This window comes from Panicum virgatum, chromosome 1N (genome assembly GCF_016808335.1).
Source record: "Panicum virgatum strain AP13 chromosome 1N, P.virgatum_v5, whole genome shotgun sequence".
Taxonomy (NCBI): domain Eukaryota; kingdom Viridiplantae; phylum Streptophyta; class Magnoliopsida; order Poales; family Poaceae; genus Panicum; species Panicum virgatum.
Window position 1 is genome coordinate 57,697,700 of NC_053145.1, and position 137,893 is coordinate 57,835,592.

The 137,893-nt window shown below is 46.9% G+C and overlaps 13 protein-coding genes, 1 long non-coding RNA gene, 1 other non-coding gene and 1 pseudogene across 18 annotated transcripts; 8 read left to right on the forward strand and 8 right to left on the reverse strand.

Annotated features, from left to right (window-relative positions):
* Nucleotides 1–10,683: 10,683 nt before the first annotated feature.
* LOC120656964 (monoacylglycerol lipase ABHD6-like) lies at nt 10,684–14,002 on the reverse strand. The gene is made up of 4 exons (XM_039935205.1): nt 13,199–14,002; nt 12,853–12,942; nt 11,247–11,314; nt 10,684–11,160 (listed from the first exon to the last, which is right to left on the reverse strand). The coding sequence occupies exons 1-4, from the start codon at nt 13,892–13,894 to the stop codon at nt 11,007–11,009; spliced, it is 1,008 nt and encodes a 335-aa protein (XP_039791139.1). The 5' UTR covers nt 13,895–14,002; the 3' UTR covers nt 10,684–11,006.
* Nucleotides 14,003–15,303: 1,301 nt separating this feature from the next.
* LOC120656966 (monodehydroascorbate reductase 1, peroxisomal-like) lies at nt 15,304–18,391 on the reverse strand. The gene is made up of 7 exons (XM_039935207.1): nt 18,033–18,391; nt 17,868–17,919; nt 17,463–17,543; nt 17,088–17,206; nt 16,745–16,964; nt 16,473–16,588; nt 15,304–16,211 (listed from the first exon to the last, which is right to left on the reverse strand). Exons 1-7 carry the CDS (start codon nt 18,156–18,158, stop codon nt 15,447–15,449), a joined length of 1,479 nt encoding a protein of 492 aa, XP_039791141.1. The 5' UTR covers nt 18,159–18,391; the 3' UTR covers nt 15,304–15,446.
* A 305-nt stretch (nt 18,392–18,696) lies between these two features.
* Nucleotides 18,697–22,989, reverse strand: LOC120656965 (monodehydroascorbate reductase 2, peroxisomal). Its single transcript, XM_039935206.1, has 7 exons — nt 22,616–22,989; nt 21,475–21,526; nt 21,210–21,290; nt 20,917–21,035; nt 20,545–20,764; nt 20,312–20,430; nt 18,697–19,717 (listed from the first exon to the last, which is right to left on the reverse strand). The coding sequence occupies exons 1-7, from the start codon at nt 22,736–22,738 to the stop codon at nt 18,995–18,997; spliced, it is 1,437 nt and encodes a 478-aa protein (XP_039791140.1). The 5' UTR covers nt 22,739–22,989; the 3' UTR covers nt 18,697–18,994.
* Nucleotides 22,990–25,055: 2,066 nt separating this feature from the next.
* LOC120656967 lies at nt 25,056–29,778 on the forward strand (annotated as a pseudogene).
* A 3,492-nt stretch (nt 29,779–33,270) lies between these two features.
* LOC120653711 (zinc finger protein 385B-like) lies at nt 33,271–35,154 on the reverse strand. Its single transcript, XM_039931394.1, has 3 exons — nt 35,067–35,154; nt 34,284–34,585; nt 33,271–33,953 (listed from the first exon to the last, which is right to left on the reverse strand). Exons 1-3 carry the CDS (start codon nt 35,152–35,154, stop codon nt 33,408–33,410), a joined length of 936 nt encoding a protein of 311 aa, XP_039787328.1. The 3' UTR covers nt 33,271–33,407.
* Nucleotides 35,155–35,856: 702 nt separating this feature from the next.
* LOC120656968 (dof zinc finger protein 1-like) lies at nt 35,857–38,618 on the reverse strand. Its single transcript, XM_039935208.1, has 2 exons — nt 38,092–38,618; nt 35,857–36,915 (listed from the first exon to the last, which is right to left on the reverse strand). The coding sequence occupies exons 1-2, from the start codon at nt 38,143–38,145 to the stop codon at nt 36,139–36,141; spliced, it is 831 nt and encodes a 276-aa protein (XP_039791142.1). The 5' UTR covers nt 38,146–38,618; the 3' UTR covers nt 35,857–36,138.
* A 12,900-nt stretch (nt 38,619–51,518) lies between these two features.
* Nucleotides 51,519–52,722, forward strand: LOC120656969. Its single transcript, XM_039935209.1, has 2 exons — nt 51,519–52,370; nt 52,464–52,722. The coding sequence occupies exons 1-2, from the start codon at nt 51,849–51,851 to the stop codon at nt 52,506–52,508; spliced, it is 567 nt and encodes a 188-aa protein (XP_039791143.1). The 5' UTR covers nt 51,519–51,848; the 3' UTR covers nt 52,509–52,722.
* On the forward strand, nt 52,384–52,485 carry LOC120657901. Its single transcript, XR_005668431.1, has one exon. It is a non-coding gene; the product is annotated as a U6 spliceosomal RNA (small nuclear RNA).
* On the reverse strand, nt 52,479–57,578 carry LOC120656971 (universal stress protein A-like protein). The gene is made up of 4 exons (XM_039935210.1): nt 57,323–57,578; nt 55,342–55,463; nt 55,104–55,222; nt 52,479–52,853 (listed from the first exon to the last, which is right to left on the reverse strand). Exons 1-4 carry the CDS (start codon nt 57,504–57,506, stop codon nt 52,745–52,747), a joined length of 534 nt encoding a protein of 177 aa, XP_039791144.1. The 5' UTR covers nt 57,507–57,578; the 3' UTR covers nt 52,479–52,744.
* An 11,786-nt stretch (nt 57,579–69,364) lies between these two features.
* LOC120654215 lies at nt 69,365–69,735 on the reverse strand. Its single transcript, XR_005667025.1, has 2 exons — nt 69,600–69,735; nt 69,365–69,518 (listed from the first exon to the last, which is right to left on the reverse strand). It is a non-coding gene; the product is annotated as an uncharacterized LOC120654215 (long non-coding RNA).
* Nucleotides 69,736–85,943: 16,208 nt separating this feature from the next.
* On the forward strand, nt 85,944–90,706 carry LOC120656973 (carbamoyl-phosphate synthase small chain, chloroplastic). Its single transcript, XM_039935214.1, has 11 exons — nt 85,944–86,253; nt 86,478–86,520; nt 86,677–86,803; nt 87,682–87,770; nt 87,844–87,904; nt 87,986–88,053; nt 88,163–88,291; nt 88,935–89,041; nt 89,134–89,481; nt 90,209–90,374; nt 90,475–90,706. Exons 1-11 carry the CDS (start codon nt 86,095–86,097, stop codon nt 90,513–90,515), a joined length of 1,338 nt encoding a protein of 445 aa, XP_039791148.1. The 5' UTR covers nt 85,944–86,094; the 3' UTR covers nt 90,516–90,706.
* A 1,136-nt stretch (nt 90,707–91,842) lies between these two features.
* Nucleotides 91,843–99,830, forward strand: LOC120656972 (inorganic pyrophosphatase TTM2-like). Of its 2 annotated transcripts, XM_039935211.1 has the most exons (12): nt 91,848–92,203; nt 92,458–92,805; nt 93,139–93,253; nt 93,340–93,535; nt 93,659–93,772; nt 94,817–94,990; nt 95,496–95,690; nt 97,432–97,554; nt 97,648–97,760; nt 97,880–98,000; nt 98,099–98,359; nt 99,230–99,830. In XM_039935211.1, exons 2-12 carry the CDS (start codon nt 92,469–92,471, stop codon nt 99,437–99,439), a joined length of 1,959 nt encoding a protein of 652 aa, XP_039791145.1. In that variant the 5' UTR covers nt 91,848–92,203; nt 92,458–92,468; the 3' UTR covers nt 99,440–99,830. The 2 variants fall into 2 exon arrangements, with proteins under 2 accessions (XP_039791146.1, XP_039791145.1); XM_039935212.1 differs by lacking the exon at nt 93,659–93,772 and having other exon boundaries at nt 91,843–92,203.
* A 347-nt stretch (nt 99,831–100,177) lies between these two features.
* Nucleotides 100,178–102,295, forward strand: LOC120656974 (E3 ubiquitin-protein ligase RBX1-like). 2 transcript variants are annotated; one of them, XM_039935215.1, is made up of 5 exons: nt 100,178–100,431; nt 100,540–100,590; nt 100,703–100,762; nt 101,862–101,933; nt 102,019–102,295. In XM_039935215.1, the coding sequence occupies exons 1-5, from the start codon at nt 100,314–100,316 to the stop codon at nt 102,066–102,068; spliced, it is 351 nt and encodes a 116-aa protein (XP_039791149.1). In that variant the 5' UTR covers nt 100,178–100,313; the 3' UTR covers nt 102,069–102,295. The 2 variants fall into 2 exon arrangements, with proteins under 2 accessions (XP_039791149.1, XP_039791150.1); XM_039935216.1 differs by having other exon boundaries at nt 100,179–100,431; nt 102,031–102,294.
* A 1,471-nt stretch (nt 102,296–103,766) lies between these two features.
* On the reverse strand, nt 103,767–107,718 carry LOC120656975 (protein KINESIN LIGHT CHAIN-RELATED 2-like). Of its 2 annotated transcripts, none has more exons than XM_039935217.1 (3): nt 107,452–107,718; nt 105,075–107,063; nt 103,767–104,294 (listed from the first exon to the last, which is right to left on the reverse strand). In XM_039935217.1, exons 2-3 carry the CDS (start codon nt 106,994–106,996, stop codon nt 104,081–104,083), a joined length of 2,136 nt encoding a protein of 711 aa, XP_039791151.1. In that variant the 5' UTR covers nt 106,997–107,063; nt 107,452–107,718; the 3' UTR covers nt 103,767–104,080. The 2 variants fall into 2 exon arrangements, with proteins under 2 accessions (XP_039791151.1, XP_039791152.1); XM_039935218.1 differs by having other exon boundaries at nt 107,244–107,708.
* A 5,426-nt stretch (nt 107,719–113,144) lies between these two features.
* On the forward strand, nt 113,145–125,545 carry LOC120656976 (histone-lysine N-methyltransferase SUVR5-like). The gene is made up of 12 exons (XM_039935219.1): nt 113,145–113,478; nt 114,493–115,420; nt 116,292–116,594; nt 116,672–116,782; nt 118,437–118,547; nt 120,577–123,333; nt 123,503–123,664; nt 124,005–124,121; nt 124,206–124,309; nt 124,706–124,843; nt 124,925–125,012; nt 125,107–125,545. The coding sequence occupies exons 2-12, from the start codon at nt 114,626–114,628 to the stop codon at nt 125,212–125,214; spliced, it is 4,794 nt and encodes a 1,597-aa protein (XP_039791153.1). The 5' UTR covers nt 113,145–113,478; nt 114,493–114,625; the 3' UTR covers nt 125,215–125,545.
* Nucleotides 125,546–126,033: 488 nt separating this feature from the next.
* Nucleotides 126,034–126,779, forward strand: LOC120656977 (histone H2B.5). The gene has a single exon (XM_039935220.1). The coding sequence runs from the start codon at nt 126,120–126,122 to the stop codon at nt 126,582–126,584; it is 465 nt and encodes a 154-aa protein (XP_039791154.1). The 5' UTR covers nt 126,034–126,119; the 3' UTR covers nt 126,585–126,779.
* Nucleotides 126,780–137,893: the final 11,114 nt, after the last annotated feature.

Consider the following 137,893-nt stretch of genomic DNA (forward strand, 5'->3'; position numbering starts at 1 on the left):
CTGATTTGGTGTTATTACTAATCTGGCTTGATTCGGCCTTCTTTCGTGCCCGGTATTCACGTTGTCTCCTATTTATCTCTTGCCTTTGTTCGTCGGACATTTCAGCTCGACGTTTCCATTGCTTGAGGTTCCTTTCTAGCCTCTTACGCTCTGCCTCATCCAGATCACCTGTTTGCATGTAGTGTACCCATAGACACAAGAATAATTGAGCAAGAGATGTTATTGAAGTAACCGACTGAATTGCATATCAATGCACCTGTGTTCTGGCTGTTGCTGATATCTCTAAGAGCCGGCCGTTTCTGTGTCGGCGTGTCCATGATAAAAGAGCACAGATGGCCCTTAACATGAGTTTATAGGAAATCAGAGAGTCATGTTCTTTACTCTTGGAGGAGACAAATGACAATGCAAACCAGTTTAGTCTGAGACTGTTTTTTACAGGAAAAGCCATTAGCAATTATTCCTTGGAGCATATCATCAGAGAGTCATCATTTCCTATACATCTTACTTATACTTATTATAGTTACAAATAGCAAAAGAATTTTAAAAAAGGGATTACAAGAAAAATAAGAAAATAGCAAAGGAAATCAGAGAAATACTGAAAAATTAACAACAGCTATTTACATTAGAGGCATTTTTAGTACAAATCATAATAATAAGCAAAGAAAATCAGAGAAATAGTGAAAACAAGAATAATAATTGAAAATTAACAACATGTATTTACATCAGAGACATTTTTAGTACAAGTCATAATAATAAGCAAAGAAAATCAGAGAAATAGTTAAAACAAGAATAGTAATAATGAAAATTAACAACAGGTATTTACATCAGAGGTATTTTTAGTACAAATCATAATAATAAGCAAAGAAAATCAGAGAAATAGTTAAAACAAGAATAATAACAAAATAAACATCATGTTTGTACATACATGATATCAGAGTCATCATTTACATGATATCAGAAAATCAGTAAAAAGAAGAGTAATACAGGAATCCCCATTAGCAATACCATATGGCCATGATTCTTGCACTGAAGTCATGAATCAGGATAATATGAAAGGAAATCAGCAAAATATGGTAGTGATCCTCACGGTAGCGGCGACGGCGAGTGTGTCGGCGATCCCAGGCTGCCGTTTCGATCTCTGATGTTGGAGACCGGATCGCTGCGACTGGAGACGGGTTCCGGCGTCGGGGACGGGCCACGCCGGTGGATGCGGCAGCCGCGCGTGGAGCCGAGCCCGCAGGAGGCGGCAGCGGCGCGCGTGGAGGCAGGGGCCGACGCCGAGGCCGCAGTAGCGGGGACGGGCCACGCCAGTGGATGCGGCGGCCCCGCGTGGAGCCGAGCCCGCAGGAGGCGGCAGCGGTGCGCGTGGAGGCGGGGGCCGACGCCGAGGCCGCAGTAGCCCACAGCCGGCGCGCGTCGAGCAGGGAGGCCAGGCCGCAGGAGGGCGCAGGCGGCGGAACTCGTGCTGGCGGCGGCGGGGCTCCAGCCCGCAGCCGGTGGCACGTCCCGGCGGCTGTGGCGAGGCACCCGCCGGCGGCTGAGGCGTGGCACCGTGGGTCTGCCGGCGCAGGGCGGAGGCGGCGCTGGAGGCGAGGAGCTGGAGGTGGGCGGCGCGGTTCGGCGGGAGGCGATGCGCTGGAGGCGATTTTGCGCGGCTCGCGCGGGAGGGAGAGGCCGCGCGGGGGGAATTTCTGGAGGTGGGAAGGAAACGAAAATCTAATGTTGCTGCGGTTCGAACCGTGGGCTCAGAGTACCTGTGCACGTCGGGGTGGGGGTGGGATTGGGGTGCCCGCGCGTTGAAGCGACGGATCCTTATAACACGGACCGTTGGATTGTATTGAAGTTTTTGTACATGTATCCAGAGCCTTTGATTTCAATGGTGTAGGATATTTGGGTACATTTTGTTGTGTGGAGCGTCTCCCAAATCTCTCAGCGGGGGCTGTTTTGAGGGGTGAGTTTAGCGTTGTTTCTTTGGTGCCTTATAGGATGGATGACAAAACTCGGTTCAATGTTCCGATATCCTTGCGAAGCTAACTCGGTTCAATGTTCCGATAACCTCGCGAAGCCAGAGAAGGATATATAGTGTGACATGTGATGGTGTTCACGCGGAATGGTTCAATAACGCACAAGTTTATTGATATTATCACTTTTACTTAAAAACATGACACCTCGCGCACAATGAGGATGATTGTTGGCTTTGATAATTTATTGTAGTTTCAAGTGTAAAGATGAGCAAGATTCACTATCAACAAAGATTGACATGGGAATTTATGAATCGGTCCTAGACCAACATCACTGTAGCGATGTACATTTTCGATAAATCATTACATCGTGCTATAACTCCTGAGAAGCAAAGGAAATTGGTGAGACATCATGATCAAGTGGTTAGAACTAGAATAATGTTGCACTCTTTGTCAAACGTGCTCCTCGAGGCTGTGCTATATATTTTCGGTAGTTTGGATCTCAATCTCAGTTCATTGATGACCACATAAATGTGATTAATTAGCTTGCAACAGGATTCAGCTAGTGTGAAAAAAAACTTGCAAAATTTATTTTAAAACTCCTCTCCAGTGGTCTCTCTCCACTCCCGGGAACGGAAAGCCGTGGCGCCCACAGACGTGGCGCCCCGGCGGCCACTTGGTCGGAGCGAGCCGGGCATTAATAAACCCCGCGCGCCACGCAGCGCCGGCCCGCGCAGCACCGGCCCCCGCACCGGCGCGCCCGATCGGCACACGAGACCAGACCAGACACGCCGCTGCTGCCGCCACGCCGCTGCTGCCGCCGTTGGGGTCCGGTCAGGCCAGGTCAACAGCGCGGGGCCATGCTGGCAGCACCTGGACCATTTGGGATGTTTGGTTTCTCTATCACAACTATCACATACAATTCTTGAAAAAAATCTCACATGCATGGAGTACTAAATAAAGTTTATTTGCAAAACCTTTTCACGGATGGGTGTAATTTTTTATGACGAATCTAATGACAGTAATTAATCGATGATTGACTACAGTGATGCTACAATAACCATCCTCCAAACGTGCAATCAAAGGCCTCATTAGGTTCGTCTCGCGAAGTAGCGCAGAATTGTAGAGTTAGTTTTGTAAATTGACTTTGTTTAGTACTCCTAATTATTGGTCAAAATTTTTGTATACTTTAAACCAATAATAAATAGGGCCCTGATCGATGCCCGCCGCTGATGGGGGCGATCGAGCCCGAGCCATCGGAGGTCGATCGATCGCCCGGCCCCGCCCGGCCGGATAAATAACGCGGAGCGGCCGACGATGGATCATGGATGGATCGCGACCGATCGAGCTCGCTTCGACCACGCGTGTCAACGTCGCCCGTACCCGGTTGCTGTGGCTGTTGCTGATGGTCTCGTCTCGTCTCGTCTTGCCGCGGAGATGGGGAGCACGGCGTTGTCGCTCTAAGCCATGTTCCGGAGTGTTCCCTTCCTTGCATTGTGTGTTACGGAGTACTAGTACGAGTAGTAGACGGAGCTTTTTTTTTCTGACGAAAATGAAAAAAAAAAGACGTTGCCATGCTGATTCGGTCGCGTGTGCAGTACTAGTTTGTTTATCGGCGTCCGTAGGACTAAGAGAATGTTGGCCACGTGCATGCAGATCCGCCGCTCCTCGTCCAAAAGCAGCGTGCCTTTACGCGCACGGATTCAAAGCTGAATGGACGCGCGAATCCGATTCAGTCCATACGATAAACCTAATTATCGCTGCTTCTGCTCAAACACGTCGCTCTCATTTTAGAGTACGCAGCGTACTGCCAAGACACCGGCCAGCTATCTTTGCTCTCAACTGTAAATCTGATTATTTATTGTTGGGTTGAACCAAAATTTTCTTAGGCTTCAGCTTCACCTGACCATCGGGTTAGATTTTTCTGGGCGGGCATGACTAGACACGTGGTTGGGTCGGGTCGGATAAAATCTAATTTTATATGTACATTTTTTAATTGGATTAAATTTTGGGTAAAACATAGCCTGTTACCAGTATGATTTTTTATAATGGACCACAAATCTTGGACGGAGCCCGCCCTACGCATCGGTTGGGGCGGGATGGGTCTGTGTTTTCGTATGGGTCCGATCAGGTGGCTCGTGATTAGATTTAATCCCAATGTCCATCACCTCACACAGGTGTGTGGGTTTGATATGAGAGGTGAAAACCAAGGTCAGAGTGGAACTGGACCGCTGGATATGCTCATGAAAAAATGGCAAAGTTTCAAGGCTGAAAAAAAAACTGTAATCAGAGACAACTTGCATTGCATTGTATTCCTTTGAGAGCATCTTCATCTCATCAATTTGGAAAAAGAAAAAAAGATGTGCCTTCTGCCAAAAGGCAGGCTAGCTACTATGCTTGAGTAGTGTCCCGCGCTCTCCCACCCACCAACAACCCAACGCAAGCACACTCCCTCCCCCAATGCAAGTTTCTCCCACGCATCAGTACAGGCGCGTCGGCGGAATAATTGAGCCAGCGAGGCAGTACAAAACCTCGGCCCTCCTGCTCCCGCAGCAACACAATCCCTGCCCGGCCGTAGCAAAAGAAAGCAAGGTCGCCATGCACGCACGCACGCACGCATGTGGACTTGTCAAACTGTGGATCCGCCGCGCGCGCGGCACATGTAGCCATGAACTACTCGATCGCGAGCCCGTTTCGGAAGGTGGAGCTGCATGCCATGCCAATTTCGCAGCTCCGGCCGTGCTTTTGTTGCTGCAGGCCCGGCCTAGGCGTACGTGAGGGGCGGCTATCCAGCTGGGCTGGAGCCCTTTACAACGGCACACGCAGCAAATGCTTGGCTTTGAAGGGCAGCTAGGTATCCTAGGCGGTTACTAGCTATGGTTTGTAAGGCCAGTCTTAGTGGGAGTGTCATCGACACAATTACCAAGACTGGAAACTTGAGAACTGTGCCAGTAGAGTGTCATGGCGATGACACTCGTTTCTTCTCCCTCCTTATACTATTGATACATGTTAACAAATTTAATGTCCATGACATTCTTATGACACTCCCATTGAGATTGGCCTAAAGCAGCAAAAGAAGGAGGAAAAGGAAAGCGATGCCGATCACACGTTAAAGATGATGGCGATGGGAAAGGTGATGAGTCAAGTTACTAAGCGTGCTTACTGAAAGCGACGGTTTTTAATTAGTTCCACCTTGCATTTGGTTGTTGTTTTGTGTGTAGGCTGGTAGATAGATAGATAGATAGATAGGTGCTACGGGATGCTTGGGTTGCTGTCAAGCAAGCGCGTGGTTGCTTCATGGCATGCCGAATTATTTGACTAAGAGCTTGTTTGGTACGGTTCTTGCTTGTTGTTCCTCTTCCTATAATGACTTCTCGGTTTTGGCTTCAGCGATAAAACAACTTTTCCGGTGGAGGTGAAGCCATTTCCCAAAATATTTGGTAATAAAAAAACCCCTCAATAGCAAATTAGGTAATTTTATGGACAATTAATAATACTTGGGGATAGAAGCCGGGCGGTGAAACTGCTTTTTTCTGCTCCTCCATTAGGGTGTTTAGCACGACTCGCTTCACCACCGACCCCTTCAAGAGCTGTACCAATTGGCTCCGGCTCCAAATAAACAGCTTCAGGAGCAATTTTCCAGAGTAAAATAGTGAAGTCAGAACCTTTCCCTATTAGTTTTTGTCGTTTTGGAGCTTCGTAGGGGCTTCTTGTGTGGAGCTGTTTTCTTTTCACCTGTTTAGTAGGGCTCCTCTGCCGCCTTCTCCGATGGCTTTTGACTCATCCCTATGTTAGGGTCTAAGTAAACTATACGTACGATGAGAAAGTTTCAAAATGTTCTCATCATAGAAAATATTTGGTTAGAGTTTCACCTTGTACACCTCACTGATGGCCTAATCTGACTTGCATTTAAAACCGGAGGGAGTAGCAGCTAGCTATTTGATTGTGACTTAATCTTGTATGTTTAAATGGCGCAAATGTACGAGAAAAGTTAGCCTTGCGTAGCCACTTAGCAAGAGCGTGCATTGTAACCGGACAATGGATCTTTTTCTCTTAATATATATAATGCCACACATATATTCCTTTCGTCTCAAATTATTAGTTGTTTTTTTATTTTTCTAGATGAATAATTTTTGTTAAGCATCTGACATGTCTAGATGTATAGTAAAATTAATGTATCTAGAAAAACTCAAATGACTAATAATTTAAGACCGAGGTAGTATATCTCTGTACAGTCGAGGAAAAAAATGACAAACTTTTAGCAATACCAGGCCAATCAAAGGTGAAAGCTAGCTAGTACTAGCTGATAAAATAGCAGCACAGCACACTCTCGTACATACAGGCAGCGCCCAGCCAGTTCCCATTATGTTCACCGTACGTGCAAATAAAACATGTACGTGGCATACGTTGCGAAAATTCCTTCGGTACTGAAGCAGAACCGTACAGCACCGGCCACCGGATCCATTCAGTAGACGACACATCCGTGAACTTAAACTTGTTACGTGCAGCAGCACACGTACCCCGAATGGAATTGAACTCCGATCCGTCGCTAGCTAGCGAGCTTCCCTGCCACGCCCACGCTGGCTGGCTGCCTCGCTCGCTCTCGATCGTACCGCGACAACTGCAGCTGCGACGGGCCGTGCGTGCGTGCACGCATGTCATGGCCGGCGCTGATGGAGCGCAGGTAGTGTGTGGCTGTACATGTGCATGGCCGCTTCTGCATGCCCGGCGCCCGGACCCCGGCGAGCGGCGGCCGGCCGGCCAGGCGCGCGCGTACGGATCTCCGGCTCGTACGAACAGGGAGTGCGTGGGGGGAGGATCGATCGGTCGACACCTGCACGGGCGCGCCTCAATGAGGCAAGGCGCCGGCGCCGGTTTTCCGATTTCCGCTTCGCCTCGCGGCTGGTTCATCATCAACTCGCCGAAGAGTCCTGCGTCCTCCTCTCCGATCCGCGCGCGCCTCAATGGCATGAATGGATCGCGCGTGCCCGTGCGGCGGCCGGGGGTGGTCGGCCACAGCGCGGCTCTGTCTGCCTGCACGCCGGCACTTTGAAAACCTTTCACCTATGATATATGACGCGCAAAGGAGATTTATTATCACGGCTATACATTTGTGCCAAACAGTATTTTTTTAATTGCATACTGCTGGTTTTTCAATAAACCGTCCACGATGGCTAAATTCATGTCTCACTCGTTTTTTTTATAAAAAGAATCCCATCTCCACCTTGCCGGTTTGGTATATTTTTAGATGCCGTTTAATTTTTATAGAATGTTACTGATGATTTTAATCCATTTCTTCTTTTGGAACCCACACAAACCAAACTCTAGTGACCCATGTAAAAACGCCAATCATACATGGAGCCATGGAGGTAGCTTTGATATCCTAAGCCGAACTTTTTTAGTGTTAACAATTAAAAGCTACCATTGTAATAAGGTCGACGCTACTAAATTGACCATAAAGAGCAATGCTATTTTTGTGTAAAATTGGTGCTCATGTCGATGTCTTATATATATTTGTGATAAGAGGGAAATGACTTGACATAACCGAGAACATATCAGATGCAAACAAATCTTTTCGTGCAAACTGTGCAAATTTCAATTTGGGCCACTGGATAAACATCCAAGGGACATGGGGGATTGAGTAATTTTACAATTAACCGCCCGCCTCTAATAATACTTTTGCAAATCCCCCTTCTAACTCACCCTGCGCACCTCTTTGGATGTTGATCCGGTAGCTCAAATTGAAATTTGTACGGTTTGTACGAAGAAGTTTGTTTGCATTTGATATGTTCCCGACTGTCGGGTATCACAATTAGGGACACCTTAATCGGGGTACTAAGATCGCCTCTAAAAACGCAAAACACCTGTTAAAACAACTGGGCCCACGAAGGCCCACGACCTGCTTCCCGTCCGGAAGAAAGGAGAGGACTCAAAGAAGCCCAGCATGCGGCCCATTCGCATCCCGCTTGGGCCCGCCAGACAACCTCCGCCTCGCTCGAGGGTAGCGGACCTATCCTCGAGCGGGTGACTCATCTACGCCTCGCTTGAGGGCTCCCCTCGGGACCCTTGACCGCGCAAAACACCTCCGCCTCGCTCGAGGCCGTCTCTCGGCACAAGGGACAAACAGCCCCGCCGCCCAACCGACCGCCATACGAAGGCATTAAAGGCCAGCCACTCCGCCACGGCTCAAAAGACGGGCGGCGTCAGACTGCCACTCCCACAGTGGATGTGACCGGGGTCCCCATCCGCTGACTCCGGTCACCATTCCACCATCCCGGATGCTGTAGCAGTACCTTGGGACCTGTAACACGGGATAGGACAGGCTCGGCACTGCTCCCGTTACTGTTCTGCCGACGCCAACCATCCAGACTCACCTCCCCGCTGAGGAAGGGGTCCGGCGATGTCACGTGTCCTTCCGTGAGGGGCACTCAGCACGCACGGGCAGGGCCCCGGACCTCCCCCTTGTGGAGACCGGGACCTCCGCGCGTCCCCTGGACCTCCTAGTGTGCACACCCGCACACCGACCAGGGGGTCCAGGGCCGCCGCGTGCCCCACTACCACTACCACTGGTGCATGCAGGACCCTAATCCATAGGGCCCACCAAATGCCACCGTGCCGTATATCGGAGACCATACATCAGCGACGACCACGCCACCTACAGGGACACTTCAGGACAACCGACGCGATCCTTGCAGAACCAAGGACGAGATCCAGGACGACAGCGACGCGCGCCGCCTTCCCACAGTGTACTTCCTACAGTATCCAACCATTGTACCCCGCGATTCAGGGGAAACGACGACTTCTATGCCCCCACTCATGTACCCCACCCCTCCTTGTGACTATAAAAGGAGGGAGCAGGCTTCCTTTAGCTGGGCTGCTGGACTCAAGTCTGCTTGGTCTCTCTGGCTTCTCTCTTCAAGAGGACGTTCAAGGACTACTGAGCACCCATCTCAACCGACTCCACTCCTAGCTGAGACTTGGGAGCTTCTCTCCCTCTCTCGCCTTGCTTGTACCCCCTACTACAAGCACTCCGGGTGCAAGATAATACAGTGCCCTCGCACACCCCTTTTGCTGGACGTACGGCCCCGCGGCCGGAACCAGGATAAACCGTGCGTTACTGTGTTGCCTCTTGCATCATCATCTGGGATGAGGAAACACGCAGCATTTACTAGTTGGGATCCGGGCCCCCGGGTCGGGACACCGACACCGACATAACCAACTTCCCGTTCTAGCAAAAACATATAAAACTTGCACGTTGCTAGACTACGAGAAATTCAAATGCATGTGGGTAGGTCATCGTCTAACTAAGCCATTGCGTTTTCTTTCATCTTCGATTTATTCAACGACAAGTATCTTAAAGTATGTCCTCTTGACGTCATAGACAAACATAAACTTTTCACTGAGGTTGGAGGAGCTAACTACAGTACAGCTTCCTAAGAAAGTGAAACCAGCAGCAGCAGCAGTAGGGCACGGCCTGCCCAAAACGTGCTCCTTGTGACCCCGTCCGTGCCCATACACGGCCTGCTCGCACGCAGTCGCAGCTCATTTATTCAGCAGAGGCTCCTGCACCGCGCTGCGCTGCAGCGGACAGGGAGACGACGAACGCTCCTGCCGTCTCGCAGCCCCAGCAGGGGAGGAGGCAGTGCCAGTATGGGGCGCGTATGGCACGGGCACGGCAGTGCGTGCGAGCGCGCGCGCTCCGGCGTCGCATGTCAAGCAGCAAAACGTTAAAGCTCGACAGGTCACCCGGGCCGTGCGTGTACGCGCGTGCACGTGAACTTGGTAGGAGCCACGCCAACCAGAAAGCGCGGCGGCCGGCGGGAGGCCGTCCGGCCGGCTCGGCCCGCGCTCCTCCAGCCCGGCGGGCGCAGCTGGCTGCCGCCGCAGCGGCAGGGGCGCGAAGGCCGGCCACCACCGGCCACGAGTAGTAATCACGCCGGCTGACCAAGTGACCAGCAGCAGCAGCACGTACCTCCGGCACGCAGCAGGCGGGACACGATCGACGACGACGCGCCCACATGATGGCGCCCCTCTGAGGCCCTGCTGCGCGCGGTGGTCCACGCGCGCAAGGGCGAGCGCCGCTAGCTAGTCAATCGATCCATCCACCGGGACGGACGGCGAGATCGGCCGGTCGGTCGACGGCGTGTTGGCTGGACCGGCCATAAAGGGGCCCCTGTACTTTCGCCGAACATATCCAGGACAAGTTGCCGGTTTCTCCCGGGCAGCCGTGGCCCTGCCGCATCATGAGCCCGGCCCGCCCGCCCGCCCGAGCCCGGCGGAACCCATCGCCACGCCGGCCGCCGGCTGCGGGCGGAGTGGACGGACTGCTGGCCGGAGGTGCGCGGGGGCGGCCGGGGCAGCGACCCACGGGCCGGCTCCATGCGGAAAAGCTGCCTGGCCTGCACAGTGGCCGGAGCACTGTTGACCTCGCCCTCGCACGTTGGGCCCACGGCGAGCGGAGCTACAGTCCAGGCCCCGTACGCGCGCCCCCTGGGTGGCCGATCGGCGACGTGACCTCCGGTTTGCTGCCCCTCCGGTCTCGTCGTGGTGGTGGCCACGCTCACGCGCGCACTGAGGGGGGGCCTTTTGCAGGGGGAACCATCACGGCACGGACTCGAATCCGCACCCGGCCGGGGGCGTCAGAGAGGGGGCGGCGGTGCCTGTACTTTGTGGGCACTCCGGCAGCCCTCACATGGGTCTGGACTCTGGACACACTGATATCTGAATCGGATCAAACCAAGAAAAAAAAACTTTGTTACATTACATTTTTATAAGAACTTACATTACATTGCGTGTGTGTGGTTGACTGAAGAGTTGCAAAGAATTGATCCAAAACGAATGTACTGAACCAGCAGGGCCATTGAGTAACAACAGGAGAGAGCAAGAACAGGTGCATATAGAACAGAGAAGGAACGGTCACGGCGTCTCGACTTGAACTCATGAGCTGGACGATCGCCGGGAGCAGGGCGCACACAGCCGACACAGGAATAGCCCCTGCGCGGCTACGCCGCCCTCAACGACTCCGGCGGCGGGGGGCGGGGCCGATCAGCAGCTGGCCTTGTCTCCTCCTCCTGCCGCGGCGGAGTTGACGTAGGCGAGCCACCTCTGGAGCTGGCGGTTGTAGGCGCACGGCCGCTCGACGTGGAGCAGGTGGCCGGCCTTGCGGATGCCGTACAGGAAGCACTTGTCGCCGAGCTGCCTGCGATTTGGTTTGGTCGCTCCCGGTTAGCGCTGATTGGATCAACTAAGCATGACCGGCAACAACTAAGCCTGGGAGGTACTTACTCTTTCATCTTCTTGGCGAGCTCGATGTCGAAGATCTTGTCCTCCTCGCCCCACAGCAGCATGATTTTCTGCAACCACGGAAGACATTTTAACCCTTTTTTTGGGTATGGTACACATGGAGACAAATCAAGTGGGCCTCCTTTCTCGAAAACGATCAGGTTGGGGCCCGAGATGAATCAAGGGCAGTGGACGCGGTTTTTTCTTTTTTATATTTAAAAAAATTAAAATTTCAAAAATATATGTCGGTTTTGGAAAATTTCAAAAATATACCCCGGTCGCCCTATGAGGGGGCGACAGGGTTCAAATATAATTTTTTTTCTTCAAATTTGCAACGAAGTCCCTGGAGAAAAAAAAGAGGGGGGCCTGTCGCCCCCCCAACGGGCGACAGGCCAGGGGGGCCGGTCGCCCCTCCTGCGGGCGACAGGGGGGTCCTGTCGCCCCCCCCCCCACGGGCGACCGGGTCAGCCCGCTTATATAAGGCCTCCCCCTCATTCCCTCCTCTCATTTGACCTCAAAAAATCCAGAAAATAGAGAGGGGTGAGAAGAAGGGAAGCAGCGAAGCTCTGCCGAATTCCGCACTTGTGATCTACCGGTAACTTTCGTATAAATTCGTTGATATTGTATAACAATTTAATTTAATTAGCAGATTAGCTGAATTAGATTGGGTGCTTTAGAACACTGGTTTAGTATTACAATTTGAGTACTATTACAGACTTTTTCAAATAAAATAATTATACATTAGAATAGAATTATGATAGTACCTTTTTGATATTACAGTATAAGACAATAGAATTATAACAGTACCTATATTTTCACGCATCGATTTGGTATACGATATGTGCATTGCTTAAATTATGGTTTGTTATTTGGCGCACCACACTATAGCGCCAATGTCTTCGTCAGGATCAACCTACATTCTGTGGAGCAAGTGTAAAGCCACCGTACCCAAAGAAATTGATGTGCCAATGTGCTTCTGCGGTTCGTTATGCAAGTTCATGCAATCTGAGGTTTTAGGAGATGACTACGGCATGAGGTTCTTTATGTGTGAGAACTACGAATATGATCCACCTAAGCGATATGGCAAAGACAGGGGCCTGTCGCCCGTTGGGGGGGTGACAGACCCCCCTCTTTTTTTTTCTCTAGGGACTTCGTTGCAAATTTGAAGAAAAAAAAATTACATTTGAGCCATGTCGCCCCCATAGGGCGACTGGGGTATATTTTTGAAATTTTCCAAAACCGACATATATTTTTGAAATTTTAATTTTTTTTAAATATAAAAAAGAAAAAACCGCGGCAGTGGACCATGTCTCACTAATCGAGATTGGGCCGTTCGCTCAAATGGTGGTTATGGGCCGTAGCGTTCATCATCTTTTTTTCCCCACAGTGAGGGTTGGTAGGTAGTTGGCCTGACGGCCCTAAACAAACAAAGATCAAAGATGTATTTGCATACTGTCTGCCGGTCACTTTCGTCAGTCAGCTACTCAGCTCAGCTGCCTGACAACTGACATGGAGCTCCTATATATTCCATTATGCATCTATATTCTCTAGGTTGGTGAACAGATGAAGTAGCTGTGGGTTAGTTCGATTTTGCAGGAAACTAAGGTACCTGTTGGAATACGGGGATCTTGGCGTCCATGGTGCTGATTAACAGCCCCTGCAACAGCTCCATCCTCTCCTTCCTGTTGGTGAACATCACCTGCTTGCCACCCAACACAAGCATAAAGCATCAACAAAGCAGTATTATTACTAGTTAAATAATAAAATACACGAACTATATAGTATTTAGTGATCTATAAAGCCTCGGTGGGAAAACATCTAGTTGATATCATTTTTATCTGTAATCTACTCATGCTTACCGTTCCTTTTGCATCTTAATTGACCTAGTACTGTTCTGCTATTTGCCAGTGTACTACCACTACCAACACGAACATTTGAAAGAAAAAAAAAATCACCTTGAGGTAGTCCTTGTAGAACCTGTCCGGGAACCACATCTTCTTGTACATGGAGATGGAGAGCAGCGCCTTGAGCCCCTTGAGCGTCTCGGGCATGAGCAGCTCGGCCGACGACCCGGCGCCCAGGCGCTCCATGGTCTCCCTGTTCACCGCGTCCGTCATGGCCACCACGGACCCGGACACGCACAGCGACCGCACCAGCTCCGGCCGCGCCTCCGCCAGCTTGAACGCCACCATGCCCCCGTAGCTGAACCCGACGACGTCGCACCGCGCCACGCCCAGCCGCGCCAGCGCCCCCGCCACGCACGCCGCCTGGAAGTCCGGCGACCGGTCGGCGCTCGCCGTGGAGGACTTGCCGAAGAACATGAGGTCCGGGATGTAGAGGTTGTAGCGCGACACGAGCACGCCGAAGTTGAACTGCCACGTGACGTTGCCCTCGGCGGCGAAGCCGTGGATGAGAACCACGTTGGGCCTCGACTCGGGGCTCCTCCTCTTCTTGCTGCCCCCGGGCTTCTTGCCGCCGGCGGCGGCAGGGTCGAGCGGGCTGATGGTGGTGCCCTTCTTGCCGACGTGGTGCTTGGGCGCCCAGACGTGCATCGTGGTGCCCGGCTCCAGCTCGACCTCGATGGGGCGCAGCCCGGCCATCTTCATCAGCCGTGACAGCAGCGGCTTCTGCGCCTCGATGAAGTTCACCATCCTTGCACGATCGCCACCGCTCCTGTTCCTCCCGGCCTCGTGCCACGCTTCGCTTGCTCTCGCCGCTGCGTCGTGGTCGGTGCGTGGCAGGCTAGCTGTTGCTCAATCGTTCGCGCCGGGATCGTATTAATAGGGAGAGGTGGCGCCGGAGCAAGGCTGCAAGGGTCGGCGGGAGCCTGCGTGTGGAGGCATGGGCTGCGCAAGTGCAGCGACGGGGAGCGGTGTAACGACCTGCGACGGCAACGGGCGGCGCGAGCCGGCGGGCGGGTGGGGTTTGGGTGGCGACGGGCCCCGCCGGCAGCGAGACAGGGGAGCGAGGACAAGGGGAAGTGGAGGGCGGGATCAGTGATCTACCGTGATGTACACAAGTGCGCGGTAGCTTGGATTGGTGCAACTAACAGATCCTAGCTACTGTATCGCCGGCTGCCCTGCTCATACATTCAGACATTGATCCAGCCATTCCTTGCATTCTTTTTCCTGACACTATATTTCAGTTATTTCAGAATGCAGCATGGGAAGTCCCAGGCTCAACAGAACGGTCAGACTTGATTTTTCTTTTCTTTTCTTTTTTTGAGCGGAGAGCAGTCAGACTTAAGTATGGTAAAGTTGAGCCACAAAGCTAACACCATCAAAACATGGAAATTGGATTGGTGCAACCAACCAACCGATCCTATTGTGACGCCGGCTGTTTGTTCAGTCGTTCCTCTTTGATGTTTTCCTGAGATCGTCAGCGCCTCAAGAAGTTTTTAGCTTCTCACGTACTGGTTCTGTGTTTAGAAAGGGCACTCGATCCATATTCTGAAGGAAGAATGCGTTTAATTCGACACAAGGACGAGCATCTGGCACAAGTACACGCCGTGACATCTGAGCTCATCGCAGCCGTACCAAGCTTATTCAGAGGTCAGAGCCCACACCGACCGTGGGGTGGCACGCGTAGTTGGGCTTGCGGTGCGTAGCCAGCGCACAACCCCTTAGCATGCTGGTGCTCACGAAGTAAAAAAAAGCTACTCGCTGTGCTATTTAAATAGAAAATGTATGGTCCGCTGACGGTTGCAGCATGATACGTGTCCACGGCGCAGGCACGCCCTAACCGTCAGTGCCACATCCTAGGTAAGTAGCCAGGATTCGTGGCCTTCTCTCGACCCTGCAGAATAGAAACTTCTATCTTTCGTGTTAAACCTCGGAGAAGGTCATTCCTCCAGGATCGAGTTTATATAACACCATCAAAACATGGTACTACATTGGATTGGTGCAACCAACCAAACCAATTGTGAAACCGGCTGCTTATCACTGTTCCTCTCTGAATAGTTTTTTTTGATGGATTCAGACTCGATCAGTGCCTTCAGACGTTTTTTACTTTTTAGCCATGCAGTACTTCTGAACTTAAAATGGACACTTGATCCAAATTCTGATGGAAGGATTGGTTTACGAGAGCGCGTGATAGATAAATTTACAGTTTCGATGTGTTTATTCCACGCAATTAGACGAGAGTTTCTACTAGAAACATGCACGCCCTGACATCTGAGCTCATCGCAGCGGTACCAAAGGTTATTCAGAAGCAGCGCTTCACCAAGCACGGCGCCTTCCGGCCGTACCAGTACGCGAGCGCCGCGATGGACACCGCCGCGGCCACGCCGACCGTGGCGTGCCACGCGTAGGAAGGCTTGTCGCTGCCGCCGCCGCCGCCAGAAAGCCCACCCGGACGCGGCCGCGCGGCGGGGCTCCGGCCCTCCCGAACGACGAACGCGAGGCCCTCACGGGCGAGCTGGGCCGCGTCCGGGACCGCCACCCCGCTCCGGACGGCGTGCGCGGTCGCCTCGTACTCCTCCGGGCTCCCGCCCTCCAGGAACGCGCCGGCGATGCGTCCCGCGCTGACCCAGAACGCGCCGAACTTGGGCGGGGAAGACGCGGACAAGCTCAGGTCCCCGAAGTGGACGGCCTCCCCGGCGTTGTCGCCGTAGAACCGCCACGACAGCGCGAAGACCCTGGAGTAGAAGAAGGGCAGGTAGTCGATGTCCCCGGCGGCGCCCGAGGGGTCCAGCGCCGCCGCGACGGCGTGCCTGGCGGTCCTGCGGGCGCAGTCGACGTGCTCGAACCGGCGGGCGTCGCCGCCCAAGAGCTTGACGGGGAACGTGGCCACGTCGCCCACCGCGTACACGGAGGCGTCGCTCGTCTGCATCTTCCCGTTCACCTTGATGCCGCCCTTTTCCATGACCAGCTGGCCTTCGAAGAGCGCGGTGTTCGCGCGCGCCCCGATACCAACCACGACCATGTCGGCAGGTAGGCGCCTGCCGTCTCGCAGTATTGCTGTGGTCACCTGTGCATTCACGCAAAAAAACATTGCTGACAAAAAATTCAGATAGTCAGATTGGATGTTGACTTCAAACTTTCAAACATAGCAGAGCAGAGTTGATAGTGGTTGGTATTGATTGGCACAAAACATCTGCTTGAAATTTCGGATTTCCAGTAAAAAGCCGCTAGGAGATGGTGAACATACATCCTGCTGGCAATCTGAATATGGCTGATCATCAAATCATCTACTATAAAATTTTCAGGGAATGGCCGAGTGGAAACTCACCTTTCCAAATGAGATCTCCAGTGATGAAACTGTAGTTCCTTTGATAAAAGTAACTCCTTTTGAAGTATAGTAGTTCTCGTAGAATTCAGCATTTTTTTGTGTAAACAGACGATCCACTGAAAACGAAAAATCAACAACATATTTTGGCATTCGAACACAAGTAAGAAAAATAAGATTGGGTGTATATGATTCTATATAAGCACTGATCTGCATATAAGGGTCATAGTATTCAGACTTCAGATGTTCATCAAATAATAGCATCAGCTACTTACTGCAGTGTTTTCCAGGGAAGATTATGGTAACCTTTATCTTGTTGGCAACCAAAGCAGCAGCACATTCCATTCCTATATATCCACCACCAATTACAACAGCATTGCCACCGGGACATGATCTCATTTGACGGACTAATTTATCCGCATCCTCAATATTACGCAGATAACAGACATTCTCAGCATCCGAGCCACTCCCTCCAAATTCTTCCAGCTTCAAGGCCTACATTTTAAACAGACAAAATAAAATGTTATAAACCGGTTTCCTGACAAACACATAGGATACATGTTAAGTCCAAAATTAGTAGCCTAGTCAGACATAACCACAAACAGAATCTCAACATACCCGAGCACCCGTTGCGACAATAAGAGTTTTATAGCTGATAGTTTCCCCACCGGAAGTAAGCAATGTCTTCCGACGCACGTCAGCAGAAATTATCCTCATTCCAAGAATAAGCTCAATACCTAGCAAAGTGGTAATGCATACCATCCATAATGATGAAGGGTTACTAGATATGTAAATTGAACTGATTACATGATCAAAGTATAGATGAGGGAAAACCAGACGTGCTGATCCATCTGTCAGAAAAAGACAGACTCTAACACTAACTCTTGCCACTTCCCAGATGTTATAGTCCAATTGAAATTTAACTAAACATAGGGATTGCAACATGTAAAGCACAAATATCACAAAAACCACTGAACACTGACAGGATCATACCATGTTCATTATACCAATCTTCTGTAAGTAACTGATCGTTGGCACCAACACAAGTATGAAATGCTGGGAGACGAACGCCACCTGTAAATGTGAGAAATCCAAAGTTCTCGAGTAAATAAAAAGGTTTCAAGATAGTAGATATCCAGCACCCAAATCATTTTTTTATGTGGATAGCCACGACATGCAAACATTAATTGTCTGTATAATCTGAAATTGCACAACAAAAACAATTCAATCCGAAATGATGCACGATCCGCTAGCGCTGTCAGCAGCTACTCTGCTATCGGCGGCGGCAGCAGGGGTTGGATGAACTGACGACTGACGAGATGAAGGTTAAAGTGCAATCAATCAACGCATGTTTTTCGCAAACACTCCTTGATCTGGAATTGAAAAAAATGCACGCACCTTCCGGGAGCAGATAGCCTTTGCTTAGCGCAGGACGTTCGTAAGGAGCAACCTGTCGGTGATCGGAGAAACGATTGCTCAGGGTGGAAAAAAAATCACAGAATGCTCAATCAAACAGCAAAAGGCAGAACGTGATAAGGAAAGGATGGAAGGGAAGCGTCGTACGGCCTCCTCGGAGATGATGCAGAGCTCGCCGGGGGTGGCGTCGCCGCGGCGGCGGACGAACTCGAGCGCCGCGTAGCCAGCGGCCACGCCGCCGCCCAGGATCACGTACGTGAACGCGCGGCCCATCTGGTTCCTTCGCGCCGCTTCTCCCTCACCCCCACGTCTCGTCGTTTTGCCCGTCCGCCATGGACGAGCTTAAGTAGCCGTGATCGCAGCAGGGCTCGACCGGGCCCCTCCGGCCAGGTTCTTGGCTTGCGGGGAGGAGAGCAAGCGCGGGGCTGGCATGGCAGGGAAAGCTATGCCTTGCCCGCCTCTCCTCCCGCGGGGCCCGATCGGTGCCGTTCTTTCCCTCGTCGTCAAGGAAATACAACAGTTTTTTTACGCAAAGGAAAGCAAAGACGGTCCCATATGTAAGGAAAATAAAACAGGACAGAGCAAAAGAAGAGACCTAAGACTGTCCACAGTGGAAGGAGGAAATGAAGGAGGGAGCAAGAGCAAATTTGCTCCCTCCTCGTTTCCCACGCCATCTCTGTCTACAGTGCCAAACAATGCATCTACAGTGCCAAATGCTCCTTCATTTCCTCCTTCCACTATGGACGCCAGAGGCACACCGTCACATGCATCAGGTAGCACGACCTCAGATGCGACAAGGTCGCCAGCAAGGTCACAGAATTGCGTATCTCATTTGGGAAAAGAATTGTGATTTTACAACGAGAGTGCACCTGAGAGTCTAGCAGCAGAATTTTGCTAATTAAACAGTACATGATGGTGTTTGTAATTTGTAACTTTGTATACTATCTGTTTACATTAGAATGTTGAAACCAAGACCATACTTTCATACAAAGTTACATTGGACTAGCTTTGAGTAGCTCAACTCAATAGCACATCCCAGATCTTGTTGCATCAGCTGACCACAAGATCCCAACAGATGGCATACAAATTAAAACGAGCTGGTCCTGAGTTCACAACCTGCGGCGCTTCCTGCCATACCAATAACCAATAGCAGCGATTGACACTGCTGCAACCACACCAGCTGTGGCATGCCATGCATAAGTAGGTTTTCCAACCACGGCAAGCCCACTGTCAGGCGCTTCCGTCTGGCTCTCCTGAATGGCAAACGCCAGGCCTTGTTTTTCAAGTTCAGCCATGTTTGTGACCTTTGCTTTTCGCCGAACAGCTACTGATATGGCCTCGTACTCATCCCGACTCCCACCTTCAAGAAATGCACCTGCAATTCGGCCTTTATTGACCCAATATGCACCAAACCTCGGGCTGCTGCTTGTGAAGTCTCCAAAGTGAACCACTTCCCCAACATTATCCCCATAGAACTGCCAGGACAGTGTGAAGACCCTGGAGTAGAAGAATGGTAGGTAATCGATGTCCCTTGTTTTTGAAGGCTTCAAGATGGATGCAACGGCATGCCTAGCAGTTCTTCGAGCTGAATCAACATGCTCAAGCCGTCGGATATCACCATCAAAAAGCTTGATCGGAAATGCAGCAACATCTCCGACAGCATATACAGAGCTGTCACTTGTCTGCAGCTGTCCATTTACCTTTATCCCACCATTCTCCATTGACGTCACCAGCTGACCTTCAAAAAGACTAGTGTTCGCACGGATGCCAATACCAACCACTACCATATCAGCAGGAAGGTGTCTACCATCTTTGAGGATTACCGCAGTCACCTGTGCATACACGGGAACAATATTATTTTTTAACTATCAACATTAACAACAAAAGCACTAGCTTAAGTTTCTGATACTGCTTAAGGTGCTATAAAATAGTAGAGCTAATAGTGGTGGATATTCATAGCCTAAATACGCCAGATCCAGTAAAGAAAGAGATTTACAGGAATTGATGAATCTGTGTTAGCTCATCATTGACATTGAGTCATTGTTGCTGGAACATACTGTCTCAGAAACAAGCCATTTCTATTCCAAGGCTATCAACAATCAAATCAATACCAACATGTCATAAACTAGATAGCTTATTATGTGTACGCTGATCCAGGTGAATCTAAGAAACAGGATTAGGATCAAATCAATAGCAAAATTGGAACAATTCTCCAGAAAAATGGAAAACCACGTTTATAGCCAGCTACCAATGGAATGGAGTAAATGAAGTAGATATAGGTGGCTACCAGGAACTGCTGAAAAAGAGGTTCTGGACCATGACTTGGTTATGTGACTATGATTTTTTACCTGGTACTAGATGTAAAATTGCTATTTATCTATCTCAAGCCAGTTCCAGTTTCAAGGTATGGAACTATGGAAGCTCACCTTCCCTGTCGTGTCTCTTTCAAAGGATGTAAGCACAGTTCCTTTAACAAAGGTGACCCCTCTTGAGGTGTAGCACTTTTCATAATATTCTGCAATTTTTTCTGTAAATAGACGACCCACTGCAGAAATAAATCAAGTTCATATTTAGATCAGCAGGACAGGTATTACAGCATGTTGGGAGCCCTGCCACAAAGATTTCAAACTTTATTTAGGTGATGAAATCAACTACTTACTGCAGTGTTTCTCAGGGAAGACCATGGTGACCCTTATCTTGTTTGTGACCAATGCTGCTGCACATTCCATTCCAATGTAGCCACCACCAATGACAACAGCATTTCCACCAGGACATGATTTCATCGCATTGACCAACTTATCCGCATCATCAATATTGCGTAAATAACATATGTTTGAAGCATCTGAACCTTGTATTCCAAATTCTTGCAACTTCAGAGCCTATGTTATGTAAAGCAATGAAAATTAGATAGATACATATCAAACATCACAAACTAGATCATTATTTTTCAGTAAAGGATAGCAAGTGTTATGAAGAATTGAATGAAACGAAAATAATTGGACGAAAAAAGAAGTACAAACAGATCCAATACCCGAGCACCTGTCGCAATAATAAGAGTTTTATAGCTGATAGTTTCTCCTGTGGCTGTAAGCAATGTCTTGCGCCTCACGTCAGCAGAAATAACTTTAGTTCCAAGAACAAGTTCAATACCTAATTGAGTAAAGTAGTAGTTAGAAAAATAGAAATATCATGTTCGCTGCACTCTTACAAGAAAACAGAATATATCATGTTCAGCACTCTTACAGTCTATAGCATTTGCCAATATTTAATACATGTGATTAGTCGTAGAATCATAAAATCCAGTAAAGAACATTGAAAATCTACCTTGTTCTTTGTACCATTTTGTTGTCAGTAACTCATCATTAGCACCAACGCAAGTATGAAATCCTGGAAGACGAGCAGCACCTGCAAATATCTCAGAGGTTAACAACAGTCAGCGATATTAACAGTGCACATAACATTTAAAAAATATTCAAAAGAACAACAATTGCCTCAAAGCAACATTAAACAAAATTATTTTAGTCGCGGAAAATGAACGCAGCGTTGTATTCTTTAGAATGAAGAGTTATCAAATGCATATGAAAATCACCTTCTGGGAGTAAATATCCTTTGCTTAATGCAGGACGTTCATAAGGAGCAACCTGGCAAGAATGCAGAAAAAATTATAACCAACAAAGCAAGGTGTCAAATAACAAGACCTTAGAACACTGAACTAAATGGCAATTCTGAACTCCGAAGTATGTTTTGCAAGCAAAAGAATGTGATTCCAGAGAGGATTCCGTGCCCCATTTTGCAAAAATGGACACTGTATTTTGTCGACAAGGGGAAACATAGTATGTAGTAGCCAGAAGGTTAGGTGGAGCCTACAGCATCAACATTGCAATTTTAAACCACCATCTGATATCGCAAAAATAATACAAGCAGTACTTTCAGTGGACGAACAAGCTGAAACGTCTTTTTGGTGTTGTTAAAGAATACTGCCTCACGCAAACCTAAAAAAATTCAGCTTACAAACTTCAGGCCAGAAAAAGCTTGTTTTTTATTTTTACAGACTTGTTGTCTTCATACAGTCTTCAAAGAATACCATTCAGGCACTGTTGATTGATATTAATAGCTGTTACTCAAAGTTGTATCAGCTCGGCATACCCTGAAATAAAATTCTAGATCTGCCACTGATTAAAGTGATGCATGGCCATAAGAATAAGATCTGCAGCTTCTTGGGTCTGAATTTAGAGACCACAGACCATACTGAAAAGGTCCAAATCCTTTCTAAATTCTAATAGTTCCTTGTAGAAAAGATAAGCACAAAAAATGGAATCTTGCAAATTGGAAGGAACATTTATTCCTTGGTGATACAGTAAAAATGATGGTCCAATCCTGAAGGGAACAAATAATGACTCTGACACATTATAACCTCACCGATCAAATTTCACAATCAGACTAGTCAGTGGCTCACCAAATTGCAACCTTTTCAGCTCAATTCAGCGATTGCTTCCCCTACGTGTCCCGATTCTACTTGACCAGAGATATATGCTATCTGAAGTAGTAATCTAATTAGAGTTCGAGGAACAATAGAACAAGGAATCCAAGCTGCCGAAGCATTCCGGCGCGGGCCCTATCAGTCGAAGGTTGGACATGAAGCGGAGATGGAAATACTCAAAGATTCCAGACTCAAAAAATGAGAAGGCAAAATACATAAAAACCAAGGAAGCAAAGGGAGCGGAGCGTACGGCCTCTTCGGAGATGATGCAGAGCTCACCGCGTGAGTACCCGCCGCGGCGGGCGAACTCGAGCGCGGCGTAGCCCGCGGCCACGCCGCCGCCCAGGATCACGTACACGAACGCGCGCCCCATCCGGCCCCTTCTGCTCCCTCCTAGATGCGGGCCATGACTAGTAGTCGAAGAAGGTCTCTGACCTGACCTCACCTCCTCGGCGTGAGGGAGAAGGACATGACGGCGCGTTGCGTTGCCTTGCCTGCCTATCCCTCCTCCTCCGCTTCCCGCGGGTCCCACTCCGTTATCTTCTCCGCTTGGTTTCTCACTCTCGCTTCGCCTCGAGGTCACAGAGGAAGGCGTGAGCACGTGAACGATGTGGATGGAGTATGGAGGCGGAGGATTCGTGGAAGGGAAGTGCTCGTAAATTTGTTGTTGTGGTTTGTATTTAGTGTTTTTCATGCAGTTGTACAGGGTTTTGGTAACAAATAATTTACTTTTCCCTTCATTGTTTTTAATCAAACTTCCCAAGTTTTCATCATAATAATCATTTTTCAAAATTTTCAAAAATAGATTGGACAAATAAACTTGCAATACAAAGTTTACTGATGTATTATTAATTTATAAGAATTGATTGTTATGGAGTTTTTTTAATAAAAATATCCATGTAAAAACTAATAGAGGAATATATAAAATCAACATATGGTAAAAAATGAGGATAATTAGCACGACACGACACCACACCAAAAGATAATTAATATGTGCCACAAAGCTGGTCTTGCCCCGCTACTACCATCAAGAAAAAAGTTTTTCTAATCCTTCTAGTGAATAGCAATCGTTGTATTCGCTTGGCTGTGACGGGTGGCTGGTGCTGATTTGTTACGAAAGAACAATACTGCTGACTAGCTGGTAGCTGATGGCTGGTACTGATTTAGTATGAGAGAACAATACTGATGGCTGGTTTGCTGACAAGCCAAACGAACAGAGCGAATATTGTTATCTGAAAACGATTAACCTAGTTCAAACTTTGAACACCTTGTGGCATTTTCTGAAAAGGGTGAATTTATATTGACTCTTCTATTTGTTCTTTAATAACCGATACACATGTAGCAATTCTACGAGACATCAACTATACAAGAAAAGAGAAAAGGGTAGAAGGAAAATCATAGACACTTCTTTAAATTCGAACAAAACTTTTAAAAGCCAAGCATTGTGATAAAATAGAACCAGCATTTTAGATCGACACCACAAAGTATGCGATTTACCATGACGACGTGTCACGTGTCATCTGTATATTTAACATTAACATGATGAATTTTCTTCAAAAAGAAAATGCTTTCGGAAGTGATAGCAAATTTCTCTTTTAAAAAAATGTTTTTCAAAAAAGGTGATAGCAAATTTCGAACTCCAAACAGCCTGTTTGGCAGGGCTCCGGCTCCTCTAAAAACGGGTCTCGCTAGTTTACGGTTGACCGTAGGGAGGGGCTCCCTACGGTCGATCTGCCGACCGTTCTGTTTTTTTCTTTTTTGGATAATTTTTTGTCGTTTTCTGATAAAAAAATCAGAAAAAATTAAAAGAAAAATTTTGAAGGATGAAAAGTCAGGAAAAAAATCAAAGAAAAAAAATTTGAAGGCGGAAAAATTTTCTTGACAGAAAATTTTTTGGAGAGATAAAAAAATTGAAAGATAAATATTTACAAAATCAATTGAAAATAATTTGAGGAGAAAAAACTTTTACATCCAAAATAAAAAAACTCAGATAAAAAATTTTATTAATTTTTTTTATTAAACAAAAAAAAAGAGAAAAAAATACCGGCCCCTCCGTTCCCCGCCGCCGGCCCCCATCCGCCGCGTCGCCTCGCCGCTGGCCCCGCTGCGTCTGGGCCATGCATCCCCGCCCGCCGTGTGGAGTTCCAGACGCTGGCCTGCCACCCTCCTTGCTCGCCCCTATAGCTCCGCACCTCCTCTCTGTGCATGCTGCAGGCTGCCAGCGAGAAGATGGTCGCAGGAAAAGAATCCAGCAAAGAGACGAGAGAGGAAGCGGAAAGGAGAAGACTAGACACTGGATGAAGATGCGAGAAGACGGCGACGAGGGCGTGGGACCCTCCACGTGAATTGGTTTGCACTTTGCGAACTGGACAGGTGCAGGTCGGAATGACCGTGAGGTGGACTGTAGAATTAGTACTGGACTGTGGAACCTATCCAGGTGAGCGGTCAAATCGACCGTGAGAAGCCGAACACCCGGTCACCCGTAGAACCAGCTTTGCGTCTAAAAACAGCTCCGACTCCGACTCCTCCGGTGGAAGAGCTTCTCTGGTAGAGCTGGAGTCGTTTTAGAAAATATTTAGCAAAACAGTTTCATATGTTAGATTGAGGTGATAAAAAATCTAAATTACACCCTTTTTTTCTTCTTCTTTCCTTTTTCTTTTTCTTCCCCTTTTCTTTTTTCCTCCTCTCCTCTTATCCGGTCGCCATCTCCTTCCTCGCGACTCTCGTCGCCCAGCCCTGCCGCCGCCTCCTCCGCTTGGCCTCCTCCACTCACCGGCGGTGGCCCCCCGCGCCTCCTCCTCCTCCACCCATCGCGGCGGCCCGCGCCGCCTCCTCCTCCACCAATCGCGGCGCCCCGCGCCTCTTCCTCCTCCCAAAGCAGCGGCGGCCGGCGCCTCCTCCTCCACGCGTCCGCCGCCAGCCACCTCCTCCGCGCGGCCGCCGCCGGGCACATCCTCCCCGACCCCGCAGGCCGCGCGCCTAGGCTCGCCGCCGGCCACCTCGTCCCCGACTCCGCAGGCCCTCGCCGCCGGCCATCTCGTCCCCGCGGGCCACGCTCCAGCGGACCCCACCTGGGGGCAGGTATGGCAAAGGGTTGCCGGAGCCGCGCGGAGCCACCAATTACTGGCTCCTCCTCGCGTGTGGAAGCCGCGAGGGGCTCCATGGGCGGCTCCTCGCGCGGAGCTGGTGCACAACACACCGTTTGGCAGGGCTCCTGCTGAAGCCGCGTTTGGAGCCCTGCCAAACAGGGCCTTACTTCGTCCAAAGCTTCCGTTGGCATTTGCCAGAGTGAAAAGCCGATAACCAGGCGTCCGCGGCCGACGACGGGTGTCTTTCCCGTCTGATACATGCCACCACTTCGGAAGCTTCTACAAGCGGCCGCCGCAACCACTACCCCTCTCGCCGCCGCGCACCTCCACGCCCACCTCCTCCGCTCCGGCCTCCTCCACTCCTCGTACCACTTGGCCGCGCACGTCCTCGAGTCGTACACCCCGGGCCTGGCCCGCGACCTGTTCGACGAAATACCCTGCCCGACGCCACGCCTCGCTAATGCGCTCCTCCGCGCCCACCTCCGCGCGCGGCAGTGGCGCGCCGCTATCCGCCTCGTTCCGCGGCTCCGAATGTGCCCGGACGGCTTCACCTTTCCGCTCCTGCTCAGGGCCTGCGCCATGCTCCTGTCCCTCGCCCACGGCCGCGCCGTGCACGCGGTCGCCGTACGCTCTTGCGCCGCGTCCGAGGACGCCTTTGTTGCCGCGGCGGTCGTGCAGATGTACGCCAGGTGCGGAGACATGGCTGGGGCCGTCAACGCGTACGGCGTGTTGGAGAAGCCAGACGTCGTGCTCTTGACATCCGTGGTGACTGGATATGAACAGAACGGGCTGGCCATGGAGGCAATGGAGTTCTTTGCAAGGAATGTGGTTGGTCAGGGCGTCGCGGTGACTCCGGTCATGCTTGTGAGTGTGATTTCGGCAGCAGCACAGCTGGGGGATGCCTGGAACGGGCGGGCGTCCCATGCATATCTTGTTAGGAACAGCTTGGGGTATAATCTAGCTCTAGTGAATGCTGTTCTTGGGTTTTATGTGAAAATTGGTGATGTCCAGACAGCTAGGAGGTTGTTTGAAGGAATGGTAGATAGGGATGTAGTTACTTGGAGCAGCATGATCAAAGGATATGTGAGATCAGGAGACGCACACGAGGCATTGAGGATGTACAAGGGGACGGTTCACGCGGGTCTCCAACCCAATTCTGTGACTTTGGTGAGTATTCTGCAGGCTTGTGCACTTGCTGTGTATGTTGAGGAAGGCAAAAGCATCCACCACATTGCTGTCAACATGGGTTGTGAACTTGAGGTGGGTGTTGCAACTGCGCTGGTTGATATGTACATGAAGTGCTCATGTCATGAGGAGGCAATGCACCTCTTCCATCAGATGCCCATGAAAGATGTGGTGGCTTGGGGTGCAGTCATTAGTGGCCTCACACAAAATGGTCTCCCTGATGAATCCATCCAAATGTTCAAATGCATGCTATTGGATGATCATGCTCCTGACGCAGTCACAATGGTGAAGGTACTTAATGCATGCTCAGATTCTGGTGTTGATCGCCAAGCTACCTGTCTCCATGGTTATTTGGTCAGAAGTGGTTTTGATAATAAGATGTTTGTAGCGGATGCACTTCTTGATTTGTATTCAAAATGTGGAAACTTGGATAGCGCTGTCAGGGTATTTGATAGTACCACAGAAAAGGATGTTGTTCTGTGGAGCTCAATGATCGCTGGTTATGGAGCCCATGGCCTTGGTCAGGAAGCTGTTGCCTTGTACCAAAAGATGATTGGCTCATCAATTAAACCCAACAGTGTGACATTCGTATCAGTGTTATCAGCATGCAGCCACTCTGGCATGGTTCAGGAAGGAAGACAAATTTTTGATAGCATGACTCGAGTTTATGGAGTCATGCCAAATCCAGAGCATCAAAGTGCTATGGTTGATCTCCTTGGGCGGGCCGGCGAACTTCAAGAGGCCATAAAGTTCATTCAAGAAATGGATGGGAGAGCTGTTGCTGATACTTGGTGTGCCTTGCTTGCTGCCTGCAGAGAACACAACACTGAGATGAGCGAAGCAGTCGCGGAGAACCTGATAAAGCTGGATCCTGACCATGTTGGCTACTACAATCTCTTGACCAATATATATGCATTTGGCGAGAAGTGGGAAAGTGTAAAGGAGACAAGAGACACAGTGCAAGGTAGAGGCTTGCATAAAGTGCCAGGTTACAGTGCAGTTGAGATCAATAATGCAGTGCACACGTTCACTGCTGGGGAGAGGTCTCACCAAGATCATGAGAATATCTGTACATTGCTCTGCGACCTGTCAAGAAAATTGAGAGGCGAGGACTGTTCTTTCAACTAGACATTGGGTTAGCATTAGAGGATTCTGCTCTTTTCTTATTCGAAATCGATCCTCGAATCATTGAATGTACCTCAGTGATGGCGAACTTCTAGAAGAAATTTGGTGCAGGAAAATGACATTTACGAAGGTGGTTATTCATCGTACTAACTTGCCTAATTTTGTGCTCTAAAAAAAAAACTTGCCTAATTTTGCGATTGTATATGTTGACTGTTATATTCGAGTTAAAGATCAGTACATAGGCTGGAACATGCCATAGCCCATAGCTTTGTCCCTAAAGAACGTTTTGGAAATTTAAGTTCTTATACATTCTGTAGACTCTATAGGCAGATAGCATACTGAAGTAAGTAATTGAGCAGGTCTTATAATGTTCAGATCATATTCTATTTACTGGCTTGGATTTTTTTTCAACCTTGCAGGTTACTCTTCACTTATTTTGAGACATTGTACACCATGTCACTTTGCCTGTTTCTGCTATCAAGAATTTTGTTAGCAACTCTTTACTGTTTGTCTTTTTGAGACATGTTGCTCTTGGTTCTTGAGTGACCTATTTCCACGAACCATCTTGTCAACCCGTTTTGAGATCTATGTCTCTATGTGTTGAAAACCTGGCATGTCAGGAACTTTTTAGGGATCACAATGCCCTTTAGCTTATGCCAGAAACTGAAGAGAGGATTTATACATCATGAATGTTTAGATGGCACCTTTCTTTATGCTTTCTTTGCTTTCTTTGTCCTCATGCCCTTTCTTTTGTTGTTGTTATACCATCTCTGCTAGACTGCAAGGTGATGCAATTCAATGATTATAATTGGTCTACAGAATACTTCTTTTGCTCATACGCGTGTTTTATGTTACAGCAAAACATAGCTGATATAATAAAGGTAGATCAAACAAATGTTGTGGTACACAGGTTCTGCTTGGGGAATTTATTAGGCTTAGGGCTCATGTAATCTGTATATTTGGTTATGATCTGTAAAAGATTCATTATGAACTTAGCGAGTTGTGGTTGATGTTGTATTAGATGAAATGACTCATATACAGCAAAGAGATCTGGCTAGAAAAATTCTGTTGTTTGTTGGAGTATTTTATTAAAATATAAGTACATAACATAGCTAAAATGGGAAAGTTGGAGCAAACTAAGTCAATAAGACTATACGAGTACTGCTTAGAGATCATTGGGCCCATGGATCTTCTGTTGCAGTTGTTTGGAAATTAGTTGATTATTTATCCCATGAACTTAGCTTTCTTTTTGTGTTGTTCCAATGTCCAATGTGTGAATGGAAATAAAATTTTTGGAACTTTCATGATGCACTAGGATTAGAGGTTTTCAAACATTTTCGCAATTTTATCTTTCTGTACATTGGGTTGATATTGGATACTTGCTCAAAATGTTGATATGATCACTATTTGTGTCTTAAACTCTTAATACATACCTTTATTTTTGATTTCATGTCAATCAAAAGGATTTGATGACATGGATAGCATCTATGCGTCACCGGCGGACTTCCACCAAATGAAACAGAGAGACAAGATAAGAGGGCTTCACTTGCTTGAGTACTTTGTAAACCAATGCCATCAGCTAGGGGTAATTGAACTTGGATATTGCTCAGAAAAAACTACTGATTTTCATATGTAGTTCAGGCTCCAGCTGGAAGCTGTTACCTCTTTAGTGTATAATGGTCTTTGTATCTACTTTGTATCACAGATAAAATGCGAGGCATGGATCAGACATGGGGATCCAAAGGAGGTTATCTGCAGCGAAGTGAAGAGAGTCCAGCCTGACCTTCTAGTTGTGGGAAGTAGGGGCCTTGGGCCATTTCAGAGGTAATATATGTCAGCATGATTCAGTGTTTCAGCCAGATTGCACAGCATTTTATTCAGATAATGAAAAAAATTCTAGCATGGTAATTCAACCTCTCACATTATCGTGCTTCCTGTTCACTGTACTTAGGATATGCTACATTTTCCTTGTGCTTTGATTATCCAAGAATCTATGATCACTTGCGTTGTTTTTGCTTGGCCACTTGATTCAATTGTAGTTGCCAGGCCCAACATGATTTTTCCACGCTCAGGCCTGGGGATCTAGATTGACAGGTGTTAAGGCCCGCTTGTCATCCTAGTAAACAGTAATAGAATGTTTTAGCTTTTACAAATATATTCTGATAAGATTTTATGGAAAATAATAATATTCTTATTTTAAACTAATAACATATTAATGCTTTGGGCTTTTTCTGGGCCCTTTGCCAAGCCTCGAGCTTACTCGTGCCGGACCCGAGAAGGCTTGGGCTTGGCTTATCCCATCACATTAACCGCTCCTGCCCTCCATCTCTCCTAAAATGTTGCTCCTTTTCTAGGACTTAAAATAACTCACATTTCAGATCGATTGGGGGATTGTATTTCTTAAATAGTTAAATACACCAGTGGCCCTCAAACTTGTCCTGAGGTGCCACTTAGGTCCACGAACTTGCAAAATCGAAATCCGGCACCCTGAACTTGTTAAGTTGTGCCACTTAGATCAATACCTCTTGAGATGGCGCCACGTGACATGAATATATGCAAAAAAAAACCTCCAAAGTTGTCCACGCCTCCCCTGCTTCCTCTGCCAGTGGGTGGAGCTCGCCGTCGCACCCTGCCTCCTCGCCTTCCACTGGAGCTCGCGGCCGCCGCGGACGCCCCCGCCCCTGGAGCTTGCGGACTTCAGGCTCGCCGCCGCCCCTAGAGTTCGCGACCTTCGCGGCACGCCGCCCTTGGCACGCCACTGTTGCGGACTCTGGATCCTCGCGCCGATGCTGACCTGCGCCCGCCGCCGCCGACCCGAGCCCGCCGCAGCCCCAAGATCCTCACGCCGCCGCGGACAAGAGCCCATCGTCGTGTGCTGCAGCAGACTCGCCCCGCCGCCGGGACCCTGAGCTCCTCGCGCTGCTGCTGTCCGAAGCCACCGCGGTCCCGAGCTCCTTGCGCCGCCATGGCCTGGAGCTCCTCGCGTCGCCTCGGACTAGCACCCGGCCGCGCGACCCCGAGCTGCTCCCGCCGCCGCGGATCCGCGCCGTCGTGCGCCGCCGTCGACGCACATCCGCCGCCGCGGCCCCGAGCTCCTCGTGCTGCTGCGGTCCGAAGCCGCCGCGGCCCCGAGCTCCTCACCGCCATGGCCTGGAGCTCCTTGCGCTGCTGCGGTCCGAAGCCGCCGCGGCCCCGAACTCCTCGCGCCGCCATGGCCTGGAGCTCGTTGCGCCGCCATGGCCTGGAGCTCGTTGCGCCGCCACGGACTAGCATCCGGCCGCACGACCCTGAGCTGCTCCTGCCGCCGCGGCCCCGAGCTCCTCGCGCTGCTGCGGTCCGGAGCCCTGCGGCCTCAAGCTCCTCACACCGCCATGGACCTGAGCCCGGCGTTGTGTGCCACCGTAGATCCACGCCCGCCGCCGTGGCCCCAAGCTCGCGCAGCCACGGATCCGCACCGCCGTCCCCTGCTCCTCCGCCGCCGCCACGAGCCCTGCACTTGCGGCTGCGAGCCCCTGCACCGCCGGATGTGGCCACGGCCACCGGAGCTCGCGAGGAGGGGCCGGCCACCTGCCGCTGCAGTAACTCGCCGCCGCTGGGGCCAAGCCGAGGCGGAGGAGATAGGGCGGGAGGCAGGGGCGCTGGCGTGGAGCCGCCGCGTGCTCCGCCCGCTCCTCCCTCCCGCGGCGGAGAGGGCCAGAGATGGGGCACAGCGTGAACGGCGCCGTCGCTCCCAGGCGCCGCCACCGGCGAGGGAGCAGGGAGGGGGGGGGGGTGCGGCGGCTCGCTGCCGGGGCAGGGAGGGCGGCGCGTCGAGCAGGGGCCGGGGTCTGGGAGGGAGAAGAAGGGAGGAGGGGAGTGAGGGGGTGAAGGTAGAAGATAGTAACTTTGGAGGTTTTTTTTTCATATGTGCATACCACGTGGCGCCATGTGAAGGTGTGAAGGGGTATGGACCAAAGTGGCACAACTTAACAAGTTCAGGGTGCTAGATTTTGATTTTGCGAGTTCGTAGACCTAAGTGGCACATCAGGACAAGTTCGAGGGCCGCTGGTGTATTTAACTCTTTCTTAAATGTAAATGTTCATTTTGAACCTGTCAGATAGTAACTAGTTATCCTCTTTTCAGTAAATGTTCATTTTGAACCTGTCAGATAGTAACTAGTTATCCTCTTTTCAGAACATGTTCAATTGAGTATTCTGCTTATATAGTTCTGGGAAAATCCAGGAAAGGGGGCAGAAACAACGAATCTTTGCATAAAAGCTTCAAGCTACGTGGAGTGATAATAAATGCTCCATTTAACAGAAAAAATAAGAAAAATGAGGAGAAGAGTTTTTCCCTGAATTTTCATTGAGTGCCTTGTTGATTGAAAAAAGGATTGCAACTAACATCGGAAAGCACACTTAATATTGAATTTGTGGAGCCTCACTCTAACCTGCCGAGTGTAGACAAAAACATTAGAGTATGAAACCCTATGCTTGATTTCTGAACCTCGATTGGTGGTGTGGCGTTCTGTACATGTTATAATTAATAATTTAATATGTATTTCAGCCTTTTAAGGTACTGAATTGTGGTTCCTAATTAAACTAACAAGTTATGTGAACTGGAGATCTGTCTCAATTTCTTTGGCACTGCACAGTAGAAGATTGTCTGTTGGTCCTGTAAACTTTACCTGATACCCTTGAACCTTATTGAATCATCCCATTTGAATGTGCTGAGTTGCACCCATAGTCACAGGATTCGGGGTCGATGCCTCGTCCCTCGACCCGGGAACGTCGTTCCGATTCGAGGGTCGGGGTCGAAGAGGGTCAGTGTCTCATTCAAGGTTGGATCGTGTCCCGGTTTGAAAGGGGTCGCAGCCCCATTGCTAGCAGATTTAATTGGGATAAGGAGGTTAAGGACAGTGGATTGGTGTGGTTTTTGTTAGACAATGAGCTGAGTACGTGTAGCATGGTCTAAATGTACTCTTTTATATGTTTCTTATATGCTTGTGCAGATTAGTTTCTTCATTAGTAGCATATATATAGTTTTTGTCTTTATCGACCCGAAGATATCGACCCCGATGAATCAGGGTCGCGTCCCACATAATAATTTATCGTTCCATAGATGTATACTCCCTTCGTACCATAATTTTATAAAGTGACGACTCTCGACCCTCGACCCTGTTCCTCGACCCGGTCGACCCAGGAACTTTGTGACTATGGTTGCACCTCATCCTTCGTACTTTGTAGTGGGCATTATCTTCTTGTAAAAAAGGATAGGTAAAGCTTACCTTTATAATACAAAATTTTAAATAAATTTAAAATCAAAATAGTGGTCAAGCATATGAATCACTTTTTTCATGACAACATTTTGAAAATAGAAAAGGTACCAGATGAAATGAAAAACATGACACTTTCTTTTGTCTACTTGGCCATGCTGTCTTAAGAGAAAACTGGAAGGGATGGGAGGCTGCACTTTGGTCAATGTGAAAGTAACTTCATAGTAGCATTGCAACATATCATAGCAGCATACATATATTATAACATATATATCAAAATATGTTGTACTAATGACAAAAGATATAGTTGCAGCCATTCCACAAAATGAGCGCAAAACACCATAGCATGATTCAAATCATGGACACATCCATTGTACCAGCTGCCTGCTTCAAATCAGCCCCATTAGGCTTGCATTTTTCTGATGCTTCTTCCCAGTAAGATGGTTGGCGAGCATCTGTTCGCTGTTGCACTGCACCTTGCAGACATTGCAGAAGGTCATCACCTTCTGCTTCCACACCTTCCCTCTGTGTTTCTTGCCCCGACGATGCTCCTCAAACTTAAACTCATCGCTGCACTGCACATTACAGACCTTGCAGAAATATAGTGAAATCATGTGCCGCGCCATCTCCGAGCTCCCAACGCTATTGCTGCTAGAACCATTCAAAGGTAGTTTACCCCAAGCAGAGGGTGCTCCTAGGTGCCCATAGCTCATTGCCATACTCTTGCTTTCTTCCTGCTGCAGGGCACGAATCGTTGTCTGGTGCCTTCCACCATTGTTCCTTGATTCCAAGCTTGCCACATTTGACCGGTGCTGCTGCCCTGCGAAATGCTGCTGTAAGTTGTGCTCACTTGTTGCTTCCACCTGGCAGACGGTACAGCTCCATCTCTCTGATGACTTTGGTTGCTTTACTGGTAAGGTTATTTCCGTCAGTTTTCATGTCTGTGAACGTGGTCCGGGATGGTTTATCTGCATGTTTAACACGCACTTCGATTAGATCATTGTCAATTGAAAAGCAAGCGAAGCTAACTTGGTACTAAGAACAGTATGCAGTTTATTTGGAACAGTAAAATGTATGATCCATGGAAAACAAATAAAGCAAACTTTCTCAACAAATCCATGTGTTCACAGAATTTACCAAACAAAAGAAAGTCAAATCTTCGAAGACATCTTAATTAGCAGCCTTGTGAAAGTGAAGTTCACAAATGCAGATGGAATAAAAGAGGAAAGACCAAAGGAAAAGAAACATTATAGTAGGGCGCTCACCTCATTCGACTCTTGCTGTTTGCTCTCCGTGACAGGTTTCCAGGGCTTCAAGTCCAAACTGCAACTCCTTTCATCCTTATCCTTGGGATCTTGGACCGCACCCAAATCCCCACGGTGCAGCACGAAGGGGACCGGTTTACCCTGTTGCACATCAGCCATGCAGTTAAGGGCGCGATCTATCTTGGCCAGCTCGGCCTCGATGATCTCCTGGCGAAGGCGATCCTTCTGAAGCTGTGCCTGCAGCGCGTCCCTAATCACCAGAGTCGAGTACCCTGCACCAGTCACGCATAGTGAAGTTCTTCATGGTCAGTCAGCACGAAACATAACATCAGTAGATGTACGTAAAATAAAAGATCATGTCGTCTATACTTCTTTCCTTGGTGCAACTCATCGACGCATCACAGCATTGTTCACGCCCTTTCGACATTTTTACATCTAATTGGAACTTGCTAGACTATGTACCTGACAGTCATACTTATAAGAGAAACAAGTAGTTTTTAAAAGAAAAGAAAAAGGGAAAAGTAATCTGAACTGTACCAAATTACAGGTGCTCGCTTCGCAGTACTACTATGATTTTTATCAGGTGCAGAGCTACAGGTAAGGTCAAACCACCCTACAAAGTACTGACATCATTGCTAATGCGCCATGAAGATTGAGGCAAGAACCACTTGCATTTTTCCGAGTGATTGGTAGGCGTTGCATGGGTACGGATTCGCTGGCATACGGAAACACAAGAGTGTGCGTGATTCTGGTCTCACAAATCGCAATGCAAGGTGTGCGTACCGTGCGACAGAAGGTAGCGGGAGGGGCGGCCGTCGCTGACGTCGCCGTCGGCCGCGGCGGTGGCCGAGCCCCGGCGCGAGGACTCCATGGTGATCGGTCGACCGCGAGGAGCGGAGCGAGGCAGAGCAGAGCAGAGCGAGGCCGAGGGAACGAGGCCGTTTCGGTAGGAATGGCTGGCGGAGGGCGGCCACCGCGTGGATTTAAAGGCCGCGGCTGGCCATCGCGGGCTCGCAGCGCTTCCCCTTCGCGGGCTCGCGTTTCCGCGCGGCGGCTCCGTTCCCACAGCGCGCACGGCGCGGCGCCTCGCGCTCGATCGCGACTGCCAGCTCACCTCCCCACGTACGATTCCGCTCCTCGTTCATTCACTTCCCTCGATCGGTCGCGTGTTTCCACGCGATTGTATAGGAAAAACACACGCCTGTTGAGATCAAAGCCACTAGTACATATTTGCAATTAAGCAAATTGTTATGTACTCTCTCCGTTCCCACGAATACTATTCGTTTAAAAAATTTCAGACATACTACTAGTACTGGAAAATATTTATGTTGTCCCTAATTAACTATAGTGATTGTGATTAAGACGGCGCTGTTTATTAGGTTCTCTATATCCTCAATAAATACAAATGCATTGAAAACAGAAAAATAATATCTACTTAAGCATTTGATTGGCTTTATGCCATTCCCAATGCAATTATTTCTTGGCACTTGATATAGCTTCAATTAGATGGAGTTTACTATAATTTAAACAAATAATTTTTGTGGAACAAAATTTGAAGGCTAAATGAATAATCTTTACGGAACAAGTGAGTATATGGCTCCACAATGATCGGTAAAACCTTGAACCACAGCAAATGTTCGAACTTTGAAGTGGGACAACAACAGAGACACCGTCTGAAATGACGAGCTTGCAAGCATCGATCGTCCAAACAAAACGATGAAACCAAACAGAAGATGACAATAGCAAAACCAACAGAAGAAAGAAAAAACAAGCACTCCTACGTAGTCACTCGTTAACGCCATTAGCAAACCACTAATGCATGCCACGCAAGCATGGAGGCACGTTTCTGCCAGATTCAGATGGCCGCGGAGGAGCCGTGGTGCTGGTGCGCCCCGCCGATCATGCCGCTCCACAGGCCCAGCGCGCCCAGGGAGCTGATGGCGCTCTCTGGCGCACGGCTCGCCTCGCCGTACCAGTCCAGCGACAGCAGCCTCTCCGCCGCCGCCGGCTTCACCTCCACGGCGTCGTGCTCGGCGCGCGCCCCGAACGGCAGCCCCTGCAGCTGCAGGTGGTCGCCCAGGCCGGCCGCGTACCGGAGCGCGCTCAGCGCGTGGCACTCGCCGCCGCCAGGGATGCCCATCATGCCCGCCCCCGCGAAGTGCGCCTCGGAGCTGGCGCCATCCAGTGCGCCGGCCGCGCCGCCGGATCCTGCAAGGATCGGGTCGTACTTCCAGTCCAGGAGGCCGAGGCTGCACAGCGGGTCCGCCGCGGCGGGCGGAGGCGGCAGCTGCTGCATGCTGGAGAAGGACAGGTGGAGGCCGGTCTCCGCCACCTGCCGCGCGTGCGCCTGCAGCATCGGCGGCGCGGCGGGCTTCTTGGCGCTGGCGCGCTTGTTCTTGCGGCATCCGCCGCCGACGGGGACGTTGCGGAGCGAGCCGCCCTTGGTCCAGTAGCGGCGGCACGTCTTGCAGAAGTAGCGCGGCTGCGAGAGGCTGTAGTTGTTGTAGTAGCAGAACTTGGTGTGCGTGGACTCGCACCGCGGGCACTTGAGCGGCTGGTCGTGCTGCGGCCGCAGGCGCCGGTCCGCCGGCGGCGACGACGACCCCATCCCGGGCTCCTCGGGGACGATGCCCTGGAAAGCACAAGACCACGTTGTGGCATTGCGATCGCAATCATCAGCTGTGACAGAATGGAAGCCTCGGAATGCGAGAAACGGTTGCATGCATATATGGTCCCGGCCCAGTGGCTAGGGGACCTTTTGGAAGCTGATCAGATTCATATGGTTTCTCTGATAGGCTAAAGTACGAACTACATGCAAAGCTACAAGATGATGATGATGATGTCTGATGATGGGTGCATCAAGTAGATTAAAGTTTCAGATCTGATCAGCTTGATCCTATGGTGTATCCGTAGCTTTTAGAATTGCATTGATCACTTGCCCCGTGATCTTCTTTGCGCTTTTGGTCACATGCTAAAGTTGCAACAAACTCAGATTTCATGAGGGCCATGCAGTGTGTACTTGCCTTGATTTTCTTAAGAATGAACTAACGTCACATGCATTTCCTATGTTCTACGTACATTTGTTATTGTAAGATCATACTAGATCTTGTGTTGCTTGACGTGGTGTCTGAAGAATGTCCTTATATATTGTGCTGCTATATAACGAACCCTATATCGACAGTGTTGAGGAGATCTAGATGCATGGGGCTTTTCAATGTTGTAAAGTTAAAGCAAGGCAGATCAGATGATCACACCGTACCCGTTCAAACCCTCTTTCATCGCGTTGTTTCTTTTACAAGCAAAATCTGGCTACGTATCTGAAGGTACTGTATGACACTTTGTACTGTTTATCTGGTTGTTAGTTTACTCTGTTTTATGACATCTTTTGTGACTGTTCCTTCTAGAGTTTCAGTTTGTCAGTAAAAGTAACACATCATGACTAAATATACATGGTTTGTTACTGAGAAAGCATCTAATTATTAAGAGATAGCTGTATAGTTCATGTGGTCTTAACTGAATGTTACTTAGTCTAAGGACGTAAATAAATAGTGGAAAAAATGTCAGAATGATGAAACCCCATCTACCCATATTTTTGATCCAAAACTCTATGCATGGGTGAATTTCATGCATGCGGCCATATATTTTTATGATCATAATAATATCATAAGTCGCGGTCAAATACCAGATCGAAGGTCTCATCATCATACTCTTTAATCGATCCTATTAAGCATATGTCTAAATCAAACAAGGAGAAAATAGAGAGATCAACAAAGAGAAGATGTGCGTCATGGATGATGTGCGTACATACCTTGAGCCAGTCCGAGTCCATGCAGATGTGCACCGGCGGTGCTGCGGCCATCATCGAGCGACGGATCACTAGCTGACTACCTCCACCTGATCTGAGTACGATAAGGTGTGTGCTGGGTTCTTCCAAATCACGAGCCACACAAACCCTAGCTAGCTAGACACACACCTGCGAAAAGCTATCTGATCATCCTACATGCTAATAACAGCTATCTGATCTTCTTGCTGCTGGTGCCCTGTCGACGAATTGAAAGGTGTGTTAGAGAGGATCACGACGTGATGGGCAGCAGCAGCTAACTTGGAGAAAGAACAAGATCGAGAGAGGTGCGGTAATGGAGGTCGTCGGAGCGAGAGAAGAAGAGCTAGAGGTGAGGGAGGAGGAGAGGAGGATGGATGTGTGGTGGTACTGGTGGTGGCGGTGGTTGGTGGCAGAATGAGGGATGTGAACGGTGGGAGATGTGAATAAGAAGGGAAGGAAAAGTTGCACGCCCGAGAGTGATCCAGAGAGAGGGAAGAAGAGAGGCTACTAGCCGCAGCAGGCAGCAGCGTGCCGGACTGCCGGGGGAGTGATGCATGCATGTTGCTGTAATGCTGTGCCCCGCGCACCACAGGCCGGGGTGGCCCACGGTGTCGGGGCCGGCCGGGCCGGCAGCGTGGTGGGAGCGGCGTGGGTGGAGACGCGCCCGGCCGGCGGGATCGGAGCGGAGAGCCGGAGAGGAACAAGGAAGGCACGGCCGCTAGCCTCTCGTCCCGTCGGCCTCCCAGCCGCCGTGGTCCCCGGCGCGGTTGGGTTCCTCGGGGCCCGCGCGGCCCCCGCCGCCGGCTCGCATCCCGAGGGCGTGCGCGGCTGTCGGCCGGCTCGGCGGCCTTCAGTTCGCCAGCAGCCTACTGTATCTAGCTAGCTGGCTAGGAGTAGCTACATGCGAGACGCTCTTTACTAGGAGTAGCTACCTGGCTCGCTCGCCAATTCGCCATGGACGAGCGATCGATCCTCCGGGGGTGGCTCGGCCTCTCGGCTTCGCGCGACTGGTGCCCAATTTTACTGGCACCGCTCGTTTCCCAGGTGAATTTTGCGGTTCGCCGCACAGCGAATTTAATTTGCAGCGCGGGCGTTAAAAATGATGGCGAGTTCAAATTCAAAATTCGAGTACTAGGTTTCAGAGGCTGGCTGGAGCCGAGCACCGCCGGGCCGGCTGCTCGGCTCTGCCAGCCGGAGCCGACTGGAGGGGGGTGAAGACTCTGGTCAAACTTTTGCATGTGGAGTGTGGACGCTGCGTTTGCTGGATGGCTGCCTCTACTGCTAGTGGCTAAATGTGGCATGCGAGCGTATCAAATAGTCTTTGGCACGATTCCATTAGGCGATTTTGTTCAAATTTAACTTTTTATAACCCCCTTTCTGCCCATTTTTCTTTCCATGACAGTTACGACATATGGGTTTATTAGAGCATCTCCAAGAGTTTGCCATATTTTACTTGACATATCTTGTGTTTTGCCAACTTCTAAAAAAATATGCCAAGTAAAAAAAGAGCTTATCTCCAACAGTTTGGCATAATTCACTTGCCAAATACAGATCTAACTTACATCAGGAACCCTGAGAGAAATAAAATTATATTTATGCCCTTCCACCTCTTGAAAACTTAAATCAGGAACACTTCTCTGTTATTTATTTCTTTTTTCACCCTCCCACCTGACTAGAAACCACGATGCCAACCGCGCGCCACGCACGTATATTTACGCGCTGGAGGCTGGTTTTTCCCAAGTTGCCAAAAATTGCCAAGTCTTTTGCCAAACTGTTGGAGGAGTATTTTTAACGTTTTTGCCAAAAATCAAAGATGGCAACTCGATTTGCCAAACTCTTGGATATGCTCTTATGGCTATACTACGTATTATCTTTCTGATTAGCGAATAGCAGTACAACTGAAAAGAGCTACAGTGACAAGCTGACATGGCAGCGAGGGTAGCCATTCGTAACCGTGACGACACCATCGGAGCCACGTGGAATATTTTGGTCCCCGTGAGGAAAGGGAAGGGAGAGGCGACGAGGAAACCGAAAGCTCACTCCAATCGGGGCCCACGCATGCTTGTTCTTCTTGACCGGCCGGGCCGATCGCCGCCGCTTCGTCGGTCGTCGTCGCCGGCGATCGTATTCTCCCGCGCCGCTTAAAATATACGTAGAGAATTTTGGTCGAAAGGTGCTCTGTTGACAAAGACGCTGCTCTCCAAAGATGGCTGCTCTTGGCTCTTGCGCGCGCTACAGCCTACTGCATCTCTTTCCTGTAGCTAGCTAGCTCCTGCTTTCATCTGTCCCATTTTGTACTACTCCTGCCACTGTAAACTGAACCGCTAGCGTTGTCAAAAGTAGCCAAACATGCTGCAGCTGGTGATTACATTTGACGGGTGATGGAAAACAAATAAACAATTGATACAGGTAGGGTAAAAGTTAAAGGCACTCTCAAGTGCTCCGTTGAAGACCAATGTGGGATCCTCCAATGTCCAAAGTAACCGAAAAATAATCCATTTATCCAATCCAAGATGCTGCTATTGCTGTCAAAAGTACCTGATTTGCATAAAGGAACCATAAGTGTATTTTTGGCCTTTATTTCGTATTTTAGAACATACTATTCATAAAACAATAAACCATCATGGTTTTTATATTTCCAAACCGCCAACTTTTTGAATTTTAACATCATGTGTCCGAGACATCATGTAATATAACTATATATTCCAAAAAAAATATGCTAAGCTTACACTAGTACTTTCGTAGAGTACGTCGAATACGGATTCCTAGTCTAGCTAGCTGTATGGCGCCGTTCGGTATGGGTGTGATTTTTTGTTTCTCATCACTTGGGGGGCTGTTCAAAAGCGTGTTTTTCGGGGTTCGAAAGGCATGTGGGAGCAAAGAAGAGACAAAGATAGCAGAGCCGAAGCATCTCTCCCTGTCTGTCTTCCCCGGCGCCCCCTCTCCCTTTCCGGATTCAAATTTCGTTTGCTTTGCCCTTTAATCCGCCTTTGCGAGCTCGCCGCCCGCAAGCAAGGTATCCATTCTCATTCCCCGGGTCCCTCAGACTAGCTCCCCGGGCCCACTGATGACCAGGTGCATGATGCATGGGCATCGTTCATCGAAATCAGCAGGCTAGGCTTCCATGTTGTCAGTCAGTGATCAGCCCGTCTATTCCTCTGCCTGCGTACCATGTCAGTTGCATCGCATTTTCACACTGCGCTCCTGCTTGTTCTCGCCGATGCCAACTGCTGTTCAAGTTCAATGTGTTGCGAGTTCCTGAGAGCACTCTGCAGCTGATCGCAGCGCAAGCAGAACGTACAGCGATTCAGAGGGTCATCGGTTGGTCAGAAACCAGAAACTGCTGCTGGAAGTCTTCAGGTATAGCGTACGATCTTGCGAGGGCAACTGTCCATATCTTCTGCTGACGCGCGGCGTTGAAAGTGTGGCGATCGGTTGCTGTCGATCTGGCGGCACCAGCATCAGCGCAAGATTTGCAGGCGACACACGCTTGTGGATCGCCTGTGAAGTCTGCAACTGCTACTAAGAAAACCCAAGTGGGCTTTCAACGAAACTGCCGCGCCGTCGTTTTCTAGCTAGCTAGCTAACCGACTGCGAATTGGCGATCAGCTCTTCACAAGTGACGCGCTGGCGCCGTGCAGTCTAAACCGCTTCGTTACTCAGCAACCATACTATGATGCTAATCAGATGACTTTTGCCTAATGATAATGCGTGGATCACCACCGCCATAGTAGTGTCACTCAAACGTTTGAGTTGATGGTAAAGCGCGTGGGGAGAAATGAACCCGAGCTGCCAGTCGAAACAGGGCGCGTGGAGACGGTGGCGTCACCTGACTCCCATCGGTAGCAGGACGAGTGCCGGCGCAGGTCGGAACATCCAAGATTCCAGTTCCAGGCCGTCGGAGAATACTAACACTGTACGTAGACGTAGTAGAGTAAGCTGCTGGCTAGTCTCTCCGACCCCATGATTGCCGGCCTGGTGGGCGAAAGCACGCGCCAGCACGCCGTGGCGGCCGCGGCTAGCTCGACCCGATCGATCGGGCCCCCCCACGCCATCTCCGATCCGGCGGAGTGGAGGCGAGCACGCGTGAGCAGTCGTCGTCGCCGATGCAGCGAGCCGAACACACACGCGCGATCGATCGACCAACCAGCCCGGCCGGCCCTCGTCCGGCTCGCCTAGCTGGCGCCTGGTGCGCGAGTGCGTAGCTCGCCACTCCTCTCCTACTGTGCCGCTCGCCCCGCACGCCTTCACCGCACTGTAGCCAGTAGTAGTAGCGGGCGTGGGCGGCGAGGCCGCGCGCCGCCACGCCCCCCCACCGAGCCGTGTCGGCAGGTGGCCGGGAACCCCGGCCCGGCCCCTCCGCTCGCGTGAGAGGCCGGCCGGCCGGCCCGATGGTTTCCCGCGACCGCCGCGTCGTGTGATCGCCTGATCGGTCGCGCTCGCGCTGCTGGCGGCGGCGGCCGCGGCCGCGGCGCGGTACAGACTACGGAGCACCGGTGTGGTGTGGGGCGGTGGAGCCACGCGCGCGCGAGGGCGGGCGGCTTTTTCCACGCGCCGGCGTGGCGCGTGTGTCGGCGCGCGCTGGCTCGAGCTAGGTATAGCTAACCTGCCCGGCCTGCTCGAGCTCACGGCCACGGCGCTCTCGCACGGCGGGACGACCGTCCGCGCCGCCACGACGGCGGCGCCGCGGGCCACGCTATCTCTTCGCTGCAGGCCTGCGGCCCGCGAACCCCGCGGGCTTAATTGCGCCGGGCCAGGTTGGTCGGCGCGCGCTGGTGGGTGGGAACTGGACAAACGGTGGTGGCTGGTGGGTTCACCTGGCGCGCCGGGTTTTTCTCAAAAAAAAAAAAAAACTGGCGCGCCGGGTGCGGCCGACGTGCCCAGCCGCGCCGTGTCGCGATCAGATCACGCGCACACGTGCGCGCGTGCCCTGTTCAGATTCTCTGTGTGCTCGTGCGCGATCCGCTGGGATGATGACTGGCCTGGCTTTCTCGTGTATACACGGTCGCGCTGTTGTGTTAGTGGCACGTCATCACCCCCGGCCGTGGATCCATCGCGGGTTTGGTCGCGAGTCGCTCGCTGCCCGGCGGCAGGTCGCCTCACAAAGTCTGACCCGATCGAGCGCGTCCAAACAAACATCTCAGGAAAATTGCACACGCGATATCTGAGGCCGATCTGCAGTGCGTGGAGACTCGTCAGACTAGAGCATTTTTGTTGTCCTTTTTTTTTGGAGCTATAGATACACAAGAGTATCTTAGGTCAATTTTAGTGGAAATGTAATAAGAGTGTCATGAACATTAATTTTACTGATATGGTATAAGATAGAGAATATTGAGTGTTATTGTGATAGAAATGTCATCACCATGACACTCTTTCGAATCGATTAACTAATTTACACTCTTATCAACCATGCGATGACACTCTCCACTGCAACTGGACTTATATCTGTTATCTCTCGTCACTACCGCTTCAGCCTTTTTGCCAACGATCCTATGCTCCAAGAGAAATGACGAGGGAAACTAACGAGGCCCACACCCGTGACCCGCCGATTGCAGGTCAGTGTTCTCGTGTCCAAATCAGAACTGCACGCCTGCACTGCACAGGAGTATAGATCACGAATTCACGAGCGCGATCTCAGGAAGTCCGTGGCCGGCCGCGCCGGTATCTTGGGCTATCTGGGTCTGGTTGGCTGGCTGCCCGTCGCCGTCCCCGACAGGGCGTGCGGGCTGGGTTGAATTCAAGGGCGGGCCTGCTCGGTTTGTGTCCATCCATCCAAGGAGGAGGACTCGCGCGTTGTCGTATCTAGGCAGTTTCCATGCGAAGCGAAAGGCGTGTTGAATGTCATCATTTGAAGCGGATGCGATTACTATTGGCCGTGTTTGGATGAGTAGGTGAAAAGTTTTTCACAAAAAGACGAATTCGTGCATGGAGTATTAAACGAAGTTTATTTGCGAAACTTTTTCACGGATGAATGTAATTTTTCGAGACAAATCTAATGAGCCAAGTTTTATCATGATTGGCTACAGTAACCACATCTAATCATCCTCTAATCATACGGTCAAAGACCTCATTAGCTACAGTAACTGCTACAGTACCGTAGTTGTGTAGATGATTTTGTAATTAGACTTTATTTAATACCTCTAATTAGTGGTCAAAGAGGCAAAAAAAATTCATGAAATTTTTTTCAAGCCTAACCAAACACGGCCATTAGAAAGAAAAGGCACATCGGTCCTTATTGGATACTCTAATTTAAGTTAGAAGTTAGAGTAGTATCCAACTCATGATTAATCATAAACTAACTCTAACAAAAAGAGATATTTAGATGGAAGAGTTATATAGACAATAAAAGCACTTTTCCAATCATTTGGAAGGGGAGAGAGGGAGGAAAGGTGGAATCCATTCCAATCTAACCTCAATAAACACCCCTTGAATGGGATAGTTTTTTTGAGTGGGTTAGATGGATCTAACCCCAATCTAACCCTCCTGTTTGAATATTTTAGGGTTAGATGAGTACTTCCTCCGTCCACAAAAGAATGCAATTCTCACTTTTCGAGAAGTCAAATAGTTTAAAGTTTGACTAAATTTATAGAGAAAAGTAATAATATTTATAATGCAAAATAAGTACCATTAGATTAGTTATAGGTTATATTTCCATAGTAAATTTATTTGAAGATATAAGTATTAATACTATTTAATATAAAATTTGATCAAATTTTAACTGGTTTGACCGGCATGAATTCCATAATTGCATTTTTTTTGTGGACGGAGGAAATACCAAAGAGTCAAATGGAACTCTAACCTTGGTATCTAAACAGGGTCATCGTACTACCCATTAGTATTAGCAGGTCATCAGCTGATCAGCGTGTGCAAATAAACCAAAGTCAAAAACTGGCCTCACAATTGTCGACTGGGCACCCCAAGAACTGTCAGCATTGCGTGGCAAATGTGCAGATCACCGTTTCGACGTGTTCCCACGGCGGGCATCCAGCGCTTGACCTGATAGCCTTGGCCTTGCAGACATGCAATGCCTGCGGCCCGCCAGAAAGCATGGGCCGTCGGTGCTGGCGCATCGTTCTTGTGCGCTAAGAGTCACCAGCGAATTTCTTTCGCCAGAAATGTCTCGTGAATTTGGGGCGAAATCTCCTGTGATTTGCTGCCTCCCGTTTCCAGCGCTGACATCCGACTTGCATGGGAATATTCTGCATGCGCTTCAGAGGCACTGTTTAGTTCTCTTTAGAGCATCACCAAGAGTTTGTCATATTTTACTTGACATAACTTGTGTTTTGCCAATTTCTAAAAAGATATACCAAGTAAAAAAAGAGCTTATCTCCAACAATTTAGCATAATTCACTTGCCAAATCCAGATCTAACTTACATCAGGAACCCTGAGAGAGAAACAAAATTATATTTATGCCCTTCCACCTCTTGAAAACTTAAATCAGGAACCCTTCTCTGTTATTTATTTCTTTTTTCACCCTCCCACCTGACTAGAAACCACGATGCCAACCGCGCGCCGCGCGCGTATATTTACGCGCTAGAGGCTTGTTTTTCCCAAGTTGCCAAAAATTGCCAAGTCTTTTGCCAAACTGTTGGAGGAGTATTTTTAATGTTTTTGCCAAAAATCAAAGATGACAACTCGATTTGTCAAACTCTTGCAGATGCTCTTACATGTAAACGCAAAAAAAATTTTGCGAAGGAATCTTGCCAATTTGAAGTACTAAATGAAATCTATTTATAAAACTTTTTACACAGATGAGTTGTAAATCACGAGACGAATCTAATGATGATAATTAATCCATGATCAAGCAATAATTAGCAGATGGTTACTGTAGTATCACTGTTGCAAATCATAGATTAAGTATGTTCATTAGGTTCGTCTCGTGATTTACAGCCCATTAATGCAAAAAGTTTTATAAATAAACTTCATTTAGTACTTCAAATTAGCAAAAATCCTTCGCAAAATTTTACGTTTACGATTTTTTTACGTTTCCGGGTGGGAACTAAACAGGGCCAGAATTCAGAACAGGTTGCACAATCCTCTTTAGAACGGTCGGAATCGAGCTGTGCCATCGGTTGGGCTGTTCACTGTTATAATGTAGATCACGAGTTTGCGCAGATATTTTCGTGGGTATATTTCCTCCGTATTTTGAAAACATGATGGCGTTCAGAACAAACTTTTTTTTTAGACAAACGTTCAGAAAAAAACTAATTAATTTGTTTAATGTTGTAATAACTAACAACGTACTATTGCCTCTCTAATCTCTGCACGGAAGGGAAATGATTAATTTTCTCCGGAGAGGAAAAAAAATGCTACCTGGTCTTGCATTTTGCCTAAAAAAGGGTAGGGGTTGTTGTTGGTCTTATAACAGGCCGGGAAAGACGGGCCGAGAGATTTTCACCCATGACACCACCGTTTTCCTGCTGAAGCGGGCTGGGTTAAAATAGCACGCGTCCAGCCCAGCCATGCGGGGATTTCTCTGTCGTAATCGTCGTCTTCTTTTCAGTGTGGTCGTTCTCCTTCCTCGGGCCTTTTGACGGACGCCGCCACCCAAGAACAAGAAAGAGACTCCAAAGTCCAAACCCCAAAGCCGGAGCATATTTTTCGGCGCGTGTGGAGGCGACAGTGCTTTCGCTAATTCGTAGGTGACGTACAAGAGAACGAACCTGGCAAATACCCAGATTAGTCTGTCGCATTTTTAGTTATTAGGAGCTGGTCTAACAGTCTCATCGGTCCGTATCTCTGCTGTGGTCTCTCACGTAGGTAAAGCCTATATGATACACACGAGAACAAAGCGTTCGCTGCTAACGAAGAGCGAGTACAATCGGTTCCGCTGCGATTTCAGACTGCAACACCTTCGATGCCAAGACCCCCGTTATCACTCGAGAGAGTCCAGGACTCCAGGCAACGCCCACACTGCGTGCGATGTGCATCACGGAATGGGGCAAGGGCAATACCGTCAAGCTTTGTCGTGCTCAAAACGGGGCCTCGAGCTCGAGGTTCGTGACCCACAGGAGCTAGCCTGGCTTTGGCTGCTCGTCTGAGATAATAGGCCAAGGGCGAGTCCTGGCAAAGCGGCAACTCTGAGATAGGCCAAGTGCTCTGGCTCTAGCAGGCGGTAGACGCCGTGGCTTTGCCCCATATGGATAAATTGGTTCGACCGGTACGTCGAATCCTAACGGGGAGGTAGCACACAGTTACTGTAGCCCGCGGCATAGCCTCCTTAGTCCTAAACTGGAAATGATGAGGGAGCCGAACCAGCTTAAATAGCCGCTCTCTGGAAAGTTAGTAACTCTTGTTCGAATCTTTTGCGCGAAGCGAAGACGAAAACACAAGATAACTATTTAATAGGTGTGTTTTACTCAACGTACAGAATAGATCTTAGTCGTTATCTCGGATCGGGTCGTTACACTCGTTCCCGTGCTCAAAACAGGGCCTCGAGCTCGAGGTTCGTGACCCACAGGAGCTAGCCTGGCTTTGGCTGCTCGTCTGAGATAACAGGCCAAGTGCGAGTCCTGGCAAAGCGGCAACTCTGAGGCCCCGTTTACTTGCAAAAATCAAAATTTCAAAAAAAATTCCGGCACCTGCATGGAGATTTAAATCTAAACGAAATAAAAAACGCATTGCGACTGCTGCCTGTAAATCGCGAGACAGATCTAATGAACCTAATTAGGACATAATCAGACACTAAATTGTTACAGTAATGCTACAGTAACAACTTCTAATGACGGATTAATTAGACTCGTTATATTCGTCTCGCGATTTACAGACGAGTTCTGTAATTTATTTTATAATTAATTTATATTTAATACTTCAAACATAAAAACATGTTTTTTCAAAAACTTCACGGAGAGCAATTAAACGGGGCCTGAGATAGTCCAAGTGCTCTGGCTCTGGCAGGCGGTAGACGCCGTGGCTTTGCCGGCAGTCGCCGTCCAAACCTGAGGTGACAACACGGGCATGGGCCGCGAGGCCGAGGGCCTGGCAGCGGCAGCGCGCGTCAGGCAGGCGGGAATCTCCCGCCGGCCGAGCAAAGCGGCGGCAACTCGGCGTGACGCGACCGCATCGTGCTGTGCCCTAGTACTACAGAACGCGGCATCATGCCACTGCGCTCCCGGTCGCCGAAATGGAAGCACTTTCTTTCCTAGGCCCGGCCCGCCGCAGAGGCCAGGATGGCCCCCTACACTACACTATCCAACAGTGCACGCCACTCACCACCATTGCCAAGTTGCCAGCAGGACCCGTAGAGTTTCATCTCGTTCGTTTCCATCTCCGTTCCACCGAAACCGGTCACTAAGCTTAATTATTCTTTTTTTCCTAATGACATTGCAATGGGAGGGATCTGATCTGACCTTAATTATTCTTTTTTTCCTAAAGACATCTGACCTTAACTCTTCTCGCCTGCATGCAGAGTCGAGGGACAAGATCACTGCTTGCATTTCTTGAAGTACTCGCTCGCTCGTCGGTCCCAGCGATGAGACAGTAGTATTAGTGGACGTGTGGTACTTGCGGTAGCTGAGCAAAGTTGAGTACTCTATTCGGCTTGTGATGAGTGAATTGTCAACCGTGCGGTGTGATTGTGCGCTTGGTCTTTAGATTGCAGGTACACGGGCGTCGAGTGTCGACGGAGAGCTGTCGTGGAGGTGATGTGGCCGATGGACCGTGCGGTGGACGGCGGTGAAGGGCAGCCGGGACCGGAGCTCGGACCGGGCAGCAGCTGTGGCGTCCACTCCTGGATCGAGGGCGCAAACGGCGACGGAAGGCGGGTTTCTTGGTTTGCGCCACAAAACCAAGGAGGCGGACGGCGGTTGAAGACGCCAAGTCGTGGAGGCACGGGCGTCGGTCTCGGGACTGACGGAGGCGACGGGCGTCGACGGCGTCTTGGGCCTCGCTGCGGGCGAGGAGGTGACGGGCGTTGGGCGGCGTCTAGGGCCATCAGAAGGCCGAGGCGGGAACGGCGTCTAGGGCCACGGCGTGGAGGCGGGAATCTTCCCGCGCGTGAGGTTTTGGCGGTTTTCTCAAAATCGGCTACCTTCCAAAACCGCGGACCAGATCTTCATCAAGATGGCGGCATCGTGGAGAAGACTTCGCTTCGAAGAAAGAACCTCAGCCGTCAGATGAGATCGTGTACAGGAGGTGCTGCAGGCCAACCGGTCTGACCGGTCTAACCAACCGGTCTGACCGGTCCAGTGTACCGGTCTAACCGGTCCCGCGGGTATAAATACCCCTTCACTTTGTGTTAGGTTAAGTGTGGCTTTTGTAATCAGTTCGTGAACTCTTCTGTTCTCCAGGCCGCCGGCCCTGTGTCTCCCTTCCTCTGTTCTTCTCTTTAGAGTAGAATTTGATTATGGTTTTGTGAGACTTTGTTTTGGATTTGATTGGGAAAGGAGGCCCCATCCTCCTTGTGTCCTCTGGGCTTTTGAATCGATCCAATCTCGTCGTTTTTGTGCCCGTTTGTGATGTATTTTGGTTTCGTTTTTGGTGCACACAATTGCGACGGTTCCATAAGCTCTTTGTAGTGGTTCCTCTGCTTCTAGTCTCGGCCAAACCTTCTGGAATCGCTAGCTCTTCAGAATTGGAGTTCTTGAGTTTTTGAGAAAACCCCAATCCTTCTTGATCTCCCCTCGAATTCTCAAGATTCTTTGATCTTTTGGACGAGATCTCTTGGGGATATGTTCACGGGGTAGGTGCGAAGCAATCCCCCAAGTTTCATCGTTTTTCGTGGTCGTTTGGTCGAGATTCTCCGTTTGAATCAAAGCTTTTCGGGGTTTTCTGGGTGCCACCGGTCAGACCGGTAGGCAAGACCGGTCAGACCGGTCTGCTCGACTTTGGACAGACTAGACCGGTCAGACCAGTCCAGGCAGAGAGGTCTGTTATTTCTCTCGATTCGCTTCCGATTTGTTTCGTGGTTTCGCTCGCACGTTCGAGGCCTTTTGTGTTGGTTTAGCTTTTCCATAGCTACTCCAAACTTTGGTCAGAACGCTTGAGGGCTTGGGTGATTTTCGGGATATAGGCCGACGGATCGATTTCGGAAGAAATTTTGATCGGCTTCCATTCACCCCCTCTGGTCGCCGGCTTCGGTCCTTCAGTATCACGTCTCAAGCATATATCATGACCAAGCTCCACGTCCCTACACGCCGTAGGCCTAATGATCGTGCCCCCAGGCTCAGGCGGGCGTGGACATATGATGGAAAGAGCAATGCCCTTAAGACATTCGAATGGACGGACGGACAGCTCCCAAAGTTCGTTCCAGCCTTCTGCTTGCTATTGGAGAAATAGCCTTTGTATAGATATTCAGATCGCCGAAAATCGCCATTCTCGGACGATCGATGAGGATCCGAGCCTTAATTCTTCAGTCTACGTGTTCATTCATCTTCAGGTCCAAACTGAGCAAACACGTCTCGAACATGTATCATGACTGATTGACTAGTCTTACACGTTCCTACGAGTGCAGGTCTAGGCCTAATAATCGTTCGTGCTCGCAAACCCATCATCCAAGCCGGATTCAGGTGGCCGTGAACACACATGATGGGAAGAGCTAGCAAATGCCCTTTGGAGACATGCGGATGAGCAGGCCAGCCTATGACGATGTCAGCGTCCCTGTCACCTCAGGGGAATTGGGCGAGAGGGGGCCTGGAGGAGGTGGCAATGGCGTCGGCATGCCCAAGAAAGGCGACCAGTCAAGACTCAAGAGCAGCCGGGCGCTCATTCCCCGGCGCCCCCACAGCCTGCTAAAGCGGACGTGGGGAAGAAAAGCAATCAAAGAGACACCATCGCCAAAGCGATCGCCGCCGGCCCGGGCGGCCGGGCCCTTCTTCTCGCCCCTGTCCCTGCTGCGCCGCGGTTGCTTTGATCCAATGCAACCTCCCAAAAGCAAAAGCAACAGCTAGCGCACAGAGGGGACACAGGGAGTGAGGGCGAGAGCCGACCCGAGAGAGACCAGGCTGCTGCTGCGGCTGTGATGTGATGACGGGGGCTAGTCAGCTACTACTGACTGGTAGCGAGACGTTGTTCGGAGCCCGTTTAGTTCCCAAAAATTTTCACCCAAAAATTTTCACCTCCCCTTTAAACACATGTATGAAGTACTAAATGTAATTAAATAACAAAACTAATTACACAGTTTGGATGTACATGACGAGACGAATCTTTTAAGCCTAATTAGTGTATGATTAGCCATAAGTGCTACAGTAACCAACATGTGCTAATGATGCGGTCAAAGGCCTCAAAAGATTCGTCTCGCGGTTTTCAAGTGAGTTCTGAAATTAGTTTTTTAATTAGTGTCCGAAAAATCCTCCCGACATCTGGTCAAAGGGATGATGTGACAACCAAAAATTTTTGGTTTTGCAACTAAACGCGCTGTGAACTGCTCCAAAGGGATCCCAAAGCGCCCGCCTTTCTCGCGGTCCGATGCGTTCAAAGATCTCTGCGGAAAACAAAAGAATGAGGAGGAGGGAGCGCAAAGATGGGCGGCGGCAGGCCAGGCATCAGCATACCGGTGCTAGCAGCTGAGCCGAGCACTTGGGCACTTGGCCTGTGCAAAATGCAAAGGAATTGCTCTCGGTTCAAAATCCACACCCTTTGGTCGCCTCCATCATAAAAGGACAACACTCCCTCAGTGCCCAGGAGACACCCAAACGGCCACACTTCGATAGAGTGAGCAGAGGAGCAGCCGTTGCTTCGAGGGAGAGCAGAGTGACCTGGCTGCTCTCGAGAGGGAGCTGAGAGGCTTCAGGGAAGGGAGGACATGGCTTCTTTGCCTGACCCCACGGTGTACTACCCCACCTCCTCGTCCAACGCCATCCTGCGCGCGCACCCGTCCGCCGCGGCGTCCAGGGGCTCGTTCGGCCCGGTCTTCGCCGTGCTCGCGGTGATCTCCTTCCTGGCCGTGGCCGCCTGCGTCGTGGGCCGGCTCTGCGGCCGCCGGCTCTCCAGGAGGAAGGCCGCCGACCACGATCCCTACGGCTCCGACCTGGAGAAGGGCTTCGAGGTCAAGTACCCGGCGGCGATGAAGCCCATGGCGAGCTCCCGCGCCATGATCCACGACATCGACGACGGCTTCGAGATCAAGTTCGCGCCAGGGAAGCCCGCGGCGTGGAAGAGTGACGGCAAGGACGACAGCAAGGGGCGCCACCACCACCACCAGCACCAGCAGCATCAGGGTCACCATCAGCCGCAGCTTGTTGGCATGATGCCCAAAGGCTACGCCGTGCCCAAGGAGTACGCGGGATTCAGATATCCCGCGGACGCCGTGGTCCGGCAGGGGCAAATAAGGGGCGGCGGTCTCTTCGGAGACATCCGATAAAATTGGAACGATACAGAGAAGATTTGCATGGCCCCTGCGCAAGGATGACACGCACAAATAAGGGGCGGCGCATTCATCCCAACAAAGCCACCTAGTACATGATCATATAGCAGTAGCTTTAGGTTCACAACTCGATTGATGGTATCACATATGATACGTAAAATCTCGAATCATCCATGGGCCAACGATAGCGTCTTCATCTTCACTCTAGTTTTGGGGCGCAGTGTGCAAAGCTTGTGCTACTTAGTTCCAGGCACTTCCATATCGCATTTTGTACATTAAACCCATTAAGCAGTGAAGAATATCTCATTCTCAAGTGGTATGACTCGAAAGCAGCATCAATCGTCGATGGGGTCCTGCGGCGCTTCAGTAGCCTTCCTTTTGATGGTGATGACAGGGCATTCGGCATGTTTAACGCAGAACTCGCTCACTGTGCCCACGAAAACCCTACAAGCAGCAACAACAACAAACCATTCAGACTCGGTGCAAGTAAAATTTCCCATGGATTTTCAAGGAGCAGGGCAAGTTTGATGAACATAATATTGCGATTCATATAGCACTGCAGCAAATTTTGGTAGCATGTATCTCAGTCACAACAAGCACTGGTGTATTGCACACAAAGAAAAATAACACTATTTAGCTTGTTCTTGAAGATAAAGCTACCGAAACCCTAGGTACAACCACATGTGCATAATTAAATGTACTGTATATATTACTAATGACCATCTAGTAGCTCATAGTAATTAAATAACACCCTGGGGAGTCTTACACAGAATTGCAAATTAGATGGCAAATACACCTTGTTGGGACGGGACAAACACAATAAGTAAGCAAGCATTTTTAGTCATTCAAATAACTAGTCTTGCCTCTTTCTGCTCACCATCACAACATATCAGATACCAAAAGGATATAAATTAAGAAAGATATAAATTAAGTATTCTCTAAATTATACCAACTGAACTGTGCTGACAAAGCTTCAAGACTCAACAGAAATTAGCAAACAAGTAGATGAAAGTTGTCAATGTGAATTATATATATGATTAGTTCTAGACAGAAATTACGTACAAGGAGATATGATTAGCTCTACATGTATAGGCCACGAAATTCTGAAATCTTTCTGTTAGTACATTATCCAAAAGTAATACCAAAGGAGTGTTTATCATTAGGATTAGTGCATCTGCCTTTCACAACAGGCATGCTCCACTGCTGCTGCTTGATTTGTACGGCACAATCTAGTCTAGGGTGCACGAATATCTAAACCACTGACATAATCATACGGGGATACTACAACATGCATGCGCGCACAATGGAAAACAGCATCCTGCATTCACTATTCCCTTGGAAAGTTGATAAACAGACTATTGACATGATTTGAGAACCAAGCCACCAACACAACCAAAGGGAAAAGAACAGCATGATCATAACAAAGGCCATAATTACTCTTTACTAGAAGCAGCATGGCCAAGTAGACAAAAGAAAGTGTCATGTTTTTCATTTCATCTGGTACCTTTTCTATTTTCAAAATGTTGTCATGAAAAAAGTGATTCATATGCTTGACCATTATTTTGATTTTAAATTTATTTAAAATTTTGTATTATAAAGGTAAGCTTTACCAATCCTTTTTTACAAGAAGATAATGCCCACTACAAAGTACAAAGGATGAGGTGCGACTCAGCACATTCAGATGGGATGATTCAATATGGTTCAAGGGTATCAGGTAAAGTTTACAGGACCAACAGACAAACCTCTAATGTGCAGTGCCAAAGAAATTAAGAGAGACAGATCTCCAGTTCACATAACTTGTTAGTTTAATTAGGAACCACAATTCAGTACCTTAAAAGGCTGAAATACATATTAAATTATTAAATCTAACATGTACAGAACGCCACACCACCAATCGAGGTTCACAAATCAAGCATAGGGTTTCATACTCTAATGTTTTTGTCTACACTCGGCAGGTTAGAGTGAGGCTCCACAAATTCAATATTAAGTGTGCTTTCCGATGCTAGTTGCAATCCTTTTTTCAATCAACAAGGCACTCAATGAAAATTCAGGGAAAAACTCTTCTCCTCTTTTTTCTTTTTTTTTTCTGTTAAATGGAGCATTTATTATCACTCCACGTAGCTTGAAGCTTTTATGCAAAGGTCCGTTGTTTCTGCCCCCTTTCCTGGATTTTCCCAGAACTATATAAGCAGAATACTCAATTGACCATGTTCTGAAAAGAGGATAACTAGTTACTATCTGACAGGTTCAAAATGAACATTTACTGAAAAGAGGATAACTAGTTACTATCTGACAGGTTCAAAATGAACATTTACATTTAAGAAATACAATCCCTCAATCAATCTGAAATGTGAGTTATTTTACGTCCTAGAAAGGAGCAACATTTTGGGAGAGATGGAGGGCGGGAGCGGTTAATGTGATGGGATAAGCCAAGCCCAAGCCTTCTCGGGTCTGGCAAAATCATGTTGGGCCTGGCAACTACAATTGAATCAAGTGGCCAAGCAAAAACAACACAAGTGATTGTAGATTCTTGGATAATCAAAGCACAAGGAAAATGTAGCATATCCTAAGTACAGTGAACAGGAAGCAGGATAATGTGAGAGGTTGAATTTCTACGCTAGAAATTTTTTTAATTATCTGAATAAAATGCTGTGCAATCTGGCTGAAACACTGAATCATGCTGACGTATATTACCTCTGAAACGGCCCAAGGCCCCTACTTCCCACAACTAGAAGGTCAGGCTGGACTCTCTTCACTTCGCTGCAGATAACCTCCTTTGGATCCCCATGTCTGATCCATGCCTCGCATTTTATCTGTGATACAAAGTAGATACAAAAACCATTATACACCAAAGAGGTAACTGCTTCTAGCTGGAGCCTGAACTACATATGAAAATCAGTAGTTTTTCTGAGCAATTTCCAAGTTCAATTACCCCTAGCTGATGGCATTGGTTTACAAAGTACTCAAGCAAGTGAAGCCCTCTTATCTTGTCTCTCTGTTTCATTTGGTGGAAGTCGGCCGGTGACGCATAGATGCTATCCATGTCATCAAATCCTTTTGATTGACATGAAATCAAAAATAAAGGTATGTAATAAGAGTTTAAGACACAAATAGTGATCATATCAACATTTTGAGCAAGTATCCAATATCAACCCAATGTACAGAAAGATAAATTGAGAAAATGTTTGAAAACCTCTAATTCTAATGCATCATGAAAGTTCCAAAAATTTTATTTCCATTCACACATTGGACATTGGAACAACACAAAAAGAAAGCTAAGTTCATGGGATAAATAATCAACTAATTTCCAAACAACTGCAACAGAAGATCCCTGGGCCCAATGATCTCTAAGCAGTACTCGTATAGTCTTATTGACTTAGTTTGCTCCAACTTTCCCATTTAGCTATGTTATGTACTTATATTTTAATAAAATACTCCAACAAACAACAGAATTTTTCTAGCCAGATCTCTTTGCTGTATATGAATCATTTCATCTAATACAACATCAACCACAACTCGCTAAGTTCATAATGAATCTTTTACAGATCATAACCAAATATTCAGATTACATGAGCCCTAAGCCTAATAAAATCCCCACGCAGAACCTGTGTACCACAACATTTGTTTGATCTAGCTTTATTATATCAGCTATGTTTTGCTGTAACATAAAACACGCGTATGAGCAAAAGAAGTATTCTGTAGACCAATTATAATCATTGAATTGCATCACCTTGCAGTCTAGCAGAGATGGTATAACAACAACAAAAGAAAGGGCATGAGGACAAAGAAAGCAAAGAAAGCATAAAGAAAAGTGCCATCTAAACATTCATGATGTATAAATCCTCTCTTCAGTTTCTGGCATAAGCTAAAGGGCATTGTGATCCCAAAAAAATTCCTGGCATGCCAGGTTTTCAACACATAGAGCCATAGATCTCAAAACGGGTTGACAAGATGGTTCGTGGAAATAGGTCACTCAAGAACCAAGAGCAACATGTCTCAAAAAGACAAACAGTAAAGAGCTGCTAACAAAATTCTTGATAGCAGAAACAGGCAAAGTGACATGGTGTACAATGTCTCAAAATAAGTGAAGAGTAACCTGTGAGGTTGAAAAAAAAATCCAAGCCAGTAAATAGAATATGATCTGATCACAAAGGGATGGTCTAAAGGAGGTAAATAGAATGTGGTTAGAGCCTTAGAGGAATGTTGATGCAATTGGAGATGAACACAACAACATGTGCACAAGCAGTAGCACAATAACTCTAAAAACAAACAATACCATGTTCCTGCACAAAAGAGTTATGTTTGCAATACCATTTGACATTTGCCTAGCTGAATGGTCATAATACAAAGTATCATAAGACCCCACATTTTTCAGATGCACGGTCAACTAATAACAAACGACGCAGACTAGTACAAACAGCCTATAGAGCCTACTTCAGGAGCCCATAGCATTGGCTAGTCCTGAAACAGAACAAGTTCCATAAAATGTACTTAATCCTAGTCGTATTGCAGTCAGTGTAGCACTATGCAGACAAATTGTATGATGTGAGCATAAAAAGGCTCAACACATAAGAAGCTGAAACCAACTAACTATTATTAACAAAACCTACACGGGTTGTAACAATTCGAGCATTCGGCTACATAAACAGTGGGGGTTGCAGAAGCACAACATTAACATCACTATCACGCATTTCATCAAACACCGCGGGTGCGTGGTACTAATAGAACTATTCGTGCCCGCGGGAGAGCCAGTATCGCACAGCGACATGCCGACATCACATACTAAATCGACACCAAAGCGAACGCACGAATCGGAAGAGGACAGACGCATTTCTCGCGATTTCATCGAGCAGCACGCGCACATCAAACTAGTGACTATGTCGCAGGGGCAGGGAGCAAGCGAATGCACGTACCGTCCTCGTCGGGGACCTGGACATGGAGGAAGAGGAAGTGGAAGCCGCTAGGGTTGGAGCGGACAAGCTTGGAGAGCGTCCAGTCGAAGGCAGTGCGGCAGCTGATGGAGGGGTGCGGGTAACCCTTGAGCGACGATTCGTTCACCGCCATCATCACCCGCGTCGGCGCCGAAGAATCCGCCATTGCAGCGCACGCACGCACGCCTGCTCGCTTGGGCTGCCTTCCTCGGCAAGAAGAAGAGGAGTTTTGGGGGAATTTTTTTTTTTGATAAAAGACACCTGTATTATACCAAGCAGTATACGAGTACAAGACCCAGACGATACAGGCACCTACTAGAAGCATACAGAGGGACCAGCTGTCCACGCACATTTGCACAAAAGACCCTAAAGAAAAAGAAAATTACAACGAAGTCCAGTAGATCTTTTGCACTTGCGGTGGCCACCAGTCGTCGCCGACGCCGTCGCCTTCCTCCGCCGTGACCATGGCCAGCACCAGAGCAAGACGACATGAACTCCGAGACCAAAAGGAACCCCATCGCTGCAAAGCTTTGACACGAGCCGCAGTAGAGGAGAACGAAGAAAGCGCATCGGCCGGGGACACACCCCGAGCTCCTTTGGCCATGGATCCGCCCTCCCCGCCGGCGAACAGCAAGAAAAGAGAAACGGTCCACCCACCCTGCAAACCTCAACCCCACAGCCAACCCTCTGCATCCCGCCGACGACCTCCAAGCCATACCTGGATGAAGAATCGCGGCCATGTCTCCTACCTCGGAATCTCCGAGAACCGGAAGCAACCCCGCAGCAGCAAGGCACCCAGCTCCGTCAGACCCCGCCCTCACCAGCCCCTCGCCGACGTCGGAGAAAGCGCCACCGAGACGATGAAGGAGCCGGAGGGACTTATTCCGTCGCGCCGCCGCCGTCACCGCCTCGCCGACGGCGCCCGGAAACCTAAACCTAGATGACCTAGGACCTACTCTACACCACCGGGCAAGGAGACGCGGATCCCCCACACATCCGAGGCTCAAAGAGCCGCCGGAGATGGAGGGGATCGGCGTTCCCGCCGGCGGGAGCACGGGTCGCCGCCCTCTCGCCTCTCTCAACTGTAGCGCTCGGGAGAGTTCGAGAGAGGAAAAGAATGTCGCTTTGGGGGAAAATTTTGAGCAGAGGACAAAAGGCAAAAGGCAGCAGGGTTGTTCTATTTCTTTCTTTAGCTCCCATCAATTTGCTAGGTCCACCCTTAGCATCAACAAAACAATCTGCATCTAGTCCTAGAATTTAGACCCTTAAAATTTAGTCTAAATGATTTAAGGGCTGGATTCTAATTTTATGCAATTTTTAACTAAAAATATATAAATGACAAAGTTAGATGGTGAAGCGACTACTAAAACCATGGTCCGTTACCATTTACAGTATAAGAAAAAATCACAGCAAAACTTCTATGTTTTCCACTTTTGCGGTTTTAGGTTTAAACTTTTTATTTTCTTATACCCAAAGATCAACTAACATATAATTGTTAAACATATTAAGAAAGTGAAGGTTTCAGTAACATTTAGAATCATAAAGTATTGCTTTTCCGTCGCTATAAAACTTACTAGCGATATTTTAACACCCTCGATGCAAAAAAATTACTATTACTTGTTGGTTCAACTTATCAACAACGTAAACCTTCCACAATACATTGAAGAGGAAAAAGGTCTAGATTCCTACCTCATAATTTAGAGAGATTAAGATCATTGCAAAAAATGTAAGAAATATGTTCAAGCTCAAATATAGTAAAAAAAAATACTAGTTATCCCAGGAGTGCATTTTTCAATTTTCAAACATTCATGATGTAAACTTGATCGATAACTTTAATATGAAGAAGTGAGGCTAGATTGATAATTAATCCATGTAATACGATGCCAAAAGAAATAAAAGGCACAAGGATGTGCGAGTGTTGGGAGGTTGGAGACATGTCAAAAGGAGGAAGGACTAAAAAATATTTCTAAGCAAAAAAATATTTTCCTATCGTGCAATCATCACTTCTTTTAGATCACTACTAATCTCTATTCATTCTTTTTCTTTAGACCTCTATCCCATCCTTGTTTCTGCCTCGAGACTACAACATTGATAGCTATCACCAATATTGCACGATAGTACCGCCATTTCCTTTTTTAATTTTTAGATTGATAATTTTTACTACGCATATAGATATACGCTACGTAACAAAAATATATATCTAGAAATCTAAAATGATTTACAATTTGTAACGAAAAGGGAGTAGTATTGTTTGTTGTACTTTAACCTGTCATTAGCTTCAAGTTTTTTTTTGTAAGAAGCAACGTACAGCATCACAGATTTCTGGGTGCATTTTGGTGTGAAGGAAGCAGTGTCCGCTTTCAGTTATTTTTTTTAAAGTCACCTAGGAACACTAGGGAGTCATGTAAGATTTCTGAGCGCCCATACTGATCGGACTCAGCGCAGACAAACTGTCTGAGGAGTCTCAAAACGCGTTATATCGAGACACGCACACCACCACACACACGCACACCAGCACACACGCACACACGCCTCAGTACCCAGGTGCGGACCCCCGCCGGCGAGCTCCCAGCCACGGGTATCGCTTGATTGCTGCCGATCTCGCTGTGATCCCTGAGCTACTTTCGAGACGTGTATCAGTTGCCAGTCTCATTTGCCCCGCAGGCCGCAGCGCGCGGCTTGGTCCAACGTGCAGCAAGGGAGAAGCTCCGCTGGACGCCTGGGCCCAGGTACACGTCAGTCGTGCGCCACGTAGAGGCCGTGCGCCGTCTTCCTTCACACGTGGTCTCGCTGGCTGCCCGCCGCAATAGGATGGGTCTGATAGAGGAATTGTCTTCGGCGGTTCGGCCTGTTCAAAGTCTCCTGTTAGAAAGTTTGAATTATGATGCTTGAAAAGATTGGGCTCGATGTTTTGTTTTCTCATTGGAACTGCAGAACTGCTCAATGATTGATACGCCAGACTTCTCTACGTGTAGAAGGGGACAGGACAGGATTTACACGATAGCAGCTGGATATCCTTTCGCCACTTTCACCATCTGGGGTCAACTTTCCGTTACAAACTCGAGAGCCTAAATTAGGCAACGTATTAAGTGTAAACTAAGTTTTGGTGCAAACTCTGTGCAAATCTACTAAAAAAATTTCAAAAAATTCTGAAAAAATCATGAATGTGCTTCTCATCTTACCTCATCTATATATAAAATTTCATGATTAAATTCATCTTACTCTAAAAGTTACAAAAAAGACAAATTTGAGATGCATTTGAACTATTACTATTTGTCAGAAAATTTGTCTTTTTTGTAACTTCTAGAGCAAGATGGATTTGATTATGAAATTTTATATATAGATGAGGTAAGCTGAGAATAACATTCATAGTTTTTTTAGATTTTTTTGAAACTTTTTTAATAGGTTTGCACGGGGTTTGCACCAAAACTTAGTTTGCACTTGATACGTTGCCCCTAAATTATGCCGTAATATATTCATGGAAATCTCTTAATTCCAGTAACATGCAAATGATTATCACCAAAATAATTTTAATTTCTGCACATCGCTAGTGTTGGTTGTATTAGATTATTTGTAGTATTGTACTATGTAACATGCCACTCGGATTTGTTTTAGAAATGAACATCCTTTTGTTCCTTAGTGGCGGATAATGTATCCGTCAACGGTGAGTTGCCTACGATAATTTTGATTAACTAGGTTCATGTACCGATGTACGTGCGTTGCTACGGGCGTAAAAAAATTCTACTACAGCATAAAGATTGATATCTCAAAATAGTAAAAATTGTCTAACCATACTATATAAAGTATAAAGTATACCACAAAATAGTCCATTCAAATGTACCATAAATCATAAAAGGAGATAATTAACAAAAATTCCAGACATGAATCAATGACTAATAAAACACTCTATTTATATCTTCTCCTGTGATGCACCTAAAATAGTGTTTCACGTTAGTAGGGAGTAGTTTCTGGTATGCATTTGCCTCGTATGCTAGTATATCAACAACCAAGAAGCTCTGTTGCATTGCTCTCCAATCCTGTGCAAAAGTCATTTATATTACGAATTTGTAGAAAACGGTAAAAGGATTATTACGGCGATCATATCTGAGGGTTTTATCCCCCCTATGTACACTTGAAGTTTTTTTGAAGAAATTGAAAAAGGCACCATATATCCACTAAATTCAGGTAAAAAAGTTCAAAGAGCAGAGAAGCTAAAAAAGCAGGACATGAATGTAAAAAAAAAATGACTATTACAGAAAAATGCCAAATAAGAAGCCTCACAGACTCATCATTCGGTAAATTAGCGGCATGAATATAACGAAGTAGAAGTACGTGTGTGAATTTAACCTAAAGTAACTAATTTAACGCCACAACAATCAACCAGCATTTACCTAAACTTTGCATGCCTTGTTTGAGTATATAATTAAGAAACAACGTTGTGGACCACATTCACGGGCTTACCTACTGAGAGAGCTTCCTCGTCGGCGACAGAACGAGGCACCGCGGCACGGCAGTACCAGCGTTCCACTCCTTACTGAGCTTCATCTGCAGTTAACCCAATATGCAAACACCAAGTTGAGAAAGCCAACTGGAATAGAATTAGATTGGATCACCCAAATGAATAGCAGGCTCACGGCAGCACCAATATTGTCCTTGAGCACATCAAAGCATGGCATCGATCTCCTACTGGTGTCGAGGAGAGTCCCATGCTGATTCAGCTCCCCATTGGCATAGACTTTTCTTGTCGCCTCCACAGTCAGTCAGCCAGCCACCCAACACTCCCATCTACGAACCTCTGCAAATGAATTAGCTAGTGATTGTATACTTATGTTATTTAATGCAAGGTGAACCAAACAATTAATGAACTAATCAAACTACCAAATAAACATCAGAAAAGAGGTAGATAGCAACTGAACCAGCTTCTTGCAAACATTTCATCAATTCTACCCTGCAATCAGATTGTGACAAAATTGGAAATAAAAAGGAGAAACATGGGTCATCTTTATCTGAAACAGCCAAATGAAGTATAATGATTATTTTCCTGCAAAATTACACCATGAGATTTCAGATGTTCCATTGTGAAGATATGAGGAAAATACTTAGACTGTTTTATCTATACGTTTCAGGATTAATCCTTCCAAAGACTTCGAAAGTACATTAATAAAAAGGCAGGTAGAATATCAGAATGTGCAGTGCCATTTCAATAAGTTCTCGTTGTTTCAAAACCAACCAGCACTGCACCTCTAGATTGGATTTTGGACAACCGCTTCACATTCACTATATTATGGTTATGGTTACTCCTTCCAAGAAGTAATAAAATTCTTTTCTTGCCACTTGCCAAGCGACCCTTTTAATCTAATTGCCAAAATAAAAAAAGCAAATAATCTTTATGAAAGCATTTTCATGGATGTTTATTCATCTATAATAATGTACTACACAAAAGTAATGACTGATGAAGTCAATTATGTGGGTGCATTTTTTTACACCATTAGACCATAACATCATGAAAATAGGGGAATTAACTGATCAAATACTATACTGGAACATTGACTACCCATGAGCTTCCATTATGTGGATGCAACGACCTGATGCAAATGAAAATGGACCAACAGTTACATACCAAATCAATAACTGACATATGTCCTACCAGTTTCTGCATAACTTAATGATCTTCGGGCTTGCAGTCACAATGTGATACCGTCCTAATATCAACATATCTATACGACAGAACAGAAGGAATAAAATCAATATCTCATCTTACCAAGCCGCCGTCAACGAACATTTTTCTTTTTTCGGAACGAGGCTCATCCCCAATTCCATTCGATAGAAATGGAACCACAGAGTTAGATAGTTCAGAAACAGACTCGGAGGCGGGATTGAACTGAAGCAAAATGGGGAGAGCCTGAACCTTCTAACCTGACTTTCAAGCTAGAGGAAAACTAGGACATGCTCCGCGCACAGGATTCCCAGATGGACGCTAGCCAGCAACGAGTCTTTTTTCGCATTACAGTAGGTTCTTGAACAAAGAAAAGAAAAGAGAGAGAACTGACATTAGAACCCAATGGGCCCCACACCAAATTCGACGTCGTTTGCGGCGTGATGGTCCTGAAAGCGGCGTTAGTTGCCGCGGACCTCCAGAATGCAAACTTAGAAAGCTAATATTTTGTGAATAGGCTGCTAGGACATGTACCTTCATAGTCAGAAAGTTCATGCCATAGTACATTCATCTGAGGCATTTCATAAAATACTGTCAAACTGAGTTAGCATGCACTTGCTCATGCTAGTCACTTCCTCCCTCCCCACATTGGTACACATCGTGTTCAAGGGTGCAATCTTACTCAATTTAATCTGGGACTGAAACAAACAAGCATCATCTAACTTACATGTCCGGTTAGACATTCCATCGAACATCTCGTGAGCAAAGTGCTTGGCAGATGCTTGGTGGCGTGCGGAGCAGAGCAACCATGGCGGTGGTGGCGCCACGCCTGCCGTTCCCCCGCGCGGGTGGGGAAGGGCGGGGCCAACACGAGGAGCTCCAGTGCGGCGAGGCAAACCCATTTTGTGGGTCAGCGTGGCGACTGGCCGGCTGTAAGCACTGTGATACCCGTGGCCACGATCGAGATCGGACGTGACTACGTGAGCAATCACAGAGAAATTTCAGAAGGAACTAGGATAGATTCCTCTTCCAATTCTATTCCATAGTTTTGTTCATGGTTGTTCCAAGTCTCGCACACCGGCTTATAGCCGCTCCCCCATACAGTCCTGGGCCCACATGACAGTCTCACTATTACACAACTGAAAACACCACATTACATGTCGACGTCGATTGTGTACTTAGGCCAGCACTTCCTTCAAGTCAATGGCGCACACCGTTGGGCCATGACATCGCCCCTCCCTTGAGAAGCGGCTTGTTCCCAAGCCGGAGCATCAGGGAAAGTCTTCTGCACCACGTAGAGATCCTCCCATGTAGCCGAGGACGCCAATAGTTTGGACCATTTCACCCGGACCTGCGGCACAGCCGAATTACCTTTTTTGACGAGTCGATGATCAAGAATGAGTTCCGTCTCCGCGTTATGGGCAGACAGATCAGGTAGAATACTAAGATCAGAGTACACTGGAGTATGATCCGGAGTAAAGGGCTTCAACTGTGAGACATGAAACACATTGTGAATTTTACTGTTGGGTGGCAAAGCAAGCTTATATGCAGCAGAGCCAACTTTCTCCAATATCTCAAAAGGACCAAAGAATTTGTAGGCCAACTTAGGATAGGGTCGATTGACGACAGTAGTTTGAGCATACTACTTGAGCTTAAGCAGAACTTGCTCCCGACCAAGAACGTTCTGTCTACCCGATGTTTATCTGCTTGAAGCTTCATACGGTTCTAAGCATTGGCCAGTTGTTGTTTCAGCAAAACAGAATGTGCTTCTCTTTCCTGGAGCATTTCACTGACAGTAGCCTCAATAGATGTAGAGTCCCCACTGATAGGAACAATGCCTAAATTTGGCTCATACCCATGTAAGGCCTTAAAGGGAGAACAACCCAAGGAAGAATGGAGGGAAGAATTGTACCAAAGTTCAGCCAATGGGAGCCAGGCTTTCCATTTGGTATGTGATTGTTGAACTGAGCATCTGAGGTACATTTACAAGCACTGATTCACACGCTCTGTCTGCCCATCTGTTTGTGGATGGCATGCTGTGCTCTGTAAAAGTGCGGGCAGGGGAGGGCCGGCGAGCGGCGTGCACAGGGCCGCGCATTGAGGCTGTCGGCGAGCGGTGCCCGGCGCACGCTGGGGGCGGCCGGCGTGCGCGGGGCCGTGTGTTGGGGGCGGCCGGCAGCGAGTCGCGCGAACGATGACCTGCAGCGACGCGCCGGGGCGGCCGGCAACGACGACACGCGGACAGCGACGGCAGCGACGACGTGCAGGGGCGGGCGACGAACGTGGGGTGGCACGACACGCTCGGGCCGACCGTGCCATCGTGCCGGCACGACACAACCCAGTGCCTTTCGTGTCGTGTCGTGGGCCGTGGCGGCGACACGGCATGCTGGCACGGCACGACACGGTTCACCGATCGTGCCTCGTTGTGTTGTGTTGTGCTGCCCAACTCGTGCCGTGCCTAATCGGGTTAGTGTCGTGTTGGGCTGGGCCGCCCATTTGGCCATCTATAAAATTGGTTTGCATCCCAATGAAAAACAGACACTTCTTCAGCTCATAGTTTAAAAAAACATCTAAACAGAATAAAGAACTGCATAAATAAAAGTTTGATCAAACTATCATTGATAGTGTGGTAAATTGTTCAAACTAATGTATCATAACAGGAAGCTCTACATCATTAACAAATGTTCAGCTCTCACAGGGCCAAAAAGATAACTGTTGAGGGAATCAAGCCAAACTTCTACACTCTTCTCCACAATTCAAGGATAAGATATTTTTCATGGAGTTCTCTAGAATATCTAAATAAAATAAATCAAAAATATTTCTAGGGCTAGATATTTTCATGGAAGAGTAGAATTTAGATCAAGGGCTATGATTTTGCCACATGCCAATAATCCAATGGCCTTGTAGCCCTATAAATAGAGACCCCTCCCTTGCCATGCCATCCATACATGAGCATGGTAGATGAGTGGTGCTAGGAAGTAGTAAGAGGGTGAGTGCTAGGATAGCCACATAACGAGGGTGTATTATGTACTCTTGTGTAATACTATTGTGATGTAATAAAGTAAGTGTTTTGTAAGTGTTAGTCTCCAGTTCTAAGTACTTAGTATATAAGTTGTGATCTACCGTAGGTTGGCTCTGCCACCCGGGATCACATAGGGTCTGGGCTTCATCGTAGGAAGTCTCTGCCTCCCGGAAGCCAGCTTCATGTGTTGGTAGGCTCTGCCACCCGGAAGCGAGTAGTCGGCTCTGCCGTTGAAAGGACCTTATACACTAAGTAGCTAGCAATTGAAAAGGCTAACCGAGTCTAGAGTGAGTTGGTGTGCTGGGCCACCTCGATTCCCAACAATAACATATCTGACAAGACAGGTAATGTAAACGTGATAAATGTAGTGTATCTGTAGTAGAGAACCAAGGACCCATATATCATAAGAAGTAATCGGCCTCTCCCAGGAGCCAAACACCCATTTTCCTCTAGCACTGTAGCACTGGCTGGGATGTCAGCACGCTTGTGGGATGACCTCAATCAAACCACTCCTGCAAATCTAGAACAATTAAGACATTAGAGACCCAATAGGCAACGATTTGAGAGTAAGTAAATGCTGGCACTTACCCCAAGCTCTCAGGGCTGCGTGTAGATCCCTGAAGGATATGAAGTATGAAAGCCGTGTCCCACAATTACCATGCAGAACCGCAACAAACTGTCCTGCCCCATTAAATAGTGGAGCACCTGAAGAACCAGGCTCTGTAGTGACATCTACTTCTGGAAGTCTCACAACATAGCCCAGAGGATTTTGAGTTGCAATTGCACTGATATGCCTGCCACTGCCAGCATGTGATGTATGCCCACGGACAGCAGTCCGATGGCTATACAGAGGCCATGAGAGCATCACGACCGTGTTGAATGGAGCTGGATAAGCTAGAGCCATCGGGATTATGCGATGAAGGTGGTGGCAGTAGGCAACAAAAGCATTTCTAGGTACATTGAGCAGCATTAGGTCACTTCTACACCTTATCTTAGCAACTACAGCATCAACATATACTCTCTGATGATCTACATGCCGCCTAACTTTCTAACAGAGGAGCGCAAGAATGATGCTGGCTCTATCACTGCCTACACGTATGGCCAGGAAGAACGATAATGAATCTAACAACACGGGCGCGAGGGAAGGAAGGATACAGTCGGAGGAGGATGCCGGCCTCCTGGACGAGCGCAGCCGTAGGCGCGGAGGCGGGCCTCGAGTGGCCTCGTCGACGCCATCGCGGCGAGATGGTGAGTCCAGGAGTTGCTCCGCCGTCAGGTAGAAGGTGTCGATCACCGTGTAGATCATCCCCCCTCGGCTATCCATCCGCCGCTATGTCAGAGGCCGCCGCCGGCGATGGCGATGGCGAGCGTGGAGGAAGCTTCCTATGTGGAATTTTTTTTCTTTTCTTTCTTTGACCTTGACCAACCACAAATTTCATGAGGGCTTTTTTTTCGAAAAAGTTTCATAAGGACTTAGCATGTCAAATGTAATGCAACAGGCCACTAAGTTTGCATTGACTTCGATCGTTCGACAATTAAATTGACAAAAAAAAGGCGGATATGAACTATTCTAACCTCTATAAGTACACTTCATTTTTATTTACCTTTTATGCAAATCCATTGATCAATATTCAGGATAGATATGTCTAAAACTGTTGTTGATAAAATTTGACAATATATTTTGTAATTAAGAGTATTTAAAAACAGAGATAGTGTCTTTGTGAAAAAAATGGAGGTGAAGTGCTGGAGCTACCAGGGCTCCAGCATAGACCCAAGAATCATTGCATAATTGTCAAAAAAATATTATTTAAAAATAATAGAGATGCAAAAAAAAAGTACTGTTGCTGGAATCAATAATGAAGATTATAAAAAATCCGTTCACTTGCTGCCTCCTTGGCTAGGATGTTCACTCTTGGACACATTGATCCTGGCTAAGATCTTGGACATATTGATTCCTTTGTGCATTGGAGATTTGGAGAGGCGAAAAATATCCACCGTGAACCTTGCTCCAGCAACTAGTTTGAATTTTGTTTGCCACAACTCACACAACCTGCAATGCAAAACATGATTTCAATTCAAATATAATTTCCTTTTGGAAAAAGTTCATTGGTGGCCCCTCAACTATTAATGGAGTCTAGATTTGATACCTAAACTCGAAAACCAGACACCAGTAGTCCTTGAACTATTGAATTCGGGTATGTAAACACCCCCCCCCCCCTCAGCATGTTAGAACTTAGTAGTGGTTTTGAAAAACGGTTTTTATTTTTATTTCAAAAATAAATATAATAAATGTATAATAAAGTTTTCAAATCATAAAAAATATCTATGCGCTTCTATAAAATTTTTGGGGAAAAAAAGAGATGGATTGAGGCATAAGAAGTCCAAATAAAGTATTTAGATCCCATGAACATATCTCTAGAAATTCTACAAATTATATTTACATCTAGCAAAATGAAAAAAATCCCCAAAATATGAAAAATAACTAAAATATTATAGTTAATGTCCAATTACATCAGGGACACTTTTCATGGTTAAAGCATGAGATGAAGTTGGCATGAACACATTCAACACAAAAGTATTTATAATATATGTTGCATTTATGCTGGTTATATCTTATATTTATATTGTGGAAAGTTCCTAGAATAAGTTTATATATGATTTAAAATACGGTGTTAGTTTTCGTAGGTTTTAGGATAGTTTTATCATTTTTCTAGAGTAAAATATAATTTCATGAGATATATATTTTTTATTTGGACTTAGTGTTCCAATCCATCTCTACAAATTTTCTCGAAATTTTTTGAAGCTGAAAGATATTTCTTATGATTTTAAAACTTTATTGAACATTTATTAGATTAATTTTTGAATAGGAAAAAAAATACAAAACCGCTTTTCAAACTACTTCTAACAGGCCAAGGGTGTTACATATCCGGTTTAACAAATTTATACTCCATCGATAGTAGAGGGGCTATGGACTTTTTCCTTTGCTTTTTCTAAGAAAAGGTAACCCAACATTTTGTAGCCGGCCCTGCCCAGTCTATACTTCGCTCCGGCCTCATTATCTCCCGAGCCTCGCCCCCTTGCTTGCTCGTCTCTTCGCATCCGGCTGTAGTTTGCCAAATGGTCCGCCGGCACGACTCGGCCCTAGCCCGGCTCGGCCCAGGCATGGTTAGGCCCGACCCTATCTGGCCCGATCAATTGGTCGGGCTGTGCTGGGCCGCCCGACGTGCTGACTCAGCAGCCCAGGCACGGCCCTAAGCCCTCATAAAAGGGCCGGGTCGGGCCGCTCGGCACACCGGGCCCGTCGTGCCCTTGCCGGCCCACGCACTATGACTCAAGTTGCCACTCATTCAACTCATAATGAGATGATCTTAAAATTTAAAATATGAATCACATTTACACAGTTTCACATATCAAACAATCTTAAAACTTAGAAAGAATATGAATCGTTGATGGAGTGCCCTCATCGTCGGCCATCGGCGCTGCTCTGATCCCTCGACGGTCTGTAGAAGAGAACCCAAACATAAGAACAAGAACATGAGAACAAAAAAACAGAAGAGCAAGACCAAGGTAACGGGGTTTACCTGCAGCAAGACCGGAGCACCAGAGCAGTCGACGAGGTCAACGACCAAACAACACTATGGTTCCTCACGGCTTCACAGATCGGCACCCGATCTGCACAGCCGGAGCACCATAGCGGCTGCCAGATGGAGCGCCAAGATCTACGAGATCACGAGAAGAAGTGCCAAAGCAAAATCCAAGAACACATCAACAAGAACACAAGAGCAAGACCAAGGAACGAACCGGAGCACCAGATCAGTCGGCGAGGTGAACGAACCACTGAACCTCTGGTTCCCCACGGCCACAGATTCACAGAACAGATCACCGGAGCACCATGGCGGCCACCGAATCAACCAGAGGATGAGAGAGCTCCAGATCTAGAACACCAGCGAGCTCGAGATCCAGTGGCAAGAGCGAAGCGGAGAGAGAGGTGAGAGGTGGCCGCGGCCGGCCGCCGGGGAACTGGAGAAGAGAGACGGGAGACGCTAGGCTAGGGTATCGGTTCGAGAGCGGGTGGAGAGAGCGAGATAGAGGGCGCGACGTCGGGTAGGCCGACTGGCGGCGGCTGCGGGCGATAGTGGGAGGGGGCGGAGGGCTAGGGTTGGGGCTGGGGGCGTCGGCGAGCGGGGTAAATATACACCCGCCCCAAGCGGCTACTGGGCTGGGCCGCCAACGGCTCCTTGCTAACGGGCTGCTGTCGGGCCAATCCCTTAGTCCTGCTGGGCTCGGGCTGGCACTTCGGGCCAATGTGAAGGCCCAGGCACGGCCTGCTATATCGGGACGGGCCAGCCCAAGCACTATTCCTATCGTGCCGATCCAGGCTCAGGTCGGGTTTCGGGCCGCCTGTTTAGCCCAACCCATATGGCCATCTAGACCCGGCCCGCGGCATCCCTCCGAACACCTCCACGCGTGCTCTCCAGTCTCCACCCCGCGTCGGCTGCGGCGGCGCGGGCACCGTCGCCGGCGACTCCTTCCCACCAAATCCATCAGCACACGCGCGTGCGCGCGCTCCCTCCCGTCGCCACGATGCGGTTCGACCTGGATGGCCTGACGGTGCACTTCGCGTACGCGGCGATCTACCCGGAGCAGCACGCGTACATGGGGGAGCTCAAGCGCGCGCGGCCACGCGCTGCTCGAGATGCCCACGGGCACCAGCAAGACGGCGGCGCTGATCTCCCTCATCACCTCCTACTCCCTCGCCAACCCGGCCCGCCCGCTCCGCCTCCTCTACTGCACCCGCACCGTGCACGAGATGGAGAAGACCCTCGCCGAGCTCCGCCTCCTCTTCGCCCACCTCCCGCCCGCCGCCTCGCGCTCGCTCCTCGAGCTCGGCCTCTCCTCCCGCAAGAACCTCTGCATCCACCCGCAGGCCTCCGACGCCGCCGCCCGCGACTCCGTCGACACCGCCTGCCGCCGCCTCACCGCCTCCTGGGGCCGCGAGAAGGCCGCCGCGGAACCGGAGTCCACCTCGCTACGAGACGTTTGACCGCGCCGCCGCCGGTGGGGACCTCGCCTCCTTCATGCCGCCTGGGGTCTACACCCTCGCTGACCTCCGCGCCCTCGGGAGCAGTGGCGGACCGTGAAGCAAAATGTAGGGGGGGGGGCAATTTTATAAAAAATCCAAGTGACATATAGCTGACGTCAGAAATGACATTATATATATGGGCGCCGCCAGTACCCGCCGCCGCCGCCCGTTGCGACACGAGAACGACTGCTGGCTTCGGTTGCTTGCTCATGTGTGGATGGGCTTCGCTAGCTTCTTTGTTTCAGCGTTGACCCGTTCGTGGGCTACTGGGCTTAAGTTTTATGGGCTGCAGAGATATAGTTTGAAAATTTTTTTTTGGGCAAGGGAGGGCCGGAGCTCAGTTTCGCCGCCAAAGCGGTCCGCCAGTGCTCGGGAGGGAGCACCGGATATGCCCCTACTTCCTCGCAAGGCAGATGGTCAAGTACGCCTATGTGGTGGTGTACAGCTACCAGTACCTGCTGGAACCCAAGGTGGCCAGCATTGTGTCCAGGGAGATGCAGAAGGAGTGCGTGGTCGTGTTCGATGAGGCTCACAACATCGACGGCTTGTTTAGGCGGCTCGTGTAAAGTTTTTGAAAATACATTTTTTTTATATTTGAAGTATTAAATATATATTAATCATAAAATAAATTATAGAACTCGTCTGTAAATCGAGGGACGAATCTAATGAATCTAATTAATTCGTCATTAGAGATTGTTTATTATAGTATTACTGTAACAATTTAGCATCTAATTACGGCCTAATTAGGTTCTTTAGATTCGTCTCGTGATTTACAGACAAATTGTGCAATGTGTTTCTTATTTCGTCTAGATTTAAGTCTCCATGCAGGTGTCGGATTTTTTTTTTTTGAAATTTTGAACTTTGCAACTAAACAAGAGGAATGTCTGCATTGAGGCGCTGAGCGTGAGCATCCAGAAGCAGACACTGGAAGGCGCTGAGCGGAATCTGCGGCGCATCTCACAGGGGATCGCTAGGTACTTCTCTTGATTGCCGGAGAAGCTTTCACCCACCGGACCGAGATCGAGTGCAGTTGCTACTGTGACTGTAACTTTAGCAGTCGCCGATCCTCAGCCGCTCAAGTACCATCCGATGGCCAAAATGAGCTAGGCTTGCTTTCGTCTTCCTCCTGCATTCACCTGCGCTCACCAGGCCCGGTGTCCCCTGCTCGCCGTCCGCCTCTCCAAACAAAACCACCGCACGCGCCGCCCGTCGCGCAGCGCGGAGCACCGTGCACACGGACACACGCTTCATCGCTCCCCGGCCGTCTCCTCCCTCTCGGTCTGTCGAGATCGTAGCAATTCAGCTCCCCCAGCCGTTCACTCGTAACTGGAATCCCTCCAAGGTCCGACGACCTGCTCTGGCCACCTCCGCTGCTGCAACTTGTTAATGACTCCAAGGTCGTAGCTTGGTCGCACCGCCACGGCCCAGCGCCCCGGCCGGCGCGCGTGTAAATAGCAGGCAGCGTGCTTGCGTCCGCGATCGAATGTACGTTTCCTCAAGCGAAATGTCCTCCGAAGAGTCTAGCCTCTCTGTAATTGCCTTTCCTTTCTCTGCCAAAGTTTCCACTTCTCAACCTCGTTGCTTCCTCGCCACCGGTGCGTGCATGCCGCGAAGCTGCAAAAAGGAGCTTCGTGTTCGCGCGTCTCCTTCCCGTGCGTCTTGGATCGTGCTAGTCTCAGTGTGTGACGTGCGCGTGCTGCGTCAGCAACGAATCAGAAAAGTTGGCTGGTCTCCGATCCTGTGGTGGGTGCGAGTGCCTCGGGCAAGACTATTTCAACAAGTCGGAATGCTCTTTTAGACAGCCAGAGTCATTTTAGCCTTTTTAGGACATCTTCTCTCACCTTCCAGATTGCAAATGATTAGTTTAATAGGGCCAATGTGCAGCGCACAAAATTTACAACTCACAATGGGCTGCAGACTATTTCAACAAGTATAGTGTGCAGCGCACAAAACAGCATTTTCGGAGTGTCCTGTAGACAAAAAAAACCCTAGAAAGTTTGAATTATGACGCTTGAAAAGATTGGACTCGATGTTTTGTTTTATCTCGTTGGAACTGCAGAGCTGCTCAATGATTGATACGCCAGACTTCTTTACGTGGGCATGTTTGGAGGATCAAAATTCAAGTGCTAAAGTTTAGCTTTGGAGCTATGTGCTAATCACATGCTAATGGAATCTATTAGAACCTATTAGCTACTCCTCCCCATCTAGTATTTTGGGCTATATTTTTTAAGTTTCCTAAAGTTTCGCATCCTTGTGCATTAGCACTAGTCTCCAAACAGACCATGAATGTTTACACGATAACAGTGGAATATTCTTTCATCACCTTCACCATGTGGATCTGGGGTCAATTTTCCATTACAATATCGAAATCCTAAAATATGCGGTGATATATTCATGGAAATCTATTAATTTAAGTAACATGCAAAGAACTATCACCATAATAATTTGAATATTTTTCTGATTTAAAAAATTGCAACTCTCACTTTATAAGAAATCCAATAATTTCAAATTTAATTAAATTTATACAAAAGCTATTAATATTTATATCTTCAAATAGATTTATTGTGCCACCGTTTTGGGAAAGAGGGAGAGTGAGCTACAGCTACTACTTCCACGAAATTGACCCGCTCGCAAGTCGGCAGGTCGCAGCAGCAGCCCAGTTACCAACCGCCAGCCAGGGGTTGGTGCGTGTGAATGGCTTCGGTTTTGTCTGACTTAGTTTTTTTTTTTTTGAGCCGAACCTATCCACCTTTATTAATTATCAAATGTATAGGTATTACAAACACCAAAAGGTGGATTCAAGAACCATACATGACGACCCACATCACCATAGACGGCGCTACGTGCTATGTTATGAGCATCAGCATTGTGCTCCCTTCTCTCATGAACAATTTCAGCAGTATCAAAGGAAGTCATCCGGGCTCTGACTTCCTCTATCACTTGACCATAAACTCCTTTGGATCCATCCCTGATGTTCTTCACCACGCTTGAGTTATCGGACGCCAAACGGAGCCTGGTAATCTGAAGATCAAGAGCAAGGGAAAGGCCCTCTCTGCAAGCCACGGCTTCCATCACCTTTGGATCCGTGATCCCCTTACTAATCAAGGCTGATGCTCCCAAAAAACATCCAGAAGCATCACGAGCAATTGCAGCAACTGAGGCTGTACATTCATTCTTGGAGATCGCTGCATCGACATTGATTTTTATCATTCCATCCGGAGGAGGTAGCCAAGTACCTGTACGCCGGATCACCGACTTCTGTCCCTTCTCTTTTGGTTTTTCCTCTCCGAGATCAGCAAGGAACCTCTCGACAAAACTGTGAGTAGAAAGAGGGCTCTGAAACTCTCGTTCATGAATAGCCTTGCGCCGAGAGTACCAGATCGCCCACAAAACAACAGCCACTCTAACAGCATCCGAGTGTTTTAGTCTTCTGAAGATCTCTGACAGCCAGGCTTTGGCGTCCCCTTCGTCAGAGAGGCAGACTGCTTCTAGGATGTGATCATCCTCAAGTGCCCAAACGCACCTTGCCACGTTACATTCAATCAAGGAATGTTTCCATGAGTCACACCCACCACAGAAGAAACATGCGCTAGATTGAGCCATATTTCTGTGATGTAGAACTTCACCTACCGGTAAGGATTGTCTCGCCAGTCTCCATAGGAAGATCGAGATCTTTGATGGGACCCTAACACTCCATAGAGATTTCCATTCATTAGCCTCTGCTTTGCGGTCTGAGCGTCCAGGAATACTCCTCAATGCATCATCAACCTAGTCCCGCCGATTCAGCAGCAAGAAGTAGGCCGATCTGACAGTAAACAAACCCCTTTTTTCCGGGTGCCATGCCCAGAAATCATCCTGTTGTCTGGTACAAATTGGAATGCCGGCAATTGTATCAACATCAACAGGGCTGAACACTTGGTTCAATTTATCCCAATCCCACGATGCTTCTGCATGATTGATCAATTCAGAGACCAGCTGAGGAGGATTCGGTACTGCAGTGGGAATAGGTCTCCTCAAACTACCAGACGGTAGCCAGTACATAGTCCATATATAAGTAGACTCCCCATTGCCAATTCTTCGTATTAGTCCCTCTTTCAGGACCTCTCTCCCGTCCAGGATCGAACGCCAAATTTTGGACGGAGAAGACCCGAGCTCAGCTTCTAAGAATTCACTGCTCGGGTAATACACCGACTGAAGGACCCTAGCGCTCAAAGAGTTCGGATCCTGCAAGACACGCCATGCTTGCTTAGCCAATAATGCAAGGTTAAACATCTCCATATCTCGAAAGCCTAGACCACCTGCAGACTTGGGTTTCACCATCGAGTCCCAAGCTACCCAGGTTGTCTTCCTCCTCCCTTCCTTACTCCCCCACCAGAAATTTCTGATCACTGATGTCAAATGTTCACACAAGCCTTTTGGTAATCTGAAACAAGACATCGAGTAAGTGGGTATAGCTTGTGCCACTGACTTGATTAGGACTTCCTTTCCCCCAGCCGAGAGGCATAATTCCAGCCAGCCCTGAACACTACTCCAAACCCTGTCCTTGAGGTATTTAAATGCCCCAATAGTTGCAGCACCAACCTCAGTTGGCATGCCCAGGTATTTTTCATTGAGGGCCTCATTTTGGACTTGCAGAATGCCCTTAATCCCATCCCGAACCTGCTGTCGCACCCCCTTGGCAAAGTGTATGGAGGACTTCTCCATATTAACCTGCTGCCCCGATGCATTGCAGTAGGATACCAAAACATCCTTGAGCACGGTCGCATTCTCATTGTTTGCTCTAAAAAACAGCAGGCTGTCATCGGCAAAGAGTAGGTGGCTAATCACCGGTGCAGATGCTGCCACCTTAATACCATTGAGTACAGATGACTGAGACTTTGAATTTATGAGGCCAGAAAGGCCCTCTGCTGTTAAAAGAAACAAATAAGGAGAAATGGGATCGCCTTGTCGTAATCCTCGAGTTGGTTTGAAACTCTGCAACCTTTCACCATTAAACAATACTGAAAAGGAGACTGAAGAGACCAACCTCATTACTGAGTCCACCCATGACTGATGAAAGCCAAGATGACTCATCATCGCTGAGAGAAAATTCCACTCGACACGATCATAGGCCTTTTTCATGTCTAACTTGAGCGCACAACACCTAGCATCTGTCGCCTTCTTTTGCTTCATAAAATGAAGACATTCATAGGCAGTAATGATATTGTCTGTTATGAGCCTGCCTGGAACAAAAGCCGACTGCTCTTCAGAGATAATATTTGGGAGAACTGCCTTTAGACGGTTTGCTATCACCTTGGAGGCGATCTTATAAAGTACATTGCATAGACTAATTGGCCTGAATTGCCCAACATCGTCCGGCGCAGTTACCTTGGGTATCAGCACAATTAACGTCTCATTTATTCTTGAGAAATCCTCCTCACCCCGCAACAGTCTTAGAATTATTGCCGTAATTTCCTCCCCGCAAAGTTCCCAGTGGCGCTGGAAGAAATGGGCAGGAAAGCCATCCGGGCCCGGGGCCTTAGTAGGAAACATCTGAAAAAGAGCTTGCTTAACTTCATCATCAGAGTATGGAGCAAGCAAGCCGCTGTTCATTTCATCTGTCACCTTAGCTGGCACCACAGAAAGGACTGTACCCATGTTAACAGTACCCTCTGAGGTATATAGGCTCTCATAGAATTGAGAGATAAGAGATTTCAGTTCACCTTCATTCTCTGTGAATTGACCATCTGGCTTCTTGAGCCTAGTAATCTTATTCTTCCTTCTTCTGGCATTAGCTCGAAGATGGAAAAAACTAGTATTCCGATCCCCATGAGAAAGCCAAGTAATCCTAGATCGTTGCCTCCACATAATTTCCTCACGATGATTGAGCTCCCGAATACGCTCTAAAATCTTCAATTCAGCATGAGTAGGATTGGACCGACCAGGATCGTTCTGCCTGCGTTCCAATTCAGCATTCAGCCGACGAAGTTCCTGACGAACATTACCAAATTCGTCTCTATCCCATTGGACTAGATGATTAGACACACCATTAAGCTTTGCCTGAAGCTCTTGAATAGTGCTCGCAGCACCATCTTTACACCACGACTCTGATAGAGTACGTGTAAACTCGGGATGACACTCCCACATTTGTTCATATCTGAAATTCTTTTTCTTAGGCCTAGGCCTCTCTTCAACACACCACTGCATAAGAATCGGCCCATGGTCCGAAGCTGCTGCAGTCAAGTGCTTGACCGATGCTGACGGGAAGCGAATGCACCAGTCAGCCGTAGCCAAACCGCGGTCCAAGCGAACCCGGCAGTAAGAGCCCCCAGAAACCTTTTTCTCAAAGGTCCAACGGCGCCCCTCAAAGCCAAGATCGTGGAAGCCACATACATCCACCATTTCTCTGAAACCGGCAATCTGAGCCATACTGCGCTCCTGCACTCCTTCATGTTCATGTTGGCTCCGGGCCTTCATATTTGGGCCTTCGACATACCATACCACACCGTGTGTGTTGTGTGGGCTGGGCGACAGAAACCTCGAGGGTCCACGATAGTATCTCCATCTCCAGTTACGGCGAGGACCTAGGTATCTAGGGTTGGGCGACCGCGGCGGTGATTTTCGTCGCCAGGGGTTTTCTGATCGGATCGGTTACCGGTGATCGTCTCCCCGACATCTGCTCACTACTCGGGCTGACCACGGGGCCGGCTGGTTCGGCTGCCCGGCCTTGGTAGCGTCAGATTAGGGCTTCGTGATCCGGTTGTCGGTTGGAACGAGGATGATGGTGGAGTTTTCAAAGACGAAGAGAAGCAAGGAGGATGTGGGTGTGTAGGTGCTGCTCCAGAAGCTGCGCATGAATGATGATGAGAAGCAGGGAGTGTTCTTGGCCAAAAAGGGGGCAAAGCTGATAACGGTGAAAGGTTTCAGCATGACTTCACTAAAGAACAAGATGCTATCTGCATGGTTTCTAACTCGTGAGGTCTTCTTTTGCCCTATTGGAGACAACATGTTCATGGTCAGGCTTTCTGCCTTGGTGTTTGGAAGGGGATTAGGAGGGAGGTGACAAAGGCGGGCTATGAAGCGCTACCAACAAATAACAGGGCGGGCTCCTATGAGGAGCGCCGCAAGTCCCAATGAGTTGCCTCAGTTGGAATTGTCGCGGACTCGGCAACGCCACGACAATTAAGGAGCTTCGCGAGCTAGCGAAGGATGTTGCCCCGTCGGTGGTATGTGTCCTGGAGACTCAGGTGCACAAGACACGGGTGGAAGGGCTGAAGCAGACACTTGGTTTTGATAATTCTTTTGCTGTCAGTAGTTCGTGCCGTAGTGGCGGACTTGGTATTTTTTGGAACAATAATATAAGAGTGACATTGTTGCCTTACTCTCAGTACCATATTGATGTTTTAGTCCAGGAAGGGGATGGTGACCCGTGACGCTTGACTTGTGTTTACGGGTAGGCACAAACAAATGAGAGGCACACTGTCGTGGTGCTGCAAACCACAGCCGTGTGGCGGAAGGCACCCGCCCTAGCCCAGAGGGTGTGTACTCAGGGGGTAGCTAGTCTTAGATCGATCTAACTCAAGAACACGAAGAACACAGCAGGATTTGAGTGGTTCGGGCCGCCGGAGCGTAATACCCTACGTCCACTGTGTGTTGTATTGCCTTCCCACGAGAGTGAGAAGGTTGCGAGAGCTTGAGTCAGTCTGGATATCATGTTGTGCACAGCGAGCGCCTCCCTTTTATATTCCAAGGGGAGCACGTACACTGAGCGGGGCCCCGACATGTGGACCCGGCGATGTATTATAAACTACACTTTGGCCTTCAATGCCTCAGATCCGGAGATCTTGTCGTCGGCTTCCGTGCGTAGCTTCTGACCAGGGATGGTCTTGAGTTGTCCTGTCATAGTAGAGTCTAGCCTCTGCAGCCGCGCGTCGAGGTCATGATGAAGCGCCGAACTACTGACTCAGTCCACTGTAGCAGCGTGCACTGTTGCTCCAGTCAGTAGCTGGTCATCATGACCCGTCACCCATGGGCGCGGCGCTGCGTCTTTAATGCTTGCCTTGGTAACTGACGAGCCGCCTCGGTAACTGGCGATCCACAGTGTGGACTGACAAAAGCTGCCCCGTGCCCAGCGGCAGCAGAGCCTGCCTCAACCACTCGCACTTAATGCGGGTGGGTGAGGGAGCTTCCAGCGGAAGGCTTGCGCCCGTGCCCGCGTCTGCGTGGCACGTGGCGGCTCCGGACCCCTCCCGAGCAGCTAGCTGAGCCGAGAGCTCACGGGGGGTCCGGATAGGCACGTGGAGGTCCCAGACGCATCTGCAGGAGTCTGGATGGCACGTGGAGGTCCCGGACCCACCTGCGGGGGTCCGGGTCCACGGCCACAGGTGCTGAGCATTTCCACCTCTGGGACACGTGGTGACACCGGACCCGTCCCCAAACGGGAAGCGGGTCCGGGACCGTTGGTCCGGTGAGATGGAGTCGGAACCCAGGAGTTCGGCTGCTCAGCTCCTTAGGGCGTAGTTACGGATAACTACGCAAGTCTTGGCACAGTAGGAGTGGGTACCCCAGCTGCAGGGTACCGACAGAGGCCCCCGGGCCCGCCTCGGGAGAGGCAACGAACCCGCAGGTGGGGCCACTACTGTGAGCAACTTGGCTGCTTCTGGCGCCCAGCGGTGCGCGCCGCAAGGGTCTTGTCCTGCATCGTCCATCCTTTGGGTCACCTGCTGCATCATCACGTTTGGACCTGCACATGACTCAAGGTAGATGCTTAGTAGCGTGCCCACGGGTCCCAAATCCTGTTGGCTGTAATCCTTTGAGATAGACAGCTAGGTTCAGTGAACGGAGCTCAAGGGGCCGGCCTTTAGGTTAAGAGAAAGTCCGGACCTCCAGGTTCCCAGGCCTAGGTACTACGGCACTCATTCACAGGAGGTGGTACGTGCAGGCTTAGGGTACGGAACCAGGCTAAGCGGCTACACGGCTCCGGACCTCCCCGGAGAATGAGTGCGCTTCCCTGAACCTGCAGGTTCCCAGGGGTCCGAACCCCTCTCTTCCATGAGGGGTCTCGAGCTAAGTCACTAACTAGCCAACTCAATTCGGACCACAATCACCGCACAAGAGTAAGAAGCCACGTGGGGGTTAGCGCAAACAGAATGCGTAAATTGAAATTGGAATGTAACATCCTTAGAGGCGAACTGAGAATAAACTTTTCCTTTATAACTAGATGTACATGAGATGTGCGATGTAAGCCAGAACACGGGTTTATGAGGCCGGAGCTGTCCGGACCTCCGGGCCCCCAGTCTTAGGTACTATGGTACTCGCCCTAGGGAGGTAGAGCATGCAGGCTTAGGGTACGGAACCAGGCTAAGCGGCTACACGGCTCCGGACCTCCCCGGAGGGTGAGTACGCTTCCCTGAACCTGGTTCGCAGAGGTCCGGACCCCTCCACGGGGGAGGCTCACCGGACTGGACCACACGGAAGTACTACCTAGTTACAAAGGAAAATGTTTTATTCCCTGCTGGGCCTCTAAGGGTAGGACTTACAGAGATGTAGAGTCGGGGGTGCGACCGGAGTCGGCTTTCCGCCGGAGAGAGCCACCAGAGTCGGCTTAGTGCGACCGGAGTGGGCTTTCCGCCGGAGCGGGCTTGGTGCGACCGGAGTCGGCTTTCCGCCGGAGCGGGCTTCCTCTCATGAGTGAGGTATGCTGCGAGCTGGGATTTGTCGCTCCGCCGCTCGCAGCTTGTGAGGGGGCCCTTGACGGGCGCCCTGACTCTTGCCGACGTGCAGCGCGCGCCGCTGCCGATGGTGGCTGCTCCACGGGCACGGTTGCCCCTGGCGCAGGAAGGCGAGAGGCGTGTGGCGCGGATGACGCCACACCCTCCGTCATCTCCACGTCGTCGTGGTGGTGGGAGTGCTCAACCACCCGAGCCATGGAGATGGGCAAGAGATGAGCTAAAACTAGCTAAAACGCCCCTACCTGGCGCGCCAAATGTCGTCCGTGGGGCAAACCACAGCCGGGTGGCGGAAGGCACCCGCCCTAGCCCAGAGGGTGTGTACTCAGGGGGTAGCTAGTCTTAGATCGATCTAACTCAAGAACACGAAGAACACAGCAGGATTTGAGTGGTTCGGGCCGCCGGAGCGTAATACCCTACGTCCACTGTGTGTTGTATTGCCTTCCCACAAGAGTGAGAAGGTTGCGAGAGCTTGAGTCAGTCTGGATATCATGTTGTGCACAGCGAGCGCCTCCCTTTTATATTCCAAGGGGAGCACGTACACTGAGCGGGGCCCCGACATGTGGACCCGGCGATGTATTATAAACTACACTTTGGCCTTCAATGCCTCAGATCCGGAGATCTTGTCGTCGGCTTCCGTGCGTAGCTTCTGACCAGGGATGGTCTTGAGTTGTCCTATCAGAGTAGAGTCTAGCCTCTGCAGCCGCGCGTCGAGGTCATGATGAAGCGCCGAACTACTGACTCAGTCCACTGTAGCAGCGTGCACTGTTGCTCCAGTCAGTAGCTGGTCATCATGACCCGTCGCCCATGGGCGCGGCGCTGCGTCTTTAATGCTTGCCTTGGTAACTGACGAGCCGCCTCGGTAACTGGCGATCCACAGTGTGGACTGACAAAAGCTGCCCCGTGCCCAGCGGCAGCAGAGCCTGCCTCAACCACTCGCACTTAATGCGGGTGGGTGAGGGAGCTTCCAGCGGAAGGCTTGCGCCCGTGCCCGCGTCTGCGTGACACGTGGCGGCTCCGGACCCCTCCCGAGCAGCTAGCTGAGCCGAGAGCTCACGGGGGGTCCGGATAGGCACGTGGAGGTCCCAGACGCATCTGCAGGAGTCCGGATGGCACGTGGAGGTCCCGGACCCACCTGCGGGGGTCCGGGTCCACGGCCACAGGTGCTGAGCATTTCCACCTCTGGGACACGTGGTGACACCGGACCCGTCCCCAAACGGGAAGCGGGTCCGGGACCGTTGGTCCGGTGAGATGGAGTCGGAACCCAGGAGTCCGGCTGCTCAGCTCCTTAGGGCGTAGTTACGGATAACTACGCAAGTCTTGGCACAGTAGGAGTGGGTACCCCAGCTGCAGGGTACCGACACACACGACGTGGGATATGTTGAAACATATTAAGTCATCATCGCACCTTCCTTGGTTGTGTATTGGTGACTTCAATGAAGTGCTACATCGAACGGAACACATAGGCGTACAGGAGAGAAGCCATGCTCAAATTGCCGGTTTTCGTGAGATGGTGGATGTATGTGGTTTCAATGACTTAGGTTATGAAGGTCACAGTTGGACGTATGAAAACAAGGTAGCTGGGGGATCCTTTTGTCGGGTGCGCCTGGATCGCGCGCTGGCAACCCCGGACTGGAGCGTGCGTTTCCCTTTGGCGAAGTGCAAGCATCTGTCGGCGGCCACTTCAGATCATGTGCCGATTTTGCTAAGTTGGAGGTCTGAGGAGCCGCGGCCTCGAGGGAAGAAACGATTCAGGTATGAAGTTATGTGGGAATCCCATGCTGAGTTTTCTAATTCGCTGCTTGAGTCATGGCAGAAGGAGGATGAGGCGACGACCCTGCAGGAATTACAGAGCAAATTGAAAAAAGTTTCTAGCCATCTTGTGAGGTGGGACATGAACACATTTGGGCATGTACGCAGGGAGCTGCGCAAGTTGAAACAAGAGCTAGAGCGGCTACAGTCTGACCCGCAGTGGATGGGTCCAACTCATACGGAGCTCAAGATCAAGGAGAAAATTCTGGAACTGAATCATAGAGAAGAAATAATGTGGAAGCAATGTTCCAGAATTTTGTGGCTTTCTGCAGGTGATAGAAATACTAAGTTTTTTCACATCTGATCTAGCAGAAGGAGGAGGAGAAACAGGATTGCTAGATTGAAAAAACTAGATGGACAGGTTACAAAAAATGTCCAGGAGATGAGGGATCTAGCAACTAGTTTCTACAGGGAGTTGTATACTTTGGAGGGGACCAGTAATATGGATGCAGTGTTGAATACAGTCCCAACGAAGGTTACCGCAGCAATGAACAGTAGCTTACTTGCAGCCTTTTCAGAGAAGGAAGTTAAGGAAGCTTTGTTCTAGATGTTTCTGACAAAGTCCCCGGGGCCCGACGGTTTTCCGGCACACTTCTTCCAGCGACATTGGGACTTATGTGGAACTGAAGTTACCTCTATAGTGTTGAGGATTTTGAGAGGGGAGGATGAAGCTACATCAATAAACGATACATTTATTATTCTAATCCCCAAGGTGGCAGATCCAGAGGAGTTGGGCCAGTTTAGGCCAATAAGCCTTTGTAACGTCCTGTATAAGATCGCTTCAAAGGTTGTTGCGAACAGGCTGAAGCAAATTTTGCCTGAGGTTATATCAGAAGAGCAGTCTGCTTTTGTTCCTAGGCGTCTTATTACAGATAACATAATCTCGACATATGAATGTTTGCATTTTATGAAGAGGAAAAAGCCTCATGGATCTAGATGTTGTGCTCTGAAGTTGGATATGAGGAAAGCTTATGACCGAGTTGAGTGGGACTATCTGCGAGCAATCATGCTCCGTTTGGGCTTCCACCAATGTTGGGTTGAGACAGTGATGTGCATGGTAACATCCGTCTTCTTTTCAGTTCTTTTTAATGGTGATAGACTTGACAGTTTTAAACCTTCGAGGGGTATCCGCCAAGGAGATCCTATCTCTCCCTATTTGTTTCTTTTAGCAGCAGAGGGCCTTTCGTGCATGTTAAAAGCTAGAAATCAGTCGTCCGTACTCAATGTGATTAAAGTGGCACCATCAGCTCCGGTGGTGTCTCACTCTTCGCAGATGACAGCCTGCTGTTTTTTTAGAGCTAATAGGGAAAGTGCAGAGGAAATCAAGGAGGTATTCAACACTTATTGTCAAGCTTCTGGATAAAGGATTAATATGGATAAGTCCTCAATTCATTTTGCGAAGGGCTGCAGGCAGTCTCTTCGAGAGGTGATCAAGGACGAGATGGATGTCCATAATGAATCTCTGAGTGAAAAATACCTGGGCATGCCGACAGATGTGGGTGCTTCCACTAACGGGGCTTTCAAATATATTAAAGATCGTGTGTGGAAAAAGGTCCAGGGTTGGCTGGAGCAGTGCTTGTCATCAGGTGGCAAGGAGATATTGATTAAATCAGTTGCGCAAGCAATACCTACTTTTTCGATGTCCCGTTTTAAGCTCTCTAGATGTTTATGCCAACACATCAATGGTTTATTAAGGAACTTCTGGTGGGGTAGCAAGGATGGAAAAAGGAGAACATGCTGGGTCGCTTGGGATGAGATGATCAAACCAAAATGTATGGGCGGCCTGGGCTTCAGGGATATTGAACTGTTTAATCTTGCGTTACTGGCGAAGCAGGCTTGGCGCATTCTCACGGAGGAGAGTTCGCTAAGTGCGCGAATTATAAATCCAGTTTACTTCCCAAATGTGGATTTCTTAGATGCTAATCTAGGGTCTTCTCCCTCTCGGATATGGCGTTCCATACTTGATGGCAGGGAAGTCCTGGAGCGGGGACTAATTAAGAGGATCGGAACCGGAGAATCAACACATATTTGGCAAATGAATTGGATTCCGAGAGAAAACTCTCTTCGACCCTTTAGGAGGGATTTGACTGATCCTCCGCAGATGGTTAGTGAGTTGATAGATCACACGACAGCATTATGGGACGTCCAAAAGCTTCATGCTGTTTTCTGTCCATCTGATGTTGAGGCAATTCTAAATATACCCCTTTGTACTCGGAGACAAGGGGATTTTTGGGCTTGGCACCATGAAAAGAGGGGTATCTTCTCAGTTCGCTCAACCTACGGGATGTTGGCCATAAACAAAGAACGAGCTACAACGTACCTAGAGAATATTGCTGGGAGATCAGATTTAAGGTCTGAGGAAAATGAATGGATGTCGGTTTGGCAGGTAAAGGTACCATCAAAGATACATGTGTTCTTGTGGAGGCTTGCTCATCACTCCTTGCCGTCAAGGGATGTACTGCACCATAGGAACATGGCTACTCAAAGCACTTGTTCGATCTGTGGGATGCCTGACTCGTGGAAGCACTTACTGATAGAGTGCAACATGGCGAAATCTGTGTGGGCTCTAGAACGCGAGGAATTTACACATCTGATGAGTGAAATTCAGGAGACTAAACCTAGGGGTTGGTTAACGGCTATTTTTAGCTTGCTAAAGCATGAAGAAATGACGAGGTTGGTGGTCACTCTTTGGGCCATCTGGTATGCTCGTAGGAAGGCGATCCACGAGAGCTCTTTTCAGAGACCTCTATCTACTCACTATTTTGTGAATAATTTTATAGCCGATCTGGAGATGATCAAGACGGTGCAGACAGCGCCGGTGAGGGGAACCCAAGGTGTTCCACTCCGGTGGATTCCCCCACCACGAGGACTTGTTAAAATCAATGTTGATGCAGCAGTTTCGAAGAATTCAAGCAAGGCTGTGGCAGCTGCCATCGCTAGGGATGCTGCAGGTAATTTTCTAGGAGCATCTGCGTTGGTGATTCGTGGACTCTCAGATCCAGAGACCGTTGATGCTATTGCGTGCAAGGAAGGCCCGGCATTGGCAAGTGACCTCATGGTTCAACACTTCAGGCTAGCCTCGGATAATATTAATGTGATCAGAGGAATCAAGGAGGATGGAATGGCCGTTCATGGCCATATCATCAGGGAGATAAAGGCTAGAGCAGTGCTTTTTAGCACTGCTGATTTCGTTCATGAGAACAGGTGCTCCAATGTGGATGTTTATACCATCGCAAGGAGTGCTTAAGTCCACCTCAAGGCGTTTGTAACTCGTATAACTTTGTTGATGAATAAAGAGTCATGACTCCTTAAAAAAAAATCTCCAGTTACGGCTCTTTTAGGCGGACCGTCAACCGGCGCAACGGGTCAAAACACACACCAAAACCTAAGGCGGCGGGGGCGGCGGCGCGAGCCACGGTCAGGCGGCGCGGCAGCAAGGCGGAGCACGCACCTACCCCGCGCCGCGTCCACCCCATGGCGGCGCATCCAGCCACGTCCTCCGCGCCGTCCCGGAGCCTCTCCGGCGCGCGGCCGCGCTGCGCCGCGCCCCGCAGCCCCAGCTCGCTCGCCGTCGCGGCGCCTCCGGCCGGGCTCCGGCCATGCGGGAGCCGCGCCCTCCGCGTCCGCGCTAAGGTGAGCGCGGGGCCAGATTGTCGCTTCCGCAGCTTTAGCTTCGCGGCTCCAAATACCCTTTGACTTGGTGTTTAGGCGTGTTCGGTGCTTCCCCCAAAGCCCTGCTCCCATCTCATCCCAATCCCATGGCTAACGTGGCATTCTGAATCCGCTATGCGTTCGCCTCCTGATTGGAGTCTTTATTACCCCCGCGGAGTTGAGTTGACTTGTGCTCTTCCACGCAGGTTGCCAGTGGCGTGCAGGGTGCCAGCGTGGTGGACGATGGAGGTGAGTTGTCTTTTGCTCGCTGATTCGGATAGCGTGTTTTGTACCCGTCGCGTGGAGCACTACGTGCGATTCTGTATTACTATACATCAATTGTGTAGCGGTGCAATTTGGGGGCTCGGTGATTTCCCTGTCAACGCTTCTGAATTCTTTGTGCAGTGGAGAGGCCGTGGAAACTGAGTGATGCTCGCCTTGTTCTGGAAGATGGTTCTGTCTGGAAGGCCAAGTCTTTTGGTGCTTCAGGGACGCAAGTTGGTGAAGTTGTTTTCAACACATCATTGACAGGGTACTTTTGTATGAGTGGTGGCATGTTTTGCATTTCATAGTTAATTATTGTTTGCTTTCTTGGTCAAGTCGCACCGTTCACTCAGGCAAGTTCATGTTGAGAGTTAAGTGGATATTTGATGCGGCATTTTACAGCTACTGCTACCAGACTAACTTCTCTCATATAGCTGCACGTGTATCGCATATAGGTTGCAACTTAGTCACATAGTTGTATGAAACAAATGGACTGAAAATTCTGTTCCATCTTCTTTTCAATCTATTTTGTTTAAATTTTCACTGCTACAATATTAAAGATTTACACCAGAGTTTGGTGCAACAGAACCATTATGGATGAATGGCCGAATCCTGGTAGTCCTTACATTGAAAAGAAATTCTTTTCAATTTATTTTGTTTAAATTTTCACTGCTACAATATTAAAGATTTACACCAGAGTTTGGTGCAACAGAACCATTATGGATGAATGGTCGAATCCTGGTAGTCCTTACATTGAAAAGAAATATGCCTTTAATGAGGATGGATAATTGGGGGGATGTGATTTTATTCATCGCAATTTTCAGGCCTCGAGATACTGCGGATGGTAAGGTCATTTAGAAATTATACAGCATATGATTTCGGCTAGGCTTAATTGTCTGGATGGTCAACACATGGATTGTATTAGCGTTATCATTCCTCAGTCAACTTCTTTGTACTATCCACTTTTACTATGTGATTGCTGCAAGACTATCTTGCCACAGTATTACTTTAGCATGAAGTGGTGGTTGTTTGTTTTAATTTCATGCGTTACCCTGCGGCCTTGCCGCCTTGGTTATCTTGGTGATGCGAGTGCCATTTTATATTAGATTAATAATAGTTCTTTTTGTGCCATATTTGTGTTTGCAGCTATCAAGAAATTTTGACGGACCCGAGCTATGCTGGTCAATTTGTCCTGATGACCAATCCCCATATTGGGAACACTGGTGTTAATCCTGGTGTGCTACTCTTCCTTAAAGATATAAGATGTTCAACAATTAAACATGAAATAAAGTATGTTTTCTTTTGCAGATGATGAAGAATCGAACCAATGTTTCCTCGGTGGCCTAATCATAAGAAATCTAAGCATATGGTAAAATTTTCTTTATTACAGTTGATACTCTTTAGAGAACATCCCCTTGTTTCTTGTTAAATTGCCATTTTTCTTGTGTAGTACTTCCAACTGGAGATGCAAAGAGACACTTGAAGAGTATCTGATTAAGAGGAACATTATGGGAATATGTAAGTGATAGAAGCTAACATCTCTTCACTATCTCTTGCACACATGTGTGCACAAAAATTAAAATAAAATAAATCTTTAAATTCATCTTCGATTGTCTTTTTTTTCAAGATGATGTTGATACACGTGCCATAACACGGAGGTTAAGAGAAGATGGTAGTCTTATTGGTGTCTTGAGTACTGATCAATCTCGGACAGACGATGAGCTGTTGGAAATGGCCAAGAAGTGGAAAATTGTTGGTATGTTAAGATTTCTTAAAGCAGTGATTTCCTTCAAGAAGTGATCTACCTCTATTTAAATCCCCATGTTTGATTTATCTATATGATTTTAAAATTTTAGCGATCAGCATGCTTCATTATCAGCCTCCTTTGATAAACCTGACCCTAAACGACTGCATAATTTTTAGCTTGTATATGATAGATTGCTCTTTCCCAACATAATATCGTAGGAACTAGCATCATATGTATTTAACAATTGATGGTATTGATTAAGATGCAGGTCAATAAGATTATATAAATATAAATGCCTTTGCAATATAGTATCTGTTGACCTTTGTCGAACTGAGTGCCATTGGATATCATCGATGAATTCATCACTTCAAATATTTCAGTACGTGTCTCAAAAGGAGAGTTGAAAAAGAAAATAATAAGGGAGCAGCTAAAAAAACATCCACTTTTAAATTTGGTTGAATCTGTTGGAGCAACTTACATTTGTTACTGTTTCAATGAAATGGCTTGGTTCATCTTGGCATTGTTTTCGTCGTACTTGAGTACTTCTTGGTAAAATTATTTTGTCAATACTGCTGAAAATGACCTCTGAACGATGTTTAGGCTGTTGTCTCTTGGTTGTCATGGAAGTAACTTTTGTGTTAATATTATTCAGGAGTTGATTTGATTAGTGGCGTCACATGTGATGCTCCATATGAATGGTCAGACAAAACCGATTCAGAATGGGTGTTCAATAAAGATCAGTCGAGTGCAACTTTTCATGTCAGTATTGGCACTCTATCTTTTCTGTTTTTGTTTTTGTGCACATCCAAAATATATCTCGCCCCTGATGCTGGCTTCCTTTTCTTCTATAGGTAGTTGCTTATGATTTTGGGATCAAACATAATATTTTGAGACGCTTGACATCATATGGATGCAAGATAACTGTTGTTCCAGCGAATTGGCCTGCTTCCGAGGTACTTAAGTTGAAGCCTGATGGTGTTCTTTTTAGCAATGGTCCTGGAGATCCAGCTGCAGTCCCCTATGCTGTGAAGACAGTACAAGAAATAATTGGGAAGGTTCCTGTGTTTGGCATCTGTATGGGCCACCAATTGATTGGGCAGGCTCTTGGTGGGAAGACATTCAAAATGAAATTTGGTCATCATGGGGGGAATCACCCTGTTTGTGATCTCCGGAGTGGACGTGTGGACATAAGTGCACAGGTTTGTTCCTACATCTTGCCTCTTCTCTACTTGATATGGGTCATGTCTGTTCAAAATCAACCATATTTATTTGGCTGATTTAATGATTCGCGTAACAGAAAAATCATCCGTCTTCACTGCTTTAATGATTTGCATTAAATTATTGTTAATACATGCTAATCCCTCTTGCAATGACCACCATCTGCTGTTGTATGACCTGTATATTTGTTGAGAGGTGCTGCACTTCTTTCATGTTCTCTTCAGTACTCCCTCTGTCCCAAAAAACAAGTCATTCTAGGATTCAAAATTTGTCCCAAAAAACCAAGTCATCTTACCCTGTTTAGAAAGTGCATGTGCATGCAAGAATCAATTAGTGCTAAATATGGGTAATAAAAGGGGCAAACATGGCCATTCTACCTTGTTAATTTGTCCTAGAATTCCTAGGATGACTTGATTTTTGGGACGGAGGGAGTAAATTTTAGTTGCTCATACTCTTTATACTGAATTGTAAATTTGTTTTGATAGGCAATCGTGCTATATCCACTTAGCCAGTATGGCCTGCTAAGTTAAGAGTTTAATATCACAAATCAGTTGAGACATAAAATTGATTTTGGTTGAAATGACTGGGCTCCCCCACCTAGTAAATTAGGTTGTCTCCTAGTAGAATGGTCACATCCATGCTTTTACTTTTCTTTAATGCTGTCTGCATGCTTTGCATTGTCCTAAACCACAATTTTGTTCCCTGCAGAACCATAACTACGCAGTTGACCCAGAATCACTTCCAGAAGGAGTTAAAGTAACCCACATCAATCTCAACGACAATAGCTGTGCTGGCCTTCAGTACCCCAAAATGAAGCTTATGTCTCTCCAGTACCACCCCGAGTCTTCACCAGGGCCGCATGACTCAGACACAGGTACATTTCTAGACTCTTCTATATGTACAACATGTTGTGGAGTTACTGCAGTCTTAGTGTGATTGAGCTGATGTTATGGTTCATCTTTTGTGCTTTGCAGCCTTCGGTGAATTTATAGAGCTCATGAAGAGCAACAGATAGTGAGGAGAGTAGAGTACAAGTACATGATAGTGTTCGTCTTTCAGATGTTCTTGTGCTTGAATTTCTTTTGGGTCAAAAGGACTTGAGAATAAGATGCTTCGGCACTTTGTAGCGTGCCAATGACCTGGTTGAATTTCCTGTTTTATTACGGCAGCAATGCTCCATGTTATCAGATTGTACGTAACCGGACACTCGGATGATGCCCTGGGAATTTCTCGCCGGCAAGTAAAGCTTGTCATGACGAGCACAGGTAGGGTGTAGGGATAAAGAACGGTCAGCGAGTAACAAAGGCTGGTCGTGGGATGCTTTTGTTGTTCCAGTCTAATCAGATACGCACAACGTTGCTGTCTACTTTTAAAATGTATGATGGAAAAACATCTAACTTTTGGTGTGGTGGGGAGATCTTTCAGTGCGTCCGCTGATGATCGAAACTTTCTCGTTTATCCGGAATGCACTTGCACATGCTCTGACCAGATTGACGGTGCTACGAGGAGGAGAAAAGGGGTTAGTATTCGTGCTCTTTTAGCTATCGGTGTTGCCAATGCAAAGAAATAAAGCACGTTACGGCTAAAGCTAATCATTTTGTTTGCTTGGTTCACCGGCTACTAGTCAGCCAGCAGTATTTTTTTTCATAATATAAATCGGCATCAGCTACCAGCCACAGCCAAGTGAACTGAGTAAATATTTGCTAGTATGTTAGGCCATTTGCAGTTCACCCTCCTAGCCTCCTTAGTAGGCTAGTAGAAGAGACTGAGGCCCGCGAGCTACTCAAAATTGAGATGAGTTATAGTAGAGATTGAGTCGAGCTCCAGGCTAACCTAGATCTCGTAAGATCCAATGTTCCGAGATTGAGTTATTCGACGAGGTTTAAATATTTATAGGTTGATGGATGCACTTTAGTCCATCTCGTATGCAAGTCGACATATTCATACAAAATAACGTACGAGCAATTATACGTATTCGATACTTATATCAATTTTGTCTGAAGCAACATATGAGCCTATTTGCCTAGTAAAATAAGAATAGCGTAATAAAAATGATAAGGCTAAATGTTTAGATATACTTCTTAATTAATTAATTAATTAAATTAAATCCGTCCATTACATCTGTATCTCCTCCTATTGTTTATGCCGGATATGATATCTATCTGCTGTAACCTCTAAAAAGTTAAAACTTTTCTTCTTTATCTTCTGTTAAATAATACTATATATATAGGCAAAAGAAGAGCGTATTCGAGTCGAGCTTTAAGCCGAGACAACTGAGTTCGAGATTGGCTGTAGTCTCGGCGGGATCACAGACTCCAAGATCGACCTCGGCTCAGGAGTCGGGATGCTACTGAAGTCTCCCTTGAGGTGGCAAGCTCGCTCGAGCTCGGCTCATTGACAGGGAAAAAACAGAGCATGGAACGGCGCCTTCCCTTGGCTTGGCACCGCGCTGGAAAAAATCTAATACGGCTCGGTTCCTTCAGTAGGTCGCTCGGCTTCCTCGTCAGATTACGGCCGGCGGGCCTTGCCGCAGAGCTCGGGGCGGCGCCCTCCAGCCCGTGCATCGACTTGCCCCCACCCCTGCCCCTCAGGGCTCAAGGCCTCAGGCTTTTCTTTCCCCCTATTTATCTGACGACTAGGTGAGCGGCGGCGGCATTAGTCACGTCTTCGCCTAGCCCTTTGCCGGCGACGAGCATCCACCAGGTATGCCCGCCCTTCTCTTTCCTTCTGCTATGCGAGACGGAGCACCCGAAACCCTAACAAAACTATCTGTATTCGGATCTGATCCAGTTACAATATGTTACCTACTAACTTCAATTTCGTTTGCAATTATCGGGTGTACACCCATGCCCTATGCTGGGTCCGCCCCAGCTTAGGGAACCCTGAATTTCCACAATTCTATTGTCTCTTTAACATTATTTCCTATCTGATGTGCATCCTGCAATTGTATCTTGAAGGCAAAGTGCGGATGGAGCAGCATGATTCCATGGCTGACTCACCAAGGAGGCGGCATAACCTTCTGCGAGACAAGGTCCAACTGGTGAAAAGGAAGGACTCAAACCGCTATGAGATCATTCGCTTTCATGATCCATTGTCTTTTGAGAAAGGCTTCTTTGTTGTGATCCGTGCCTGCCAGCTTCTGGTGCAGCACAATGAAGGGATAATATTTGTGGGTGTTGCTGGACCCTCTGGTGCTGGGAAGACAGTGTTTACTGAGAAGGTCGTTAATTTCATGCCTGATGTTGCTGTGATATCAATGGACAACTACAATGACGCAACTCGCATAGTCGATGGCAATTTCGATGGTAGTCCCAATCACCATGCAATTTGCATCTTGTCCTGTTATTTATTGATATGTATGCCACTTCCTTCACAGCAACACAGTTTTTGAAAATAAAAAAACAATAAAAGATAGTTGATGTCACATGTATCTGAGCAGTATCTTCTGAGCAGTATCTTGTACCTTAGTTCATTTGGAAAATGCATACCTCTGCATTCATAATGGTGTAATTATTATCTTATATGCGTTTGACGCAATGTTAGCATCAATGAGGTCTATTATTGAAACCTGCATTGTCTAAGGTGATAGTGTTTCCAACCACATAAATTGAAATTTTCACATCTTCAAACGTGCTCAGATCCACGTCTGACAGACTATGACACACTGTTGGAAAATATTCACGGTCTGAAGGAAGGACGGTCAGTTCAGGTTCCAATATACGATTTCAAGTCGAGCTGCCGGACTGGGTATAGGTAAATAATCACTGCCATCTTTCACTACTATAGAAGCTTAGGTCCATCATCATTCATTTCTAATGTTATCATTTCAAGTGCAACAGAACAGTTGATGCCCCTAGCTCCCGGATTGTTATCATTGAAGGTATATATGCACTAAGTGAGAAGTTACGGCCTGTGATGGACTTGCGTGTTTCTGTCACTGGTGGTGTTCATTTTGACCTGGTGAAGAGGGTTTTAAGAGACATACAACGAGCTGGCCAGGAGCCTGAAGAAATAATCCATCAGATCTCAGAAACAGTAAGTTGAATACTTGAATTTTCCAACTTGGCTATACATTTCATGCAGTCTTGCGGTTCATGTTAACATGTGAAATACCTCTTACCACAATTGGTGTGGTTAAATGAAAGATGGCATTTCCAGGTTTATCCAATGTACAAGGCTTTCATTGAACCAGATTTGGAGACTGCACATATTAAAATCATCAACAAGTTCAACCCATTCTCAGGGTTCCAAAATCCCATGTACATTCTAAAGGTATGAATTAATAACAACAACAACAACATAGCCTTTTTTCCCAAACAAGTTGAGGTAGGCTAGAGATGAAACCCGAAAGAAATAAGTTCAAGGTTCAGGCACATTGATAGCTAGTCTCCAAGCGCTCCTATCCAAAGCTATCTCTTTAGAGATATTCCAATTCTTAAGGTCTCTCTTAACCGACTCATCCCACGTCAGTTTAGGTCTACCTCTACCCCTCTTTACATTATCGACCCGCTCAAGAACCCCATTACGCACCGGCGCCTCAGGAGGCCTTCGTTGGACATGTCCAAACCATCTCAGCCGATGCTGGGTAAGTTTCTCCTCAATTGGTGCCACCCCGACCCTATCCCGAATAACTTCGTTCCGGACTCTATCCCTCCTTGTGTGCCCGCAAAACCACCGCAACATCCGCATCTCTGCTACACACTCAGTTGCTGGACATGTCGCCTTTCTGTAGGCCAACATTCAGCACCGTATAACATCGCCGGACGAATTGTTGTCCTATAGAATTTGCCTTTTAGCTTTTGTGGCACCTTCTTGTCAACTTGTGGGTTTCAAATCCATTAGAGTGGCTATTTTTTATGCTAGCTTGCCAAAACCTAACGCAACCCTCCTCCTTTACCCGGGCTTGGGACCGGCTATGCTGAGACGACTCAGGAGAGAGAGAGAGTCTTCCAGTCAGCATAGGCGGAGTTTATGAATTAATAACCTCTATATTTTTTTTCGATCCATGTCCTAGCAAATCTGTATCTTGTCAGATCACTAGACAGGTTAATTGTTGTTTTTTTTAAAGGAAAACAGCAGGATAGGTCTCCTGCTTTTGTAGATATATGTTTATATAATAAAAAATAGGAAAATATACCAAGAAAATGGCCAGAGGGCCAAAGAGAAATTAAAACCTTTCAGGATGTAGCTAGCGATAGATATCCAGAAGCAACTGATAAGAAAATTGTTGAATTGTGCACCAACAACATAGTTTCAACAAGAACTGTTTTTATGATTTGCCAAGATAGCTTGACTCTTGGTCGTCTATACTTGCAGTCACCAAGGTCTCTATCACCTGAGAAAATCAAAGCTGTGCTTGGCGATGATCATACAGGAAGCAATGAAGAAACTTATGATATATATCTACTTCCACCTGGGGAAGACCCAGAAGCGTGCCAATCTTATTTGAGAATGCGGAATAGGGAAGGGAAATATAACCTAATGTTTGAGGTATATCGGTTTTATTTTTTCCCCTCTTATCAATGGAAGTTCAGTTCTATGTTTTTCCACTCTTATCAATGGAATTTCAGTTTTATGTGTTTTTTTTCTCGTGTAATGGAATTTCAGTTTCATGTTTAATGGATGTGTATTATATTTTGAAGGACATTGTTGGTTGTACATGGTTCTGATGTTAGTGTTGTAAGGTTCTTGGATTAAGCCCATCCCTTAGTTTCTGTGTAGTTTTTTTGCATACACATATTTCCAAGAATCTTTATTCGCTAGAACATGGAACACTAGTTCAATTCAATTTTTTATTTGCAGTAATCCTAGTTGTACGTCTATTTCTATATTTACTAGGACTGCTTAACACATTTGCTCAGTCTTCTATGCAGTTGGCTTAGATCCACCCTCTTTCACCTGTTTTTTTGTCCTAAACCCTTATGTGTGATAAACAAACCCTTGCTGTCTCAGACCTACTATTCACTTAGTCCCTTATGTTATTTTCTACTTGAAGGAATGGGTGACCGACAATCCTTTTATTATATCACCAAGGATTACTTTTGAAGTCAGTGTACGTCTTCTTGGCGGTTTGATGGCACTGGGATATACTATAGCAGCTATACTGAAGAGAAGCAGTCGTGTTTTTTCTGATGGCAAGGCAACTGTTAAAATTGACTGGCTGGAGCAACTTAACCGGCAGTATATACAGGTGAGCATAATCTTTGTTGTTCGGTTGCTGTAGTTTCTCTCAATGTTGCTGTTCACATCTCAAGTTCTTAAGTACTATTTTATTTGTTACTTTTTGTGTCTCAGGAATTATTTAAGAGTAGAATGCACCAAAGGTCCCTGAACTTGTCCCACTGTGTCAGTTAGGTCTCCAAAACTATGCATATTTAAGTCTCCAAACTCTCTAAAGGGGTCCATCTCAGGCCCAAAACGCACCACGCAAGCTTCAGATGCTGGCATATCATGCCAAGTTGGTGAACATATAAGGAAAAACCCTGTTTCTAACTTTCAAATTTGGGTCCACTCCTTTTCCCTTCCCCTTCCCCTTCCTTCCCCCTCTCCCTCTCCTAGCTGTGTGGCTGCTAGCGCCCATCCACCTGCAGCTCCAACCTCTCCGACGGCCTCCACTCCACCTACGTCCAGCTCCCACGCCCACACCTCGTCGACCACCTCGACCGCCCGCTTCCACTTCGCGCACGCGCTATGGCCTGTACCCACCATCGCACTCCCTTCCCTGCCTTGGCACCCTTGAGCTGGTCGTCAAAAGCCTCTCCTCATCGCGCGGGGGCCCCAACACTGATGAACCGGAACCTAAGCCTACCACGGATGCTCGCGAGCCCGAGCTGGAGTGCGGCGGCGACGGACCCGCAGAGATCGGCCTCATGCACGTAATAATCATGCACGGTTTCTTGGACGTGGATGGCGCAGCGGTAGATCACTGAGAATGGTGCAGCAGGCACACACACCGCGGCGAGGACGGCGAGCTTGATGATGGCGCTGGAGAAGCAGCAACACACGGCGACGCACTCTGCCGCCGTCCCGCTCCCCGCCTCCCCGCACTTGGGCAACTCCCGAGCGCTGCTCGTGCTCCCAATGTGCCCGCCACCTCCGTCGCCTCCAAATCGAGCTCCACCCTCTCCAATTTGAGCTCCGTTGCTGCCTCCAAACAAGCGGCAAAATCATTGGAGAAATCAGTGACATCACGCTCAAATCGAATGAGGTGGAGCAGGGGATGAGAAGATGAGGTGGTGGATGCAGAGAAGATGAGGAGCAGGAGGGCGGAGGCCCCCGCTTCCTGGATGGTGATTGGTGGTGGTGGATCGTCGTCGTCCGCCCCCTTCGCCGGCTTCAGCCCAAGGCTTGCCGGGTTACTGGTAGCACTGCCACGGACACTCCCACGGAGACAACCTCGACGTGGCACTGGGCCAGGACGGCGCCACACTACCCATCCTCGCGTCTTGGTCTATGGGCTTGCTGACGGTGCTCTCTGTGTCATCGTCGTCCTTCTTGTGGGAGGGCGCCGATGGGGATGCCGGTGAGAACATGGACTACAAGTGGGAGGGCCCAGCTGCCACGACGGGCTTCTCCAGCCTGCCGCGCAAGCTCAACGAGCTCGAGCATGTCAGAAGCTTGAGCAACAGAGAAGAACGATTAGAGAGTAGCATGCTGCTGTGGAGAAGAGATATGGGGGCTGGCTTGTGGGCCCCACATGGGAGGATATAGAAACTTGGGGGGTTTTCTGTAAATGTTTGACAGCGTGGCATGCCACATCAGCGTTGGGAGCTTGCGTGACACGTTTGGGACCTAGGATGGACCCCTTAACACAATTTAGGGACTCAGATACACGTTTTGAGAGTTTGGGGACCTAGGTGAACTACCATAATAAATTTGGGGACTGGGGGTGTATTTTACTCATTATTTAATAACATTACTTCTTTGTATAGGTGCAAGGAAGAGATCGGCTTTACGTCAAATTTGTAGCGGAGCAGTTAGGCTTGGATGGTTCTTATATACCACGCACATATATTGAACAAATTCAGCTGGAGAAATTGATAAATGATGTTATGGTATGTATTTTATTAGTTATGCACTTACACAGCATATCCGCATTACTTCTAGTTGTATTGCTTAGTCATTGGTTGAGTCTGACTGATATGCAGGCATTACCAGAAGATTTGAAGACAAAGCTCAGCATTGATGATGAGCTGGTCTCAAGTCCAAAGGAAGCATTTTCCCGTGTTTCTGCGGATAAAAGAAACAAACTTATGAAGAGGTTTCTTAATAAAATCCTTGTTTCCATTTTTAACTGTTCTCTTGTAAAAAGTTTGTTAAAACTTGAAACTTTGGAACCTGAATAAAATTAGCTGACTTTTTGTTTTTGATGTTCTCCAGTGGTCTATCACATTCATATTCAACACATGGAGACAAAAATATTGTGAAGTTGAGTAAACTGACAGATAGCAACAGGAGGTATGGTGGAGGGCGAGCCCCTGAACCTCCTGCCATCAACCAGGTGATTTTTGTAAAAAGTTATGTAAGCAGTCCAATGCCTAAATTTTACATATGAAATGCTGATATGCAAATGTTCTTGTTTCCACTTGTATTTCATAGGGTGCAATCACCCAGCTTTCTGAGCAGATATCAACATTGAATGAAAGGATGGACGAGTTTACCTCTCGAGTTGAAGAACTTAATTCAAAGTTTACAGTGAAGAAACATTTACCCAGTCAGCAGAATTTAGCTCTTCCAAATGATGCTTGTAATGGTTCCACGCCTACAAATCTCTTTGTTTCTCAGTTAGGCAATGGTACTCTGATACCTAATTCTTCTTCGTCGAACCTACTTTCAAAGGATTCCCCAATGATAGAAGAGGTCTCCCCCCTCTCTCCTACCTACCCTTTCCATAGCTTGTTGAAATTATATGTATTAGTACTGTTAAAATTGTTCAGTTTATTTAATAGCTTAAGAATTCAGTGAGAATTTTTGAGACCTCAGAGACGGATCTTAACGATTTGATAAAAATAGCAAAGGATCAGGGTTGTCATGGGTGTTCTCTAGATAAGTGGGCTGCAAATTCAATCCTGTTTGAGTTTTAGTCCAAAACAAATAAAAGGAAAATTAAGTAGTCCAGTTCCATTTCCAGTACAGGTAGTGCCAGAATATAGTTGACAATGATTAAAAAACAATGTAATTATACATCTATGAAATATCAAAATAATATTTAGATTGGAAAAAGCACATACCGTCTGAGAATTGCTAATTGCATGATTTCATAAGTTAGTTTGATGCACTATTAGTATTCACACACAAACTGTAGTCTGGTTTCAACTAGTACCAGACAAGTAATTGAAACTTGTATGAGCCTTCTGTAATATTCAGCTGAATCGCAGGTAATTGGTCCCATACCTTATCTTCAGAAAATAAAATTTGGCATAAAATGTTCATGTGGCAAAGCTTCTTCATGATAGGACTCTTGAAACTTTTAATGGGACATATGATTCTTTATTTTCATCATAGATACAAAAAATATGTATTGTGCAAAGCCTAGGCTAGATGAGTATAACTCTTGACTTTGCAAAATTTAATGGTATAAGCAAGTTCTCTGGTAATTCAATATGTTTTTGACATTTTATTTAGTATATATTGTAAACCTGATTCCAGTTTGTGTCCGCCTTATTCTTATTGTAAGACATTCTTTTGTACATACCTTGATTCATGTTTGATGCTTTGTTTCCTAAGCAGATTATGAACATAGCAAGAGGTCAACGCCAAGTTATACATCAGCTCGACAATCTGACCAACCTGCTTCATGAGCATTTGGTCTTAACTCGTCAGTCTAATGCTGCCAGCAGGAATCGAGTGTTGGATATCGACACTGTCATCTGTCCACTTATTTGCCTAACAGTAGCTAGTATTGGGTACTTCATGTTTAAAGGTCTGAGCCGGGGCTGACCAAAATGAATCAGCCCAAGAATGCCCGGCTCCGTTGAGTTTGGCAAAGGAGTGGAGGAAGACAACTGTGACAACTGATCTGCAAGACCATGGAGTCCAAGATTCCATACTGATGTTCTGTCCTGCAAGCTGAAGAAAGACAGCTCTCTCAAACGTTTACACCCGGAAGACCATATCAAACAGCTTACAATAGTCCTAATACAGATATAGTGAAATACCCTCACAAGCAACAAAGCCTTTGTTTTTTTGGGAATTACTCAGAAATTGATGTACCAGAGGCATATACTTTTTCCTGTAACGGATACTGGCAGTCCCCAGTATCAATAAATTTTGGAGATGATTATAGTCCTCAGATGATGTCAATGAAATCATGAGAAAATCCTGCTGAAAATTGTCGTCTGTCTGATGATTTATGAGGCTTCTGGCCCGTCAAGTTGGTCGCAACTTCTGTGCTTGCACCTGACAGCACGCATTCAATTTGTGTTGGCTTTCTTCTCATTCTGAAACGAGCTGAATTAAAGGTAGCTGCATCGGTCAAATTCAGCTCCAGAAACATCACGCGTTGCCCACAAAAATGTTTTCTGCTGCTCCCTCTTCGTCGCAAACGTGGCCACGGCCCAATGCAAAAGGGTACTTTTGGGCTTTCGGAACTGCCGAGGGTGCATCCGGCCCGTCCGCTTCCTTCCCCCAAAGTCCAAACCCAATGCGCTACCGCGGTTATAAATGTGGGCCTCCTCTGACGACGTCCGCCCCTCACCTGGAAGTCAATCAAGTGCCGCCTCCTCTCCCCTCCCCTCCGCTCCGTCCCCACTCGTGCGTGGCGTGATCCTAGTTCCTAGCTAGGGTTAGTACCCCTCGTCTCGCCGCTCTCGCGATGGACAAGGGCGGCGTCGCGGTGGCCCCGGCCCCGGCGGGCTCCTCCGCCGCCGCGGGGAAGAAGGCCAAGCGCTTCGACATCAAGAAGTGGAACGCCGTCTCCCTCTGGGCCTGGGGTACGGGCCAATCGACACATGTCCTCTCCCTTATCGATTTTTGCAAATTATTTTTTCTCTTGAATTCGTCGATCTGACTCGATTTCTTCCTCGTTTGCGCGCCCCCAGACATCGTGGTGGATAACTGCGCCATCTGCCGCAACCACATCATGGACCTCTGTGAGCACGCCGCCCCCACGTCACTCCGCTCCCTTCGATTTGTTTGCTCTGGTTTTCTGCTGTTGATCTGATCTCGCGGTGGTGTGGGGTTCCGCGTTTGCGTGTGATGCAGGTATCGAGTGTCAGGCGAACCAGGCGAGCGCCACCAGCGAGGAGTGCACCGTCGCTTGGGGTACGATTCCCATAGTGCTTACCTTGTTTCCCCCATTATCTAGTGAATGCAGGGTTGTGGTTAGTTTGCAGTAGCTGCTCGGTTTGCTGATGATTGTAGTGTGAAATTGCATCCATAATTTGGGACCCATGGAGGAGCTGTTGGAAAGAGTTTGCTGTTATTTGTTTGTGATGATAGTTTTGGTTGTCAAACTCAGACATGGTGGTCAACTATAAATAGACTTATACCGGCTAGGCAGCTACAAACAGCAGTGGTTCACATATGGGTTTTTGTTTGAATAGTTTGTTTTTGTTCCTTGATTATATTTTCTGACTGTAACCTCTGCGTTGATTATAGTATGTCAGCACTAGTTCATCCAAAATTCGGTGTCCGGGGGTGTATTGAAGGGGTTTACTTGCTGGAACTATGATCCTGGTAGGAACACCTAATTTTAGTTGCACAAGAGCAATTAATGTTTTTGAGTAGCAGCATAGTCACCAGCCTGTGTTCCACGTTCCAGGAATGCCGTTCCGGGACGGGAACGCGGGAACATTTTCTGACTGCAACCTCTGCGTTGATTATAGTATGTGAGCACTAGTCCATCCAACATTTGGTGTCCAGGGGTGTATTTGGCTCGTACTGTGCATTTTGCATCACTTGTGTTGAGCATAAATATTAATTGTGCAATATCTTGTTGATAAGGTATTGTGATGCATTTGGGATATGTTGGCTGGTCTTATCCAACAACCTCTTGCTTATTTAGGTATTGGATGTTTGTTGCAATATGCATGCTTGGTAATCTTAGTTTTCCTCAAGATTAAAGGGCCACTATATGTAGCCAAACATTCTGTTTGTATAGTCTCAACCAAAGCGAAATCATGGAGCGATTAGGGTTTCATTCAAATGGTTTATTTGTTAAGGGTGGTAATTGGACTCCTGTGATTATGTGTGTACTGTGATGTATCTCTTCTAAATCATACCACTTATTTGTTAATTGGACTCAGTGGACTGGTTCTGATTGTGGCTCTACTAAGCATGCATTGCATATTTGTGGAAGTATTGAAAATCTTACCATAGTTGCTTGACTTCAAGAAAGACTGAATCTGTTTGTGTTCCTCAGGAGTTTGCAACCATGCATTCCATTTCCACTGTATCAGTCGTTGGCTCAAGACTCGTCAAGTGTGCCCTCTAGGTAGGTTGCTTTGTCAATTCTTTCTCTTGATCAATCTCATTGTTACTCATGCTCGTCCACCTTGCCTTACCTTCCAAGATGTAATTTGATATTGCAGACAACAGCGAGTGGGAGTTCCAGAAGTATGGTCACTAGACAGTCGTGGCTTCGCTGTGGAGTTGCTTCATGTTTCTCGTAGTTTAGCAGTAGTGGTAACTGATGATTCTGAAGAAGGCTATGGATGGTTAATGTTTCTTAAACTTGGATTTTGGGTTGTACCTTATGCATCCTTAAGAAGGGGTTCGGCAACTATTTCCTCCCGTAAAGTTGTAGATGAATATCTCCCTTTGCAGAAATTAAATGGCGTTCGGTGGCTACATAGCAATGTGCGGTTCTCTGTTTCCTTTATCCATGCAATGGCCTCCTTTGGTTTGTGCTGTGCTAGAGCGTGCTAGTGAATAGTGATATTTTGACTGTTAATTACGACAGTGGCAAAGCCAGCTCAGAAAATGACCTAGGGCGGAGTTCTACGTTAAAATTTTTGCACGGCCAGAGCGACGCGTCGAGGCTTGTTGTCCGACTGCAGGCGCCCGAGGCGGCGGCGTAAGGGATCCACTGGCACGGCTGGCATGTGCCGAGGCGGGGCTGTAGCACGGATGGGCGCGAAGCACCGTCGCGCTAGTGCCGAGGCGGGGCTGTAGCACGGATGGGCGCGAAGCACCGTCGCATAACGGTAGCGATGCCCAGCGGCATTAGCAGCATCTATTGGCAAGAAGACGCAGCGCTTGGTTGGTGAGCGAGGCTGAACCGCTTAAGAGGTCGCAACTCACTTGACCAGACGGTCCACGAGACCACGAAGTCCTCTCGCCTAATGACCCAATATGAGTCTCGCGACTCTCGACGGTAGAGGACCGTCGTCCTCACGTTCAAACGTCGCCGCCACACCGTCATGAGTCCCTGCCGGAGTTGAAAATGGGGGATATTGTCAGCACCCACGAATCGGAGGAAGTATCTATTACTGTGGGTCGCCGCACTAGGAAGTCTAGTGTCCGTTTTGACAGCAGCGAATGGGTTTGCTAAATGTGTCTGCGCGTATGTATCAGGCCCAGCCCATGTAAACACAATAGAGTCGCTGGTTAAATACTTAGTGTGTGCGATAAAGAAGGGTATCGAACAACTTGTATGAACTCTTACTCCTTTCTCAAGAATAACTCGTCCTCTGAAAGACAATTCTATGTTCTCTTCGGTTCTTTCTATGCTCTTCTCTGCTATTAACAGATATGCTACAGATATGCTCTGAACGTCTCCTAGAGGGACCTAGGGCGGCCGCCCTGGCTCGCCCTAGTGGTGGCTCCGCCACTGAATTATGGTGTCAAACAAAGTCAGTTTACAAAACCAACTTCAGAACTCCCGCGCTAGTGACCCTGAAGAATCTAATGAGGTATTTGACCGCGCAATTAGAGGATGGTTACTGTAGCATCACTGTAGCAAACACCGATTAATTACCGCCATTAGATTCGTTGCGGAAAGTTACATCCATCCCTGAAAAGGTTTTGCAAATATACTTCATTTAGTACACTATGCATGCGAGATTCTTTTGTAGAATGGAATAGAAGGGAAGAAAACAAACAAGGCCAATGTTTCCATTACACAAAATTTGAGGCGAACAGTGAATTGACACCAAAGCTAATGATTTTAGAGAGAATTCGACTTTTTGACTTGCGGAAGGACCTTGCCTGCATAAATTACATATCTCCAAGCAAATCAAACTGGTTCGGACGTAATAACGGCACGCAATGATTCTTCAATGATTTTCCCACGGCAAGTTTGCTTTTACAATTAAACAGGATCATGTGAGCTATTGCATTAATTTTCTTCATTTAAGATAAGAAAATTACAGTGCTATGAATAGTTCTGACGTGGCGGATTTGCCAGAAAACTCGCACACCAGAGGTAGAAAAAGGAGAGAAACAGTAGTCACCGCTCGCATTCGCAAACACAACTATAAAGGGCACTGAACAAGTAACCAATGATAGCATTTGAAACTTTACAGCAATCAATTTGAACATTTCATATTTCTAGATAGGTAAACACCACTATTCCCATTGCCCCACTCGAACAAACCAATTGAATACCTTAGTAACAATCGTCACCTTTCATCAGAACAGTCATGCTGCAACTGTGTTTCTCTTGGTGACGGTGTATGGGTTGGTCTCAAGCAGATTCTCCAGGGACTTCGCCTTCCTGCTTCGCACCCGGCCAGCCTCCTTAAGCAGCTCCCCAAGTCTCCGCTTCTCATCGTCAACATCTGGGTTAGCAGTGCCCAGCTTCTCCTCACGCATTCCAACAACATATTCTAAGATCTCAATGGCCTCATCCAGTCTGGTAAACAAAATGTAAATATTAACTGATAGTTGGGGGTGAAAATGAAACACAAACTATTCATATTAGCAGGACACAAGGTGCCGATAGGTGATATTTCTTCCTTATGGTTAGTTCTGGAAAGTGCTTCAAGAAGATGGCAATATGGCGTAGCTGCTTCAGAAATCTGATCTAGCCAGCTAAGTTGTTGTCATTAATGATCCAGCCAGTTGTACCCTTCTACTCAGACTACAAAGCTATAACAGTAAGATAGCATTGCTTTAGAAATCTGATCCAGCCAGCTAGTGTTGACATTTCTGATCCAGCCAGTTATTGTACCCTTCTACTCAGACTTTAAAGCTAACAGTCCACATGTCTTACAAAGTAGCATGAAGTTTCCACACACACAACAGGGAGAAAAAACAAACAGATAAAGGGAAAGCAAGAGGATAAAGTATTTGCAGCCCTTTACAGAACAGCCAGCAAAAAGCAACTAAAGATGACGCACGATGGACCTATTCCAATAAAATTGATCCAACTTTACTAGCAATCAATATCCGATCAACTAATTCGAGTAGCAAAAGCCAGTAAAGATGCTAATCATGTGCCTAGCTGGAAGAGGAGATGACTGATGCCCAAAGAATTCCAACTTGCCAGAGTACCTTTACCCTACATACCACCTAACTACTTCCAGGAAATCACTTGACAGAAAAGGTAATAATTATGCGAGCGGTAACACTGAACAATCATCAACACCTAGCTGAGACAACGATATTGAGTTAGGAGAAGTAGGGAGCTTACCTGCCCATTGCATCATAAGTTCCTGCGAGATTGCTGTATACTCCTAGAGTATCTGGATGATATGGCCCATATTCTTGTTCCAGAACAGTTCTAGCTTCCTCGAACAGTTCTGCAGCTTCATTTATTGAGTATCTTTGAACGCATGCCAACCCCATCTGGTTCAGGGCAATCCCAAAGAAGGCAGACTTTTTCTCACCACAAGTGCGGAGCTTTGCGATCGCGCTCTTGAAGGAATCATAGGACTCTCCGTAATTACCCAGAATATAGTGCAGGACGCCCATCTGAGCCTCAATTCCAGCAATTGTGCTCTGTTGGCCGGCAGAATTGTTGTACATCTTTAAGGCCTTCTGAAGTAACTTGAGTGCTTGCTCATGCTCATTCATTGTCTCATATATGGCTGAAACATCAGTTAAACCAGTGGCAATTTCTTCTAGAGAAGTCCCTGGAATAGGTTTCTGGTAAATCTTCAATGCATTTTCACAGTAAGATTTTGACTCCCTCAGCTTCCCTGTCTTGTTGTACAGATCCGCTAGACGCACAAAGACAGAAGCCACAGTTGCATGATTCTCCCCTTTGCTGGTCTTGAATACCGTAAGAGCTTTCTGGTAAGAAAACACAGCCTCATCATACCGACCCAAGGAGAGGTAGATATCACCAATGCTGCAATCCACTGAGGCCACCTCTGTCTCCTGACCATTGGCTACCATGGCCATGCTAGCCATCACTAGATGCTCCAGTGCAGCTTCATGGTCACCCTTGGTGTCACAAATTAGACCCATTAGCCTCCTATCAGCTGTTTCTTCTAGTGAGGCTGGCTCGCCGTGCTCCCTGTGTATGTCAAGGGCCATCTGACACAATCTTTGTGCTTCATCAAGTTGTAGTGCCTGCACATGGGCCTCGGCTAAGTACCGGCAAGTCTCTCCAACCCTTGGGTCTTGCTCTCCCAATGTTTGCTTCTGGATTTCAAGCCCGGAAGCATACCATTGCAGTGAGAGTGCAGTCTGACCTAGCATGCCATAGGTGTCTCCCAACTGCATGCAGCCAGAAAATTTTGCAAGAGCATGCTCCTGACCTTCCTCAATTACAGGGATCTCAAGGGATCGCTGCAGCACTGGTACCGCCTCTTCATATTTTCCCAAATTGCAGTAGATTGCTGCAACAACATGCAAGCTCATCACCAAGTTTAAGCTCGGCTTTCCACCAGCACATTTCTCAAACGACTTGGTGGCACGGAGAGCATATTTCAGCGCCCGCCGTGGGTTTTCCGAGGCAATCAAGTCTCTTGCATGTTTGAGAAGAAATGGTCCAAGGTCTGGGTTATCAAGTCCAGCATCTTCTGTTCCATTCCGTGGATTGGCATTTGATTTCCGCCGACGGCCAACTCGACTTGCTGGTTTGCTGATCTCGCTCTCGCCTTCCTCAGTGGATGCCTTTCCATTGGGGCCAACAGAGGCATCAGACTCGAGCTGTGATTTTGAGGCCTTCTTTGACTTCTTGGACGAATTGGAAGACTGTGCCTGGACTGGGGTCCCATTCTCTGCTGAAGGGAGAGCATTGGCAACACTTCTGTTCTCTTCTTCCTCCTCAATGACCTTCATGGCTTCCATCTCCCCGGCGACAAGGTGGCGAAGTTCGGAGTCAATCCTTGACTCCTCCCCATCTGAGCCGAAGCTTTCGCGTGATGGGGACCCACCCTCACTTGAGCTCTCCATCTCACACACATTGTTATAGAGCTGCTCAATTGAGGGCTCCCCAGCACCAGAACCCTCAACATGCATCTCAAGTGCCTCGCTCTGCATGCTTGGAGCCATTGTTGAAGCTGCCGTCGACTTTGGGGCGGACAGATGCTCGTTGTTTTGAGAGGAATTCATCCCGTTCGGCACCTCCTCTGTGACACCTCCATCCACTGTAATTCCAGGCATCTTAGGCGAAAATTATGCCAGAAACTGTTCTATCCCGGAAGCCGAAACAGATGGGTAGCTCTCCAACCTGGAAGAAACGGAACAAAATCACTAAGGTGGCATGTAAATGATTCAAAATCGAACCCGTACGAACCAATTATTAATGAATAAACTTCCACATTAGCAAAGTTATTAATGCCAAACAAGCGGGCAACACAGCATCAGATCGGATTATCCATACGACGGAACGGAGTGCGCAAAGTAGTACCAACGAAATTGCAACTTCCGGCAGCAAACGCGAGCAGGAAGAGGGGCAGGATGCCAATTCGCAGCAATCAAGCGGGATCCCACTCTTCCGACCACGCAGAGCCCCAATTGCCGCCCACATCAACGCATCCCGCCAGGCCAAACCGCAGAAAAAATAACAGCAAGGGAAGTTGAAGACGCGGCAATCGGGTGGATCTGGGTGGCCTCACCGTGATCAGCGCTCAGCAGCTCGATCCACGCGGCATTTGCACGTGCGCCTGCCGGCCGCGGGGGAGGGGGTCGACCAGCTCGCGAGGCGAGGAGGCCAGATGGAGGAATGAAACCGTCAGGTCCGTCGCGGGAGGAGGAGAGCCTGGTAGGAAGGTGAGGACGAGGTCGGGGGAGGCTGCCTTGCCAATAGGAAGGTGACGGTGGGGAGATGAGAAGACGGGTGCGACGGACGGAGGGGGGGCAGGGTGAGAAATGGCTCGCGCCTCGGTGCAATCGGACCGGGACCACATATAAGCCATCTCACTAGCGGGCCCGGGCACAGGGGCATTTTGGTCCATCTCGTCGGGTGCGTCCGGAGCAGGTTCACCAAACTGGTGGGAACCGGTCCGGTTTAACCGGGTCCGGCCCGGTTACGGTTTGGGCCGGTACCAAATCGGCCCAAATTCAAAATTCAAATTTGAATTCAAAAAAATGAAAAAATTCTCAATAAATTCCTAAAAATACTTCAAGGTGCGACGAATCTAATATTGTCAAATTTTCTCAAAAATTCGTTCATTTAGTATAGTTTGCGGGGATTTGAAGTTAAAAATAATGTGCATATAAAAGTATACAGATACAATGTAAAATTGTACAAAAGAGGGTTGGAGGGTTCATTTAAGCTAAAATATGTTATACAAATATTTATTTAGTATACTTTGTGGGCATTTGAATTTAAACCAAAAAAGAAAAAAAATTGAATTTGGCCGGTTACCAGTCAAACCGGCCGGTAAACCGGTCCGAACCGGTTGAACGGCGAAATTTGAATTCAAATTTGAATTCCACCGGTTCCGACCGGTAACCGGCCAAACCGGACCGGTATACCGGTACCGGAGCCCGGCGGTTTGGCGGACCGGTCGGAAATTAAAACCCTGGTCCGGAGTCGACAGAGAGGAAAAAAGGTCCAACGGGTGGCAAATCCTGGATTGTTTGATCCACGAAAATGGCTTTCTTTGGTTTGGCGCTACAATTCTAGCGCTAGAAGAGAATCTTTCCCGCATAACGAACTGAATGAAGTCTATTTGTAAAAAAAATTTAGAGATGAGTGTAACTTTTCGTGACGAATCTAATGACGGTAATTAATCACTGATTTGCTACAAGTGATACTACAGTAACCATCCTCTAATCGTGCGGTCAAAGGCCTCATTAGATTCTTCAGGATCACTAACGCGGGGTTCTGAAATTGGTTTTGTAAACTGACTTTGTTTGACACCGTAATTAGCGGTCAAAGTGTCACTATTCACTAACACGCTGCAAACCAAACGGGGCCAATGACAAATCAGGACCCGAAATTTTATAAAGCGCTCACTAAGACCAATCTTAATGAGAGTATGTTACAGCAAAATTCGAAATGATGAATCTTGTGAAGCATACGTATAAGAGCACTATTTATCTCCATACAAATCCAGCTTTTGAAGTTTGCGGCGTGCCAGTCAAATTGTCATCCAATTAAAAAATAAATGTAATAAGTAAATAATATGAAACTTATTGTCTGGTGTTTCGAATAGTTCCATGAAAAAAGTGATAGCTAGAAATCCGATACGCCAATGGAATCATGGACTATTGAGCAGAGGCTAGCAATCCGATACGCCAATGGAGTCATCGGTTATTGCCTATAGAGCGGATTCTAATGTGACTGCTAGAGCTAAAACAAAACGCATGTAACTTGTTAAATCTGATTTGCCTTCACCGATACTCAGATCATCTAATTGAGCCAGCTAGAGTGATAAATTAAATAAAACTTGCCAATAAATCCAATTATAAAATGTTTATTCTTAATTCGTAATTGTGATCAGCCGAAACAGCTGATTGACAACTTAAGTTATAATAGATCGAATTGGATTGATAAGACTAACCTAACCATGTCATTCAAGGATCAGACCTAGTCGAGACCGTCTAAGAGGATGAGATCGAGCTAAACGAACCAATCGATAAGATTACTATAACAAAGGTACATGATTTGATCAATATTTGTTTAAAATGAGGGTTACTAGCTATTAGGATTCTGCAAGCACAAGGATTAGATAGCAGCCAATAAATATGTAACGGGATAAATTGTAAAATATAATAAAACACATAAAAGATGGAACCTAATCAAGACAATCCTATATGTAATTAAAGAAAAATGATAACTGCTGAACTCAAACAAATTAAACAACAATTGGAAACAATGGCAGCCTTGTTCAACTTATATGAGAACGGATAACTTGGTAAATAAATTAAACGACATTACAAAGATATGCATGTAATTAAAGCTTAGTAAATATGGTAACGACAATGCTTACGTGTTAACCAAAAGTCGGACCTAACCGATGCAGCCCTATTCCTCAAATAAGTCACTGCGTTCTACTCTACTTCTATTCCTAAATCGTCGAGTTCTACTCTACTTCTACTCCTAGGGTTTTGACGTGACACCGAAAAGAGATGTCCTTTACAAAAAAACTCTAAGGTTTACCGTATCACAACACTAGGAAATTAACTTAAAATAACTAAATCTACTATACTTACAAAAGATGTTCCAAAGGAATTGGACTTCTAGATCTTCTGATAACGCCATCCTCTTGTTCGAATCGTAGCAAGGTGTCACGCCACCTTTTACCAGTATTTGACTATACCTTTAACCGGTCTTCTGACATCTTAGGCCGGATGGCTATCGGTTTTTCCCAATATACTTCATTAGCTTCAATTTTTCCTTACCAATATTATCCTTGCAAAATTTTAGCATCAATAGAGTATCATGAGCATTAAATGTGAATGCCACATCAGCAATGACGGAGAGAGAGTAGGAATGTTATGGGATACATAATTACTAAGTTTCTAATCTTAGTAACTGTGCGATAACATTCCCCTAAATTGTTCTTATTTTCACCATGGAACATGTTTGTTTTCCTTTTAGAAATACATTGTGCACGCATGGAACATGTTTGCTTTCCTTTTAGAAATACATTGTGCACGGTTGGTAAACTGAACCGGTCATGTCCGCTATGTGCCTGCGTGTGACATTTTCTCGTTGGATTGGGACGCCTCATCTACCGATCAAAACACCAATAAGAGTTTAGCTCGCAGCAGGAGATGGACATGGAGATTAAGAGGCAACGAAAGAATACGACGGTCCTGCTGTGTGGTTTGTGGAGCGCTGCCTGTCAGTGGTTGAGTTGTGACCGGAGTGGAGTGCGTGCTCCGCAATGCAGCATCCCTCCATTACCGGCACATCGATGGTCACCTCCATACTGATTGACACAATCCGGTTCAGCAGGTTCAGGGTATCGCAGTTACAGCGAAGAACCAAATCCCCACCCACAGAAGGAGACCTCGCAACGTTCTGTATAGGCCCGTGCAGGTAGCTAATTATATGATTGCCAGTTGCCACACACCAAAGCTGGGCAGCACCATTCTGTATGGGTCTGTGCAGGTGGTATACGATTGCAAGATCTTTCGGCAGAGCTGTTTCTTTTGGTTTTCTTTTTTGTTTTCCATGCTCTTATTAAGAAATGCCAGGAGCTGGCTTTGCTGTTCTCCGTTCGGTTGTCAGTAGGAGGGAAGAAAGTACCGCGGCGGCAGCTGGCCAGAGTGGACGATCGGTTGGCGCGACAGCGACGGGACGGCGGAAGCGGAGACGGTTTGTCATGACGCGATTCACGCCCAACAAACTTAGACAACGCACTAGTTTGCCGCCGCGGCGACGGGAGAGACGACAGGATGGCAGCTTCAGGGTAGGCGGGACTTGCTCGTCACCGACCGGCCGGCGAGCTCGATCGGCCGCCGCTTTTTTGTAGCTGGCTGGGCAGGGCGGATGGCTGGATGGATTCCCCTGAACCACCAGCCCGAGATAGACGCGTCCGCCGCATCATGCTCATCCTCGCCGCGTCGAGGTGGACGGGCACGCGTATGGTGCGATGGCATTGGCAATGGCATGTAGTGGACTAGAGGTTGGTGAATGGAGGCGGCGTGTGATTCTTGTGCTGGACCGGGCGATCCGGCGGTCGGCGTGGTGAGTTATCGTGCGCCACCGCTGGCCCGTGACGACGCCGGGCGGCCTCCGTCGGCCGGCGTGGGTCACGACGACCGGATGGGCCGCGTTTATTGTCGCTGTGCTGGCCGGAAAGATAATACCGAACGGGAAATGGGATGGCTGATGAGGTGGGTCTTGGATTAGTGCGTCGACGTTACTGCAGGGAAAACAAAAGGTTAACAACCGGTTGGATCGGTTCAGTTGGGCTGTCCGTTTCCTGTCAGCAAACCGCACCCAAGTGTGATAGTTAGAGAAGCAGCAGAAGAAGAAAGATGCTAGACGGCAGATCGTTTAGCAGCAAGGGGGTGGCCACACAACAATAGCTGTGTATTATGCCGGGCAACACAAGAAACGGGATCCATCTCTTTGCAGACTGCCGCTTTGTGAGGAGAATTTGGGCCGCCGTCAACACCTGGGCTGGATTTGAGGGGCCAAGACCGCTAGATGGGCAGCATTTTCTTTCTTTAGAGGACTGGTGGTCCAGGTTAGCGCGGGAGCCCTCGAATGATGCAAAAGGATTACGCAGTCTCATCATGCTGGTGGTTTGGGAGATTTGGCTAGAACGCAATGCAAGAATTTTCAAGCACAAGGAAACTCCGTGCCCGATGGTGATTTCAAGGATCAAGGGCCAAGCAAATAGTTGGAAGGCGGCGGGCGCCAAGCACTTGGCGGCGCTATTGGCTTAGTGGTTTTCTCTTTTCTTTGTTGGACGGCCGGTTCTCCAACCTTTTTTGTGAGACTCGTGCTCGGCTTTGTACAACGCTAACTTTGTTTGTTTTGCCCGTCGGGCACCCTTCTTTTTAATATAGCGGGCAGCTCTCCTACCGGTTCGTTTCAAAAAAAAAAGAAAAGAAAGATGCTAGCTAGCCTGCTAGGATTGGAGTAATGTTTCGGGGAGAACTCGCAGAGCACGCTGCTGCAGCTAGCTATTCTCTTCCTCAGAAGATGTTCAGCTGCCGGACCAGCTGGTCGCTTGATCGGCTGAAAGCGAAAGCGAAAGCGATGCGAGCGGCGTGTTCTTGAATCCTGGGTCCATGGCCTGGCACGCAAGAACCGCATCGGCACCTGGGGCAGGCATGATGGGGACGCAACGCAAAGAACGGCGGCTTGCCGGATCTCGCTCCCGTCGTCCCGGTTCGGTTCCGGTCACCGAACGCCGTGCTGATGCTGCCGCCTCGTCCTCGGCGCGGGGGTCGCGCTTGGATTGGCCGCCCGTGGCGCGCCGTGGACTCTCGTTGTGCAGGACAACGCGGCGTGCGCCGTGCCCGTGGAGCCGGCCGGCACGCGGGAAACTGAGCGGAGCCACAGGGCCGTGCCCCGTCCCGTGCGAGTAGGGAGCCGGCCATCGCATTCGCATCCCGCGGCGCGCTTTCTTCGAGACGGGCCACGAGGTCAGGACTCGGCACGGAGGAAATGGAATCTGGGCCATGCTGCCGTTGACGATACACATTCTCGTCGGATCGCATCGCATCGCAGTCGCAGGCCCATCTCGACGAGATGATAGTTTTAGTTCTTTTTCTTGGATCTCTGCAGGCCCACAACCGCATCGCAGCGCATAGCTGTTTAGATAGGCCCAAACTGGCCCAAGCGGTTAACCCGGATGAGATGAAGTCAGGTGGCGAGTTTTCTCAATTTTTTTCCTGTTCCCCGTTTTTTCTTTCACCGGCGGGGTCGAATCGCGCACGCCGCCCACCTCGCCCCATCTCACTCCCCCGCCTGCACGTCGCAAACCCTTCGTCGCCACCACCGCCTCCCGGCCGCGGCTCCCCTCCACGCGCGCCCGCCGCGCCCCTCCCCCCGGAGCTCTACGTCCCGGCTGCTTGCTCCGGCCGCCGAATCCTCGGGGCCCTGCTGTGGCCGCTGCCGCAACCCGCCCGCCCTCGCCGGCGGGCGTCGTCGGAGTGCTCTCGCCGCGGCCGGGGGCGCGGCCTGTCGCGGGAGCCGAGGCCGCCTCCTTCACCCTGCGTCGTCGTGGAAGGTATTTTCCCCTTTCTGCTCCCTCTCCTGAGGATCGGCCACGTTCGGTTGTTTGGGATTTGGACCATTGAGCATTCTAGCAAATCTAGGGTGCCGGTCCTTGACGCAATCGCCTTAGGGATCCTAATCCACGGTCACGTCGAACACGTAGGAGACTTCTATTTCCACTAGGGCAATTTCACCGCACATTGAAACTGGCCGTTAGGGTTTTATGACACAGGTACTTAATGGCCCTGGTATCCGTACGGAAATGCCACTATATTCTGCAGGTTTGCATGTTCAACAGCCGCCATATGTCCCTGTTGAGATTTTACTTTAGCTATTTCTGAAAAAATGCCGCACGGCGATTTCATGCATGCAATTCAAATTGGCTATACTTGCATGGTAGCTGTTGAAATGTGGCATGTTGGTTAGTCTACCCTTGTTGGATTTGAAAGCATCCAGTGTATCTTAGACTCCAACTGGGAGTTCGTTACTTGTCTGAGTATGTGTCACAATGCTGTTATATATGACAAGGTATTTAATATGTGCTGCCAAATGCTGAGCGCAACTCCTTTTGCTGTTTCTTATTGAAGCTTGAGTCCAACTCTTGACGTTACATCAGTGCTTCAAAAGTCTTCAAAAATCATCTGCTTACTCCAGGCCCTGCGCCCCACCCTCCCGAACTAGTTTCCTTGTAACCAGCCTTGGTGATACCTAGCCTGACTAACTGATGATCAGGCACAAACTTGCTGTCCGCCTAGTGTACTTTCTAAAACACCATGTTTTTCTGATATTTTAAAAATAACATGAGGGAGCAATATAATGCTGTTTTTACTCCTATTTGCATTTGCATGTGAACTGCAGTGAACACTTCATACATTTGTTAATAGAATGTTACTTTCAGGTATAATCTATCTCTTCTGTTTAAAATGCAAGTCTGTTGGGTATTTAATCCCCTCCCCCCTTTTCCCTCCATAATATGTTTTCTTCTGAAGTGTTGCATATGCTCAGCAGTCTTCTGTTTTCCATGTAGAACTAAGTCGGCAGTGTTTATGGGCTTCATGCCAGTAGCGGATAACTGCTGCACTTTCTTTTGGAAGTCCTGCTTTATTTCATAGTGGATTCTAGACCAGAACTGCCAAAGCAATGCTGATGACCCTCCTGTTATGCAAGTGGATTACCAGTTGCAAAATGACGTGGAAAAGACATCATCCTATGACAGGAAGCTGACCGTCTCACACAGTGATTATGGGTGGACAGGCTCTGATGTCCGCCCAACAAATGATGCAATAATCTGTAACCCAATTGAGGTTGACAGCGCTTCTCAAATGGGCACAGATGAGGTATTAGATTCTTCTTCCAAAAGATCTCCTATTAACTTGGACAATTTACCTCAGGGGACAGAATTAATAAAGAAGGATGGTGATGATTCTCACTCCAATGATGTAAAACTTCAGTTGAATGTAAGCACTGAAACTAATAATGGCTTGCAAAGTGATGATGGCAACTTTAATAAACAAAGTTTTTGTAAAGAGGATAGGCATCATCCTCAGGAAGAGATACATCCTCCCCCCTCCACAGTGTCACTACCAAGTTCATGCAAACTCAATGGAGATGCCATGCCTTCTCAAGAAGAGAAAATACAAGAAGAGCATGTGAAAGTAGATGGAATTGTTGATGCAGTAACTAAGGAAGTCGGAACTGACTTGGTAGGATGCCATGCGGGGCAGAAAGAATTGCAGTGCACACTACAAGATCTATCAGAAATAGCCTGCAGTATTGGTTTAGTACGTAATAAATCTTCTCCACAAGAGGTGACCAATATGTCTGTTTCGCCTTTAAATGACACAGGCAATAGTTTTGATAACCGTAGTTGTAATGGTGATACCAATTACAAAGGAGAAGATCTCAATATAGGTAATCCTGGAGATGAAGATCATGCTGTAGCACTTTGGGTGAAGGTACATTTTTCTTTATTTAACCTTGTAGATATTTTTTTGGGTTATATGAGGAAATAATTGTCGCATTTAAGGTCCAAAACCTGTGACCATGTATTTATGGGGTTGTGAACTCATAGCTTTGTTATGGATTTCTAACTGTAGCCTTAGTTACAGCCATGCTTAAGTTAAACAATGCTAGGTTGGAGCGAACCATGCAAAGTATCTTCTTTTGTTCTTTTTATTAGTCCTACCAAAAAGGCAACCTGAGATCGATGGTTGAAGTCTTAACTAGAACGATTAGATGGGGCTTCTTTTCATACATGATCTTAGAATGAATACCTTCCTGTGGCCTAAGAAACTTTCTCGTTTAGTAATTTCCATATCATGTTTCTTCATTACGCTGATAGAAATTTTTGATATAAATTCTGCTGGATTACCCCCCCCCACCCCCACCCTTAAAAGTGGTTCACTTGCTTAGTTGCTTTATTCTGTTTAGATAAATATTGTGCACAAAGATGTGGAGGTGGGGTTTGCTGAAACTCAAATGATCATTTTCTGTACAAAAGAGAGGGAGGGAGGGAGCTTTAGGTACCGCAGGAGGGAGAGAGTTTTAGGTACCTCAGGGGGAGGGGGGGGGGAGGGCTTTTGGTACCGCAGGAATATGTTCTCCTTAATGAAAACAAAACATCTGATGCTATTTAGTTGCAAAAATGAAACGGAGAACTTTTGTTTGCTGATTTTTAGAAGATCAACAATGGGATCTGAGCTTAACCATTCACTAATACCCTGATGATAATATTTGCCACCTTCTCTTTTTTGGGTACATCCAGAATTTCCATTTTCTTCAATATCTTATCTGTGAACTCGTTTTACTCTTTTCATGTGAAAACAGTGGAGAGGAAAATGGCAAACAGGAATTCGATGCTGTAGAGTAGACTATCCTTTAACTACTGTAAAGGCAAAACCAACACATGACAGGAAGAACTATATTGTTGTTTTCTTCCCGCGGACGAAAACCTATTCTTGGGTAGACATGCTACTTGTTCTACCAATAGAGGAATGTCCTTTGCCACTTGTGAATGGAACTCATCGTAAATGGAGAAAGCTGGTGAAGGATTTGAGCGTTCCTCGGCGGTTCATCATGCAGAAACTTGCCATTTCAATGCTAAATTTGAGTGATGAGCTTCATATTGAGGTTGGTTTTGTTGTTACAAGTTTTCTTACTCTTTTGGCTCCATTCTTGTTGTTGACACAGTTTATATGTTTCTTTAGGCTGTAACTGATAATGCTCGGAAGGCCACAACTTGGAAAGAATTTGCTCTGGAAGCGTCTTGCTGTAGAGATTACACTGATCTTGGGAAGATGCTCATCAAACTACAAAATGTAAATCCGAGAACCTTGTTTCATGTGGATATTTCATGGAGCATGACATCAACTTTGCTGTGCTTCTTACCTTTTATGATTTTTAACTTTTCTCCTTTCTACTGATTGTATTATGGAAATATTTTTCCATGTGACTAACTGACTATGATCTGTCTTTTGACGACCGTACATGCCTACTCCCTCCGTCCCCAAATATAAGGTGTTATGGAGTTTTTAGGACAGATTATGGCTGTATAGAAAAGACTCTCCTACTCCTAATTATTAAGCATCGGGACTCTATTTGAGTAACTAAATATGTGCTAATTAAAGTAGCATTCCCTTTCCCATGCACCTCCCCCACATGCACCTCCCCCTACACGGCTGCATGCACGTCTTTCTTTTGGGAAAGACCCGGAAACGATGCACAATTAAGATGGTTGGGTCCACTCTCAACCCAGGATGCCTTATATTTGTGGACAAATTTTGAGTCCCAGAATGCCTTATATTTGGGGACGGAGGGACTAGTTGTTTTCTATCCTCAGTGGCAGTGGCAGTAAACTAAGTAGAATATCCCTGTCGGTAGTTTTTCCTACACATGTAGATATTTTTTCTTTAGCTGTTAATGGATGAACCATTGTGTATCATATGCAGTTATTTTATCTAGGATGTATCGCTGAATTCTGTTATGTCAATTCCCATAACATGAAATAGAGCCTCAAGTATTACCATAAACATCACCATCAACAACAAACTCTATATTCTCGAGCAAGTTGGGGGTATGCTAGAGATGAAGCCCAATAGGTCTATATGAACCGGAAGGAAAGAAAAAAAAAAAGAACATCGGTTTCTTACCTACATCTTGTATTTATCATAATGCTATCCTAGGGAGCTTTCCTCCTCCTAAAAAAATGCCTAGAGCTTTATATTGAATATTGGTGGGATACCAGGCGGTTTGGCTAAGAGAAACTTGTTTTTTTTCTACAACATTATTGATTTTTTAAAATATTGACCAACCTAGGAGGAACTAATATGAAGGTATAGGCCCCTAAATTTGAGTAGGGGAGGACTCAAACCTGGGGTGTACATGTCCGCCTCTCCCCAAATGAGCTAGCTCACACTTAAGGAAATTACCTTCTGCTTTAAATTGTTTCTATGCAAAACTAAATAACCACCCCAATATATTAGTTTTTAAATCCAGCTATGCAAAGAAACTCATATAGGAATTTTTTCATGTTGTGACCAAGGTCAATAGATCTATTGTTACTAATCCTTCCATCCCAAAATATAAGGCTCCCACACGTCCCAAGATTCATAACTTATATTCCTTGACCAGCGATTGGCCTCATGTAATGTAAACTTTATTTTACAAAAAAACGATATCATTTGATTGTCAAATACTTTCCTATGGTTCTGATTTTGTTGCTACAAACACTACAATGTTGGAGGAATTAAGAATTAACACCTAGTTTTGAAAACCGTGCCAAGTCAAATCATGCCTTGTATTTCGGGATGGAGGGACTATGGGCTTGTTGTTCACTAGGGCCTTTTCAGTTTCCACAAATGGGCGTTATTGGTGGTCTTACAAACATGCGAACAATGTCTGGTTCTTTATTATCTAATAAAACATGTCTGTCATGTTTCTCGGCATTGTTTCACCTTAATCATTTAATTTCAGATGATTCTTCCGGACTACTTAAGCTGCCAGTGGCTACAAAATTCTTTTTACATGTGGAACCAAAAGTGTATGAATGCACATGATGCTGAGACTATTGAAATGCTTTATGAGGTACTATACATTTTTATTCTCCTTTGTCTGCGCCATTTTGTTTGGAAGGTTGTGATTTAGGGGTTGTTCAGCTTGAAGCCTAACTCTGCCATGCTTAAACTTTGTCTTATGGACCAGAATTTCTTAGATAGGTATATGGATTGTTGCGACAACTGTGGCATGTCATAATATCGCATTGGCACGTGTTATAGGCTCATTTTTGGACTACTCATTACTGCAAATTTGGTGCACTACCCTTCCGTAGGCCTCCTAATAGATGTTCTAGGTTGATTCTTTTTCTAACTTCCTCATTTGTGGCTGCCGTTTGTTCCACAAATTTATCTATGTTTACTTATTGCAAAGTGGGCTCTGAACCATAGAGGTCCTTAGATTTATAGGGCGCAAAAGGGGTGGGTTGGCCCACGGACCTGCCCCTAAACTTCTGCCTTCATGGGTCACAACCCGACCCAGAGCGCCAACGGAGCCCAATATCCTGACCCACCTTCTGTTGCAGACTGATCCCTTCATAAGACTTAAATCCTCCTCTCCTGCTATTTCTCGCCGCCGTCTCTCATTCTTTCTTCTCTAGCACATCCAGATCTGGCAGACTGGCCATGGTGGCGCGTGGGAATGTGCATAGAGAAGGTGCCGAGGTTGTAGGGAGCTAGCGGTGCCAGCAGAGGCTTGCTGCTGAACATTTTGTTAGGGTCGCCGACGGCTTTGTGGCCCTGCATCTATCTGCGGCCATAGCGTGTGGCTACGGCTAAGGCGGCTCTGCATCTGCACGCAGCCATGGATCCTGACTTCTTACTCCGTGGTTCTGTTGCATAGGTGAGGGGAATAAAGCAGTCATGATTTTCACTGGCAGTAGAATAGATGCGGGGATGCATAGGATTTATGCCTCTTCTTGGGGAGTTTACCAGTTTCTTGTATTATTTTTTTCTTTTCGACAGCTAGCTGGTTCATGGATTGTCCGCAATTGCTTGCCTAATCATCTCTTGCTTAGTTAGATTCCTTTCTGCTGGTAGAGATATTTCCTTTTTGGTCAGTGTTTACTGGCTCCTGTGTAAGGATTCCTCATCAATGGGTCATCCACATGCCTATCCGGTTCCATGAAAATTAGGTTCTGGCCATGCGTGACAAATACGTGGGCAGCATATTTAACCTGCCCAGTTGCACCTACTTTGTTTGATGGTTACCTCTTTTTTAATTTTTACTAATATGTCATTAGATGATGTCTTGTTTGTCTACGTTTTCTGTATGTATATTCCAACTTCTTTTCTTCATCGTTTTCTTAGATATACCCTAATTATTCAGTTGAACACTTATGGTTGTGTTAATAATCACCTGAATTCCTCACACTAGATTTTTAGAAGCACTCGTAGCTTTTGCACTAGACTGTTTCTATGACTTGTGGCCATGTGTTTCCCACCAAATTCATCTGAAACATATTAATTTTCAACAATGCATATGATTTATCTGCTACATGTATATGTACATTATTCTACATTCAGTGGTAGAAATGGTGTTCAGAAGACAAATAAAACATTAAGATTTGGCTGGTATTTTTCTTTGTATGCATATATGTGCTACATTTAAGGTGAAGGTATGAAGAGCTTTGTAACTCTGTTTTCTTTGTGTTGATTTTGGTTATTCAGTCATTTGATAATCGTTTATTTCAAAACATCATGGCTTCTCACTCATTGTAGTATATTTTTTTTATCACGAGTAGAAATTATGTCTCTGCTCTCGGTTATAGCACTAGATCATTTCTTGACCAACAAATTGTCCCGTTACGCTCTATCATGACATCCCTTTAGTATCATTAAAGTATGTCAAAGATGCAATTGAGGTTATGTAATTTGATTTTGTTGAAGCAACTACATTTATTGTTATTGTTTCTTTACTGCCGAGATACAGTAGTATTTGTGTTTTTTCTGCACTATTTCCACTGTTCTGGTGTCTAATATTGATTATTCCCCTGTTACTTAATTTTCTTATTCCAATGAAAGTGTAGCCAATCCTTTTTATTTCTTCTCTTCTTCAACAGGAACTTAGGCAATCTGTTCTTTGGAGCAAGATTGAGGAATTGTGGAATGCATCGGTGCAGCCTGAATTAGTCCCAGATTGGAAAACATGGAAACAAGAAGTCATGAAAAAATACTTTTCATCACATCCTTCTGGTAATGTTGCCAACTTTGAGAAAAACAATTGCTACAACGATCCAGCTTTAGATCAACAAGTTAGTAGGAAGCGTCAGAAACTTGAAGTTCGCAGAGGGGATACTCAAATTTTACACATGGGTGAGGCAGGCTGGACTGCAAAAGAAGATCCGAACCGAAATAATCTTCCTAGTAACTCTGTCAGCCATGAAGCTGTAGGTGCATTAGAAGCGATAAATCAGAATACTGCCGTCACATTCTCTGGAAATTCTGGTGCCATTGAGATCACAGCATCTAGTAGTGCCAATCCAGCTTTGCAGAATGCTAGACTTGAGTTAGATTCAGTCAAGAGTTCTCGGCAGTGTTCTGCATACATTGAAGCAAAGGGAAGGCAGTGTGGTAGGTGGGCAAATGATGGTGATATTTACTGTTGCGTGCACCAAAGTATGCATTTTCTTGACCATTCTTCCAGGGAGGACAAGACACTTACTGTTGAAGCTCCATTGTGCAGTGGGACGACTAATATGGGTAGAAAATGCAAGCATCGAGCTCAGCATGGTACTACTTTTTGTAAAAAGCACCGCCTCCGAACAAACTTGGATTCAATGCACCCAGAGAATTTGTTGGGTTCATCTGATGTACCCCATACGAGGGACGAATCTCCAAATAAGGGGGTAGAAGAAATTTCTAAGTCACTGTCGATGCACAGCATTGACTCTGAAACAGACAAGAATTCCCAGGCTACTGTACAAGTGAAATTGATACCAACTGTGGCTACAGAGATCTCAGGTGAAAAAGCTTGTGCGATGGGGAAAATTGATCTGTGTGCTGCGTCAACTTCCATCACAAATACTGATGATGTTCCTCTTTGTATTGGAATTCGCTCTCATGACAATATTGTTGAGTGCCAAGATTATGCCAAGCGACATACTCTTTACTGTGAGAAGCACCTTCCAAAGTTCCTTAAACGTGCCAGGAATGGAAAGAGTCGACTTGTTTCTAAAGATGTCTTTGTCAATGTTCTGAAGGGCTGCACATCAAGGAAAGATAAAATATGTTTACACCAAGCATGTGAATTTCTTTATTGGTTTTTGAGAAACAACCTCTCTCATCAACGCACCGGTCTTGGTAGTGACGATATGCCCCAGATACTGGCTGAAGCGGCTAAAAATCCAGATGTTGGACAGTTTTTGTTAAAGTTGATAGCTACCGAGAGAGAGAAACTGGAAAATCTCTGGGGCTTTGGTTCAAATAGATCTAAGCAAGTCTATTCTGAACGCAAACAAGGATCTGCAGTGTTGTTGCACGGAGAGGGAACTAATCTTTCATCTGGTTTGAAGTGCAAAATTTGTACTCATGAGTTCTCTGATGACCAAGCTCTTGGATTACATTGGACATCGGTCCACAAAAAGGAATCCCGGTGGCTTTTCAGAGGTTATTCTTGTGCTGTATGCATGGAATCATTTACCAACAAGAAAGTTCTTGAAAGACATGTGCAGGATGCACATGGTGCTCAGTACCTCCAGTATTCAATTCTCATTCGATGTATGTCATGCAATAGCAATGTTTTGAACACAGATCTGTTGTACCCACACATTGTTTCTGATCATGCCCAACAGTTCAGGCTTCTTGATGTCCCTGAACGACCTAATGGTCGATCTGTTCAACAAATAGAAGGGACAAGTGGTGTGGCCCTTTATGATGACCACAACGATGAGAAGGATGATGGCTCACAGAAGTTCACCTGCAGCTTATGCGGGCTCAGATTTGATCTTCTACCAGATCTTGGCCGCCACCATCAAGTCGCTCATATGGACTCTGGTGCTGAGGGCCCCATTCCACTTGGACGTGGGAAGTATCAGCTTAACCGTGGCCGACACTACTATTCTGCATACAAGAAAAGTTTACGGCCAACAAGTACATTAAAGAAGAGGAGCTCTGGAATTGAGAAAAGTTTTAAGTTTCAAAGCTCTGGCCTATCTATGGTAACGTCGCAAATAGTTGAATCTGAAACAGCCAGCCTTGGTAAGTTACCAGACGTCCAATGCTCAGATGTTGCAGAAACTTTATTTTCCAAGATTCAAAAGACAAGACCCCATCCAAGCAACCTTGATATTTTGTCTGTTGCCCGTTCTGTATGCTGTAAGACAAATCTTCTTACTGCACTGGAAGTTAAATATGGATCTCTACCTGAGAACATATTTGTGAAAGCTGCAAAGCTATGTAGTGACAATGGCATCCAAATTGATTGGCACCAAGAGGAATTCGTTTGCCCTAAAGGTTGCAAGCCTGGATATAATTCAAATGCTTTGCCTCCTATACAGTTCATGTCAGCTGATTTTCCGGAAGCTCCTTCTGTGATTGATCCTCCAAATGATGATAACATGTGGGACATGGATGAATATCATTATGTTCTTGATTCAAAGCATTTTGGATGGAAGCTTAAAAAGGAGAGGGTTGTTCTATGTGAAGATGTAAGCTTTGGCAAGGAGAAAGTTCCAATTGTCTGTGTCATTGATGTTGATGCAAAAGATTCTTTTAGTATGAAGCCTGAAGAACTTCTGCCACATGGCAGTTCTGTGCCTTGGCATGGTTTACACTATATCACAAAACGCGTGATGGATTCGTCTCTTGTTGATTCAGAGGTACTCTTTTGGATTATCTTTTTTAATCATTGATGTATACATGGACATATTGTTAATAAGGGACCTATATTTTGAATATATGCCCAACTCATGTCACTTTGTTTTTTTTGAATAAAACACATTGCTCATCTTCAGAAAAGATGTTTTCTAACAAATCATATTTCTGCAGAACACTATGCCTGGGTGTGCATGTTCTTATACTGAATGCTCCCCTGAGAAATGTGGTCATGTGAGTCTCTATGACAGTGTTTACAATAACCTGGTGGATATCCATGGAACACCAATGCATGGCAGATTTGCATATGATGAAGATAGTAAGATTATTTTACAGGTAATAATCGTCAGCATCACACATCTTTTTTTTCTAGACTAGATACAAAAACACTTGCACCAAATAATTGGCCTTAATCTTTAGTTTTTCACCGTTCTTATTATACACCAGTAGGATGGTTGATATTGATTTACATGAACTGATGTTAAAACTAATCTGCTTCGTCTAAGGCTTGGGGCCTAAATGATGTGGTCTTGGTCCGCGCATCTGGTAGTGGGTCTATTTTATTTAGGTTATACTTTTTATTTTTTTTGTAATACCTGGGATCCACGTTGTTATTTTCTTCTTCTTTGTTATTCTATATTATTTGATATTTACCTGTATACTCACTGATTGGCAGGAAGGGTATCCAATATATGAGTGCAATTCATCATGTACTTGTGATTCATCCTGCCAGAATAAAGTATTGCAGAGAGGCCTGCTTGTTAAGTTGGAACTCTTTAGTACTGAGAATAAGGTGAAATACTCCCCATGATGGATTTCCTGACTCATGGCCGGCACCTGATTGTCCCTTATTTTAAAATGCTGTCAAATTGTGCAGGGTTGGGCTATTAGAGCTGCTGAACCTATTCCACAGGGCACCTTCATCTGCGAGTATGTTGGCGAAGTCCTAAAGACTGATGAGGCCATGAAAAATGCAGAAAGGTTTGCCATTCTTTTCTTTTTATACCGAACTCAAGAAAAATTGATGGAAGTTCTCAGTTGCCTAGAGAATGAGCTTCGACACATGGTTATATTTCCACATTATCTTGTTCATAGCAACACATGCATCGCTAAATGCTGACTGAATTCTTCATCCAACGGCTAATTTCTCACATTTTTAAACAGATATACTCAACCATCAAGGTGCAGTAACTAGGTGGATTTGAGTTTTGAATGTTTTCCTTTTCTTGTACTGATGGCCTAATGGGTGATGAGATGCACTCACTGATTCTCATGCCATGCAAAACTGGCTGCTAATACCACACTGGCACTTGTTGCTGACTTATGTTGTATAATTATTTTGTTCTTCAAAACTGATGAGAATTTTCTTAATTTCAGGGTGTCAAGTAGTGACTGCAGTTACTTGTTTGACATTGCTTCTCAGATTGATAGGGAAAGAGTTCAGACTGTAGGGACTGTCAACTACATGATTGATGCCACAAGATCTGGGAATGTATCCCGCTTTATTAATCACAGGTAATTGGACTATTTTATTTAATGCTGGAACAAGTTCATTTTGGAACCAGTATTTATTTGTGTTTGATGCCTTGATAACAGCTGTTCGCCAAATCTCAGTACCCGTTTGGTTTCGGTTGAGAGCAAAGATTGCCATCTTGCTCATATTGGCTTGTTTGCTAATCAAGACGTAAGAATTGTTCTATCATATTTCCTACATATTGTTTGACAAGGGTTTAACTTTATATCAGACCTTTTCTGATTGTTGCTATGCTGTTCTTCAGATTGCTGTGGGAGAAGAACTCGCATATGACTACCGACAAAAGCTTGTAGCACGCGATGGCTGCCCCTGCCATTGCGGAGCCAAGAATTGCCGAGGCCGGGTCTATTAAATTTTGCATGAAGACAATAAGGAACTGCCCAATGTTCGGTTGCAGATCCTCTGAAGCTTGGGCTGTGTAGGCCGCTAGGATCTCATTCTTCTTCCAACCAATAGGGATTGTGATATAGGACTTACAAGCAGGCATTAGGCACACCATAGATGTTGATTTTAGTAGTCGCACCATCATGCTTAACTGATTGTTTGTTAGACGCAGCCTGAAATGAAAGCGATTGAGGCTGCATTGCGCGTATTTGAGAATTCTTTATCATTGTAAAATACCTTCATTCAGATTTTATAGATCTTGAGCACCATCATCGAAGTGAGCTAAACCGGTTACCTAATTTTGCGGTTCTTGTGCCATTGTGTGTGTGATCTGTGGCAAAGGCTATCTGAGATTTCAGAACCAACAAGTGATGGTGTTGCTTGTCTAAGATTATAAATCTCTCCCATGAATCATGAAAATGTTCCTCATCTTCATCTATTTTTTTCGGTATTATCGCAAAAAATAGTTTGGAATTAATATTTGTAAATTCTTCGAGTTCAATGAAATCAAGCTCCCGCCCAGACCGAAAAGCCTATAATCTGTGGGCCCACTCGCGAGGTCATATACGCGCGCGCCGAAACCAATAATTTCCCTCCGTCTTCTCCCGCCCACACTTTCGCCATGTCAGCGATCCGCTCGAACGCATCTCAGCCGTCCAAGCCAAAAGGAACCAACAGTTCGCGCATCTCCACGCCAGCAATCCGCGGCAACCGCCCTTCCACCAATCAGCGCGCACCGCTTTTCCTCTATAAAGCAATCGCCCCCGCCCCCTCTTCTTCCCCACAAATCCCCCGCAACCTCCCAACGCGGCAACGCATCCTCTCATTCCAAACCCTCGTTCCTCCAGCACCGAGAGAATCGGAGCGGCCTCGATGGCGCCCAAGGCGGAGAAGAAGCCGGCGGCCAAGAAGCCCGCAGAGGAGGAGCCCGCGGAGAAGGCGGCTCCGGCGGAGAAGGCCCCCGCTGGCAAGAAGCCCAAGGCGGAGAAGCGGCTCCCGGCGGGCAAGTCTGCCGGCAAGGAGGGCGGCGACAAGAAGGGGAAGAAGAAGGCCAAGAAGAGCGTGGAGACGTACAAGATCTACATCTTCAAGGTCCTCAAGCAGGTGCACCCCGACATCGGCATCTCCTCCAAGGCCATGTCCATCATGAACTCCTTCATCAACGACATCTTCGAGAAGCTCGCCGCGGAGGCCGCCAAGCTCGCCCGCTACAACAAGAAGCCCACCATCACCTCCCGCGAGATCCAGACCTCGGTGCGCCTCGTCCTCCCCGGGGAGCTCGCCAAGCACGCCGTGTCAGAGGGCACCAAGGCTGTCACCAAGTTCACCTCGTCTTAGGCTATGCTGAAAGGCTTGTTTGCGCCTGCCTGTGATGTGTTGCTTCTGCTGTTAGTAGTGGTAGTTCGGAGTATTGGCTGGTGTGGTGTAGTGAGCTGTTCCGGTGGCTTTTGTGACTTATCGTGGTGGTAATGGAAGGCTATTGTTATCTGAAACTTGATCAGTAATCCAATGTTTGCATGTCATGTTAGCCTAGCAGTATGTCTCGATTGTTTTGTGATTCGTGATGTGCTACTCTTTTACTTGTCATATTATGTTAGCAGTATCTCTTGTGTGCTTGACCCAAGGCAGTTAGTACCAGTTCATGCTTTTGGATTTGGTATTTGAGTATGGGGTTTTGATCTTTCGGTTCCAATGTTCCTTCCGTTCGAAATTCCAGCCTTCCAGGTCCTTGAATGATGAATCTTTTGCGCCCTAGTGCTCTGTTAAAAATCTCCATTCTTTTTTATATGACATCGTGATTTTTTTTTTCAATTTTGATCATATTAATTAATTAATTAGTTAGTTAAATGAAGTGAAATCAGTACCTTTATATTTATTATTAAGAGTCTTTTGAATATAATTTGAAGATTTGGTTATTTGCATAAATAATTTTTAGAAAAGACGAATAGTCAAATGAAAAAAAAAACATAAATATTTGTAGAAAAGATGAATAGTCAAACGAAAAAAGTCAATGGTGTCGTATATTTAAGAACGGAGGGAATAGCAACCTTCGCTTTGCGTTTTCAGGTTGCGACCTCGGCCTCTGAATATGGAGCCCGTAGACCTACACATTAAACTTGAAAGCTGGCAGTGCAGTCGTTGTGGAATTGAAATTTGGCTGGGGGGCGAAGCTTTTTGGACACGAGATATTTGGGCGGGGTTTGAATTCAGGACCTGCGGGAGCCCGGGATCCAACCTGTTTCGGCGCCTCTTCAGAATTTTCAGCGCCTCCGCCCCCACAGAACCCTAATCCAAATGGAGAAGGCCGCGGCGTTCCCCAAGCAGCAACTACACAGCCGGAGGAGGGCTCGGCCCGAGCGAGTTCAAAGCGAAGAAGGATAGGGACAGGGAGCGTCCCGGCACGACAGAGCAGAGCATGGAGACGACATGAATGAGTTGAGATCGTGGTGGAGAGGAGCACGGAACAGCGCAACCAACGAACCGAAGCCGTAGCGGGCTGAAGGGCCGGCGGCGCAGGCAACGAGAGGAAAGTCGAGTTAACCACCGGCCCACTAAGATACTGTTGGACCAAAAACCTCCTGCGCCTGTCCCTAAGCCGGCCAACAGACGCAGGCCCACTCATAGCCGACGGGCGGGCCCTACGGCGCACAGCCTCATATTTTTTTAAAATATTTTTTACAAAAATATATTTTTAGTTTCACAATTTACAGTTTTATACCCCTACCGCCCGGCAGGAGGACGGCAAGAGGCCTACCGCCCGCCGGCCCCTGCCGCCCCCCTTCCGGGTGGTAGGGACCTATATGTAATTAAAATTTGAGTGCTATCGCATAGAGGCCCCTACCGCCCGGTGGAGGGGTGGCAGGCTCCCCTTAATATAAAAGCTGAGGTCCCCCATACCTGCATTTACAGCAAACAACATCCATAGAGGGAAAAAGGAGAGATGTGGGGTGAGGGAGGGAGTTGCAACAACAAAGGCCTGCTGGGTTCCGCACTTGTGATCTGCAGATAAGTTACGTATGAATTCATTAATATTGTAAAGCAATTTAATTTAATTAATGCTATAGTATTAAATTTCAGTTCAGTATTATAATTTCAGTACTGAACTGAAATTTTAATACTATAGCATTAATTAAATTAAATTGCTTTACAATATTAATGAATTCATACGTAACTTACATGCAGATCACAAGTGCGGAATCCGCCAGTGCTTTGCTGTTGCAACTCCCTCCCTCACCCTACGTCTCTCCTTTTCCTTCTATGGATGTTGTTTGCTGCAAATGCAGGTGGGGAGCCTCAGCTTTTATATTAGGGGGGAGCCTGCCGCCCCCTGCCGGGCGGTCAGCCTGACTGCCGCCTCTCCACCGGGCGGTAGGGGCCTCCATGCGATAGCACTCAAATTTTAATTACATATAGGTTCCTACCGCCCGGCAGGGGTCCGGCCGCCCCCGCAGACGGGCGGTAGGCTCACTGCCGCCCCCCTGCCGTGCGGTAGGAGTATAAAACTGTAAAACCAAAAATATATTTCTATAAAAAATGTTTTTTAAAAATATAAAAATAAAAAAGCCAGCCTTAGCGGCGGTGCGGTGGGTCACCGACCGATAGGCGAGAGGCGGCGGGCGGACGCGGACAAGAAGTCTTCAGGCGAGACGAGACCACGGCGTGCGTCAAGAATCTCTACTGTTCCCCTGCCACCGTTCCTCGTGCAGCAATCCCAACCACGCAGGGAAACGAACAGAGGTAAAAAAAAAAGTCAGAACGCACTCTCTCGCTTGTGAAACAAAAGCCGGCCCTGTCCGTCAGCTTGACGACTCAACACTCAACAGAGCTACACGTTCAGGTCAAACTTGACACGATTCGAGGGCGTTTTCTCATGTGTCATCCTCTCGTCTCGCTTGGAACGATCCCGAGCTGTATGTCAGGAGGAAGAAACCCAAGCTGACGACATGTCGCCGTCGTGCAGTACGGCGGAGTGGAGTGGATCGGAGCGGCCGGGGTGCATGGCCTCTGGACTCAGGACCTAGGAGCGTCGAGGTCGAGCCGGTTTGGTTTGGGCGGAGCGCCGGAGCCAATGCAACAGAGCCGCTCCTGAGGTCGTTCGCGTAGTACCAGAAGGCTGCTGGTCTGCTCCTCTTCCTCTTCCTCTTCCTCTTCCTACACCCCCGGGCCGGGCATCGCTGGTTAAATTTGCTCATCAGTCGCCAAGTGGGCTCGGCCAAATGGCTGTGCCGTGTGTTTTTGTTAGAAAAAAAAAAGTAGTGTAGTACTACTACTCTTCTTATCTCAACAGCACAGCACTGTCAACCGGACCCGTCAATGCTTCATTCTTCGTCGGATATCCATGCATCTGCTGCATGCACGGGCATGTTTTCAGCGCCGGACAGAGACGAAAGGGTATCTGATGCAAACAAGAGCGGCCAGCTACGATGCCCATTGACCAACTTTTTCCAATCTCCCCAACACGTGCGTCTGCTCCCATCTCCAGCAGATTATCTCTCTCCATCGTCAATAACTCTTTTTATATTGTTATTATTAGTTAGTGCTATAACAGATTACTTAATAGATAGAGTGGAGAAAATAATCCCCCAATATTCAAAGTAGCCAGCTGGAGGAGCCCACTGCTGCTGTACTGGAGACTGTGGTGGTGGCATGACATGCTGAGCTGCAGCTGCTCCCATGTGAGCATCATTATCACTATCATCATCACCATCCTGCCCCTGTGCTTCAGCATCCATATCATTTCCAGGGAAAGGAGTCAAATGCCTCACCCTGTGCTTCAGCATCCATATCATTTCCAAGAAAAGGAGTCAAATGCCTCAAAAGAAAAGTATTGTCATTCTTGAATGACCTGAAAGAAGTGTGCTTGCTCTTACATATCCTTCTGAAGTTATACTTGACCTTGATGATGGACATAATATATGGAGCAAAATATAAGTTCATCTCCATGTTAAGCCTTAAATCTGTAAGCTGATCCATAATAAAAGCAATGACATTAATCCTATTGCCATTCATCACATGAGAGATAACATTCCAATAATGACCTCTGATTTTGTCTTTGTTGCCACTCCTAGACATGAAAGTGACTCTAGCAATTTTATTTATCACTGCAGGATGATGTCTCAGACCCTGAATGCCCCCAAAACTTCTAGCAATACCAAGATGAGCAGGCTCATAGTACATGGGGTAGTCATTTTCATCTAGAGGGTTTTCTAACACAACATTCACACTTTGCTCACTAGTGATGAAATCATAATCCAACTGATTAGCCTCAGTAAACTGTGCAAATGTAGCATAATAGGTTCTCTTGCCAGTTGTCCACCAAAATGTTTCCTCAACCATGTTGATCTCTAGGGTGGCATAGAAGTGACGTATGACTGTTTCATTCCAATCAAACTTATGCTGCAGAAAATTTGCTAACCCCATTTGCTCAAATCTATCCACTAGATCAGACATGACGTGTTGTGATCTCATATAGCCTAGGTCAATGGTCTGATGTTTGAATACATTCTTCTTAACTAGATGACTAAAGTAAGCATCTTTTTGTACCTCAGTTTTGAAGAAGAGGATGTTGATGTCCCGAGGCAAGTTGAACTGATTCACTGCTTTAGCATTGGCATAACTCTCAGCAGTCCACTGTCGGCTAAAAAGATCTAGCTCCATCAGATCTGTAACATCATCCTCAACTTTCTCAGTCTCTTCCTCTGAAGATTCATCACCAACATCACCCACTGAAGATGCTGCAGCCATCTCACTGAGATTGGGAGTATAGTCCACATCATCAGAGTCATCACTGTCTCTTTGTCTTTTGGAAGTCATAGCTTTCTTGATTTTGGAAGTAGTGGCCTTGAGGACCTTCCGGGGTGGCCTGAGATCAAGATTTAACCATAAGAATAATTACTAAAGCAATAGAACCAATCCATAATGATATAAGTTAATTCAGCAGCCATCTGAAAAATCTGACACTGGCGGACCGTCCGCACTTCTGAAAGCGGACCGTCCGCGGTTCACTGAACCACCACGGCGGACCGTCCGCGGTCAGAAGCGGACCGTCCGCGACCCATCTGTTCTGCGCAAGAACACAAGAATCGCCCCCAACTTTGATTCACCCATAATTTGAGTTTTGATTCAAATCCACCAACCAAAATTTAACCATAGTACCTCCTCATCACTAGGAACAAGACCCCCAAGTATTTTCAAGAATCCATGGCCCAAAAACAGATCAGAGCCCTTAACCCTAACTCTTTCCAATGATGAAATCCATGAACAAGAGTTAGAGATTTGATGAAGTACCGAGAGGACATGGTGTAGAATGTCGCGGAGTGTCCGGTGATGTGCTCGGACCGTCCGGGAACCACGACAAAAGTCCTCCCCCTTGAGATCTTCTTCCACGTACTTGAGAGAGAGAGCTATGGCTTTTGGATGAGGTGTGTGCGGTTTGGTGGGGGAGTGAGAGGGACAACCATTATAAGTCAAGTCTGGCCGACCCCACCAATCTGTCCAAGCGCGGACCGTCCGCGTTTCATTGGCGGACCGTCCGCCTCTGGAGAAATATGATCCACACCCGACTGGAACTGCCTCTATTCAATTTTTCTCACCAACTGCGGATCGTCCGCGACCTTTGGCGGACCGTCCGCGACTTGCTCAGTAGACAACCCATCGGTGTATCCGAAGCTTGCAGGTTGAACTGATGATTAGCGGACCGTCCGCGGTCTTTTAGCGGGCTGTCCGCAGTGTAATTTCGCGGCTTCGAACTTCTCTGCAGAGCCTCTGGTAAACAAGTCTTATGAACGGCAGACTGTCCGCCAATTACCCGCGGACTGTCCACTGTACCAAATTTCAGACAGCCCAGAATTTTACCAACTTTATCAATTCCAACTTTAATTTGGGATCATTGCTCATATAAAATTCCTAAAATCTCAAAACTTGCATGAACACCATCCAAAGGCTCATATGAGCAAGTTTCAACAAGAAATCCAAAATAAATCAAGTTAAACCATGAAAACTCATAAATGGCTCAAAAATGCTCCAAAAATTCAGAAAATAGAAACAAAGAGTGCATGAAAGAACCATATGCCACATGTGCTAGTTTTCAAGTCAATGATATTAAGCTCATTTCTCAACTTGCAAAACCGAGATTCATCCAAAGGCTTGGTAAATATATCGGCTAATTGATCATCCGTGCCAATACCATCAATCTTGATATCACCCTTGTTCACATGATCTCTAAGAAAATAATGACGGATATCAATATGCTTGGTCCTTGAATGTAGCACCGGATTAGTTGCAATTTTCACGGCGCTTTCATTATCACACAATAATAGAATTTCATCAAACTTCACACCAAAATCAAGAAGAGTTTGCTTCATCCATAATAATTGTGCACAACAACTTCCGGCCGAAATATATTCCGCTTCGGCGGTTGAAAGAGCTACGGAATTTTGTTTCTTTGAAGACCAAGAAACAAGAGACCTACCAAGAATTTGACAACCACCGGAAGTGCTCTTCCTATCAACCTTGCACCCCGCATAATCCGAATCCGAGAATCCAACCAAATCAAAATGAGCACCCTTGGGATACCATAAGCCAATATTATGAGTATATTTCAAATATCTCAAGATCCTTTTGACAGCGGTCAAATGACATTCTCTAGGTGCGGCTTGAAATCGTGCACACATGCAAACACTAAACATGATGTCGGGCCTAGATGCGGTCAAATAAAGCAAACTACCAATCATAGAACGGTAAAACTTTTGGTCAACCGGGTTACCTCCCTCATCTAGGTCGAGATGCCCATTGGTGGCCATAGGAGTCTTGATTGGTTTTGCATCTTCCATAACAATTTTTTTCAGGATATCCTTCATATATTTTGATTGACACACAAAGGTTCCTTCCTTGAGTTGCTTGATTTGAAGTCCAAGAAAGAAACTCAATTTACCAATCATGGACATCTCAAATTCCCTAGACATCATTTCACCAAATTCCTCACAAAAACTTGGGCTAGTTGAACCAAAGATAATATCATCAACATAAATTTGACAAATAAATAAATCCTTACCAATTGCTTTAGTGAACAAAGTAGTATCAACCTTACCAATTTTGAAGCCCTTAGAGATAAGAAAATCCCTCAATCTTTCATACCAAGCTCGTGGAGCTTGCTTAAGACCATAAAGAGCTTTAGAGAGCTTGTATACATGATTTGGCTTCTTGGGATCTTCAAAACCGGGAGGTTGCTCAACAAAAACAAGTTCACTAATCTTGCCATTCAAGAAAGCACTTTTCACATCCATTTGAAAAAGTTTTATGTTGTGAGAGCAAGCATAAGCTAATAAGATTCTAATAGCTTCTAGTCTAGCAACGGTGGCAAAATTTTCACCGAAATCCAAATCTTCGACTTGAGTGAAGCCTTGAGCCACCAATCTTGTCTTGTTTCTCACAACCATTCCATCTTCATTTTGCTTGTTTCTAAAGACCCATTTAGTGCCAATGACATTATAATTCTTGGGCCTCTCAACTAGATCCCAAACTTGATTCTGGGTGAAATTATTTAATTCTTCATGCATAGCATTCACCCAATCCGGATCTCTCAATGCTTCATCTACACGGTTAGGTGCAAGAAAAGATACAAAAGAATAATGTTCACAAAATGAAGCAATGCGAGAATGGACACCCTTATAAATATCACCCATGATTTGATCCACGGGGTGATCCTTTGCAAGAATATGATGAATTCTTTGAGGAATAATGGGTTCTTGAGTTGATGGAGAAGGTGCACTAGATGAACTAACTTGATCTTGTACTTGAGAATCATCATTACTTGAATCTTGTACAATTGGTCGTGCTTAATCATTTGAGATAGAAGTTGAGGGATTAACTCTAATAGAGATAGAAGAACCATCTTCATCTTCATATTCTTCTCTTGGTCTAACATCACCAATTGACATATTTTTCATTACATTTCTCAAACCATCACTTCTCACATCATCAAGATTTTCTTGTTCATTATGAGACCCATTGATTTCATCAAACTCAACATCATATGTTTCTTCGATAATGCCATGTGTTTTGTTGTAGACCCGATAAGCCTTGCTACAAGATGAATACCCAAGAAGAAAACCCTCATCACATTTGCTTTGAAACTTTGATAACCGAGTTCCCTTCTTGAGAATATAGCATTTGCAACCAAACATTCTAAAATATAAGATATTTGGCTTCCTTCCAATGAGCAACTCATATGGGGTCTTGTTATGAAATCTATGGCAATACAATCTATTAGAGGCATGACAAGCCGTGTTGATTGATTCGGTCCAAAAGCTATCCGAAACATTGTATTCGGAGAGCATTGATCTTGCCATATCAATCAAGGTTCTATTTTTCCTCTCAACAAGACCATTTTGTTCCGGAGTATACTTGGTTGAGAATTCATGCTTGATTCCTTTCTCATCACATCATTTCTCAACTCTTGTGTTTCTAAACTCACTTCCATTGTCACTCCTCACTTTCTTCATCTTGAGCTCAAATTCATTTTCGGCCCTTGTCAAGAATATCTTGAATGTGTCATATGTATCGGCCTTGTCATGAAGAAAAAAAACCTATGTATATCTTGAGTAATCATCCACTACCACAAGACAATAGCAATTTCCACCAATACTTCTATATGTTGTAGGACCAAATAAATCCATATGCAATAATTCCAATGGTCTCTCGGTTGACATGACACTCTTAGTGGGATGAGTATTTGCAACTTGCTTTCCGGATTGACATGCACTACATAACTTATCTTTTTTAAACTTTACATTCTTCAAGTCAACTACTAAATCATGCTTCAAAAGTCGGTTGAGTTGCTTCATGCCAACATGACCAAGCCTTCTATGCCATAACCAACCCAAAGATGATTGAGTGAACAAGCAAGTAGACAAGTTTGCCTCTTTAGTAGCAAAATCCACAAGATATACATCCTCATGTCTAAATCCCATAAAGATGTGATCTTTTCCTTCCAAGCTAGTCACTACCACATCATCTTTAGTTAAACTACACTTATATCCAAAATCACAAAGTTGAGTGACCGCTAAGAGATTAAACTTGAGAGAATCAACCAACAATACTTTTGAAAGAGAATGACCACTTGAGATAGGAATTGTACAAACTCCTTTGACTTTGCCCCAGCTATTGTCACCAAAGATGATGTCACTATAGCCACCCACATTCTCATCTAGAGAGAAAACCATTATTGGATCTCCGTTCATGTGTTGAGTGCATCCACTATCAAGCACCCAATGTCTTCCTCCGGACTTGTAATTCACCTAAAAAAGAAAGTAACTCTTTTAGGTACCCAAACTTTCTTGGGTCCTTGAACGTTAGTGACCAAGACTTTTGGCACCCAAATGACATTCTTTTTAGCACCATCTATAATTATCCCAATAAATTTTGCACTAACATTGCCATTTGAATTTCTCATAAGAATGTAACTTGAATCAAAGGATATGACTTTCTTGTTGGTGCAATTCTTCTCAACATGAACAATCTTCTTGCATTTTTCACAATATGACTTACCACTACTCATCACAAAAGTAATTTTAGTTTGCACAAAAGCCTTCTTCCCTTTCTTAGGAATGTATCCAAACCCTTACTTGTTTAAGGTGAACTTTTTACTTGCCCAACAATGATTAAACTTGGCTCTACTATCATAGCACTTTCTCAAATCATTAGTCAAGTAAGTAATCTCTTTCTTTAACAAATCATTTTCCATTATGAGAGATTCATTGCAACATGGGTTATCAATTTTGGTGCAAAAAGAACTAGTAGAGCTAGAGCCACAAGGTTTATCATCAATTAAATCACAACTAACACCAATGCTCAATGTTGCTTTTATTTCATGATTAAACAAGGTATTGTGAGCTTCCTCAAGCTTCTCATTAGTTTCTTTGAGATTCTCATGAGAAGTCTTTAGCTCCTCATAGGAATCTTGAAGAGAAGTAAACTTCAACTTCAAATCCTTTAACTTAGCCTTTTTCTTAGTCATGAACTCATCAGCATCATTGAGCATTTCAACAAGATCATCATATGAAAGTTCATCAAGTTCACCATCTTGTTGTACCTTTGCACCACCCTTTGCCATAAGACAATGTGGTGTAGAGAAGAGTGATGGAGCCTCCTTGATGGCGATCCCGGCAACTCCCTTGGATGGCTTGTCATCATCATCATCATCATCGGAGCTTGCATCGGAATCCCATTCAACAAAATAAGCTTGGCCATTCTTCTTCTTCTTGATGAACTTCTTCTTCTTCTTTTCATCATTTTTCTTGTACTTCTTGTTCTTGTCATCTTTCTTGTTTGAACAATTGACAATGATATGACCTACTTCACCACATTGGAAGCAAGTCTTGTTCACAAAAGTATTTTTTCTTGATGATTGACCTCTCTTGCCAAAGTTCTTCTTGTTCATCATTCTATTGAATCTCTTTACAAAGAGAGCCATCTCCACATCCGATTCTTCTTCTTGGCACCCATTTCTTCTTTATTTTTGCTATCTTGAGCTTTGAATGCCACATTTTTCTTTTTCATATCAATTTCTCCCCCATGAGCTTCATCTTGAGATTTCTTGAACATGTCATGGGTGAGAATTTCTTCCAATATTTGTGTGGGAGTTGCGGTCTTCACATTTGACCTTACAAGTAAGGTCACAATTGTGTCATATCTTTCCGGAAGACATATAAGAAACTTGTGGTTGAAATCTGCATCCGGTACCTCAAATCCAAGTCCCTTGAGGTCATTCACAATGTCATTTAGCCGGTTGAACATCTCGGCTATACTCTCATCCTTCTTCATGGTAAATTCACTAAAATTGTCCTTAAGCAAATATAACTTGGCATCCTTCACACTTGATGTGCCCTCATGAATTTCCATGAGCTTCTTCCATATATCATTTGCATTTGTGAGGCTCTTGACTCTATTAAATTCAGTCACATCAAGAGCACTAAAGAGCACATTAACCCCTTGATCATTTAGTATCTCATTTTCCTCATCTAGGGGTGTCAATTTCTTTGAGTCCAAAATGACATATCCATCACTTACTACTCTCCATAGCTTTCTACTCATGGTTTTGAGATGAGCCGACACCCTAGTCTTCCAATAATCATAATTGTTCCCATCAAAGAACGGTGGCTTTCTAACATGAATCCCATTATCACTAGTCATTGTTCTACTCCAAGATAGTTAAATCCGTAATTAATGGAGTACTTAGCTCTGATACCACATGTAGGATCAAGAACACCGACTAGAGAGGGGGTGAATAGGCGGTTTAAAATCTAAAACCAACAACATTAGAGAAATTTAATTAGTAACAAAGGAAAGCCATATGTCATGCTACTACTATCTCTAGATGGGTTTGCAACCTAGGGTGACAAGATATAAATTAAGCTCTAGTAAAGTAAATTGCTCAAAGTAAAAACAAGAATTAAAGTGAGCAAGAGAGGTAACCAAGCTTGACACACGAATTTATCCCGTGGTGTCGATGACTTGCCGGTCACCCCTAATCCACATTGAAGTTGATTCCAAGAATCAACCGCTCCTCTATCAAGAATCTCTTGATCTTGAGCCGTCTTGAATCAAGAAACCGCTCCACACCTCGATTCCACTAGAGTTGCTCTTCA

What these genes read in the sequence shown, in the direction of transcription:
- LOC120656964 (XM_039935205.1), bottom strand. Translation starts at nt 13,894, where the DNA reads ATGGTGAACTTCATCGAGGCGCAGAAGCCGCTGCTGTCACGGCTGATG. An exon ending in TCTACAAGGACTACCTCAAG is followed by an intron (nt 12,943 to 13,198) that starts GTGATTTTTTTT and finishes GGTGGCAAGCAG; the next exon opens with GTGATGTTCACCAACAGGAA. An exon ending in AGATCCCCGTATTCCAACAG is followed by an intron (nt 11,315 to 12,852) that starts GTACCTTAGTTT and finishes CCGTGGTTGCAG; the next exon opens with AAAATCATGCTGCTGTGGGG.
- LOC120656966 (XM_039935207.1), bottom strand. Translation starts at nt 18,158, where the DNA reads ATGGGCCGCGCGTTCACGTACGTGATCCTGGGCGGCGGCGTGGCCGCT. An exon ending in GCATCATCTCCGAGGAGGCC is followed by an intron (nt 17,920 to 18,032) that starts GTACGACGCTTC and finishes GATCACCGACAG; the next exon opens with GTTGCTCCTTACGAACGTCC. An exon ending in AGATTGGTATAATGAACATG is followed by an intron (nt 17,207 to 17,462) that starts GTATGATCCTGT and finishes CCACTTTGCTAG; the next exon opens with GTATTGAGCTTATTCTTGGA.
- LOC120656965 (XM_039935206.1), bottom strand. Translation starts at nt 22,738, where the DNA reads ATGGGGCGCGCGTTCGTGTACGTGATCCTGGGCGGCGGCGTGGCCGCG. An exon ending in GCATCATCTCCGAAGAGGCC is followed by an intron (nt 21,527 to 22,615) that starts GTACGCTCCGCT and finishes CATTCTTGCCAG; the next exon opens with GTTGCTCCTTATGAACGTCC. An exon ending in AGGATATTTACTCCCAGAAG is followed by an intron (nt 21,291 to 21,474) that starts GTGATTTTCATA and finishes AGATATTTGCAG; the next exon opens with GTGCTGCTCGTCTTCCAGGA.
- LOC120653711 (XM_039931394.1), bottom strand. Translation starts at nt 35,154, where the DNA reads ATGGAGTCCTCGCGCCGGGGCTCGGCCACCGCCGCGGCCGACGGCGAC. An exon ending in CCGCTACCTTCTGTCGCACG is followed by an intron (nt 34,586 to 35,066) that starts GTACGCACACCT and finishes CTGACTGACCAT; the next exon opens with GAAGAACTTCACTATGCGTG. An exon ending in AACAGCAAGAGTCGAATGAG is followed by an intron (nt 33,954 to 34,283) that starts GTGAGCGCCCTA and finishes TCACAGACATGA; the next exon opens with AAACTGACGGAAATAACCTT.
- LOC120656968 (XM_039935208.1), bottom strand. Translation starts at nt 38,145, where the DNA reads ATGATGGCCGCAGCACCGCCGGTGCACATCTGCATGGACTCGGACTGG. An exon ending in TGGACTCGGACTGGCTCAAG is followed by an intron (nt 36,916 to 38,091) that starts GTATGTACGCAC and finishes TGTGCTTTCCAG; the next exon opens with GGCATCGTCCCCGAGGAGCC.
- LOC120656969 (XM_039935209.1), top strand. Translation starts at nt 51,849, where the DNA reads ATGGCTTCTTTGCCTGACCCCACGGTGTACTACCCCACCTCCTCGTCC. An exon ending in CCGTGGTCCGGCAGGGGCAA is followed by an intron (nt 52,371 to 52,463) that starts ATAAGGGGCGGC and finishes TGACACGCACAA; the next exon opens with ATAAGGGGCGGCGCATTCAT.
- LOC120656971 (XM_039935210.1), bottom strand. Translation starts at nt 57,506, where the DNA reads ATGGCGGATTCTTCGGCGCCGACGCGGGTGATGATGGCGGTGAACGAA. An exon ending in ACCAATGCCATCAGCTAGGG is followed by an intron (nt 55,223 to 55,341) that starts GTAATTGAACTT and finishes TTTGTATCACAG; the next exon opens with ATAAAATGCGAGGCATGGAT. An exon ending in GGCCTTGGGCCGTTTCAGAG is followed by an intron (nt 52,854 to 55,103) that starts GTAATATACGTC and finishes TGCTGCTTGTAG; the next exon opens with GGTTTTCGTGGGCACAGTGA.
- LOC120656973 (XM_039935214.1), top strand. Translation starts at nt 86,095, where the DNA reads ATGGCGGCGCATCCAGCCACGTCCTCCGCGCCGTCCCGGAGCCTCTCC. An exon ending in GTGTGGACATAAGTGCACAG is followed by an intron (nt 89,482 to 90,208) that starts GTTTGTTCCTAC and finishes TGTTCCCTGCAG; the next exon opens with AACCATAACTACGCAGTTGA. An exon ending in GCCGCATGACTCAGACACAG is followed by an intron (nt 90,375 to 90,474) that starts GTACATTTCTAG and finishes TGTGCTTTGCAG; the next exon opens with CCTTCGGTGAATTTATAGAG.
- LOC120656972 (XM_039935211.1), top strand. Translation starts at nt 92,469, where the DNA reads ATGGAGCAGCATGATTCCATGGCTGACTCACCAAGGAGGCGGCATAAC. An exon ending in AGCTGCCGGACTGGGTATAG is followed by an intron (nt 93,254 to 93,339) that starts GTAAATAATCAC and finishes CAAGTGCAACAG; the next exon opens with AACAGTTGATGCCCCTAGCT. An exon ending in ATTCCCCAATGATAGAAGAG is followed by an intron (nt 98,360 to 99,229) that starts GTCTCCCCCCTC and finishes TTTCCTAAGCAG; the next exon opens with ATTATGAACATAGCAAGAGG.
- LOC120656974 (XM_039935215.1), top strand. Translation starts at nt 100,314, where the DNA reads ATGGACAAGGGCGGCGTCGCGGTGGCCCCGGCCCCGGCGGGCTCCTCC. An exon ending in CGTCTCCCTCTGGGCCTGGG is followed by an intron (nt 100,432 to 100,539) that starts GTACGGGCCAAT and finishes GCGCGCCCCCAG; the next exon opens with ACATCGTGGTGGATAACTGC. An exon ending in GGAGTGCACCGTCGCTTGGG is followed by an intron (nt 100,763 to 101,861) that starts GTACGATTCCCA and finishes TGTGTTCCTCAG; the next exon opens with GAGTTTGCAACCATGCATTC.
- LOC120656975 (XM_039935217.1), bottom strand. Translation starts at nt 106,996, where the DNA reads ATGCCTGGAATTACAGTGGATGGAGGTGTCACAGAGGAGGTGCCGAAC. An exon ending in ACTTATGATGCAATGGGCAG is followed by an intron (nt 104,295 to 105,074) that starts GTAAGCTCCCTA and finishes TTTGTTTACCAG; the next exon opens with ACTGGATGAGGCCATTGAGA.
- LOC120656976 (XM_039935219.1), top strand. Translation starts at nt 114,626, where the DNA reads ATGCAAGTGGATTACCAGTTGCAAAATGACGTGGAAAAGACATCATCC. An exon ending in CTGTAGCACTTTGGGTGAAG is followed by an intron (nt 115,421 to 116,291) that starts GTACATTTTTCT and finishes ATGTGAAAACAG; the next exon opens with TGGAGAGGAAAATGGCAAAC. An exon ending in ATAGTAAGATTATTTTACAG is followed by an intron (nt 123,665 to 124,004) that starts GTAATAATCGTC and finishes ACTGATTGGCAG; the next exon opens with GAAGGGTATCCAATATATGA.
- LOC120656977 (XM_039935220.1), top strand. Translation starts at nt 126,120, where the DNA reads ATGGCGCCCAAGGCGGAGAAGAAGCCGGCGGCCAAGAAGCCCGCAGAG.